This window comes from Phodopus roborovskii, unplaced genomic scaffold (genome assembly GCF_943737965.1).
Source record: "Phodopus roborovskii unplaced genomic scaffold, PHOROB, whole genome shotgun sequence".
Classification (NCBI taxonomy): domain Eukaryota; kingdom Metazoa; phylum Chordata; class Mammalia; order Rodentia; family Cricetidae; genus Phodopus; species Phodopus roborovskii.
The window spans coordinates 7,379,767-7,523,945 of record NW_026126460.1 but is presented as its reverse complement, the minus strand read 5'-3'; the positions used below and the strand labels follow the sequence as shown (position 1 = coordinate 7,523,945).

General features: G+C 40.4%; 2 protein-coding genes across 2 annotated transcripts in view; one reads left to right on the top strand and one right to left on the bottom strand.

Moving 5' to 3' along the window:
• Positions 1-60,079, top strand: part of Ica1l (islet cell autoantigen 1 like) — a 62,375-nt gene extending 2,296 nt beyond the window's left edge. The window contains exons 2-12 of the mRNA XM_051190289.1: positions 10,289-10,467; positions 14,496-14,568; positions 20,451-20,574; positions 21,985-22,183; positions 25,003-25,128; positions 30,092-30,190; positions 31,811-31,893; positions 33,933-33,976; positions 41,228-41,488; positions 53,403-53,477; positions 59,474-60,079. Coding sequence (XP_051046246.1) covers positions 10,306-10,467; positions 14,496-14,568; positions 20,451-20,574; positions 21,985-22,183; positions 25,003-25,128; positions 30,092-30,190; positions 31,811-31,893; positions 33,933-33,976; positions 41,228-41,488; positions 53,403-53,477; positions 59,474-59,589 — 1,362 coding nt within the window. The 5' untranslated portion in view covers positions 10,289-10,305 and the 3' untranslated portion in view covers positions 59,590-60,079. The remainder of the gene's footprint in view (positions 1-10,288; positions 10,468-14,495; positions 14,569-20,450; positions 20,575-21,984; positions 22,184-25,002; positions 25,129-30,091; positions 30,191-31,810; positions 31,894-33,932; positions 33,977-41,227; positions 41,489-53,402; positions 53,478-59,473) is intronic.
• A 5,675-nt stretch (positions 60,080-65,754) lies between these two features.
• Positions 65,755-139,941, bottom strand: Fam117b (family with sequence similarity 117 member B). The gene is made up of 8 exons (XM_051190288.1): positions 139,138-139,941; positions 103,191-103,342; positions 94,828-94,920; positions 90,596-90,709; positions 78,140-78,283; positions 76,030-76,255; positions 72,295-72,415; positions 65,755-67,797 (listed from the first exon to the last, which is right to left on the bottom strand). Exons 1-8 carry the CDS (start codon positions 139,907-139,909, stop codon positions 67,479-67,481), a joined length of 1,941 nt encoding a protein of 646 aa, XP_051046245.1. The 5' UTR covers positions 139,910-139,941; the 3' UTR covers positions 65,755-67,478.
• Between the last annotated feature and the right edge of the window lie 4,238 nt (positions 139,942-144,179).

The window sequence follows — 144,179 nt, the reverse complement described above, 5'->3', positions numbered from 1 at the left end:
GAGAGTTCCAGGATAGCCAGGACTGTTCTACAAAGAAACCCTGTCTCAAAAATCAAAACAACAAAAAAGAAACTTCTGATCCTCCTGCCTCCATCTCCTAAATGCTAGGTTTACAGGCACATACACTCCAATCTCATCTAAAAGTTGTATTAATTAAATGTGCAATAACTTAAGTATAAAAAGGTCACACAGATTTTTTTTTTTATTTTAAAGTACATTATTAAAAGCTGTTCTGTGCTACACCTGAGCCTTCATCTAGCTAGGCTGTTTTCCTGGGAGAAGTTTTGGTGAGTTAAGGTTGGAGTAGCTGGAAAAATTTTGTTTTATTTTGTTTTTGTTGTTGTTTTTAACATCAGTGATGGTTGCTATGGCAATTAACGTTTTCTTTTAAGAATGGTTTGTCCATAGCCTGAAATACTAATATTGTTTGGGTAGCATAGTACTTCTTCCAAAATGGAGCTGCGCCCTTCAAACCCTGACTCAGCTAAGTTTATGTAATAGTCTAAATCTTGTGTTGTCATTTCACACATTCACTATGTAGAGTGCATCTCAAGAAGACATTCATTCCTCATCCAACTTTTTGTCATGAGGCTGCAGTGATCCAGCTACATCCTCAGGCTCCATATCCAGTTCTAGCTTTCTTGCTATTTCCAACACATCAGCAGTTACTTCTCTATCAAAGTCTTGAGCCCTTCAAACATCTGAGAGTTCAGATCAACTTCTTTTTTTTTAAGTTTGATTTATTTATTATGTACCCAGTGTTTGCCTGCATGTATGCCTGTGGGCTAGAAGAGGGCACCACATCTCCTTTTATAGATGGTTGTGAGACATCAGGTGGGTGCTGGGAATTGAACTCAGGACCTCTGGAGGGGCAACCAGTGCTCTTAACTACTGAACCATCCCTCCAGCCCCCACATCAACTTCTTACAGACAACTTAATATTGATACTTTGATCTCTTCTCATAAATCATGAATTAAAATATCTATAAAGTGCTAACTTCTTTCAAAAGGTCAGTATGTAATTTCCTGGTCTGTCATGGGCATGGATGCTACAGATTTATAAAGTGCATTTATTTAATAATAAGTTTTAAAAGTTGAGATGACTCCTTGATCTATTGAGTGCAGAATTGGTGCTATATTTGCAGACATGAAAACATTTAATGTCATGGTAAAAATCTCCATCAGCGCTCTTGGGTGACTAGCTGTGTTGCCAATGACCAGTTTAAAAAAAAAAAGTTTTTTTTTTAATACAAATATGATATGGTTTGTCATTGTTGCTCAGACCCAAGCAATCCTCCTGCCTCAGCTCCTGGGACCACAGAAATACACTACTGTGCCCAGCTTAGCAGTAATAATTTGAAAGGATCCTTCCTTCCTGAGTAGTTGGTCTCCTCCAGAACCCTTCACATCTAGTTTGTGCTGCCTGTTTGCTCTTGGGTGAGTGTCCATCCATGGGAGTGCGGCAAAATGGAACTTTGTGCCCACCTCTCCTCTCCTGCTTGAGCTTGTGCAGGAGCTGTGCATGCTGTCACAACCTCTGTGAGGTCACTTGTGCTACTGTCCTGATGCTACTGTCCTGCTGTCCTGCTGTTTCCTTCTATTTACCCACCATATGAGCTCTGGAATCATCACAGGGGAGGACATAGACAGACAGGAAGATCCAGAAGATCCAGAAGTGGTAGATGATTACTCTTGGGGGAGGGTAGGGATTCAAGACAGGCTATTTTCATGGCCCTGGCTGTACTGGAACTTGCTCTTTAGACCAGGCTGGTCTCGAACTCAGAGATCTGCCTGTCTCTGCTTTGTGAATGCTGGGATTGAAGGGGTGTGCCAGCTAATGGAGGCAATTGAGGTTACCACTTTCTAGGTGACTCTAGGTTGTATCAAGTTGATAGCTGAAGCGAATCAGGACAGTGTTATAGAGATGGCCTGAATCTTTATACCTTGTACCTCATGAATCAGCTGGATGTGATATTATATGCCTGCATTCCCAGCACTCAGTAGACTGTGGCCAGAGAATTCTGAATTCCAGGCCAGCCTAATGGAGAAAGCAAGACCCTGTTTCAAAAATAAAACACTGAAAAGCTCCACACCTGAATAAAATCATCTCCTGGCTCAGACTCTCCCAACTACAAACCTTGCCCTGCAGCTTCTTCGCCCCTGTTCTGGGTTAGGATCCTTGTTGTGAATTAGGCTTTGGCTAAGAGGTACTTTAGCTGACATGATCTGTCCAAACTCTCTTTATGTAGTCCTGGCTTGCTTTCTTGTTATGAGTGCATTCTGGGGTGGCATTTTGAATTTACTCCAAGAGTGTTTGCTTTCCTTCACTGTCAGGCTGGCACCTGAACTTTGGCCTGTTGTAGTTTTCAACTTAGTTTTTCCACTTTAATTTCTAGTGTTTGATTTAAAGTGGGAGATATACCATTCTTCTTTTGCTTAAACAGTTAGGGGCCACTATAGGGATATCAACTTAATTTCAAAACTATTTTACTCCGGGGTTTGGCAGTTCAAACACACCCATTTACTAAGTTAGCTATGTATGGATGTGGTCATTGCACCCAAAAGTACTTATAATTGTAATACCAAAGATCACCGATCACAGATCACCACATGTGTGACTTTCTAGGAAGGCATCTATTCACTCTGCCTAGGACACTCATGACAGAAACAAGTGATTTGGCCCAAGTCTAACTCAGTGACCCAGAATTTAACTGATGTTGTTTACAGGTGCTACACCACCTGATAGGAGCTTCCCAACTCAGAATTCACTGCTTTTATACCTTGGGGAGGAGAAGGGCTCATGATTTTGTGTGTCATCTTGTCACCCCCTTGCGCTCTACTCTGTGTACTTCAGAGTCTTTGAACACCCCCATCTTCCTAAAGAGAATATTAGCAGAGTTACTCTTGTGAGGATTTCTTGAGGGTTATCATAGTTGCTCTGATGGCAATGGGGAAGGATAACATCCCATAATACCATAACATAGAACAATAATGAAAAGTTTTAAATACTGAAAGATTCACCAAAATGTGACACGAACACCACATAAGCACATGCTGTTGGGAAAACGATGCTGATGGTACAATATGGAGGACAGGACAACATGGCAAAACCTAAAGATCTTAAAATGCATTTGCCTTTATGCTTCCAGGAATTTATCTAAACAATGTGCTTGCATGTATTTTAAATATTGCTCATATTGTGGAAACAATGTATATCCATCAGTAATAAACCAGTACAGTCCATACAGCGGATTGTTATATACCCATTACTATATAGTCTAGCTAGTAGACAATCCCATACTTTGTCTTTCAGCATCAGACACAGTACTTAACTTTTTTCTCCACGTGCTGCTGGGTCTCAAACTTGGGGCCTCACAAATGCCAGAGAGTTTTAACCCTTAACCCTCACTTTTACCACCTTATGTTAAGAGTGGGTGTTTGAGCCAGTGTAAATTGATTAATTTGGAGGTGGCACTGATTTTTCAGCTCAGGTTGTGAACATTCTTTGCTTTTCTTTGAACTTGAACAACATTCATGAGACATCGCAGTCTGGACCAAACTAAGTTTTTCTTAGAGCATAGTAAGGACTTTAGATTTTAGTTTTGTATCCCTCTTACTTTGCCAAGTATCAGTATTTCTCTATCCAGAATTATTGTGTATATTAGATCAGTCACCCTTGTTCTGACTAACTGTGCTGTTTCCTAGCCACGTTTACCTTGGACTTTTTTGTACCTAAACCTACCCAAGTTGCTTCTCACCTACCCAAATTGCTTCTCCAGGCAGCTGTTCTGCCTGTAGTAATTTGTAATGTGGTTTCAAATTCATTCAATACGTCTTTCTTTCCTTTTTCTTTTGTTCTTGAGACAGGTTTTCTCTGTGTATCCTTGTTGTGCTGAAACTCTGTAGACCAGGCTAGTTTTGAACTCAGAGATCCACCTGCCTCTGCCTCCTGAGTGCTGGGATTGAAGATGTGTGCCACCATGCCCAGCTGCTTTTTCTCTTCTTAAGACTTAGATGTATATTTTATGTATGAGTGGGAATTGAACTCAGGACCTCTGGAGGTGCAGCCAGTGCTCTTAACTGCTGAGCCATCTCTCCAGGCCAAAGCTGCTTTTTTTTTTTTTTTTTCAGCTCTTATGATAGGTTGTGTGGAGTTACCTGGTTTTTATCTCCACAAAGCTTTTCAGACTTCTATTTTATGCAACTAATATTCAAGTGAGGTTGTGTTGTGTTTTGTTTTCCTGTTTTTTTATGTTATGGCTGTTTCTCCTTTCTCTTTCATGTAGTGCTGCTGTTTCTTGTTTGTTTTCTACATTATTTATTGTTGAATGGGGACCTTCTGCTCTAGCCTGATCCTTGCTAGAGAGTGCTGTAAGCAGAGGCACCATCCCCCCTCCCAGTCGCCTGGCAAGTGGGAGAGCCCTGTGGTGCCACTGAGCAGGCCCTGGGTACTGATGATCGCAGTGTCTGCTGTAACTGCTGCTTGGCACTGCAGTCCCCTTGGTTCTTGAGACTGGCAAGACTGATGGATGGTGTTCGGTCTCCTGTGCTTACTGACTCTGTTTTCCATAAAACCGTGCCCTGTGTCTAAGCAAGGATGTTTTTCAAATGTTCCACAAGCTACTGTGGATTTTAGGGTGCCCACTCTGCTTGCTTTTTTAATCCTGAGGTTAAAGATAAGGGTCAGACAGATTTCTTTTTTTTTTTTTTTTTAGGGGAGGCGCTGGGAACATGTGTGGTGTCAGTGGTCTCCTGGGTGCTGTCTTTTGTGACTGGCTGTGACTTCAAGGAGTCATCAGGTTAGAAGTGAGCTTTTCTGGGCTCACTCAAGTTGCCAAAAATGGATCTATATGCTATTAAAGGATATGCATATTAGATTTGGGTGTCACCTTAAATTTGATATATATTTCACATCAAACTTAAAATATGGACATTTTGCATATGGGATATTTTAATTCTAGAGAGAAGAGTTATATAAGCATAGCACCTATTATTTCATTTTCCCCAGAAGCTTTAATACTTTTAAATCATTGCTCATTTGACATTTTTCTCCTCTCTCTCTTTCTTGGGACAGGATTGCACTATATATCTTTGTCTTGCTTGAAATTTTACCTCTGTCTACTTGGGTTATTTGCATTTCTATAACTATTGATGGAATATAATTTTGGTGTATTCATCGAACTTTTAAAGTTCTTTTGTGAATTGCCTATTGTTTTGTCCTTAACTGTTTGAGAGTATGTGTTATTTACATATGTGTGCTTATTTGCCTGTATGTTTATATGTGTGTTCACATGTGGGTGTGTTTACTTGACTGTATGCTTATATGTAGAATCTAGAGGCCAGCTCTGAGTGCCCTCCTCTACTATTTCCCACCTTTTTTCATGACAGGGTCTCTCACTAAATCTGGAGCTTGTCATTTTGACTAGACTAGTTAGCCAGTACACCAGTGGGATTAGCCTGCCCTATCCCAACCCCACACCTGGGGTTAAAGGTGCAAACCACCATTCCCAGCATTTATGTGGGCTCTGTCATAAGCAGCCATATGAAGAGGTCATGTGACAAAGAACCAAAGACAAGCAAAGCATATGAGATAAGACTTGAAGATATGCACTAGAAGGGCTCCTACATGTAACACATGCATTCCAGAAGGAGGGTGGAGAAGACAACTGCCAAAATATAAATAATAAACTTTTTATTTTAAAATGGCAGGGTTAATATATTTTTGCTTCTCGTTTTTCCTTACTAGTCTTTGGGATGCTACTTAAGCAAGCACATTATCAAAGCAAAACAAACAACACGTGTGTGGTTAAATCACATGTGTGTGCTTAAGGCCATAAACACCAAAAGGCACTTTGGGTACATGAGATATTTTAGTATTTCTAGAAGACAAAATAGGAATAAAAATTTTTGACAGAAAAGAAAAATAGAGAAGTGTGGTGATATATGATTTATGATTTAATAAAGATTGCCTGAAGTATCAGAAAGCAAAGCCCACAGAAGCTAGGCGGTAGTGGCACACACCTTTAATCCCAGGACTCAGGAGACAGGCAGATGAATCTCTCTGAGTTCAAGGCCACTCTGGCCTACACAAGAATGAAGAGTAACAGAACTCTCATGCCTTTAATCTCAGCACTAGGGAGGTGGAGACAGGAGTGATATGGCTGGGTGAAGAAAGGAATATAAGGTGGAAGAGACAGGAACTGAGAGCTCAAGATTTGTGGAGATAGGATTGCCATTTCAGAGAGGTAAGAGCTACTGGCTTGGCTGCTTTGCTTCTCTGATCTTCAGTCTGAAGCTTGAACCCCAATATCTCTCTCTCTCTCTCTCTCTCTCTCTCTCTCTCTCTCTCTCTCTGGGTTTTTTACAAAACAATCTGTTATAAATAAGGTAGTCTGTTTCCCCAGGAGGTCTGTGGGCTAACAATAATAGATAATTGATAGTCACATTCCTACACACACCCAATACAAGCCAAAAGAATAGCTGAGTTTCCCCTCAGGCAAGGGGGAAATGGCTGTTCTCTAAAGAAATTAAGACTCATCTGGGGCCAGCAAGGTGGCTCAGCAGGTAGGGTGTAACTTGAAGCCTAAAAACCTAAATTGCATCCTGGGAAACACAGGAGAAGAGAACCAACTCCTACAAGTTGCCTTCTGACCTCCAGGTGTGTCAGGCAGGGCACAGTGCGCGCACACACACACACACACACACACACACACACACACACACACACACACACACACATATACACCATGTACAATAAATAGTGTAAAAGAAAAAAGAGTCAGCAGAGGAGAAATGACCCACTGCTTTTAGAAGTACCCTCAAAGGATGACTGCTCTTAGAACAGACTGGCCCTGCTGTGAGTGCCCTGACAAACAGAGTAGGTATGGTAGTTTCCTCCCTCCCTGGGGAGTATAGAACTCATGTACTGAAAAAGTTTCAAGTGATGGCAGCACTCACTTGTTAGTCAGATGCTCAGGTGACCCAAATGTCTGCACCACCTCCCAGCTGAGGCCAGGAAATGACATGAACATGATGAAGTGTAATTTGAATTTGCCTCAGAGAAAATCTGCAGCTATATCATTGTGAAATAAAGGGTAGACCCTTGGAAGCATCTGGAAACATAGACTGCTCTTCTGGAACAATAACCAGATTCCCATGAAAACTGGCCTCAAGAGACCAGTATTACAAACAATAGAAAAACCTCTCTCCAGCTCTTCTGTGAAATCAGAACAAAGCCATTTTAAGACATCCAGGGACAGAAAATTTATCTTCTAGGACAAAAACTCATGGTAACATATAGTCATCAGGGTATTGGATTCCATAGAGGTATTAACTTCTGTGGTGAAAGAGCCTTCACAGGTTGATAAGGATCATGAGGTAGAAATGGATGTCCAGGGAGGTTAGATGTAATCCCAAGGAGCCTTCAAAAGCAGAGATGGAGAAAGAGGAGGCAGTATGGCAACAGAAGCAGGTTGAATGGTGCTAAGCTGCTGTCTCTGTCTTCTGTGTCCTGCTTACTGCATTTACAGCATGTTCAAATACATTGTCGCCAATTAACAGTTCTTTTTATGGCTGAATAATATTCTGTTATATAAATGTGCCACAATTTTTTCCATCAATTATTGATAAACTGTTGGCATTTTTGTTTTGTGTTTGTTTGTTGAGACAGGCTTTCTTGGAACTCACTTTGTAAACCAGGCTGGACTCAATCTCACAGAGATCTACCTGCCTCTGCCTCCCAAGTGCTGGGATTAAAAGACTGCACCACCACCACCACTCAGCTGAGCCATTGGCATTTTAAGTTTTTACATTTATTGCATGTGTGCATGCATGTACCATGGTGTGGGAATAAGTTTCAGGAGGTGCGTGTTAGTTCTGGAATTGAACTCTACCCTGAGATATCTCATGGCTACCATACTTTTCTGATGACAAAGTTAGTTATAGCCTTGTGATCACCATTCAGAAGTGACAGTACCAGTGCTATGGTGTATGCTCAAACACCTTTTACTCCTGTTGTGAGCAGTGTTGGGGACTGAACTCACAGCAACAGCAATGATGGGCAGGCACTGTCACTGAGCTATAGCCAGATGTTTGCATTTATAAAAGTATCTTAACCACTAATCCTCTGAGTCTTTTATCTGAGAATGTCTCTACTTTAGTTTGTATCTTTACTCTTTTCTTATTCTAAAATAGTGTCTCACTGTGTGTAGCCCAGGATAGCCTGGAACTTATGGTATTCCTGCCTCAACTTCTTTAGTCCCTTGATTTCAGGTGTATACTCACACAATGGCTTATTTTTAATGAATGTAGATTTCATAAATTTATTTCATAAATGTAGATTTATGTGTCAACATGGTTTTCCCTTCAAGTACCTTAAGTATATCTATTTTACTTAATTTTAATATTTCATTGAAAACTCACCTCTCATCTGTAGTTTTGTTTCATTGTGTTTTTCAAGATAGGTTTTCTTATCCGTGCCCAATGGCTTCTGTCTGTTGTCTCAGCATTCAGGATGTTGAGGCAGGAGCATCACCATGAGTTCAAGGCCAATTTGGTCAATATTGTGAGTTAGTGAGTTCCAGATCAGCCTGAGATAGAGTGAAAAATCTCTGTCTCAAAATAATAATAATAATTTTTCTTTGTTTTCAAGGCATTTTTCTGTCTGGATTTAAATAGTTTGTCTATGATATATCTACTTGTGATTTTATTTGTGTTATCCTACCTAGGTTTATGCAATTCATTGTATTAGTACATCATGACTATTACCCACAAGCTTGAGGGGCATCATATTTCTCTGAGTGTTTTTCTCTCCCACTCTGTCTTGTCTTTTTTTTTTTTTTTTCCTATTATCTACGTGTCTCTCCTTAAATCTGATCACTTTTATGGCTTCATTTTTATTTCATTTCTATTGTATTCACTTTGCTCCTAAGCCATTCCAACAAATTTTATTTATTTATTCACTTAAGCAGAGTCTCACTATATATCCTAAGCTGCCTTGAACTTTTATCCTTTGGCCTCAGCCTCCCAAGTACTGGGATTATAGGTGCAATCCCACACTGGCTATCTAGCCAGTTTTTTATAATTTGTTTATTTCATGTGTAAACGTTTTACCTGCATGTATTATGTGCACCATGTATGCATGTTTTTATGCATGCCTGCCTGGTGCCTGTGGAGGTCAGAAGAGAGCATCAGATCCCCTGGGACTGGAGGTACAGACTGACAGTGGGTACTGGAATCAACCCTGAGTCCTGTGGAAGAACATCCAGCGCTCTTAGCCACTGGCAAACACTGAATTCTAGCCTTTTTTATGGCTTTGGATTTTAGTGCTTAAAAGAAAGTTTGTATATGATTTTAAATCATGCAATCATACTCTAGCATATCAGTGTCTATTATTTGTCAGGCCACCGTCCTCTTTTCTCTCTGGCTTTGAAGGTTTTCTTGCTCTTGTTGGCTCTGGGAATTTAGAAATTAGCCTACTTTTAACTTAATTAGTAAGTGTTTCAAAATAAAAGGCTGTTTCTTTGCCAACAAGAGTACCATGAATGAGTCATCTACATCTCTGTTCTGTTCCCCCAGTTACAGGAATAATTTGGGCTTTAGTATCAAACAATTATTATTGTCCCTTTCTAAATATCTTTACAAAATGCCTTTCACCTTTTATTTCCTTATATGTAACTGTGTCAACTCTGTTAAAGCTTACACATCAAGTTTATGATGATGGCTTACACTGTCTGTCCCTTTCTTTCATAGCATGGCTCCTCTATATCTAAGATTTTCATTTCTATTGTTTCATTGGATATTAAAGTATCTTACTATTTAAAGAAGTTCATGTTATCCAAATCTTTACATGTCTGAAAATGTTTATTAAATTATATTCATTTAATATAGCAGATTTTTATAAACACTTTTGTAAAGAGGTGTAGTAAAATGTAAATATGTGTATGCAAATTTCATTTTTCAGTATACTGCAAAATAAAAAATTAGGGGGATTAATAAACTAAGACATGTGTACTAGTAGATATTGATCAAATACAATTATTTCTGGCCATAACTATAGAATCATAGCAATTTTAATACCTTTGCTTCATAACCAAAGTATAAACAATATTATTTCTATAGTTGTAATTATAAAATAAGTCTAGATCATATAAAGCAAGTATTTTCATGTTTATATTTAATATCATTTTTGGTTTGTAAATTAAATACTGATAAGCTAGGTAGATATTTAAATGTGATTTTTTTTTTTTTTAACCTGTTGGTAAGTTTTTTAAAAGAAGCTTAATTTTAGTGTGTTTTAGTTACTCCATGGATTCCTTTGGGCAACTCAGACCAGAAGATAACCAGTCAGTAGTGAGCAGAATGCAGAAGAAATACTGGAAAACTAAACAGGTCTTTATCAAAGCAACGGGAAAAAAGGAGGATGAGCATGTAGTGGCGTCTGATGCAGAACTGGACGCTAAACTTGAGGTAAACGTGAAGACTGTTTTGTGGAACTGGTTGTTACTTGAGACTCCCAGGGGGACTGCAGCAAACTTCCACACGAAGAGTATACAGAGCATCTTAGCTGGGGTTGCCATTGCTGCTATGCAACACCACAACCAAATGCAAGTTGGGGAGGAAAGGGTTTATTTGACTTTTACACTTCCACATTCTCTTCCACATCTGTAGTCTATCATTGAAGAAAGTCAGGCAGGAACTCAAACAGGATGGGCAGAGCTGATGGAGAGGCCATGAGGAGGGCTCCATGGCTTGCTCAGCCTGCTTTCTTAAAGAATTCAGAACCACCAGCCCAGGGATGGCTCCACCCACAATGGGCCAGGTCCTCCCCCATCAATCACTAATTAAGAAAATGCCCTGCAGACTTTGCCTACAGCCTGATTTTCTCAACGGAGGCTCCTTCCTCTCAGATGGCTCTAGTTTTGTCAAGCTGACATAAAGCACAGGGGGAAAGGCAGCTTGGCTATAGGATGCTTAGCTGTGCTAGTCGTTCACAAGTAGCCCAGGCATGTCAGCCCATGCTTTTAGTCCCAGCACTCGGCAAGTGGAGGCTGGCAGATCTCTGAGTTCAGCACCAGCCTGGTCTACAGAGTGAGCTCCAGGGCAGCCAGGACTACTCAGAGAAACTCTGTCTCGAAACAAAAAAAGAGCCCACAACTGAACATTTGTATAACTGGTAGAAAGACTATGAAACTGGGGGGGAAACAAAACAAAACAAAAAAACAGAAAACTATGAATTGAGTAATTTTCTGCATACCTGTTACTGTGTTAAAGTCAGATATTAATAAACATTTAAAATCCTAGTAGAGACTCTATACTCATTTTAGGTTATATCATAATATGTTGTCCTCTAATACTGTCTATATCTCACTGAAATAAGTTAGTTGACACCAAGTAGCAAATGGCAATAGGGTTTTTGTTTTCTATTATCCACTTGTGGTCTTTGTTTATGTTTTGTGATACTAGGAATGAACCTAGGGCCTTTGCCCAGGACAGGGTCTCACTCTATAGCCCCCTCTGGCCTGAACTCACTGTAGACAGACTGGCCTTGAACTCACAGAGATCTACCTGCCTCTACTTTGTGCTTTCTAAGTACTAGAATTAAAGGTGCACGCTACCACAACCCTCCTGAACCCAGGTTCTTGCACATGTAAGGCAAGCACTTTCCCATTGAGCTCTGTCCCCAGATCCAGTGTAGGCCCCGCTTTTTAAAAAGACATCTTGCTATGTATTTTCAGGCTGGGTATGTATCCCAAGCTGGCCTCTCTGCTTCATAAGACAAGACTATAGGTTTATACCTCTATGCCTCCTGGTTTATTTCTATTAAGAGATGAAGTTAAATGAAAATTTTTCTAATAACCTGCTTAAATTCCTTTTAATTTTAAATAAAAGAACCGTAAGTCTTGCCAGACCTATGGGAAACCCCTATCATAATCACCTCATCCTGGTAGAGTCATCTTTTTTGCATTATTTTGTAATCTTCTATATGTATTGAAAACATTTTTATTTTTTATTTATTTTACATGTATGAGTGCTTTGCCTTCATGTATGTCTTCATACCACATGTGTGTCATGCCAGAGAAAGCCAGGAGAGGGCATCATATCTCCTGGAACTGGAATTACAGATGGTGCTAGGAATTGAACTCAGGTCCTCTGAAAGAGTAGCCAGTGTTTGTTTGTTTTAACTGCTGAGCCATCTCTCCAGCCCCTGAAAATTAAATTTTAAATGGCCATACCAGATACCAAATCCAATTCAAGCACATCTAAAGTTAACTGGGAAATTTATCATTTCTCCATTAGATCATTAGTGCTTATTATAAATATTACCAGGTTTAATTAAGCATCAACAGTAAAACTCCAATAGTCAGAGGGTGTTGCCTCAATCTAGAAATGTCAGGGTTCTTTGAACAATGCATAGAATTTCTTCAGGGTTAGACTGTGTAAAAGAAGATCACTCTGAAATCCACATGGGAAAGTGGATGAGTGAAGATTATATCATTTATGCATCTTTATCTTGTGTGCTTTGAAGATGGAGTCCACTGGATATCTTCTTAATTTTCTGTTGCTGATTAACCATAGTAGCAAGGTTGGGAAATTCCAAACAAAAATAATCCAAAAGCAAGTTTTTGTAATTTTAATTATTTATTTTCAAATAACTTTCTTTTTCTTTATGGCAGTTCTAAGTTGAATCCATGCCTTCGTGCATGCTCGGCAACTGTTCAACCACTAAGCCATATATATTATATCTCCAGCCCCCTCTTTTTCAAAAGCTGTTTCTATTTGGTGTCATAAATCTTTTTAGTCATAACTCGTTTTTAACTGTTACATAAAAATAAACAATTGTACATGGTAATGGAGAGATAGCTCATCAGTTAAGAGCACTGACTGCTCTTCTAGAGGATCCAGTTTGATTCCCAGCACCCACATGGCATTCACACTGTCTGTAACTCCAGTCTCGGGATCAGACACCCTCTTCTGGCTGGCAGTAGCACCTGGTATCCATGTGGTTAGAGACATACCTTCAGGCAAAACACATACAATAAAGATAAATAAATCTCCTTTAAAAGTTGGATACTATGTGGAGTGCATGTGAGAGGGCAGAGAGGGTAAAAGGGAGGGAAGGAGGGAGGGAGGGAGAGGGAACTGGGATCGACATGTAAAATAATAAATTAAATTAAAAAAAAATGCTTTGACTCCAAAATTTAAGTTGAAGGACAAGTTACTGGGGAAAAGGATTTCTATTTTTGTTTCCACAGAAAATGAAAAGATGTGGATTCCTAAAAAAAAAAAAAAGTTGGATACTATGAAACCTTTACACACACACACACACACACACACACACACACGCATGCGCGCACATGCGTGTGTGTGTGTGTATGTGTGTATATATATAGTTTAAAATAGACTAAACACATCTCAAACATTTCTCATTTTTTTATAGTGAAAAATTTCAAAATTATTACCACTATTTAAATTTTATATTATATTGTGGTCATCCTGTCTCAAACAAAACATGACAAACGATAAAGTTATTATAAGCTTTCACGACTGCTTTACATGTAGTGACTATGTGTGACTACAGTGTTGGGGCTTTGAACTCAGTTTCCCTGGTTCCATCTCCCTTACTGGTGTTACAAGCTGCACCACTACACTTGCCCAATATTTTTTTTTTCTTTCCTCTGTACACATCCCTGGCCATCCTGGAATTTGCTCTGTAGACCAGGCTGGCCTTGAATTCACAAAGATCCACCTGCCTCTGCCTCCCTAGTACTGGGATTAAAGGCATGTACCACCACCACCCAGCCCAGTACATTATTTTGTTAAAGTAAACTTACTGAGCTGTTTTGCTTTGACTAATATTAGAAAAAAAGCCATGTTGAGCATCAGCTGTTTCTAAAATGTTCTTTTCCTATATATGTTTTCCTTTAATGTATGTCATATTGGATATAACTTTCTAGTGTTTCAATAATTGGGAGCTGAAGGGAGAACAAATTCTGTAGATAAATTCCACACATTTATCTCTTTTTCTTAAGTATTCACAGAGAAAATTTAAATGTGCTTTTATTAAAACAATTTTATTTATTTTTATTTTATGTGCATTGGTGTTTTGCCTGCATGTATGTCTGTGTGAGGCTGTCAGATTTTGGAGTTAACAGTTGTGAGCTGCCATGTGGGTGCTGGGAATTGAACCTAGGTCCTCTAGAAAAGCAATCAGTGCCCTTAACCACTGATCCATCTCTCCAGCCCCAATGTGCTTTCACTATCAGTAATAAAACTAAGCCTGAAGTACATCCCAGTCAATAAAAATAGACATAATATTTATAAAATAGACATAGTCAATATGTGTTTAAGAAACATATATTATAACCAAGTAAAATGGACATAATTTATTAAATATACCCAATAGTTATTTTATGTAAATGTTCTGGTTTTGAAGTGCTGAAAGTTGTATTTGTTTATTGTTTTTTAAATTGTCTTAATAAAATTTATCTTTCAAGGTTTTTCACTCCATCCAGGAGACATGCAATGAACTTCTGAAGATAGTTGAGAAATATCAACTAAGACTCAATGGTATGACATCATATCTGATAATTTTATTTCAAATAATATTGGTATGCATTTTTGAAAATGAGTCATTTAATGGAAAGTATTTCCATTAAACTATTTCATGAGCTTTTATTGTGAAATATGAACATTTATAGTAAACATTTACAGTGTCCATCCTCTCTCTCCTTCTTTGGTTCATTAGATCCCTTGACACAGAATCACTTTCTACTCTTGGTTTTACTCTCTTGGTGAGCATTAGGTTTGCGTCCATCATTCAAAACCTCTTTACCCCTGCAGATTTTACAATCAGTACCCCTTTTTTCTTCTTACAGAACTATTTGATAAGGTTGTTTGTATGCTATGTAGGAACTTTATTCCTCCTTTTTTTTTTTTTTTTTTTTTTTTTTTTTGTTCCTGTCTGCAGTTTAGGAACCTGTCCTGGAATTCTCTCTGTAGACCAGGTTGGCTTTGAACTCACAGAGATCCACTTGCCTCTGCCTCCCAACTATTGCAATTAAATGTGTGTGCTACCACTGCCTGGCTTTTTTTTTTTTTAAAGACAGTTTCATTATGTAGCCCAAGCTGGCCCAGAATCCTCCTGTTTCCAACTTCCTGAATGCTAGGATTTACAGCATATCCCACCACACCAGGCTATAACATGAAAAATAAAAGACCCAGAGACTGACATTGGGGTTCAAGCTTCAAGCTGAACATCAGAAAAGCAAAGCAGCCAGCCACTAGCTCTCACCTCTAGCTCTGGCCGAAAGGGCTAATCCATGCATGAGCTCTTCACCAAGTCTCAAATTGCTGCCTCTTCTCGTTGTGGCAGGATAATAAATGCCTCTCTTGAGATCTTGCTTCTGTCTTATATATTTCTCTAATGTTGGGATTAAAAGTATGAGCTATAATTCTCTTTTAGACTGATCACTCTTGTGTAGATCTGGGTGGCCTTGAACTCACAGAGATCCATCTATCTCTTAATCCTGAGTCCTAGGATTAAAGTTGTGTACCCCCCTCCTAGCTTCTGGCTGCTGAGATTAAAGGTGTATCTGGATTCTATGACTGGTGGCTGACTTTGCTTTCTGAATCCTCAGGCAGGCTTTAATAAGTTATTAACAGTACCTCACAACACCAGACTTTTTTCTTTCTGCTTTACTTATATTCAGTATATATCACTTCCTTTCCTCCAAGCATCTCATCCCCACAGTTGATTGCTTCCTCCTTTATTCTGCTTCCACATGCAATCCCCTTTGGTTTTCCTCTTCAGTGTCATTCCTTCTTGGGGTTCTACCTTTGGTAGGCTCTTCTCTGTCCCTGACCTCTTTAGGTTGGAACTTAGCCTTTGAATTTCTTTCTCTACTTCAATATATTGGCTTATTGGATGTGGCTACCTCTCTGACCTCATATCCTAAAACCCTTCCATTGAATTATGTTCATCTCTTTCACAACATGCATATCTGTATCATATGTTCCCTAACTTTCCTTAGGTTTATAGTCAAAAGCCATCTTTTTGATAGTGCTTTCCCTTGGCTTCCATATCTAAGTTCAAACTCCCTCTCCTTTATAACTTCCCTGTGTTTCACACCTAGAATATGCTTTCAAGTTTTTATTACTTACTAATTACTTTTACATGAAGTCAGGACATGCACATGTTAGGGTATGAGGTCAAAGGAAAACTTGAAGAAGCCAATTCTTTCTTTCTACAGTGTGGACTCAGGGAATTAAACTCAGGTCATCAGGCTTGGTGGCAGGTGCCCCCTGCTGAGCCATTGTGCTGGATGTGATGATGCAAGAATTGGTTTTGTTTACTTGTGTGTCCCCAAACCTTAAAAACAATGTCAGTACTCAGTAAATGTGTGCTCATTAATAATTGCTTTCCTGTCTGTGTGATGACTCACTCCTGCAACCCCAACACTCAGGAGGCTTGAGTAGGAGGATCACTGAATAGGAGGCAAGTGTGGGCCAGTTAGTACCAGGTTGGTCTGGGGTACAGTAAAACTCTGCCTCAAAAAAAAAAATACTATCTTCAAAGATGTGTAAGCCAATGTTATCATTTACAATCAAAGCTCATCTTAAAGAACTCCAATATGGCACAATTAGGCAAGTTTTTTTTTTTATGTGTGTGTGTGTGTGTGTGTGTGTGACTGTGTCATATATAGTATATATGTGCTTTTTGCAAGAAAATAGTTGAACTTTTTGTAGCAAAAGATGATACAAAAAGCATGCAATTGAATCAGTTTAGAGACGTAATAGAGAACTGCAGGTGGGAATAAATGGGGGATAGTGTTTGACAGTGGAATGTGGAAATGGTTAGGTGGTTTGTGGAGGGTTGATAGAGGAACAAAGAGATTTGGAGGCCAGGGAATGAGATTAAAGTAAGAAAACAGCCTTATGCATGGAGATGTTTGTAATTAAGACTAGGAAGGATAAAGAACAACGGGAACTTGGGACAGATTACTAAGGGTCAAAAACACCAAGCTGTAAAGGCTGTTGTGACCACTGGACCATCATAGTCCACTAAAATGGGAATGTCAAGAAACACTGGCAAGTTTGTTTGTGTGTCTTCAATTTCATCATGAAATCACTAGGTCTTTCAGCATCCTCATGGCATTTCAGAAGAAGGAAGAGATAAGTGCAGGTTTCAAGTGTTCTTTCTGATATGATTACATAAATATGTGTGTCTTGAAGATCCTTATACTAATAGGTCGTCTGCTGGTCATACTATCAGACAAATATGGTGGAATTTTAGGAACTTTTTGTAAGGGAGACTGAATGTTGAGCTATGTGAGCTCAACATTTGCTGTGTCACCGAGCAGTACTCTACATACATCTTTATGGAATAACTTGCCCTGGGATGAGCCTGTCAGAATGGGCTATCTGTTGATGTTGGCAGGCTGGTCCCACCACAAAAGCAGTACAGGTTGAACTTCACCTGCCCTTTCAACCTCAATAAAGGTAAGTCTCGGCAATGATTTATGCTTCATTTTTTACCTGATAATGAAGTGTCCCATGTTTCCCAGAGATTTTCCCTACTTATTAAAGTAGTGAGCCATAGGAAAATTCATACCTCTCAAGCAATTAGAATGTTAACATGATTCCTGAATGAAAATGAGGACATGACCACTCCAAGTGTGGTTGAGAAGAGTTTTATTGTAGATATGATGTAAGAGTACAACCAAAGATATCTAGAAGAGTCCAGGCTGAAAGAGACGGCAGGCTGAACTAGGCCATGGGGATGTGGGTGGGTAGAAGAAAGAGGCAAGAGAAGAGAAGGCAAACGATGGAGAGAGGTCCAGGAACATAGCCAAGAGAAGAACCAAGAGAACATGTAGCCCAAATGGCTGAATTATATAGGAAAAGAAGCTGGAGGAAGGGAATTGAAGCCCAGCCCCTGAGTTGGAGAGGTTTAGGGTATGGGGTGGGGTGAAAAGTACTGGGAAAAACCACAGGTACTGAATGATGCTGGGTGCTTTGATGTATTCGTGGCACCTCACTTATATGAGGTGCCCACTGGGTTGGTTTTTTTTTTTTTTTTTTTTTTGGTCTTGGGTTTCTTTGAGATCTAACATTCCAGCTTTTTGCTGATGACAGAGGACAATATAATCTCTTCTGTAACTACTACTGAGCTGAAATTGAGGTGTCATTGTTGGGACTGGAAGACTGGAATGTTGGTCAAAGGCTTACAAATGAAGAGACTCTGATACTTCCCTTTCAGTTTTTGTTTTGTTTTTACTTTTTATTTTATTTTTCTTAACAGGGTTCCTCTGTGTAACCCTGGCTGTCCTGGAACTCACTCTGTAGAACAGGCTGGCCTTGAACTCAGAGATCTACCTTCCTCTGCCTCTCAGGTGCTGGGGTTGTTTTTACTTTTTAAGTGGGTATTAATGTTTTACAAATATGTTTGGAGACTAATGCAGAGCTGCCTGTATTGGATGCTGTCTTAGAGTTTTATTGCTGTGAAGAGACGCATGGGAACTCATATAAAGGAAAATGTTTAATTTGGGCTGGCTTATGGTTCAGAGGCTAAGTCCATTGCCATCATGGCAGGAAGTATGGTGGTGTGCAGACAGACATGGTGCTGGAGAGGTAGCTCAGAGTTCTACATCTGGATCCATGGACAGCAGGCCCACTTTGAGCTTCTGAAACTGCAAAGCCCTCTGCCAGTGACACACTTCCTCTGATAAGACCACACCTCCAGTAGGGCCACTCCCTGAGTCTATGGGGGTCATTTTCCTTCATTCCATCACAGATACACTCCTTAGTCACCTGTCTACATTTTGTGGTGACAAAACTTTTCATCTTGTCTTTATTGTTTACTATGACCCCTGCATTATCTTCAAACTGAAGACATGCACCATCTTCTCTTCCATATGACTTTCACTGACAAATCACTACTGCTGGATGGACCTTTTCCCGTAGCTCTGGTTTGCATTTCTTAACTGTGCCTATCACCATGTTGCCCACACCAGCAGTGGGAAGTCTGCCCAGCTGTCCTTTGATTCCCTTCACAGAAACCTTGTACATACTTTTGGTTCCTGTGATGTCAACAGTTAGTTACTGTAAGACCCAAAGGAACCCAGAATTTCACTTAAGATTACTTCCACATCATGAGCACAGGGAAAACTTTCAGTTTTCAGCCTCAGGTTTTTCTCTTGGCTAAGGTGAAAGAAGGCTGTCATTTGTTGTCATTTCATGTTCCCTTTAACTCAGGTGGAGCACTTACAGACTTTTTGTCCTTATCAATTTGAGAGTGGTTTAGAAGTTAGCAGGTAGGAACTAGATTGGTGTTTCTAAGGCACTCTGTGGTAAAGGAGCAATATTTTGCTTTGTGGTTCACTTCTAGTCTGGCACATTTGTAAAGTGTAATAAGAATGAGTTCCAGGCTGGGTGTAATGGTGTACTCAGTAGGCAGGTGGATCTCTGTGAGTTCAAGGCTAGTCTGGTCTATAGAGTGGGTTCCAGAGAATCTAGGGCCACACAGAGAAAAACCCTATCTGGAAAACAAAAACAAACCCCAAACAAACAAAGACTGTACAAAACCTAAGCATACTTCTGTGTGTACATGGGGTCTTACATGTACAGAGCATGTGTTCTGAGTTCTACCTACTCAGCCAAGCCCTACTGGTTTTGTTGTTGTTAGCTATGACAGATATGAAGTAGTCAAGTTAGTCAAAGTCTCTGTTTTTCCTCAGTCTCTTCTCACATCTGGCAGCACACTCAGGACCACTCTCCATGGTCCACACTGGGTGGCCCTACACCAGGGAACAATCTTTATGGTTTCTACAGCAGGACTGTAGGTGTCTGTGGGTCTAGAATAGGGAGCATTGGGGACCAAAGCCAGAGTGGGAGTCATGAATAATTCAACAATTATAAACAAGGAACAAATAGTGTGTGTGTATATACATACATACATACATACATTGTTGTGGGTTTGTTATTAATCATTTTTCCAGAAGGAATGTCTGTTGACCCAGCATCTAAACCACTGGAAAGCTTGTAAATAGTGTGTTCCAGACTGGCAAAGCTAGCCTTCTCATAAGCGGGCATGGGCTCACATGTTAAAAATGTTCTTCCCCTTAGAATTCTAGAGTGGAGTTATTGCGAGTTTCAACATATCAGGTGTGTGTGTGTGTGTGTGTGTGTGTGTGTGTGTGTGTGTATGCTGCTTGCACAGGTGTGTGTGAGTACATAACACCCTAATGCCATAACATATGTGTGGAGGTCAAAGGACAACAGGTAGGGGTCAGTTTTCTCCTTCCACATGTGGGTTCCAAGGATTGAACTCAAGTAGTTAGGTTTTGGTGGATAGCACCTTTACCTGTAGCATTATGTCTCCTGCATGTGATATGTTTTAAGCAAATGATGAAATGAAACAATTAACTAAACTGTAATTTTTTTTTCTCTAGTTATATCAGAGGAAGAAAATGAACTAGGGCTCTTTTTAAAGTTTCAAGCAGAACGGGATGCAACTCAAGCTGGCAAAATGATGGACGCTGCTGGCAAGGCACTCTGTTCTTCAGCTAAGCAAAGGTTCTCCTTTGCTATTCCTTACCCTTCACTCTGTAGTCACATGATGTCTCCTACGTGTGCTAAGTTCACACAGCAAAGAAAGGCCACTGGCCATTCTAATAAGGCATTCAAGAGAAATGTGTTTGGGGATATGTATTTATGCCTGGCTTTCATTTATTCATTTACATTCAAAAGGATTACTTAAAAATTAATGTTCTTGGCTGCCTAATCCCTAAAAATAACATAGTGCTATATATATTTCTCAAATGGTTTACTGTAATAGAGTCACAGAATGGCTAATGTTTAAAATGCATGTTTCTACTTTTTCTGTTCCCGTTTTCTGTGATGCTGACAGTCAGCCCCAGGCCTCATGCATCCTAGTGGACACATGACCCTTGAATCACACCTTCCTCCAGTTAAGAAGAACTCATGTATCTCAGGCTAGCTTTGAATTCATAAATAATATTTACCTACCTCTGCAGCCCCTGCCATGCGCTGGGAAGGCTTGTGCCACCAAACCTGGCCTGATTTTATTCTTAATTACATACTTTCCACTTTTTATTTCACAGTGTTTATCATAAAGATTTATGTTACAAAGTCTATCTCATGTATATATATATATATATATATATATATATATATATATATATATATACATATACATACACACACATATAATATCCTTGTATTACACTAAAAATGAAGAAAGTGGCCCTATCAGTGTGATATCTGTCTAGGTGGCTTTATTCTGTAGTGCCATATTAGTGCCAAAATCCACCTTGGAGGAACTGAGCCAGTGGGACCTCGGCCTTCTAGTGCCACTGTATCAAAAACAGCCTTAGGGGAGCTGGGTTTGATTTGTGCTCCTTAAACATCTGTGTTCCTGTCTTCACTCAGCTGTCAGAACTACATCCTCCTCAGTTCTAGCATTTTATCTAATCTTTAAAACCTAGCTTCTCAGGCTGGAGAGATGGCTCAGAGGTCCTGAGTCCAGTTCCCAGCATCCACATGATGGCTCACAACCATCTGTGATGAACTTTGGTGCCCTCTGCTGGTGTGCAAGCATACATGCAGGCAGAACACTTTTTTAAAAGTGTTTTTTAAGAGATATTGAAAACAAAAAACAAAACAAAATTTCAGCTTCTCTCTACACTAGCCAATGGAGCACTCTGTGAATAGATTGTGATTTACAGAACTCTTTTCTAGACCTGCCTTCTGGGTTATTTATCTGGACCAACATGCGCAGTGCTACCGAGTTATATTTCCAAAAGTTAAAAGGGGCAGACCAAGAAGTAGAAACATACTTCTTGGGAACTCAGTCTGCTTTCTGTATCTCCTAGGCGTGTTATGACATGGTAAACATCTGTTGCATTGTGTCTAGAATTTTGTTTATGGATGTACAATCCTCTGATCTTTACTCTCTGCTATTAGATTGGCCTTGTGTACTCCCCTGTCTCGTCTTAAGCAAGAAGTAGCAACATTCAGTCAGAGGGCCGTTTCTGACACCTTGATGACCATTAATCGCATGGAGCGGGCTCGCACAGAATACAGAGGGGCCCTGCTGTGGATGAAGGATGCGTCCCAGGAGCTCGACCCAGACACTTTCAAACAAATGGAGAAGTTTAGAAAAGTAAGAAAATGTATCCCTTCCCTTTTCTGTAGGTTCATTTGTGTCTTTTGTGTTGGGGTGTTTTGTTTGCACTGGCAGAGGGCATCGAATCCCATTATAGGTGGTTATGACCTGCCATGTGATTGCTGGGAATTGGACTCAGGATCTCTAGGAGACCAGAGCAGCCAGTGCTTTTAACTGCTGAGTCATTTCTCAGGCCCTTCTTTCTTGACATTAACATACAGAACTAACACAGAATAACAGTGATAATAAAATATTAGATCTTAAAAAAAAAAAAAAGATAGGCTTTCACTGTATACCCGGGCTGGGCAGGAATGCACACACCTGCCTGGCTTCCTGAGAGTAGGGTTACAGGTACACACCACTGCACCCAGCTCTAGACTATTTTTTGAAAAATGTTTTAATATTAATTTTTGGTTGCTTTGGTATTTCAGCAAATGTACTCTTTAAGTGGCATCTCACTCCTACTCCTTTTTAAAATCCTTTTCACAAAAGCTCTAATTGCATTTTAAGTATTACCTAGAATTTTAGAATGTGTGTACAGATAGAAAGTAGTTTATTACTAGTGGGAAAGTGCATAGTTGTTGAAGTGAACATCATGTGAATGGTGGTGGTTAGTGCTAAGAAAAAGTGCAGGCTATTACATTTTTCCTTCTGCCACAGTAACTCATACCTTGTAAACATATTTTTGTTAAATGAACTCATTTTGGATTATATCCCACAGGGATGAATATGTAGCTCCAAAGTTGAGTCTTTATATATAAAGATAAATATGTTCCTTGAGTTTACTATGTATGGTATTAAAATACATTCACTAATTCGTTTCATACAGAGAAGCTATAATTAAAGTCCAGATGGTCAGTGCTGGTGGTGCATCTCCACCAGATACTGTGAGTGGCCTGCCTCACATCTCAGCCACTCCACTGCTGTGATGAAACACAAGAAAAAGCAAATTAGGGAGGAAGGGGTTTTTTTCAGCTTCCAGTTCCACAGCACAGTCCATCTTCAAGGAAATTGGGGTGGGAACTCAAGTAGAGAAGGATTCTGAAGGCAGGAGCTGGAGCAGAAGCCACAGAGGAGTGCTACCCACTGGTTCATTCCCACGGCTTTGCCCAGCCTGCTCTCTGATAGCACTCAGGACCACTACCACAGGAGCAGGGTCCTCCCACATCAACCAAGAAAATGCTCCACCCCACAGGCCGTCTACCTGTGTGTGGTAGGGGTGTGGTGCTGGGGAGTTGCTGGGGGAGGGTGAAGGTGGGTGGGGGTGGGGTGATAATGGTGGTGGTGGTGGTGGAGTATTCTCAGTTGAGGCTCCCTCTTCCAAAATGGCTCTCGTTCTATCAAGGTGACATACCACTAGCCAGCAGAACTCACTGATTGTTCTCAGCAGTCCTGTAAAATAGGCGAATACTCATCCTGCAGCCAGAGCAGCCTCTTGTCCCACTCTCATTATAGTCCTTGGCAATAACATTTAGTCCACGACAGTGATGGGACAGCACTGTGAAAGCACTAATGTCACTGCATTTTCACATGGCTACATGTACACAAGTTTCACTTCAAGTAAAACAAAGCAAAAATACAGATTCCTACCTGGTCCCTTCCTTCCAGGAATCCTGCAAAGGTCTGGTCCCTCATCCCCACACGGCGTTCTTGTTTCTTGTGCCCCTCCCGCCCCCACAAGGAACCTCCTCCCTTGGTGTTGCAGTTATCTCCTTCCTGTCCAGTTCTCGGTCATCCCAGCTTGCCAAAGGCCTTCCTAGTCACTTAGTAGTCACTCAAATTCTGTTCACTTGTTAGCATGTTTCCAAGTTGAGAGTCCATCCTGTAATGATTTCCCTTCTCTCCTGTCACTCCCTGCCTGACAATGGTGAGATGAACATTTGTTTTGTTTGCCACAGTGTTTCAGTTCCCAGAATAATGCTTCATATACATAGACAACTTGTAGATATTATGTGAGTCAATGAATGAACATTTTCAAAAGTCAGTATTTATTTACCCAATGACATTTATTAAGAAATAATTTAAATATATAAGTAACCCGATGATTTAGAAATATTATGCCTCCCAACATTTGACTGTGTCTTCTATTTATTCTTTTAAATTTATTACATTTTACTTATTGTTTGTGAGATGCATATACACCACTAGAGTATACTTATCTTTAAAGTTTATTACCTTTAATCATTTATGTGTGTGTGCACATGCCACAGCATACATGTAACTGAAGAAGACAACTTCTGGGACTTGATCCTCTCCTCCTACCATGTGGGTCCCAAGGACCAAACTGAGCTCACCAGGCTTGGTGGCAAGAACCTTGGCACACTGAGCCACCTTCCTAGCCCTTCCATTATTTGCTTCTACTCTTACTATATACTGTATATGCCCTAACATTTTGGATATTTACTTTTATCTGGAATACTTTTTTCTTAACTATATAATTTTTCTTCTCAGGTTTTCTTACCGTACAGTTGGCTACTGGAGTGCCAGTGAGATGGTTCTGGGGGGAGGGGCACTCACCTCCAAGCCTGACTATTGAATTCCATCCTCGAATTCACATGGCCAAAGGAGACAACTGACTCCCACATGTTGTTCTCTAGCCTTCACACATGTGCACCCTCCTTACACACACATGGCCCCCTGCTACACAAACGAGTAACTGTTTAAAAGAGAGCTAAATATAAGAAAGAATCTCCTACAGTTAGTCATGGGATGACAGTGACACAGAGAAAGGAACTGTTGTCTGGGGAAATTTATTTCAGACCCATTAGATTTACATATTTGGTATTGACAATAATGGAATTTTTTTGTGATTGCAGGTACAGATCCAAGTGAGAAATACCAAAGGTTCTTTTGACAAGTTAAAGATGGATGTCTGTCAGAAAGTGGATTTGCTTGGAGCTAGTCGCTGCAATATGCTATCTCACTCACTCACAACCTATCAGGTACCCACTCCACAGTCAGCATGTTCTTGCAGTAAAGATGAGTGATGAGATTCCTTTTCACAAGTTGTCTAATGGGTGCAAGAAAACTCATATCATTGGTCAGGTTCTTTCACAGATGTAATTGATATGCTGAAGTTCTGATAGAGAACCATAAAGCTCTAACTGAAGAGAGACTTAGAAACTATCTACTTGTAGGTTCACACTATTCTCTTCTGGGTGCTAGCAGGGTAAAAGACTTAAGGACTTTCTAAGGTGGAAAGTGGAGATGGTAAACCAGGCAGAAGCGGTTCAAGTCTTTAATCCCAGCACTCGGGAGACAGAGGCAAGACTATCTCTGAGTTCCATGCCAGCCTGGTCTACAGAGTGAGGTCTAGGACAGCCAGGACTACACAGAGAAACACTGCCTTTAAAAAAAAAGAAAGAAAACAGGAAAAGAAGGGGGGATGGTGAAGAGGTAAAATCTGAGACTAATAAACTCTGGTCTCTGGTTACATATACTTTTGTTTGAAGCTGTGGGTGCAGCCAGCTATGCGGGCTCATGCTAGTAATTTCAGCCCTTCAGGGCACAGACAGATGTCTTTTTGGTGAATAGTTGCCTTTTTATCCTATATTCTTTTATCCCTAGTAAATGATGACAAATATTCATAAACCACAGAATTACCAAAAAACACCCATCCCACCTCTTGGGAATGTGGGCGTTGTATTCCCTAGACTGCTTCATGTTGTCTGGTGGCAATGGCATCCCCAGGGGACCCTGAGAAAATTGAGATAATGGTCAAGCCCTAAGAAAACTAGGCCATAACATTTGTTGTCTGGTCTTTGTATAATGGGAAAGTGTAGACTTATCTGAAGTCCTGGACAGAAAAGTCTATGAGGCTGGATCATCTCAGCAGACTTGAAGCTGTTCTGGGTGTAGAACTCTAAGGAAACTTCAGCAGAGGCACTCTGAAAGGCTGGGTCACCTGGGCTACCACCCATTTTCACTGATGCCTGGCCCCCTTGCTCTGAAAACACACAAACTTTCAAAAGTAACATACATATCTGTATTAACACAAGTATGGACTGTGCATTGTATACAGGCCAGTCAAAAATGATTTTTTTGTTTTATGCTTGAGCAGGTAAAAGACATCTGTCAACTTTATAAGTTTGTTTGGACTGTATAACCAAACCTCTGTCCCTGTCATATGAAAGGATGTCATAAGGATTCTATAACCAACAAGATTAATCACGTTTCATCCAGTCTCAGATTTATTTCCATGTCAAGGAATCGTCATATACATCATCTGTCTTATAGTTTTTCTAGGTTTATTTCTTTGTCTGTAGCCAAGATTTTTCAGGGGGTCTCTCCTAGGCAAATATGATCTCTATTAATTTTTGAAGGAATCCACAGCCTTTCATTTCCTGTGGAAACAAAAGCATAACCTCTCCCCCAATGCAATATATTTTCTGACTTCCATTTTAAAGTTAAGATATCCCTACAGTTTCCAAGCTGGTTTAGTTCAGCAGTTCCTTTTACAATCCTGTGTCTCTTCAGCAGCTGCTGTTTGCTCATCAGCAGTCAAAAACTTTGAAGTTTGCCAACAAAGCAAAGATCCAGAGACTGATATTGAGGTTCAAGCTGATGGTTAGATAAGCAAAGCAGCCAGCCACTAGCTTTTACCTCTACCTCAGGCTCAAAAAGCTGTCTTGTCCTCAGCATGGTTGAAGAATAAATCTTTGGGACTGACTTTGCTTCTTTTTATACCTCTCAAACCCTAGGATTAAAGGTGTATGATCCCAAATACTGAGATCACCTTTGTGTGAACTGTTTCTCTTTAGGACTAGATCAATTTTGTTTAGTTCAGTGTGACTTTGAGCTAACAGAGATCCATCTGCCTCTGTCTCCTGAGTCCTGGGATTAAGGGTGTATATCACCACTGCCTGGCTCTATGGCTTGTGGCTGGCTTTGCTTTCTGTATCTTCAGGCAAGCTTTAATACATCATAAATAACATATCACCACAGTACCATACAAGATCCACACTCCCTGTGTATTTACAATCTTTATGTGGCTTAAATCTTTTTATATTAATTTAATTTATATATAATTAATTTATAATTACTTTAATTATCTTAAAACTATTTCTCCTATGACTGTTTATACCTATTTTCTTTTCTTTCTCACCTATGAACACTGTAACCTATTTAAAGGTTTATTAGGTCTGGACCTGTTTTACTGTGCACCCACAGCAGTCCCTGTCCATGTGAGCAAACCTTAAACTGCTATGTGGCAATTAGGCCCTCTGAGGAGGCTCTGGTGGTGGGCTCTGCCTCCCACCCCTCACCCTAGGGTCCATGAGAACTGAACCTTAAGCCTGAAAACCTGGTCTAGAGCTGTGTTTAATGGAGAGCTGCATTTAACCGCCCCAGCTCTAGCATTTTTATTTGCTTGCTGTTTCTACTTGGAATGTCTTACTTAGCATGCCAGCTACTCAAGTGCTCTTCTGCACAGCAGTGCTGCTTTGGATTTTTGTTGTTTTGTTTTGCTTTGTTTGTTTTTCCAGCAGTGCCTCTTAAAGGAGCCGTATCTGGTTTGTTTTCTGTTTTTTTCCCTTCAGCTTTCCCAGGCCCTAGGTAGAAATTTATACCCCAAGTTGGGTGCCATTTGCAGTTGGAATTTTCTTTGGGCTGCCAACCAGCTCCCAAATAAAGACACAGAGTTGTTATGAATGCTCAGCTTTAGCTGTCCTACTAGCTCTTTTAACTTAATTTAACCTGTTTCTATTCATCTACATTTTGCCTCAGGCCTTTTACCCCTCTCTCTCTCCCTCCCACCCTCCCCCCATGCTCTCTGTCCTACTTTCCTGCTTCCTCCATGTCTGTCTGTCTGACCCCTGGTGTCTCTCTGGCATCTCTTTTTCTTTCTTTCCCTGAGCCTAAATTCCTCATCCTACATATTCTCGCTGCCTGAAAGACCTGCCTATGTCTCCTTTTTATTAGACCAGTCAGGTGCCTTAGCATAGTTACACAAATATTCTGCAACATGAACAAATGCAACACATCTTTGCATAGTTAAAAAAATATTCTGCAACACTCACTTGCACTTATGCTACCCTAAAATCACATCAATAATCTATAATGAATGCTAGCTATTTATCAGTAGTAGTTGTTGACTTTAATGTATATTTGAAAGCAAGTAGAAAACTGTATTTGAATAAGGAAAGAATAATTAATAAGTTATTCATTGTTGTCTTAAAGCAATATGCCTAATTCAATTTAGTACTATGGAGTTCAAGTCTTAAAGGAAGATGTACTTGACAATAAAAACAATGACAATCTGCAGTTTAACAGCTGGTATCTCAGTACTCCTCTGTTCTCTCTATTCAGCCTTTGTCTTGGAATAGGAACCTTGAAGTAACAAGTTAACTAAGTAACTCATTTTGAGGGGTCAAAACCAAATTTGGTAGTATTTTCTGTAATGAAAAGATACTTATGGAATGGTACAAGCCTTTAATCCCAGCATTCAGAAGGCAGAGGCAGGCAGATTTCTTTAAGTTCTAGACAAGTCTGGTCTACAGAGAGAGTTCCAGGACACCCAGAGCTACACAGAGAAATAAATCCTGTTTCAAAAAACAAAACAAACAAAAAAGTAGAAAGAAAAGATATTCATGATCACGGTGTTGGTGGCACATGCCTTTAATCCCAGCACTTGGGAGACAGAGGCAGGCGGATCTCTGTAAGTTCGAAGCCAGCCTGATCTACAAAGCAAGTTCCAGGACAAGCTCCAAAGTAATACAGAGAAACTCTGTTTCAAAAAACAAACAAACAAACAAAAAAGAAGGGAAAGATACTTATGGACTATAACATAAAAAGCAAAAGGACCCAGAGACAGATATTAGGGTTCAAACTTCAAGCTGAATATCAGAAAAGCAAAGTAGCTGGCCACTAGCTTCTTCTACCTCAAACTGAATGGGCTGATCCTGTCTCCACAAACTCTCACCAAGCCTCAGACTGTAACCTCTTCTCAGCATGGCTAGAGAATGAATGACTGATACTGAATACTATAAAGACCCTGCTTTTATCTTTTATACCCCTCTAGTGCTGGATTTAAAGGCATGTGATCTGTTACTCTTTTAGACTGATTTACTCTCATGTATCCCTGGGTGGCATTGAACTCAGAACTGTCTACCTCTTATTCCCAAATTGTAGGATTAAAGACCTGTCCCATCACTTCCTAGCTTCTGGCTGCTGGGATTAAAGGTGTATATCACCACTGCCTGTACCTGTATCTTGAGGCTGACTTTGCTTTTCTGAACCCCCAGTCAAGCTTTAATAAATCATAAATAATATATCACTACAATGGCCTGAGAGTAGTGGCATACACCTTTAATCCAATGCAGAAATGGATTTCTGTGAGTTTTCTGATCTACATAGCAAGTTCCAGGCCAGGTAAGGCTACCTAGTAAGAACCTGTCTCATAAAATAAAACACAAAAATATTCTTATGGGCCATTGAGATGCTCAGCAAGTAAAGATGCTTACCATCAAGCCTGATGGCCTGAATTTGATCCCTGGGACCCACATGGTGGAGAGAACCAAGTTCTACAAGTTGTTCTATGACCTCTATAGGTACTCCATGACATGCACACACACATAAATGCTTATATATGCTAACATAAAGATGACACATACAGAGATTGGTTTGTTTTGTATTTCAAGACTTTTAGACCCATTGGTTGTCTTTCTCTTCTTAGGAGCTGTAGTCACTGTCTCAGTGCATTCCCGTGCTCTGTACAGATGGGCACATGTACATGCAGACACAGGTGCTGACCGTAATGAAGGACTGTGAACTACAGTTCTTTGTGTTTCCTGTACTTGGATAGGGATCACTTCCTGTCTGTTATTGAGCACCATAGTAGTAAGGAAACAGCCTCAGACAGATTTTAGATGGGGCAGAACTGTAGTGTCTCCTTTCCTTTTTCTGCAGAGGACATTGCTTGGGTTCTGGGAGAAGACAGCTCAAATGATGGCCCAGATCCAGGAGGCCTGTGCTGGCTTTCATCCATATGACTTTATAGCTCTCAAGGTATGTCTCTCTGGTTCTCTCCTTTAGATGTATCATACTTCATTGGGCAGTAACACTGAAAATTGTCTTTAGCTAAGCTTAATATCAAATGCATGAAATCTTGGGAAACATCTTTCCCCACACCTAAGGGTCCATAGTCTCTAGGTCTCGAAAGCCACCAATAGCCCTAAAATACCAGGGACCTTGCAGGCTGGGGTGCTAGTTGGAAGGAGAGTAGAAGCTGAGGAGCCAGAGGTGGTGGCTCAGGATTAGGAGCTGAGCTCTTGCAGAGGACCCAAGTTTGGTTCCCAGCACCTATGTCGAGGGCTCACAGCTTCCTATAATTACAGCTCTGGGGCCCAACTGCACACTCTTCAAGCCCTGTGGTACTTGTACGCATAACTAAAAATAAGTCTTTGTAAAAAAAAAAAAGCTTTATAGGATGTGAAATTTAGTAATAAAAATTTTAAACTATTCAAGGCAGTGGTGGTACACACCTTTAATCCCAGCACTTGGAAAGCAGGTCCTGAATTTGAGGCTGGTCTACAAGGTGAGTTTCAGGACAGCCAGAGTTACACAGAGAAACCCTGTTTCAAACAAACAAACAAACAAACAAAACCCTTAAAGTCCACAGGGCTATGAAAAATCTGTGGGAAGGGAAAAAAATAACAAGTGATAGAAAGTATTTACATATGCTCAAAAAATGATCAGATAACCCACTTGTCAATTTTAGCAGTTTAAGGCAAATTTCCATTTTGCCTTTATCCCAATGTAAAAGATGTTTTCCATGGTGCCCAGATCACATGGCATGGCCTGGCAGGGATGCGACTGCTTGCAAGAGGGAGCTCTTTCCATAGCATGGACATATGAAAGTGTGTGCACGTGTGGTTACAGTTACGGGCATGTGAAAGTGTGTGCACGTGTGATTAGTTTCTCCATGCTTCACAGCATCCAGTCACATCTTTGCATGTGGCTGACTCAACACAGTCACACTGTGATACATTTCTTCTGTTCTGATTGGCTAAAAGGCCTTAAGTGCCTTTTAACTTACCATTATGTGCTGGGGGGGGGGGGAAGAGGGCTGGGACAGGGTTTCTTTGTGTAACAGTCCTGCCTGTACTGGAACTCACTTTGTAGACCAGACTGACCTCAAACTCACTGTGGGCTGTTTCTCTTTAGGACTAAATCAGTTTTGTGTAGTTCAGTGTGACCTTGAACTAACAGAGATCCACCTGCCTCTGCCTCCCATGTGCTGGAATTAAAGCTGTGTGCCACCCCCGCTTTTAAATTTTCCTATAGTAAGTGCTTCAGTGAATAATGTTTTATGTATTTAGGCAAAAATTATGTGCCTAATTTCTCCTCAGAATTGAAGCAGAACATTTTTAACTATGTGTTGAGGGTTGCAGTATAGGCCAACATTGTGTTTTCTTTGGACCTATCACAAGTTGCTACCCTTTCCCTAAGGCAAACCTTTCCACAGATGGCTCAGGGCAAATTATACCAACCCACATTCCCACAGCTCTCACTCTATTCAGAACTATTTCTATTTTATATTGCTGTCTGAAGTTTTTACTCACCTCTTGCTTGTAAAAAGAAATAGATTTTTTTCAACCTGCTTAACATTAAATTTCGTATCCCTAGCGTCTACAGGACACACCAGGCAACCTCACTACAGACTACAAAGAAGAAGCAGAAGGCAGCTGTCTTACTGCAAACCTCAATAAGTAAGTGAGCGAAAGCTGCCTCTGCTGCTGTGCAAGTTCCGGATGCCACCTCCTCTCTGGCTACTGAATACTTACTCTATGTCACTTTTACAAACAACACAAGCATTTGCTATATTTATCCTGCTGTCAACATGGCAGGCAAAGGAGAGGACAAAAACACAGTCAGCTGTGGTGATGACTTCAGACTGTGTCATGAGGAAGACAGTGCATTGTGCTGGGAACTGAGTGCTCTAGGGAAGCCCGGCAGGGGCAGCAGGAGTGCAGGCAGGTCCAGACCTGGTAGCTGTTAGAAACCCACAACCAGGTAACACAGTGGAGACTGGGAGCCAAGAGCCTTGCTCATGCCCACTTCCCTGTGCTCTGCCCATGCTTTTCTGCTGCTGCACTCTTAACCAGACTGTCTCAAAAGACAAAAACAAAACAGCAACAATAAGTCATGACTAAATAGTTAAATAAAGTTTTTTCATTCTCACAGAGGAGCTTTCTTGAAAATTTCGTGTTTGTACTATCTTCAGTAGTGAGTGTAAACGCTGTTTTGAGTTATTGAGCAGATTCCCAAACATTTTCATCCAAGTTGTTTAAAAATATATACGTATCTGGGCAGTGGTGGTGCACACCTTTAATCCCAGCACTCAGGAGGCAGAGGCAGGCGGACCTCTGTGAGTTTGAGGCCAGCCTGGTCTACAAAACAAGTTTGAGGACAACCAGGGCTAAGTTTCTATTTACTCTGAAAGGATTTTTAGTATTTTTAAAATTGATACTGTATCAGTCTTTAATATATTTAAAGCTATATTGATAGCCTTCAATACTGATGGCTGTAAAGCATGCCCAGGGATAACAGTTTCCACGCGCCACTCCTGTTATATGGCTGATCTAACTCAGCACTAGACACATGCTGCAAGTGACCACTGACTAGGGATGGCATAGGCTAGCTTGTCTTGTCTTCTTTTGCAAATATTGCTTTCTTATTCTAAGTAGAATGCCACGTTTTGTATGGGGTGTTCATGTCCTACAAATTAAGTAAAGGCCACCACAGCCCCCAGTACATGAAAATGAAACACCACAGCCTGCAGCCAGGGCCTCTGAGGTGCACAGGCTGAGAGCCCTCACCCAAGGTGTCTGTACAAGTGCTTCAGTTCTCAGACTTTAAAAAGAATTTTTGTGTATTCACAGAAACATATTGAGATATCTTAGGAATGGGATCCAAGTCTACACATGAAATTCATTTATGCTTTCTTATCTTTTATTATTGATTGGGATAATTTTAATTTGAAAATAAGTTCAAGTCTGTGGGCAGTACTCTAAAACACAGTAAAAATAGCAAGAGTATTGTTATACAGCTTACTGGCATGCAGTGGTTTCTTCAGTGAAGATGAAGAGCAAAGACTCCAGAAATTTCCATGTAATTCCACCCTGTATGCCCCCTCTTTTAGAAGTCCTTACTGAAGGGAAGACATAGGCACAGAGGAAAATAACTGGTGTGAGTTGTTCTGTGTCTTATGTTTGTGACCTGGAGTGGTATTACTCTATATTAAATAGTTTGTACATAAAAACAAGTTTTGTGATAAAGAAGTTTTCTATTTATCCTATCGTCTTGGTGTTCAAAAAAGGCTGTGGACATTCTGGAGTTCAGATTTCCAAATTAGGAATATTCAACCTTGAATTGGCCCAGTGCCTACAGCCCTGATATAGATTCTGAGTTAGTGTTTACTGAAATGAGGAGTGGAAAATAACAGTGAAGCCAGGAAGTTGTGACGCTAGCCTTTAATCCCAGCAGAGGCAGGCAGATCTCTGAGTTTGAGGCCTGCCTGGTCTACAGAGTGAGTTCCAGAACAGACAGGACTACACAGAGAAAAAGAAAATTAAGAATAAGGTTTCTACAGTCTGTGCAGATCTATAGAATTAGGACATGCTCGGTTAGAGACTTGATCTACCAGCAAATGTTTTATGTACCTCCTGAATTAAAGTTTTAATTATATGAAACTGGGAGCTATGAACCTCAGACATTATTTTAACCAAAATCTCTGTTTTTACTTTAGGGTAGCTTTGTCAGAAGAGGAAGAAGGATTTGAGAGAGAACCAGGTAAGATAGTAGATCCAATAAATCAAAATGGCCACATTTTAATGTCAAAATAATTTGTCACGCTCTTTTAAAAGACTTTTAAAATATTGATTTAAATTGCATTTAAAATGTTAATTTAGCTGGGTGCGTTGGTTGCATATGCCTTTAATCCCAGGACTTGGGAGGCAGACGCAGGTGGATCTCTGTGAGTTCGAGGCCAGCCTGGTCTACTGAGCTACCTGCCTTGCTACTGACACTTTAATGCTGGCATTATAGTTTGTTCTCATCTTATAGTTTTCCTCTGTGGTTGGTGATTTCTTTCAGTGTGCTTTGAGTCCTTTTTATTTTTGGTGTTTTGTGGATCACCTTAAGACCAATACAATCTTACGTTTATAAGATACAATATTGTAATAGTAACAACTCAACACTGATCACAAAGAATGAAAATAAAATGTGAAAATACTACCTTCAAAAGCTCCTGACAGGCATCCATGGCACATGCTTTTAATCCCAGCACTCGGGAGGCAAAAGCAGGCAGATCTCTGAGTTCAAGTCCAGCCTGGTCTACAGAGCGAGTTCCAGCGCAGGCTCCAAAGCTACACAGAGAAACCCTGTCTTGAAAAAAAAAAAAAAAATCTTCTAGAAGTTGGAGAGGTAACTAAAAATTCAAGAATATTTACTGCTTTTGCAGAGCACCAATGTTTGGTTTCCAGCACCCAACATGGCACATGCATGCACACGTGCACGCGCACACATACACAGCAAAACATTCATATACATAGATTAAAATAAAAATTGAAAACCCTCAACATTTGCATGGTCTCTTGTAGTCCAACATGGCCTCAAACTGGCTATATAACTTAAGATGACACTGAATTTAAGATCCTCCCTCCCCTACCTCTGGGGAGCTGAGATTATAGACATGTGTCATTGTGCCTATCTTTTATACATAGTTCTGGGGACTGAACCCAAGGCCTTGTACATACTCAGCAAGATACTATCACCTGAGCTACGCCCCCCTGGCCCATTTTGAAATTTTGTGTTTTTGTGCTGTTTGTTTTTTTCAAGATAGGGGTTCTCTGTGTTGCTTTGGAGCCTGTCCTAGAATTCACTAAGTAGACTAGGGCTCCATTTTTAAAGTTTGATGTCTCATTCTATATCTTAATTTTTTTTGAACTAGGGCCTCTCGATGTAGACTAGGTCGGCCTAAAATTCATACAGATCTACCAGTTACTGCCTCCTTAGTGTGCCATCACAACCAGATTCAGCCCTTTTTTAAAAAAATAAAATAAAATAAATTTTATTTAAATTAGGAACTATCTTATTTTACATACCCATTCCAGTCCCCTCTGGAATGCCCCCCACCAACCCCCCATCCCATCACATCCTCCATCAACTCCCCAGGGAGGGTGAGGCCTTCCATGGGGGAATCATCAAAATCTGTCTCATCATTTGGGCTTTTGGTTTTAATTATTAAGAATTACATGTATTGCTGGGTGGTGATGGTACACACCTTTAGTCTCAGCCCTTGGGAAGCCCTGAGTTCAAGGCCAGCCTGGTCTCCAGAGTTTCAGGACCGCCAGGGCTACACAAAGAACCCTGTCTTGAAAAACAAAACAAAAATTACGTTATTTGTGTGTGGGTCTGTTTATGTGGTTGCATGCATGCCACAGTCCATGTGTGGAGTAAGAGGACAGTTGGTTCCCTTCTCCCATTTGTCCTCAGGATCAAGTGCCGAAAACTGCTGAGCCATCGGGGGGACTCATGTTACACCTTTCTGTATTACCTTTCTCCTAACATAAATGTAGGTACTGTTGCTTTTACTTACATTGTTAGACCATTACTAAAGACACAAAAGTTTACACATCATGTTTATATTAGGGAACTGTAGTATAATGCATGCATTTTATGTCTTCTGGGTTATGTGTGTACTATTTTTCTCGATAGTATCTACTCCCTACCCCTCTCTCCCTTTTCAAGGCAGGGCTTCTCTGTATAGCCCTGGCTGTCCTGGAACTTGCTCTGTAGACCAGGGTGACCTTGAACTTGGAGATACACCTGCCTCTGCCTCCCAAAATCTGGGATTAAAGGACTGCGCCACCACTGCCCAGCCTTAACATCTCTTTCAGTCTGAAGAACTCCTTTTAACATTTCTTTAGGACAGGTCTGGAGGAGAGAACTTCTCCCAGTTTTTTCTTCTTCATTTTTAAAAGACAGCTTTTCTGGGTATGGTATTCTTGGCTACCAGTTTCCTTGGTTACGGTGAATACCTCCCATCACCATCTCTTGAGCTGCAAATATTCTGCAGCATAGTCTGCTCCAGGTAGAGTTAGATGGATGGCTTTATGTATGTTTGCTTTAACACTTGAGAGCTTACTGAATATCTTATTCTTAGATGAGTGTAACTGAATTCTTTGACATTCCTGTGCCTTAATAACCCACTTTGGGTCTGGGAAGTCGTCGGTTACATGACCTTCTCACATCCCTCTTGAACTATGACTTGCTGTTGACTCTTTAGTACTGTACTACATTTCCTGTTTTTTCCAGTTCTCATGTTTGCTCCTCCTTGCCTGTCTTCGAGATGTTTTTCCCTCTTACATAATGTTTTCACTTTGTCAGTTTGAAGTCTCTGAACCTGTGGACATTTCCCACTAGTTTAGCACTAGATGGCTCCCATCCAAGTTTGCCTCAGGTTTCCTGTAAGATTGTCCTCAGAACTCAGGTGCCCATGATGGAACTTAATCTGAAATCTCAGCACTTGAAAGACTGAGACAGTAAGTTTGCCACCAGTGTGAGGCTATCCTGGGCTTTAGTGTCAGACATTGTCTCAGTAAATAAATAATGTTTTAAAAGGATGCCCTCCCTAAGCTTATGTTTGTTCAATCTGTAGCCGACACATTATTTGGAAATAACTGGAGGGGTGTCTGTAAGGAGTTGTTGATTCTTGTAAGCCTATCCTGGGCCTGGATGGGCTCAGATACTCCATCCACTGCCATCAGCCTGTAGCCAGGCACCACAGCATTCCCTCTTCCTATGCATGTCATGAGGACTCACCAGCCCCAGGCTCCTACACAGTAAGTTGGTCTCTACTTTCCTTTTCTTCCCCAAGTGGACAGTTGTCTTCTGTGTTATGATGGCTGACATTGGGAGAGAAATGGGGTAAGTAGTCATGAGGTGACCACCATTTAAATACTAGGCCATAATTGGGTCCTACAGCCTAAGACCAGCAGTGGGGAAGGACAGGGTTAGGACCAAAATGGACTCTGTTCCTGGTGGTTCAAGACTACCTCAAACAGCTCATTACTGCCAGGCAGAATGTAAGTGTAATGAACATGAGCACGGTTTCCACCTGACATTAGGGCAGGTTCAGAGCCCCTTCCTCAGCACTGGCCTAGGGATAACGTTGGGTTTTACCAGCCAGCAATCACATTTCAACAGCCTTGCTTCTTGTAGTAATCTTGTAGTACTACTTATTGGTAGTAGTCACTTGACCCATATGACACTAAGCTAGGTTCTACCTCAGTCTCATATCCACAAAGACCAGTGCAGTTTGAGGCCGTTCACCAAGCTCACAGCGATGCAGCCCACCAGAGCGGGAGCTTTACCTGATGCCACTGCAGATCAGTAGCTCCATCCTGAGAGCAGACCTAAGGGGAGGGTCCTCAGGTCAGCCTATTGCTGCATCTCACCACTGGGCCCTGTGCTGAGCTCCAAGGTGAAGCCCTGTGATTACCTCCCTGCACTGAGTCACAGTATTTATGTCTGGGCGGGAAGCACTAGAAGAGTTACTTGGCCATCTGGCTGAGGGCTAGAGCAGAGGGTCTCAAATTGTGAGTCATGACCCCTTCGGGGCTTGAATGACCCTTTCCTTGGTTGCCTAAGACCATTGGAAAGCATGTTTAGCTAGTTATCAGAGTTCCCTGCCATTGTATATGAAGCCCTTTGGTATTTATCACTGACTATATTCTGGAGACATCTCCATTTTTGCCTAGGAGAGGTATGGATGAAGGGACACTCCCCCCTCCCCCAAATGTTTTAGGGACCTCAACTCAGGAAAAGCCAAGATTTATGGCTTCAGAAAATTGGAATCTTATGAAAAATATTAAAAGGAGGGAGGGTTGGAGAGATGGTTCAGTGGTTAAGAGGTCCTGAGTTCAATTCTCAGGACCCATATGGAAGCTCACAACTGTCTGTAACTGTAGTTTCATGAAATCCAATGCCCACTTCCAGTGTTCAGCGATACATGTAGAAAAAGCACCCATTCACATAAAAGATTTATATATGTATTATGTATACAGTGTTCTGCCTGCATGTATGCCTGCATGCCATAAGAGGGGACCAGATCTCATACAGACGGTGTAAGCACTATGTAGCTGCTGGGTATTGAACTCAGGACCTCACCTGGCTAGACAGCTCCATTCATTTCCAGCTGGTCGCTCTGCTGACTTCAGTAATGTTACAAAACAAATTGTTCTACAGACCAAAGCAGTGAAACTTGGACTCGTTGGAGGAATAGTCCCTAAAGTCAGTTGTTCTGATCCCAGCCAGCTTTTCCCCGTTCTTTCAGGCAAAGTAGTTGGCCATGGTTTAGCCTTATGCCCAGCAAGGTTGCCTTTTTCTTGGTGCTATTAGCACAGCCCCACTAAGAATAGTCTTAGGCTTGAATTCTCTGAAGAGCAGCCAGTGCTCTTAACCTCTGAGCTATCTCTCCAGCCCAAATAAATAAATCTATAAACTATATTAATAGTGAAGCTGAAGAGATGGCTCAGTGGTTAAGAGCACTGGTTGCTCTTCCAGAGGACCCAGGTTTGATTCCCAACACTCACCTGGTGGCTCACAATCATCTGTAATGCTAGTTCCAGAAGATCTGACACCCTCTTTTGACCTTCATGCATACCAAGCATGCCCACTGGTACATGTAACATGCAGGCAATATGCTCATACACATAAAATAATAATTCAAAACGAGACAGGGATTGGGCAGGTGGCTCAGTCAATATAATTGCGCTGAGTTTGGATCCTCAACACCCATGCAAAAACTTGTGTTTAGGAGCCAGTGGAATGGCTTACCTGGTGAGGGCACTTGCCATCAAGCCTGATGATCTGAGTTTCATTGTCCAGGAACCACATGGTGTAAAAAGGGAACTGTTAGGGAGTTTGTGACCTCTGGGGAAAAAAAACCACATACTTAACCCAGTTATAATTAAAAGATCTATTGATTAGCTGCTAGCAGGACAAACAGTCTGAGCCAGATTTGAGATTGCCATCAAGGAGGGTCTAAGAAAGGACTTTAAAGGGGAAAACCACACAAAGACCTTCCATATCTGTGCAAGCAAAAAAAAAAAAAAAAAAAAAAACTGTTCTGTTTTGTTAAGTGAAGTGATTAAGGCCACTCAAAACAATCTTTGGGTATCTGTGTAAGCAAGTTACAGAAACAAGAAAAACAGTCACATCATAACAAGTAAACGGTCTCATTGGTACATTTTTGGGTAGGATCAGAGTCAGGGTTACTGGGATGTGGAGTCAGTGACACACAGCTGGGGGGTACCAAGATGGATGCCTAGAAAAAAATGAGTTTCTTTATCCTACTTTCTGAAATGGTCCCAAGATCTTCACATGCATGCCATCACACATGCATGCTGCCACATTCACATACACACAACAATAAATAAATATACCCAGTTAAAAAAAATTCTGGCCAGGTGAGGGTGGCACAAGCTTTTAATCCCAGCACAGAACAGAGGTAGGCAGACTTCTGAATTGCAGTTTATGAAGTCATATTTTACAAAGATTTTAAACATGCATTCAGTAGTGAGATGCTCAGAGTAAGACAGACCCAAGCGTGGGCATAGGCTTCTCAAAGGAGAGTTGTAATATTATCTCTATGTGAAGTTGTATCTCAAAAGCTTAAGACCTTTCTCAGTTGGGCAGGCACACACCTTTAATCTCAGCACTTGGGAGGCAGAGACAGTAGCATCTCTGTGATTTTTGACGTCAGCCTGGTCTACAAGGCAAGTTCTAGGACAGTCTTGTCTCAAAAAAAAAAAAAAAAAAAAAAAAAAAAAAAAAAAAAGAAAAGAAAAAAAGAAAAGAAAAAAGAAACCTTTCTCTTTCCAACAAGAGAGAATATATGGAGGCTGTGCAGATGTCCTGATAGGTTTATACTTTGTAAGGCCAAACCTGCAGCCACTAGTGTTGCATAGGCTCTCTGCTGAGACTCTTAGGAAGCTGCAGGGTATCAACTGAGATGGAAGAAAGGCCTTAAGCAAAAAAGTTCCTTGTGCTGACTTCTGATTCTTGCTGGTGAGGGGCTTCAACCAAACTCCATCATGAGCAGCTCCGTCTCCTCCCATGTTTCCCTAAGTCCTCCTCTGTCCTCTTACTCACCGCAGCTGGGCCACTCGGTGTCCATCTGGGTGGGTGATGGGAGCCTCTGCTCTTGACTGTAATTATGGAACTTAGCCTCAGATAAAAGTACAGATTGTGAAATGGAGGGGGTTATAGCCCCTGGGTATTCCAGGCTGGAATGGTTATGGTAGGAAAGGGCTGTTTTCAGTACAAATACCAGATTTTCCAGTTCCTCCTGAATTCTGGAGCTTTTAAGTAAATGTCTTTTGGGTTTTTTTTTTTTTTTTTTATATCTTGAATAGTCTTGGGGCTTTTACTAGTTACACTGGAGTGAAGGCCCTGTGAGGGTGCTACAACCTCTCCCTCATTCTTGGTATGGAATTACCCATGGATTATGAAGTATTTTTATCATAGTGTTTTAGGAAGTTTGTTATTTCAGCTAAAATTGTTTCAGTGGAGGGTTTAAAATTTATCACTAAAAGAACCTTGTTTTCTGGTTTTGTTTTAAAATGGTTTTAGTACACTGTAATCAAAGCATACTGTTCATCATGGCATTTTATGTGCACACACATATCTGTATCCATGGGTTCCCAGCATCATGGAGAGAAGATGCATCTGTGTCATAGCTTCACCTTGCTGCATGTGCTGTCCTCACTTCCTCGTCTGGCTCCTTACTGCAAGGCTTGTGTCCATCGTGTCCATCTCCCATGTTGCCCAAGTCTCTGTCTCACACAGGCAGGGCAGGAGCTTATTATGTCCTAGGCATTCATACCTGTTTAGACCACTTTTATCTAAATCCTGCCTTGTTAGGAATAATTAAGGACTTATAATCAATAGAGTTGTTAAATTATGTTAATGCCATAAAGGTAAAACAAGACAGTTCTCTTGTGTCCCTGCTGTCATTTCCTTTCTGTCCTCAACCAGCAGCTGCAAGAGCTCTGCCTGGAGACTCTCTGGAAGGAGATGATTTTGAGAAGGAATTCTCATTTCTGAACAGCCTCCTAAGCCCCACTTCTGCAAGTGTTAGTGAACTTACACCGGACTGCCTGACAGCCTGTGGGAGCCCCAGTGCTGGCCTCACATCCCAGGAGCCTTCAGTGGGATCTGAACCTCTCACCTACTCTTCCCAGTTCCTCCCGTCACAGCTCTTCGACCTTGGCCTTCATGCAGATGGAGCTTTCAACAGTAAGTAATACGGAGACATTTGGACATGTGCTCTGTGTTTGCTAAGCAAAACTATTGTGGTTATTGATGCTAGAATCAAGGGAAATAGATTTAACTTCACCAGTACTAGAGAAAAATCTGCAGTCATACCAATCAACAGGAAAAAAAATATTAAATCTGAACCTCACTGCAGTTGTCAGCAAGTCTGAAACAAGGGCCGTCTCCTTGTTAACCTCCACTAAACCCATGTGCTCCAGGTGTTTACAACATTGACCTACTAAGCCACTCCTGGGTGGTGATGCCATCACCACCCCAAGCAAACCTTGGTGTATTTTTTTCCCCTGAGGGGTTCAGAATTAGCAAGAGAGAGAAAGCAAGGAAGACACTGGAGTAAGCTGCAGCAGAGGGCTGTCCTAGACAAGGGTCACCAGCAAATCCAATGTCCTATACTCAAGGCTGTACTTTGGGAGTCATTTTGCTCCTGTATCTATGCAGGTTATCAAATTGAGCCCACTCTGTCTCCAGTCCACTCAGAACTTCATTTGGTTGTCCATGTTGCTGCAAGAAATTCCAACAGGTCTTTGACATCTTAACTCCTCCTCTACACTTCTCTAGTTACTTTCCCCACAGATTCCAGAGTCAGCACACGGCTTGCATTTTTTAAAAAGCAAAGCAACATGGGCTATAGGATAAAACGAGTCAGGGTTTCTCTGTGTAAGAGTCCTGGCTGTCCTGGAACTCACTTTGTAGACCAAGCTAGCCACAACCTTTACCTGCCTCTGACTCTCAAGTGCTGGGATTAAAGGTGTGTACCACTAATGCCCAGCTGGGAATTCTTAAAGGAAGGAATTAGTTAAATGAGATTTTTCCAACATTAAAAAATGGGAAACACTACTGCAATGGAAAGAGTCAGGTTTCTGTATGATTACACAATGGATGGTTTAAAATTGCAACAATTAAATGAAGGGATAATCAACCAGGATTGACTTACTGTTATCATTTTGATAATCTTTGTTGTCAGTTTAATAATTCTTGGTTTATCTCTTTAAAAAGCTGGTTGATATGATTGCCAAGATGCAGGCCTTAAAGAAACTTACTAAAGCAGGTCATAGAAATATATTCAGACCTAGACAGAAGAATTTAAAGGAAAACCATTTCCAGCATTACATTATAAGGTTAGAAAGGAACAGCCGAAGGTTTTTAAACAACCATCCTTAATTTATCCAGTAACCCTACAGGAATTGACAAATGATAGAGGCTCTGTAAAGAGCTGATTGGATTCCTGTGCCAATGTTACATTTAAGGAAGCGATAGTCTCATATGGCATACATTCACCGTTTGTGAAATAGATGTTAAACTCCAGGTCAGTTTGTAATAGAGTTATCCCTAAAGACTAGATAGACTTGGTTAATACTGTTTTAGAGCCTGGTCCACAATTACAATAAAGGATCTGGTTCAGAAAAGAGGCTAAGACCAAGCCTGGCTTTATGCCATGCAGCAGCTTTGAATGCTTGGGACAGAATTGGAGAGGTATGAAAGAAAATTGAATCATTTTCTAAAGTTATACAGAGCCCAAAGGAATCCTTCATGGATTTCTTACAAAGATTGGAATCAATAGTAAATAGAATGATACCAAATTCAGAAGTTACACAAATATAACTGAATCTCTGTCTTTTGAAAACCTAATTCTCAATGCAAAAGAATAATTAGGATGCTAAAGGCAAGGTCAGCACCCTTGGAGGAATGGGTCCAAGGTACAATCAATATTGAATCTCATGACCATGATGATGCATGGATAGGTGATTTCCAGAGGTTTGAAGAAAAAACAAAATGTCAAGTGTTTCAATTGTGGCAAACAAAATCACCTTAAAAGGGATTGTAAACAGGGTATTCTTAGAAGCAATGTTGTTTCTAAGCATAATTCAAGCAGAACATCCCTCCCTTCTGGATTTTGCAGAAGGTGTGGCAAAGGCAGGCATTGGACGAAAGACTGTGTTCAAAAAGGGACATTCAAGGCATCCCTTTGCCATCCTGAAACTCCTTGAGAGGCCCCTATGCCAAATGTGGTTCAGCCATTTCCTGTCACCATGGAAACTCCTTCCCAGAGCAATTAAAGAACCTAATGCCTATTGTAAGAAATCATACTGCTGTGGAGGATAGAACAAAAAATTCAGGAGAAACCATAGAGCATGTATTCTGGCAAACTTCTATAAACGAACAAAGACCAAAATTAAAAATAAGAATAAATGACATTGTCATTGAAGGTCTGGTAGACACAAGTGTGAACATAATAATTTCACCAGAATCTTGGTATCAAAATTGGTTGCTTCAGAAGGTATATGTTCAGCTTTTAGGGATTGGAACTTTATCTTAGGTAAAACAGAATGTGAGATGAGTTGAATGAATAGGACTGGAAGGAAAGAGAGGAATATATATAAATTTACATACCATTCTCCCCACCAACCCCCCATCCCACCTCCTATCCATTTCCCAGGGAGGGTGAGGCCTCCCATGGGGGTTCATCAAAATCTGTCACATCATTTGGGGCAGGACCTAGGCCCTCCCCCATGTATCTAGGCTGAGAAGGTATCCCTTCATAGGGAATGGGCTTTGAGAGCCCATTCGTGCATTAGGGATGAATACTGGTTGACTGCCCAGGGCCCCCAACTGACACCCATGTTTAGATGCCCTGGTTCGGTCCTATGCTGATTCCCCAGCTGTCAGATTGGGGTCCATAAGCTCTGGCTTGCTCAAGTTAGCTATTTCTGTGGGTTTCCCCAGCATGGTCATAACCCCTTTGTTCATCACTCCTCCCTCTCTGAAACTGGATTCCAGGAGTTTGGCTGAGTGCTTAGCTGTAGATCTCTGCTTCTGCTTCCATCAGCTACTGGGTGAAGGCTCTATGATGGCATTTAAGGTAGGGGAAGGGCATTAAAAAAAAAAGATTTATTTAGTATGTATATAGTGATTTATCTGCATACATGCCTGCATGCCAGAAGAAGGAATCATATCTCATTATGGGTGGTTGCAAGCCACTATGTGGTTGCTGGGAATTGAACTCAGAACCTCTGGAAGAGCAGACAGTGCTCTTAACCTCTGAGCCATCCCTCCTGCCCTGGGGAGGGGCATTTAAGGTAGCCTCTCCACTACTCCATAGATTCTTAGTTGGGGTAATCCTGTGGGTCCCTGGAGATTTCTGTAGTGCCAGATTTCTCGTTAAACCCACAACAGCTCCCTCTATTAAGGTATCTCTTTCTTTGCTCTCCTTTTCTATTCTTCCCTCAATTAGACCTTCTTGATCCCTCAGGATCTCCTCCTCCCTCTCCTCCTATCCTGTTTCTCCTACCTCCCTACCCCCTCCAACATGCTCCCAGTTTGTTCAGGAGATCTTGTCCCATTCCCCTTCTTTGTGGGGGGGGTGTCTATGTCTCTCTTAGGATCCTCCTTATTTCCTAGCTTCTCTGGGGGTGTGAACTGTAGGCTGGTTATTCTTTGTTCTATGTCTAATATCCACTTATGAGTGAGTACATACCATGCTTTTCTTTCTGTGACTGGGTTACCTCACTCAGGTTTCTTCTAGTTCTATCCATTTGACTGTGAATTTCAAGATTCCATTGTTTTTGTTTTTCCCACTGAGTAGTACTCATTGTGTAAATGTACCACATCTTCTTTACCCATTCTTCAGTTGAGGGGAATCTAGGCTACTTTCAGGTTCTGGCTATTACAAATAATGCTGCTATGAACATAGTTGAACAAATTTCCTTGTTGTTTGAATGTGCATCTTTTGGGTATATGCCTAAGAGTGGAATTGCTGGGTCCTGTGGTAGACTGATTCTCATTTTCCTGAGGGACCACCATACTGATTTCCAAAGTGGTTTGAGTTTGCACTCCCACCAGCAGTGGAGGAGTGTACCATTTTCTCCATATCCTCTCCAGCATAAACTGTCGTTGGTGTTTTTTATTTTAGCCATTCTGATAGGAGTAAGATGGTATCTCAGAGTTGTTTTGGTTTGTATTTCCCAGATGGCTAAGGTTGTTGAGGAATTTAAGTGTCTTTCAGCTATTTTAGATTCTTCTATTGAAAATTCTCTATTTTGTTATGAATCCCATTTTTTAATTGGATTATTTGGTGTTTTGCTGACTAGTTTCTTGAGTTCTCTGTATATTTTGGAGATGAGCCCTCAGTCAGACGTGGGGTTAGTAAAGATCTTTTCCCATTCTGTGGGCTGCCTTTTTGTCTTGCTGTGTCCTTTGCCTTAAAGAAGCTTCTCAGTTTCAGGAGGTCCCATTTATTAATTGTGGATCTCAATGTCTGTGCTACTGGTGTTATGTTCAGGAAGCAGTCTCCTGTGCCAATTCATTCAAGGGTGCCTCCCACTTTCTTTTCTAAAAGGTTGAGTGTGGCTGAATTTATGTTGAGGTCTTTGATCCTTTTGGACTTAAGTTTTGTTCATGGCAATCTATCTCCAATCTTCTATATGTCAGCACCATTTGTTGAAGATGCTTTCTTTTTTTCTATTGTATAATTTTAGTTTGTTTGTCAAAAATGAGGTGATCACAGGTTTGTGGAATATCAGGGTTTTCAATTCAATTTCACTGGTCATCTGTCTATTTTTGCACCAATACCTAGCGGTTTTCAAGACTACTAACTCTATAACAGAGCTTGAAGTCAGGGATGGTTATGTCTCTGGAAGTTGCTTTATTGTACAGGGTTGTTTTGGCTATCCTGGGTCTTTTGGTTTTCTATATAAAGTTGAGTTTTATCCTCTCAAGGTCAGTGAAAAATTGTGCTGAGATTTTGATGGGGATTGCATTGAATCTGTAGATTGCTTTGGCAAGATTTCCATTTTTACTATGTTGATCCTACCTATCCAAGAGCATGGGAGATCTTTCCATTTTCTGGTATCTTCTTTAATTTCTTTCTTTAAAGATGAAAAGTTCTTATTATATAGGTCTTTCACTTCTCTGGTGTTACCCCCCCCCAAGATATTTTATGTTGTTTGTGGCTATTGTAAAGGGTGATGTTTCTCTGACTTCTGTAAATAGTAAGGCTAATAACTTTTTTTTTTTTTTTTTTTTTGAGTTAATCTTGAATCCTGTCACTTTGCTGAAGGTATTTATCACCTGTACGAATTCCCTGGTAGAGTTTTTTTGGTCACTTATGTATACTATCATATCACCTGCAAATAGTGAAAGTTTGACTTCTTCCTTTCCAATTCATATCCCCTTGATCTCCTTTCGTTGTCTTATTGCTCTAGCTAGAACTTCAAGTACAATATTGAAGAGATACGGAGAGAGTGGAGAGACTTGTCTTGTTCCTGATTTGATGACTGCTGTTTCATTAGGGGTTATAGGTCTATTTAAATTGCTTATCTGTTCTTGATTTAATTTTGGTTAGTGATAGCTATCCAGAAAGTTGTTCCTTTCCTTTAAATTTTCCAATTTGTGGAGTATAGGAATTCAAAGTATGACCTGATGATTCTCTGGATTTCCTCATTGTCTGTTATGTACACTTTTTCATTTCTGATTTTGTTAAATTGCAATCTGCCTTTTGGTTACTTTGAATAAAGGTTTGTCTGTCTTGTTGATTTTCTCAAAGAACCAACTCTTTGTTTCACTGATTCTTTGCATTGTTTTCTTAGTTTCTACTTTATTGATTTCAGCCCTCAGTTTGATTATTTCCTGGCATCTACTCCTCCTGGGTGAGTTTGCTTCTTTTTGTTCTAGAGCTTTCAGGTGTGCTGTTAAGTCTCTAATGTGACTATTCTCCAGTTTCTTTATGTGGGCACTTAGTGCTATGAACTTTCCTCTTAGCACTGCTTTGAAAATGTCCCATAAGTTTGGGTATGTTGTTTTCATTTTCATTGAATTCTAGAAAGTCTTTTCTTTTTTTTTTTTTTCTTCCTTGCCCCAGGGGTGACACAACTGAGCATTGTTCAGTTTTCCAACCCTTTACTCTGATGTAACATCTGTCTTTGAAGTTGAGATGTATTTTTTGTATGCAGAAGGATGGATTCTGTCTTTGTATCCATTCTGTTAGCCTGTGTCTTTTTATAGGTGGATTGAGACCATTGATTGTTGATTTTTTTTTTTTTTTTAAGTTTTTGATTGGGTGGTGGTGGTATTGTGTGTGTGTTTCCCTCATTTTTTTTTTTTTTTTTTTTTTTTTTTTTGCTTTTGGTAATGTGGGATTATCTAATGCCTATATTTTTTGTGAGTGTAGCTAGCTTCTTTGGGTTGGAGTTTTCCTTCCAGTACTTTCTGTAGGGCTGGATTTGTGGATATAGTGTAAATCTGGTTTTGTCATGGAATATCTTGTTTTTTCCATCTATAGTTATTGAAACCTTTGCTGGGTATAGTAGTCTGGGCTGTCATCTGTTGTCTCTCTGTGTTTGTAGAACATCTATCTAGGTATTTCTGGCTTTCAGAATTTCCACTGACAGGTCTGCCTTTATATGTTACATGGTCTTTTTCCTTTGCAGCTCTTAATATCCTTTTTTATTGTTTGTTTAGTATTTTGATTATTATATGGCGAGGGGGGCTTTTGTTTTGTCCAGTCTATTTGGTGTTCTGTAAGCTTCTTGTACTTTCATAGGCATGTCCTTCTTTAGGTTGGGAAAGTTTTCTTCTGTGACTTTGTTGAGTATGTTTTTTGTGCCTTTAAGTTGGATTTCTTTGCCTTCTATACATATTATTCTTAGGTTTGGTCTTTTCACAGTGCCCCATATTTCCTGGATATTTTGTGTAAAGGATTTCTTGAACTTAAGATTTTTTTTTTTTTTTTTTTTTTTTTTTTTTGGTTGATAAATCTATCTCTCCAGCGTATCTTCAAAACCTGAGATTCACTCTTCCATCTCTTGTATTCTGTGGTTAAGCTTGCATCTGTAGTTCCTGATCATTTACCCAGATTTTCTATTTCCAGCATTCCTTTTGGGATGTTCAGATCTTGTTGGTATAGAAAGAACTCCTAGACTCTGGTGGTATATTACTCTTTATGTTGTTGAAATGTGTTCTTATACTGTTATTTTCCCATCTCTTCTTCCAGTGGAAGCAGGTGGGGCCTCTCCCGGAAGGTGCGGGGCCAAGGTTCTCTCCTAGTGGGTGTGGTTTTAAGGCTCTAATGGGGGCAGGTGCTGGATGATTTGGTCTGCTCCCAGGTCTCTCTCCCAATGGGTGTGGTGATATGGCTGAAGAGAGGAAAATTAAAGCCATATGTTGTAACAATAGCAGTTAAATTTTGGGGAACGTGATTTTTTTACAGCAATGGTATATTTAATGTTCCCTCAATCTTAGGAAGTTATTAACCATAATTTTAATAGATAACATAATAGATACCATATCTTATATAATATCATAAAAAGTATTATAAAGAACAGTCACCAACCATTCAGGTTGTACAAGAACAGGGCACAACAGCTGCTATCTTCTAAAGGCACCAACAGCTCTCTCTTTAAAATGGTTCACAGACAAACCTGAATGGGTTGCACAATGGCCATTAAATTTCAGGCTTTAGAACAGCTGGTACAGGATCAAATAAATGCTCAGCATACTGAAGAAACACCCAGCCTTCAGAATTCTCCTGTATTTGTTGTTAAAAAGAAATCTAGAAAATGGAGAATGGTAACTATCTAAGAGCGGTTAGTAAGCCAATTCAGCCAATGGGCTCTCAACATGCTGGAAGTCCTTTGCCTGTTCTATTGCCTAAAGAATTTTACTGATTAAAAGACTGCTTCTTCACTATACCTTTACAAGAAAAAGACAGAGAAAAATTTGCCTTCACATTGCCTACTTATAATAATCCTCAGCCTGGTAAGAGTTATCAATGGAAGGTTCTCCTGCAGGGAAATGTTAAATAGTCCTACCCTGTACCAATATTTTGTACATCAGCCATTGGAAGTGATATGTAAGCAACTTCCTCAATCTATAGTTTATCATTACATGGACGACATTTTATTATTTGATTCAAATGTAGATACTTTAGAAAGGATGTTTGAAGAAGTAAAGAAAATTCTCCCTTGTTAAGGGTTACAAATTGCTCCTAATACAAAAAAATACAAAGAGGAGATTCTGTTAAGTACTTAGGCTATAAAATAGGTTTACAAAAAAATTAGATCCCCCCCAAAAGGGTGCAAAGTAGGAGAGATCAATTGCAGACTTTCACTGACTTTCAAATATTGCTAGGAAACATATCCCATACGGCACATTATTGGAATAAAACCTGATCAACTAATATAAACAAAACTTTAGATGGAGACAAGGACTTAAATAGTCCCAGGAAATTATCAACTGAAACTGGGAATTAGCTTTGGTGGGAGAGAAATTATGGGCTGCACAAGCGGACTGTGTGGATCTGCATTCTGGACATTTTACTCTCTAAGCATTTCAATGCAGAGGGGGAAGATATTACCATAGAATGGATCTTTTTACCACATAGACTGAGTAAAAAATTTAAAAAAACTTGTGTACAAGGTCTCTGAGCTAATTCTAAAAGGAAAATTGAGACCATCAATTAGCAGGAATAGACCCAGCAGAAATTATAGATCCTTTAAGTAAGGATGAAATTGACAATATGGACAGAAAGTGAACCCTGGCAAAGAGCTTGCAGTAATTTTTTGGAAGAAATTAACAACAAATATCCCAGAAGCAAGAGAATTTAACTTATAATGAGAATTGACCTGATCCTTCCTCACATTGTACGGGAAACACCGATAACTCCAGTTATCCTACATTCTATACTGATGCAAATAAATCAGGAAGAGCAGGTTACAAATCAGAAAATTTAACTAAAGTGGATTCAAGTCCTTTTGATTCTGCCCAAAAGTCAGAATTCTATGCTATTTTCATGATGTTAATGAATTTTACAAAACCTCTCAACATAGTTACTGATTTGCAATATGCAGAAAGTTGTTTTACATACTGAAACCACTGAATTTATACCAGATGATACAAAATTGACTTTCATTATTTATTCAGTTATAAGAAATAATCACGAATAGCAATCATCCTATATATACAAATACATCCAATCCTATATGTGTCTGCCAGGCCCTCTAGCACAAGGTAATAATGGAATTGATCAATTATTGATTACAAACAAGGCCCCAGAATTTCATTAAAAAATCATGTCTATAGCAAAGGTTTGAAATCTTGGCAACAAGCCAAGGAAATTATAAGGAAATGTCTGTCCTACCTGCAGGAAGTAACTCAAAGAGTGCTCAAAGGAATGAAATCTGGCAGATGGATTTGTTCCATTTTGTAGAATTTTGATTTGGAAAATTAAAATATGTATACCACATCATTGATACCTATTCAGATTTTCAATGGGCAACTACTTTGAGTTCAGAAAAGGCTGATTAGGTAATTACACATATGTTAGAAGTTTGGCCATCATGGGCATACCTGTACATACAATGCTGCAGCATATGTCTCCAAGAAAATGAAACAGTTTTTTGCTTATATAATACAAAGCATATTACCAGTATACCACACAATCCCTACAGGGCAGGTAGTTATAAAAAGTTCAAATAGAACTCTAAAGGATATGCTAAATCAACAGAAAGCACTGATAAAGAACCCCAGAAACAGATTGCATAATAATTTATTAACTTTGAATTTTCTAAATGCTAATGAGAAAGGAACAGTTGTGGAGAGACATTGGATAACAGAAAAAAACAAAACAAAACAAAAACTAGTTAATTAAATGAGCCAGTATACTTGAAAGATGTGTTGACCTCAAAATGGAAACCAGGATATGTGTTACATTGGGAGAGGGGTTTTGCTTTTGTTTGTACAGGAGAAGAAAAACTATTGATACCATCAAAATTGATAAAGGTTCGATTTGAACAAGAGATCTCTTAATTAGAAGAGATGATTGTTCATTAAGCGCCATGACCATTCAATCTACACTAACCTATAAAACTAATAAATGCTTTTCATTTGATCAGATACACCTTGCCAAAAGTGAACCTCCCCAAAATTAGGATCGGGGGAAGGGTTTTGCTTTCCCCTTTCAGGAAGAATAAAAGCATCCAGCTAAGATATCTGAAGACAGACCACTGGACAAATGAGACATGAAGAAAAAGGACAAATCATCCAGAAAAAAATGTCCCAAGAAAAAGAGTAAATTGGCCTATTGGTATATCAAATATCCAACAGGACAAAATCTCATATATCTTCTGAAATGTTTATTTCTACTTACAAGGTTCTCTACATATAATGCAAGTGGTCTTTTTGTATTACCAGTCCAATTAAAGATTAAAGCTGGCTTTGGAGTTGAAGTGTGGCTCTCTCCTTCTCTAAACCCAAGCGTGCTTGTTAAAGTAAAATCCAAAATCTGTCTCATGTCATAAAAGCCAGCTGATATGGGACAGAAGAAAAACCAAAATTTAAGGGACAATTGTATGCCTCTACTCTCGAAATCCTTTGGTTTTATTTTGACTCATTGCAACTTTTCTGGAGGTATAAATATTACCTAAAAATTTTAATGGGTGTATGTGTGTTGTATTTTAAAGTTTTTGTCATGACATTAATGGTCATATAGCATACTAATTCTAGAAAAAGGTTTCATCTGCCTTGCTTTCCATGATTGTGGCTTTGAGTCTTTATCAGTTTTCTGCAGTGAACCATGAACATGCCTAACAGTGACCTCTGAAGTCTCCTAAAGGAGGATGGGGCCTTACAATGACAGTTCTACCTGGACTATAATAACATCACTAAGCTGAACAACAACTAAAGATCATCTTTGAACTACAAATTGCTAAAGAATAATTTTGAGGTGGCTAACTGAGGTGACCAGCCTCACAAACTACTCTAGCCAGAATTGGAGACAAGCCCTGAACTTTCCCATTATACAGAGACAACAAATGATACACCCCCAGGACTTGACAATTAACTCAATTTTCTTCTTAGGATCCCCTAATGATGCTGTCTTCCCAGACAGCTTGAAATAATTTTAAGAACATGACACCCATATTCCCAAAAGGTGAGGTGGGTGTTTTTTGGTCACTCAAAGAGTTATAGATATTTGTTATTTGTTTAGGGGATTGGTTACAAGTTGTTATTGGTTATGGTCAGGAAAAAAGCTAAACAAAGGAGATAGATTCAGAATTCTTGTTTTGAAAAGGGAGATACAGATATGATAGAATAAAAGGGTAATTATTGAATCTACTCTGAAAAGAAAAAAGGGAGGATATAGATCTATTAAGATAAAAAAAGGTAGATTATTAAACTTACTTTTAAAAGGCAAATACTTGTTTTAAATATTTTACATTGGGTTTAACTTTTGTATACCAATTTTGTATATTGATACACATTTGAGATTAATTTGGTTAAAATATACTGTATATATATTTCTAATCTTTTTCAAGGTATTGTGCCTATACAGCTCACTTAACAATGTAATGCAAATTTCTAGTCCTTGAAAGTTATTATTGCCAACTATGTAAGATAATAAGGAATTTCAAGTTAGAAATTAGTCACCTATTACAATTCAATTTATAGTCATATTAGGTATGTTTAAAAGGTCAAACAGATATTTTAGATAGATCATCTTCAAAAACTTCAGAGATGTACAGAGTATGGCATTTAAGATGTTTTAATAACATAGGTTATTTTTTTTATGCAGCACCAATGTACTACAGAGAAGATGGTGGGCATCGAAGAATTTACTTTTGTTGTGGCACAAGTAAGCCACTGGCAAGAAAGTGCCCTTGCCTTGGCTGATGATAGTACGCCTTTAATCCCAACACTAGAGAGGAATATAAGGGGGGTGGAGACAGGACTGCAGTGTATTCAGTGCAATAGGTGAGAACTATTTAGTTGCTGGCTGCTTTGCTTTTCTGATCTTCAGCTTTAACTCTGTTATCTGTCTCTGAGTTTTCATTATTCATGCTACAGTTAATTCTTTCTTGTTTCTCTGTCTTTCTTTCCCCCAAAGGCTGGGTCTCCCCAGAGGGATCAGAACACTCAGATACCTTGCCAGTGTCTTCACAGCATCCAAAGAAATTAAAATGTAAGTACTTGTTTCCATTGCATTAATGAGTGAAATTCAGGAGAATTTAGAAAAGGACCACTTTGCCTTGTGTGAAGAAAATAACTAGGCATTATCAGTGGTATTTGGGCTCCATCACTGAGCTTTTCCAGCTCAGAAGGTGCCTTGGATTGCATGATGCCTGCAGACAGGAATGATGGGAGCATCTAGGACACAACCTCAAACTGGTTTTACAGGTGTGCACAGGTATTGGCTGTTATCCAGCCTCCCCATCCATATACTGCATTGCTTCAGATACTCCATCCACCTGGGATGACAGGCTTTAGGTTTTGGTGACAGAGCACTTCATTTAGCAGGATGACCTCAGAGGTCATTCATCCTGCAACAAGTATTACAGCATTTTCTGCATAAGGGTAGACAGTGTCCTCCTGAACACAGGACAGCATATTGGTTCACACTGCTCCGAACAGACTTGTCTCTTCCCATTCATAATCTATTATCCACCTGAATTCGTATTATTCTGTAGTTTACAATCATCACTATACTTAATCATTTTGTACTCAAGTTGTTCAAGTGACTGCCTATGGAAGGTCTCTTACACAGACTTCCAAATTCTTATGATACCAATACTTAAATTTTCTTCTCAATAAATTCAGCATTATAAAAAAACTAAAAATTAAAAAGCATCCCCATGTATTCTTTGAGTAGGTTTTTCAGGATGTACCTTATTCTGTATTTTGTGTGTTCTGAATTGAAATAATTTAAATGGCAGGTAGGGATCTCACTATGTAGTCAGGCTGGCCTTGAATTCTTGATTTTCCAGCTTCAACCTCCTGAGAACTAAGATTATAGGTAAAGGCCACCACATACCAACCATTAGTAATTTTGACATAATGTTTATTATTATTATTATAGTTACTGCTCCTCTGTGGTGCTGGGGATAGAACCTAGGGCCTTTACATGCTAACTAACCAGTTAGCTGCATCCTCAGCCTGGACCACGCTCTCTCTTTTCCTCTCTGTATGTTTGCTAGTCAGCATTCTACTGTATTTGGCTAATGGTTTAAGTTTCAGTCCATGGTCAATCTTCTGCACCTGTACTTGGCAGGGATGGTGAAGGATGCCTGTTTACTTCACAGAAGCCAAGAACCTAAAAGTGAGCAAAAGTTGCAGTTGCACTGTCCCACAGTGATGTAACTTCCTTCCATGGGGCCTCAGCTTTAGGATGTATATGAGTGCCCTGTCCTCAGCCCTTTCCTAAAGGGTCTACCTGTGTGGGATGGCTGAGGACCACACACTGCATGTCACAGCTCACAGAACACAGAAAGCAAAGGGACTGCTTTGTACAGGCCTTTAAATCCAGCCCTCAGGAAGCTGAGGCAGAGTTATTACCATGAGTTCAAAACCACCCCTCTCAAAAAAAAAAAAAAAAGTTATTTTGTTTCTGTTTCTAATCACAGATAATGAAATTTTCTTTCCTGGCTTGTAAGTATAATTGTTTTTACATACTCATCAGGGAGGTGTCAGGTGTTACCATAGCCACCAGCAATGGCATAATTATCAGCAGCCTCTCTGTTTGCTCTAACATGTTATAGGAAAGGGGTAAATTATGTGACTGAAGCAGAGGAGAAAATAAGCTCTTTTAGGCAAGAGCCTTAGCCAGCATTACTCAGTGAAGGTAGAACACCAGACCTCAAAGCTGCCCTTGAATGGACAGAGCTGACATGGCCTTGGTTCCCAGAACTGGGGCAGGGCCTAAACTCACTGAAGCCTCAGTGACACAGCTCTGCCCTGACACGGCTACAGCCCCTCTGTAGCATGTCTGTAGCATGTGGTAACCATGACCTGGAGAAGAGGCTTCCTTGACTCTGTTCTGGGCTGAACTACATGTATCTTGCAGGACACTTGGCCCAGCACATATCCAGTTCTTGAGATTATCCTGGAGGTGCTTGCCCTGGTTTCTAGACTCCTTGGCCTTCAGGGATGTCCTGGCTAGTTTTATGTCAACTTGACACAGCTAGAGTCATTAGAGAGAAGGGAACCTCAATTGGGGAAATGTCCTCATAAGATTAGACTGTAGGCAAGCCTGTATGGTGTTTTCTTAGAGATTGATGGGGGAGGGCCCGGCCCATTGTGGGTGGTTCCTACCAAGCTGCTTTGGGTTATGGTGTAACCCAATGACAGGGGACTAGTAACCTTTTTAAATGACCCACTGTTAGCACCATGTGTGATCTGTTAGTCCTACCTAGCCCTCATATATAAACATGTATCCTTGAATATGTCACAATAAAATGTGCAGGCTACTGACAAAAATTTTCATTCTAGGAAGGATTAAAATGAGAGGGATTGAAACATTAATAAGGTGGGTTGAGGGCTGGAGAAATGATTCTTCCAGAGGACCCCAGTCAATTCTCAGACTAATATGGCAGCTCACAACTGTCTGTAACTCCAGTTTCAGGTGACCTGACACCTTCCTCTGGCCTCCATAGGTACCAGACACACACAGTGCCACATATGCATACAGTTGCTCACAAATACATATGAAATAAAACAAATCATTTTTTTAAAAGTAGGGCGTGAATTTGTGAAGAATGATAGTGCAATTAAAAAAAAAAAAAAAAAAAACTTAGCTGGCACTGGTAGCCCATACCTTTAATCCCAGCACAAAAGAGGCAGAGGCAGAGGCAGAGGCAGATGAATCTAAGTTCGAGGCTAGACAGATCTACAATGAGTTACAGGACAGTCAGGGTTACAAAGAGAAACACTGTCTCAAAATCACCAAACTAAAAATCCAAAACAAAAACAAACTCTCTTAGGGTTTCTATTGCTGTGAAGAGACACCATGAGCACAACAACTCTAATAAAAGAAAAACAACAACCATTTAATGGCTTGCTTACAGTTTCAGAGATTCAGTCCGTTATCATCATGATGCGGAGCATGGCAGAAGACAGACAGACATGGAGCTATTAGAGCAGCTGAGAGTCCTACATCTTGCAGGCAGCAGGAAGTAGACTGACACACAGGGCAGTATCCTGAGCAAAGCAAATGTCAAAGCCTGCCCCACAGTGACAACTTCTCCACAAGGCCATACCCACTCCAGCAAAGCCACACCTCCTAATAGTGCCACTCTCTGAGATTATGGGAGCCAATTATATTCAAACAACCAAATTCCACACCCTGACCCCCATAAGCTTGTAACAATATCATAATGCAAATTGCATTTAGTCCAACTTCAGAAGTCCCTATAATCAGTAACAGTCCTAAACTTGTTTCAAAGTCTGAAATCTCTTGAGATAGATGCAATCTCTTAACTGTAATCCCCTGTAAAATCAAAATCATAAAGCAGATCACATACTTCCAATACATAAAGACACAAGACACACATTACCATTTGAAAATGTAGGGAAGGGAGCACAGTGAGGAAACACTGGACTGAAGCAAGACCACAAACCAGCTGGGCAAATTCCACACTCTGCATCTCTGTGTCTGATGTCAAAATGTTCCTGTCTCCAACTCCTTTCAGCTTTGGGGAACACAGCACACGTCTTTCTCTTGGGCTGGTTCCACTCTGTTAGCAGCTTTCCTTGACAGGTATCCCACAACTCTGGCATCTCTAACATCTTGGTGTCTTCAAGAAATCCAGGCTTCAACTTCACAGCTTCACACAATGGCCTCTCTACTACATAAGGCTCCTTTCAGGGACATCCCTGACACATGCCTGACCTCAGAGGCTTTCTTTAGGTATGGAGGCAAATTCCATAACCCCTTCCTTCTATCCTTGACTCTAAAGCCAGAATCACGTGGCCAAAGCTGCCCAGTTCTGCTGCTTGCTGGGGCTGGAACATGGCCCCCTCTTCAATTACATCTTCACTGGCTTTCTATCTTCGATTAAGCTTGGCTGTCCTGACACTTACCCTATAGACAAGACTGGCCTCAAACTCAGCGATCTGCCAGCCTCTGCCCCCCAAGTGCTGGGATTTTACAGGTGTGTACCACCACACCCAGCTCTAAACTTTTCTCTTTCCACAAGTTGGAAACTTAGCTGGGTAGGATCTTGCCCTGAGGTCACTGCTCCCTTTACCCCCTTTATTAATCTCTTTATCTCCTTGAGCATAGAATTTAGCTCTATTCCATTTCCTAGTGCTCTCTTTTTTCTCCTCAGAATTTTCACTTTGTAATTTACTCTGCTCAGCTTTCTCCTTTTCATATAAATCTTCATTAGAGTTACCGTTAAAAACCACACAACAGAGTCTATACTATGCTGTTTTGAGATTGCTTCTGCCAAGGAATTACTCCAAGACTCTTCACTTTAGTCTAGGGCAGACTCCGGGCAAGGGCAAAAAGCAGCCACTTACTTCACCAGTATATCACAAGAACGATCTCTAGGCAGCAAACTAAAATTCTCCTCTAAAACCTGTTGAGGTAGCCCTGCACAGTTCATCAAACCACACTCAACATCACTGTCTCCATGCTCCTACTAGTATGGCCCAGTAAGCAGTGCTTAAAGCTTTCCATTGCTTTTCCAACACAAACTCCCAAAGTCCACTTTAGTCCAAACAGAAAATCCTAGTTAGGGTTTCTATTTGCTGTGAAGAGACACCATGACCACAGCAACTCTTATAAAGAAAATATTTAATTGGGGCTGGTTCAGGTGCAGTCCATTGTCACCATGACAGGGAGCAAGGTGGCATGCAGGCATCTGTGGTGCTGGAGAATAGCTGGGACTCCTACATCTGAGCCCTCCCCCACAGTGACACACTTCCTCCAACAAAGCCACACCTCCTAATAATGTCCCTCCCTATGAGATTGTGGGGCAGTTACATTCACACTACCACACAAACACAAAACTACTTGGGCCTGAGATAAAATCTTCTTATCAAAATGTTTTAACATTTTAAAAATTACCTTTAGAGAGGGAGAAAACATGTGTTTCTCTCCTTCCACACTATGTGCTCTAGGGAACAAACCTGGCGCTTAACCTACTGAGCCATCTCCTTACCCCTGACTGGAGAATGCTTTGACAAGCATTGGGCATGATGGTGCAGACCTATAGTCCAAAACTTAGAAACCTGAGACAGGGTCACATATTTGAAGCTAGCATGAGCTACACAGCAAGACCCTGCCTCAAAAGAGAAATAAAAATTAAAGAGACAACTTCCTGAAATGCAAAATGAAGGTTTTTTTTCCATTTATGTCTACTTTATTATTATTTTTAGTTTTTGTAAGACAGGGCTTCTCTGTGTAGCCCTGGCTGTCCTGGAACTCACCTCGTAGACCAGGCTGGCCTCAGACTCACTGAGATTCACCTGTCTCTGCCTCCAAGTGCTGAGATTAAAGGCGTGAGCTACCATATTTTTGAAGCATTACTTTTATTTATTTTGATTTTTCGAGATAGGGTTTCTCTATGCAGCTCTGGCTGTCCCAGAACTTGTTCTGTAGAACAGGCTGGCTTGAACTCATATCCACCTGCCTCTGCCTCCCAGGATTAAAAGGCTTGCACCACCACTATGTGGCTTTATTTTTTTATTTCATGTGTACTGGTGTTTTTGACTGTATGTATGCATGTGTGCGGGTGTCAGATCACCTGGAACTGGAGTTACAGACAGCTGTGCACTGCTATGTGGGTGCTGGGACTTGAACCTGGGTCCTCTGGAAGAGCAGCCAGTGCTCTTAATCACTGAGCCATCTCTCCATCCCCAATAATGGGGTTTTAAGCACAGCTTAAGCTTTCCTGGGAGGAACAGAAGTTACTGTGACTTTAAACCTTATCTCTGAGCTTTCTATACATCATGTGAAATTGCTTCTAAGATAGATGAGCCTTGTCACTATCCCCAAGAGAACTCAGAGGCTCAGCAAAGCAGAGGTTACCTGCATTTGCATTTAAAATTATCCTGGGGGGGGTATAGTGAATTATCAGCCAACTTTATAAAAAAGCATTAACTTCAAACTCACAAAAGTAGTACAAAAATATTAACTTCCAAAAGCTTAATCTCTTTAATGTCTCTTTTTTTTACTAGCCCCCGACAATGGTAACCAAGACATGTCAGCCTGGTTCAATCTATTTGCAGACTTGGATCCGCTTTCCAACCCGGATGCTATTGGACACTCAGACGATGAGCTTCTCAACGCCTGACTGGGGTCACAGGGTCAGGGGTCTCAAGGCCTCAACTGTATACAATGTTTGCACTGTGACCACACACAGAAGTCTGTGTTCTGGACAGGACATCTGCCTGCCAACCTCAGTCTGTGTATTTATTGTGCTGGGTGTGCAAGCTGTTGATAGTATGTGGGAATTTTTAAAAACTCCCAAATCTGTAATACTGAGAAACCAAACTTACATCTGTATCACAGGAGATGGAGTATTTCTTTGGGAAGTGTTCTAGATTTAAGTTTCTTTGCTGTACGTGAGTAAAGAATAGGACAAAGAGGCTACAGTTTGGGGTGAGTTTGACACTGGCAGGTGTTTTATTTTGGGGAATAGCAGTAGAAAATAATGTTTTCTCCCTGATTACAATGTAGAACAGATTAGAGAACCTAGTCCGCTTTACTAAAATTAGAGAAACTTGTGCTTGCTTTTCTGTACTTGGAAGCTAAATCCAACAGTACTTTTCATTCACACACAATCATGAAGACACCTAGTTCCATCACTAAATTTTCACGTGGAAAATAGGAGGATGGGAACTCCATCTTCTACAGAAATGGAGGAAAGTGACTTGACAGGCTTTCTCACAAACTGCTACACAAGCAATAGGGAAGGAGAGTAATGCCTACCTGGGGCACAGTCTCCCTGAGGCCTCCAGAAACTACTTTATATATATCTGTAGTCTCATTTCTTCATGCAGTATAACCCGGAAGGTTTTCTGACAGACACGGACAATTCCACAGAAAGTAGGGGGGCCCACTCTCTTCCTTCCCGTCTAACTCCCGAGACGGCATCTGATTACTAAGCAAAAGCTGCTGGCAGAGGGTTTGGGGTCAGTTCTGGAGGGAAGGCTATTTAGTGGCAGTTGGGCAAGCTGGTGAAAACATCTCCCATTGATGTGCCACTCACTCAGTTTCCTGCCTACCCTTTAGTTTCGGTGTAGTTTTCCTTTAACTTCAAGGAACAGTAACTTACATCTTGGGTCTGTGCTATTGTCTTTCCAAGGGTATTCTTCCCAAGGAGTTTCTTCAGATCTTCCTCACAGGCAGCCTGTTATCTGGTAGAAACAGATACTTCAGTGATAGAAAATCAATGATCTCTTAAGGCAAAGCCCGAACCATCAACTACAAAAATGAAGGGCCAAGGGCCTTCCATTTTCCCAGATCAAAGTTACCACAAATTGACACACACACACACACACACACACAATTATCACTATTCAGTTTTTGGTTATCTTTCAGTATGGTTTATTTTCTCTAACCAGGAAGCCACATTTAACTGCCTTACCAAGTTTTGTTATAACTTCAAGTCAAACAATTCCATTTGATAGCTTATTAAATGAAAGTTATTTGTACTATTTCTCATGATTAAGTAATTTGAGGCTCAATCATTAATAATTTGGTGGTTGAAAAAGACATATTGCAGGGCTGGAGAGATGGCTCAGAGGTTAAGAGCACTGGTTGCTTTTCCAGAGGACCTGGGTTCAATTCCCAGCACCCACATGATAGCTCACAACTGTCTGTAACTCCTGTTCTAGGGGACCTGACACCCATGGCAAAACACCAATGCACACGAAATAAAAATCAATTATTAAAGAAAAAGATGCCAGGCCGTGGTGGCGCATACCTTTAATTCCAGCACTCAGGAGGCAGAGGCAGGCAGATCTCTGTGAGTTAGAGGCCAGCACGGATTACAAAGCTACACAGAAAAATCCTGTCTGGGAAAATAAAACAAAAAACTCCCAAACCCAGCAGAGCCAAAATTGAGTTACTTCTGTATTCCAGAGTGGTGGGGCTATACTTCTGAGCAATGAAACAGCCTTGAATCTTGGGATAAAGAAACTAGGAAGAAAATCAAACTAAAAATATTAGTTCAGTAGTGCTGGCAAAATACATTAAAATGTGTCACAGAAAGTTTAAATATGCCATGTCTAGGCTGAGGAGGAAATAGTAGTTAAAATGGGTTATACCTTATACCATTTAAAAAGCTACAGAGTACAGTGGAACTTTTTTTTTTTTTTTTTGAGTCAGGCTTTCTATGTAACAGTCCTGACTATCCTGGAACTCACTTTGAAGACCAGGCTGGCCTCGAACTCAGAGACCCACCTGCTTCAGCCTCCTGATTAAAGGTGTGAGACATCATTGTGTGCCCACCCTGCCCCACCCCCAATCTGGTGCTGAGGATGGGACTCAGGTACTCTGCATGCACCATGGGTGGTGCCATTGAGCCACACCCCAGTCATGCCTTTGGCATTTAGTCAACACATACACATCTCCATTCACTGGTGTAAATAATGGGCTACTAGCCAAAGAGTAAATACAAAAAAGTAAAAGGACTGTTTAATGCTAACAGTCAAAATTTGAAGTGTTTATTATAAATTGTTTTTTCCAGACAGGGTTTCTCTGTGTAGCACTGGCTTTCCCAGGCTGGCCTTGAACTCATGGAGATCGGCCTGTCACCTGAGTGCTGGGATTAAAGGCATTTGCCACCACACCTGGCTGATTTGTTTTCTTTTTGATGTACTTGTCTAGCAAGCTCAAGGGTCTGTGTTCCTTCCACAGTACAGCGTTAACAAGTACCACTGTCCATATCTCAAGGGAAAGATGACAAATGTGATGGAAGCTAATTTCAGATTCTCTAAAAGGCAAGTTTCCCAGAGTAAAGAAAAACATCTCGCCAGGTGTTGGTGGTGCACGCCTTTAATCCCAGCACTCGGGAGGCAGAGGCAGGTGGATCTCTGTGAGTTCAAGACCAGCCTGATCTACAGAGCTAGTTCCAGGACAGCCTCCAAAACTACAAAGAGAAATCCTGTCTCAAAAAACAAACAAACAAAAACAAGAAAAAAACATCTCTCATTCTGTAGAATATAGTAAAATTAGAAACCAGAGAGACTGTGTCACCAACTTCTTGGGTGATGATCTGATGTCTCCAAGGCGTCCTGAACCAGGCTGCCAGCAGCCATAGCAGCAGAGATCACGAGGGCAAGGCTCAGTGACAGGCAACTGCAACCAGATGACTTTATCAGTGTTGCCAGTGCAGGTGGCAATGCAAGGCTACATGTTCCAGAGTAAGTCCTGGATATAGACATCTCCCAGACATCACTTGGGTTGGTTACTTAATTCCAATTTTGTCATCTGCACAACAGTTCCTTGCTTCTTGAAGAGATCATAAAGAGTGAAGTAACAATCAGTGTCTGACAACAGAGTTGGGGCTCGTACATACTGTTATTAAATGCTTTGACTAGATTATACCTGAGAAACTAAAATGAATTTGAGACCATTTCCATAACCGACCCCTCCCTCTAGTCTTTCTTATGACTAAACTTACCTGACCTTCCCCCCCAAAAAAAATAAAAGTTTGCATACAGCTCTTACCTTTTAACACTCCACTCAAGTGACAGCGGTTCTTTAGTTGGACCAGTGAAAATTGAAATTCAAGAAGGTGACTTTAGGCTCTAAGTCCCACGACCACTGAGCAGTAGTGGTAGAACTTACCACCCAAACTGTGGCCCTGCCCAGAGTTTTGTTCCCCCCAGACCACCAAAGCCTTTCCAGCAAGGCTGCTCCAGGCAGGTGGAGACAAACACTAGTTTTTAATGATCACAGCATTCATGACAAATCTTTTTACAATGTCTGTTTCAAAAGGGCTAAATCAAATCAAACTATGGTTTAAATGAAAATGCTTCATCTTCAGGGAGTGGCACTGTTTGGGGAGGATTAGGAGGTGTGGCCTTGTTGGAGGTCTTATAATCATGCCTCCTCCTCATAGATGACTGATTACATGACAATCTTCACTGGTCTGAACTGACCAGCTCTATTCCATAGATAGACTCAACATCCCTGAGACCAAACATTCTTGCAATAATTAAACAAAGGAAAAAGCCGCCTCCGTGTAGTGCAGAATACTGACTACCTCAGCAACAAAAATGGAATTAGTGGGTTGTTTGAGTGAGTGCGTTTGAGTGTGCTTTTGTGGGACCGTGTTCTGCTTTGCACTTACCATGAGGACATCGATTCCAGAGCAGGCATAGAAGGCCAACAGCCTGTGTACATGTATCTGTCTATCAACTTGTGGAAGAGAATATACTATGCATATGCTACAGACTAGAAATGCTAAAAAATAAGTGAAATTTGAATTTGCGGCAATATTCACAAAATACACGGGGAAAAAAACCTCAAGAACAACAGACTTTATTTGAACATGGGAGTTCTATTCCCTGTGAGGCAGCAGGAAGTACTCAGCTGCAGGGACACAGTCCACAACAACAATACTTATCATTGCTGGAAATGCTTGCTTTTGGGGGAGAATTTTGTTATAACTTTAAAAAATTGCATTAAAAAAGATTTACACCAACAGAGACAAAGATGCAGAGTTTAAAAAACATAAATTATATATCTCCAACAGGACTGTATAAACAAAATACTGTTCAGAGTCACTCTGCGGGTCGCTAATGAAGGCAGAGTACCCAGAAACCTTAAAGTGCAGTTAAGTATCTTGGCTTTATTTTGCAAATTCAGCACTTCCATTGGTCCAGTTTTGACACACTCCAAACCCAACATTAAGGAATGAATCTCAACTTTACAAATTTAGCAGTAGTGACAATTTGAATTTAGTTTTCCTTGGAAACCGTAACATCTCAGTTCTAATCCCAGGCGTATAGAAAACTAACATTCTGCCATTTTCTTAGACCTTCTTCTAGGAAAAACCTACTGTTTCTTTAATCAAAACATAAAAAGTAAAAATAAAGACAGGCAGCCTTTTCCTGTTGCCAGATACACCCCAGTTAGCAACAGTGCCTTCTCAGAGGCAGATCTGGTTATGGTCCTAAGAAACACTGTAAACAAAATGAAGAATCTAGTATAGAAAGAATTTTGACGTTCATACCATATTTAACCAAAAGAGCAAAACTACTATTTTTAAAAACAGGATTGCCCGTAAAGCAATGGTAAGTTAACAGACTTACCATCTCAGAGACAGTAAGCCTGTGTATCTATCATGGCAGGGCAGAAACGGCTTGAGGGTAAAGATACACAAATAACTAGGAACAGCTTCTTTGGCAAAAAAAAAAAAAAAAAAAAAAAACCAACAAAACAAAACAACAACAACAACAACAACAAAAAACCACGCCACCCACTTTTACTGCAATGGGAGTAAATTTTTTAGTTAAAAATTTAAATTAGGGACTGGGGAAATAAGCCAGTGACAGCACTTGCTTAGCATGCATGAAGCCCTGGGTTTAATCCCTAGCACTGGAAAAAACTGTATTTCCATTAAAGCTACTCTACTGCTGTACAGTTTCTACAGAATAACTATAATTATGGAATATGGTTTGTGAATATAATCATACCCACTCTACTGAGAGTAGACCCATTTTTAAAACCAACCACCTGGAAATTAAGAGTTAAATAAAATAGCTAGGTGGATCTATAGTTAATATATTTTTAAGACTTCAATAAAGCTCATATGCTTAAAAATTAGCCCTTTGGCCCTGGCAGTTCAGAGTTGTTTTTGGACCTAGACCTTTTATGTTTTTCTTCAGATCTCAGGTTCTATTTCTCTAAAACTCAAGTGTTTGGTCACCATAAATTCATTTACTCGAAAATTGACAATCTTCCATCCCAAACCTCAAACCTGAGACCTGTCCCCCTCCGTGGTACTTCAAAGACACGTGCAAATGCAGAGAATTCAATCTGCCCAACAAGTATAACACTGTAGGGAGAAATCTATTACAGAGCAACACTATCTGCAAAGCGAGAGAAGAGGTGGTGCATATGACAAAGGCAAAAAACAGAAAACATAAAAGAAAAATGGGGGGGGGGCACCACAGGATTAAAAAGATGACAAGCAGGGAATGGTGGTGTACACCTTTGATCTCAGTATTTGGGAGGCAGAGGTTAGTAGGTCTGAGTTCCAGACCAGCTAGGGCTGCATAAGAGCCCTCCTCATAAGCAAACAAAAGAAAATAAAACCCCTTGCTTTTAAATGCCTCCTTCTCCCTTCAGATCAACTCAACTGACTGCCATGTGCCTTTCTTCTGTACTTACAATACTGGTTAAAAAAAAAAAAAAAAAGTAACGTCAACAGGCATGACAAGGCAGAGAAAAATAAAGGTACAAAAAAATAAAGCAAACTGAAAAACAAAACCCAACCAACCAATAAGTCTACACCCCAAACAACTGAGGTTTTTACTGACTTAGAAGCTACAATTTACTAGTGCCCAGGAAGTTAATCTTTGGATGGCTAAATTACCAAAATGTATCAGTCTTTCCAACCAAAAACTGATGGATTCACATAGTTGTTCACATTTATGTGATTAGCCTAAACTATCCTCATTTAATATTAAGTACAGCCTACGTTAAGATGCCCAAACATTCTGAGGTAACTAATACCTGGCAGGAAATGCACTGCTAGTACCTGGAGGTTTTGAGGGAACAACTGGGCCAGTGGTGGAATTAGCCTTCCAAGCGGGGGTCACTCTTGCAGGCTTTAAAAACTTGTGTGTTGTATGTAGCAGCACAGGTTAGTGTGTGACAGTATTAAAACAATGCTTCACCAACACTGATGGAATTCACTTCCAAAGAGCTGCTCTAAGGAAAATTAAGATTTTATTACCACACACCTAGAAATTAAATATTGTTATAGGACACTGGCAATGGTTATCAGATGAACCCAAATCCAAAACTGTTTAAATTTTCCAAAGGTACCTGTTATTTAATCTCAAACCTCTTGTTTATTTCTCCCAGTGTGTAGAATGTTGGATAAGAAACTGGAAAAATCTGTAGGCAACAAATCTCAGTGCCAACTGCCATCAAGAAAATGTCAGTTCTCAGGGTTCTTGGGCTACGGATTGCTACTCAGTGGATTACACTCCTGGCAAACTACTAACCCTGACCACATCCACAAGACAACACCACCACGAAAGCAGAGGAGGAAATCCATGCACAGCCATTTCAGGGTCTCTTGGGGCTATGATACAGTGATGAGTAAAGGGACAATGACACCCGGCGAAGGAGGGCAACCACGTGACACAGTTCACAGAAAACCAGAGAGCGTGGCACTCCTAGCTAACAACCCACACTTCGGTTTCTTTTGGCTCACTGACTGTTAAAGCACCTGTCTTTGTTCAGAGTGTCACTTTTCTGACCACACACTGAGATGTGAGCAGGATAGTGCAGAAAACACAAGTTTTACAAATACTTCACCCAAAGCACAAATTCTGACATCAAAAACATAAATCACAGAATGTACGAATATTGCTTTTTATCATTTTATATATACTGGTTCAATGCATTTACCTATTAATTCTTATTTGGGAGAAGAACACAGTCATGAGATTGACATTGCTGGGGAAATGTCAACAATCCCTTTGGTCCCAGAGCTGAAAACAGCTCAGAAAAGCAACACCTAGAAAAGGGAAAGAAGAAAGAGAGGCCACCAAAGAATCTTTTGAACATCCTGTTTGCTACTTCAGAAAATGTAACATTGGTATTATAAAATAGTCATTTTCATATAAAAGATGGTTTTCTTGCAGCATCAATCACATCTCCCTTCAGAAATCATGTTTGCAGGGAATAGGTTTTATGTTTTGTTTTGTTTTAAACAAGTCTAATTTGAAAACAAATGAAAATGTGATTTTTTTTCCTCCAAAAGTAAAGAGACCTCCCATGTTTCTGCCAGTGCTTCAAGGACAAGTAGGTGAGCACTGTTTGTGGCCTTCATGCGCAGGGCTGAGCACTCACAGGGGATGCATTCTTCCAGTAGCCTTGCTGCCACACATCACTGGAAAGCCAAAGCACTTCACAGCCAACTGGGAGGGCACAAAGCCATCACGCGATCTGTAGGGGTTCTCAGTTCCCAGGAGCCAGCACAGGAGCAGGGGCCTATCCTTCAGCTTCCTCGATTGGTTCTGGCGGTGCATGGAGGGAGGCAGATGGCAGGACTGTACTGGTTCCTCGGGACACCCTGTCTTGCTCTGTGTTTGCAGACAGGGAGGCCATGGAGATGGGCTGAAGCAGAGTGGTTGCCATGCCAGTGGCGACTGTCAGGCTGTGCCCAGAGCCCTTGAGGGTGAGATCTGGCGTGGGAAGAAGTGGCTTGAGGATGCTCACGAGGCAAAAAGCAGAGCCACTTTTAGGAATGAAATTCACCTTGTTTTTGTCGGGACAGTAAAAGGCTGGAATTTCATGAAGTTGTTTTGGCCTAGACACAAAACAGACAACCCACTACTGTAAGTCACTGAAGACTGAAAATAATATCATTTTTTAAATACAGATACATTGAAAAAAATAGATAAATAAGATACAGATTTCCTGAAGCAAAAGAAAACCCACATGCATAGAGACAAATATGTTTTCCAACATGATTTTTCCAAGACTCTGAAGAGAGATAAGATGACAGAGAGACTGACCATATAAAGAGTTTGGTTTTGTTTTTGCTAAATTACATCCCTAAAGGACACCTTGATTAGCAAAGGTTTTCAAGTATTCTTTTATGCTTATTTTGGTGGGATTTTGTTATTGTTGTTGTTACTTTTTGTTTTGTTTGAGAAAATCTTGGTAACCCTGGCTGTCCTGGAACTCACTCTATAGACCACGCTGACCTCGAACTCACAAAGATCCACCTGCCTCTGCTTCCTGAGTGCTGGGATTAAAGCATGCACTTCCATATCAACTTTTTCAAGGATAATTTAAAATGTCTCAAGCATTCTTCTGTTAAGATTTTTCAAGAAATGTAAGGTACACGTGAAATCAAAAAAACAGGAAGCTTGTGGGTAGCTTTAGTTTTTTGTGATGTTGGGGATGGAACCACCCAGCAGTCTTTAACTACTGTGCTATAGCTCAGTCTTCAAAGGTTTTTTTTTTTTTTTTCTTTTTATTTGTAATATGCATTGGTTGACATGTGTTTGACATGCATGAATTGTCATGTGGGTGCTGGGAATTGAACCTATGTCCTCTGGAAGAACAGCCAGTGCACTTACTCTCATGCTCTTGTTATGTATTTATGTGTCCTGCCTGAATGTATGCCTGTACACTGGAGGAGGGCACCAGGTCTCATTACAGATGGTTGTGAACTGCCATGTGTTTGCTGAGATTTGAACTCCCAGGACCCCTGGAAGAGCAGTCAGTGCTCTTAACCAGTGAGCTATCCCTCCAGCCTATCTTCAAAGTTTTTTGTCAAAGCAAAATTCTTCCTGTTGCCAGGTCCTCCAAAAATTATCCCCGTCCAAAAAAAAAAAAGAAAAAAAAAAAATTTTTTTTTTTTGGTCTTAAGGGTTGTCCATGAAAATTTTAAAACTGCAAAAATTAAGTTGTTAAAATAACATGGAAATAACACAAAACTGAAATAAAATCAAGGTGAGAGAACCCATGTAAGACAACTTTGATGGGAAAGACCCTGTTAACAGACGATAAAAACATTGTTCTCAGCTGACAAGATCACGAAGGTGATTGCTGCCAAGCCTGACAACTTGAGTTCAATCCCTGGAATCCAAATGATGGACATAAACCAATCCCCTTGAATTGTCCTCTAATCTCTGCACACTCGCCTATGCACTTGTACTGCTACACAAGCACACATAATCAATCACTAAATGGTTTTTAAAGTCGTGTTCTCATCTATCCCAAGGACAACTGAGTTCATTAAAGAAGGCAGTATGCCAAGCTACAGAGACTCCAAGAGCAAGGTCCAAATTCTCTACAAGATTGGAGACTGAAGAGTTCTTGGAGGGGACTCTGTAGACAAAACCATTTGAATATAATTACTCTCCTTTGCAATGTGACATTATTTATGGGCCTACTGACTGAAAAACTATACCTAGCATGGGTGACCAGCAGGACAGTTTGACAAAAATGGCAACTATGGTTTGTAAAGGTTTAGAGGCAATATAAAGAGAGCTAATCTGTAATGGGAGTTGAGAGTCTGAAAAAAGAAGGACGGCTTCTTCAAATCTGTGAGTCAGACATTAAAGGAGTAATAACAGACTTAGTGATTGGCTTCTAACAACATGGGTATCCCCAACAATGCTGTGCAGACTCCACTGACTGACATGGACACCTCTACAAAGACAGTCTGCCAGTACAGCCAAAGAGCAAAAGAAAGAACAGGATTTAAATCAATGGAAACAATGGGTCTAACACTACAAATGTCACAATGTTTCTGGGTGTTTTATGAGAACACCACACACTCAATTTTTACCTAGAACATCACTTGTAATAAAGTCAATGCTACATTTCTACAATAAAACAATGCTTAAGTTTCCTTTGAAGGTAGGTTTATTAGAGATGATATACTTTTATGCCTCCATCAAAATAAAGCTTTTTTTTTTTTTTTTTTGAGAGGGGCAAGATCTCTTAGACTGCCCTTGAACTCACTATGTACCTAAAGATGACCTTGAACTTCTGAATGCTGGGACCACAGGTCACCAGGGCTTTACACCTGGAGGGCACTCTACTAACTGAGCTAGCACAATGGACTAGGCTTGTCACCAATCTTAAACTTGCCTGATGTTTTCTTATTTAAAATTATTTAAGAAAGGACAAGGGATGCTTGTGCTCTCTAGCTTAAAAGAAATAAATGGCTTAAGACACATAGTTCCTGCCAGGCAGCGGTGGCACACACCTTCAATCCCAGCACTCAGGAGGCAGAGGCAGGTGGATCTCTGTCAGTTCAAGGCCAGCCTGGTCTACAAAGCAAGTTACAGGACAGGTTCCAAAGCTACACAGAGAAACCCTGTTTCAAAAACAAACAAACAAAAGACACGTGGGTCCTAAGGATGAGGCTTTTGTTTGTAAAACACAAGGTCCTAAAAAAGGAGAAACTTGAAGGTGAAGAGACAGCACTGAGGTGGCAGGGAGGGAAAGACAGGATCAAGTCGCACTGTCTACCAGGATGGCATTGTCAAAGCATAAAGACAGGATCAAGTCGCACTGTCTACCAGGATGGCATTGTCAAAGCATAAAGACAGGATCAAGTCACACTGTCTACCAGGATGGCATTGTCAAAGAATAAAGATAGGATCAAGACACACTGTCTACCAGGATGGCATTGTCAAAGAATAATATTCATCTCATTTTTGTTGTTGTGTTTTGAGGCAGGGCTTTTCTGTGTAACATTTCTGGCTATTTTGGAACTCTCTCTGTAGAGTAGCCTGGCCTTGAGCTCACAAGAGATCCTCAGGATTTCTGGGATTAAAGGCATGACCCACCACACCAAGCAAAAAAAATATTCTTAAAAAGCAACAGCCCTCCACAAACAAAACAAAACACACCCAACTTCTGTAAAGTTCTAAATCTGAAAAATACATTTTAAGAAAATCACAGGAATTTAAAAACCATCATGGAAGTGACAATCAAAACTACATTAGATTCTATTTGACTCTAATTAGGAAGTTCATTCCCAAGAAAACAAATGAATGCTGGTCAAGAGGCCAGGCCACCCATGACTTTTACCCAGGGTTGGTGGGAAGGTAAATTAATGTAGCCACAAGGATCAGTGTGGAGGTCCCTCAGAGAGCTCAAAAGTACTACTCATGACCAGCATACTGTCTCTGGGTATTTACTTCCATGACTCTAAGCCAACATAACACAGAGAAATAACTCAATAGAAAGGCTTCAGCTTAGACTGATGAATGGATAAACGTAGTATACGTTATATAAAAAAGGATAGTGTAAGCGGGGCATGGTGGTGCACGCTTTTAATCCCAGAACTGGGGAGGCAGAAGGAGATGAAAAGAATAGTCCAGACCCTAGAAATGGGGAATAGGAGGTCAAATACCAAGAGCTGGTGATTTATAATTCTGAGTGAGGGTTGGAAGGCTGCCTAAGCCATTAAAATCACAGGCTGTTATAGAGGACACAGGCTCATCTCCTCAAACTCCAGTTCAATAAGGCCCAACCCTTTCCTTCTGGCCTCTGTGGGCACCTGGCACCCAAGGGGTGCTGACAAACCATTCATATGCATAACAAATAATAAATAAAAGTAAGTAGACTCCTTATGGGGAGACTGCTTATGTAGCATGTATGAAGGAAGCCCTGGTTTAATTCCCTCAATACCACAGACAAGATCTGCCACTTCTAAATTATCTTCTCACAGTAGTAGGACTGAGCCTACTGGCAGATAAAGTATTTGAAAATGTGAAATTACTGGGGACCAAAAGCAGGCAAAATCCAAGCGCTACACGGTCTTTGGAAAAGAGAACCACATCGGGAGAAATCTGTGCTTCACCTTAAGTGAATAGATGCTACACCTTCTATGTGAACCTGACTGAATATAGATACAAAAAGTCACAGAAGATACTCAGTCAAGCCTGAAAACCTCAGTTCAACCCTCAGGACCCACATGGTAGGAGAGAGCTCTCACCCCTCAAGTCATGTACACACAAAGGGTATGCACACACACAGACAGTGATCAAGGAAGATGCATGCTCTTACGACAGCTGAGACACTTGGAATAACTGGATGTTAGCATATATTGAGTATTGCTCTGTAGTATGATGATACATGGGTTATTGGGATTCTGGGGCTATTTTAAACAAACATTGCAGAATACTTACAATTGCATAATTTGAGTGGCAGATCTGTAATTATCCCACTGCTCTTTCATCTTGTCTGAAAATTCTAACTTAGACATGTGTTTGATGTGTAACTCCTTAGAGTCAATAAAGTCATATATAAAAGTGTGTTTATGTGGCGTACTTACGAGCACTCCTCAAAGACTTTGACCCTTTCACAGCCCTCTGGCGGTTCCCTTTTAAACATGTAACTGTTGTTAGGTTTTGGTGAGGTTGCATATTTTGGCAAAGGAGAGTTGTTTCCATTCTCTGTTAAAAAAAAAATTTACAATTATCAAAAACATTATTATAAAATGCATCTTGATACCAAATTAATATTCCTGAACTTCTGCACAGGAACTACTTGAGACAGGAGAGTGCTTTTCTCACTGACACCACCCTCTAACATGTACCGTATTCCTGACTTTCTACTTAGAATGGTCCTAGTATATGCCTGTATCACTCAACCCTTGGACTGCACACACACCTATCTGGTTGCCTTATTTATACTCTGAAAATATACTCAAACAATATCTATTTTCCCCAGCACTTGTTATTTGAAATGATTCTTCAATGGTTGCTTGTTATTAACTCTTGGCTTGCCCTGCAAATTTTCCAATCTCATCTTGATTTTCTTCTTGGGCTCTGCTTGAGGTCAAAGCTGAGCATACCAAATACCTCCTTCTGCCCACAGCTTCCATCACCTACAAGAAATAAATCCTACTGTTTCTAAAACTCTCCCCAAATTTTCCCTCCTATTTTCTGAACCCAGCCCAGTTTCCATTTTCAGAGGGAACATTTCATTACTGACACTTGTACTCAGCACTGACGTCCTAAGTTCATACTAGTCATTTACATTTCTTGGTATGTTATGTGAGTATTCTAAAATTTTCAATCTGTCAGCTGAACTATAAATCCCCTACTGGAAATAGTGGCATGACCTTGTTTCTTAATAAAAGAAATTCATAGGAGCCATCAATCATTCCTTTCTGAAAGTCAAAGGCGCCAAGAAACACAATTATTCCTAGGACAGATAAAACCAAAAGGATGGGAAATCAAAGGGCATATTTTAACAGCTATTATCTATCCAAAATAGATTCTAACATCCTCCCCGCCCCCTTTTTTGTTTTTCAAGACAGGGTTTCTCTGTGTAGTCTTGGTTGTCTTAGAACTCAATCTGTAGACCAGGCTGGCCTCAAATTCAGAGATCTGCCAGCCTCTGACTCCTGAGCACTGGGATTAAACATTTGCAAAACCACCATATAAGAAGTTTTTAAAAGTCTAATTAGCAACAGTCTACAACTGCAATTTAAAACTCAGCCTTTTTGCTTTCTTTTGTTTCTTGAGACACGGCCTCATATAGTTCAGACTGGCCTTGAACTCACTATATAGCCAAAGATGACCTTGAACAGCCCTTCTCTTAGACCTCCCAAGTGCTGGGATTACAGGTATATGCCATTACAGCTTGCTTTAAAACTCAGCTTCTGAAACTATAGATTGTGACCCCATATGGTGTCCCATAATTGAATGTGGGGTTACATAAAAGCTGGCAGGAATAAAAGGTTTCTTACAGCAGTACAACCTCAAACACATAGGAACCCTGGTGTCCCCAGTGTCCTTGACCCTGCTGCACAGCACGCCTTCACTGCAGCCTGGGCTTGGGGCAAAGCATACGTACTCTGCACTGCACACGCCATCATACCACATAAACCCAGGCTTCAAACACCCTGAAGCTCAGAATCAAGGTTGTAAGTTATGAACTAGTGTTTTTACTGTGGAAAAGAAAGATGCTTATAAATGTTTTCTTACAATTCCTCAGGATGTGGTATCCAAGTGTCTATCTTTAAGTGTTGTGTTTAAGTGTTTGGTTTTTTATTTTTATTTTATTTATGCATTTATTTTGGTTTTTCAAGACAGGGTTTCTCTGTATTGCTTTGGAACCCATCCTGGAACTCACTCTGTAGACCAGGCTGGCCTCAAACTCACAGAGATCCGCCTGCCTCTGGTCCCTAGTACTGCGGTTAAAGGCATGTGCTACCACTGCCCAGCTAAGTGTTTTGTTTTAAAAACTGATGTTTGTGCCTCTGAATTCAGTTTCACTTAAAACAAACAAACAAACAAACAACTAACTAAATGACACTGGTTGCAGATTAGGACAGAACTTAATTGGTTTCTGAAATGGCCACACACTACTTCTACTATTGTGTACAATGCACTTGCAAAGCAGTCTTCTCAGCATTGACAATCATCCATTCAGAAAGCCAATTAACTCAAAAGTGCTGGAGATGCTCTATATCATCGTGGACAGAAAAAAACCTAGCAAGATTGAATTCTTGCACACATGTGTGGAATGTGAATGTAAATATTAATAGAGGTGCTTTGGATCCAAACTTGGGTCTTCATGTTTGCATACTAAGAGCTCTACCAACTGAGCCACCCCACGATTTAACTGTTTTTATCTTAAACTGTGGGTATGCGGTGCATGTGCTCATGCCCGAGCAAATGCACGTGGAGGCCAGTGGGTGTCAAATGTCTTCCACTCTCTCCAGCCCTATGGCTGGAAGATACAAACAGAACTGTTTAAAAATACATTTATGATTTATTATCCATTAATGTTTAATTTGATGTTTTATATACCAATATACCCAGGGTCTTAAAATTATCTCAGGGAAAAGGTCCTAAGTAGAGAAGATCTAAGGAGCCCTTGCTCAAAATTCTGCTGTTGCCAGATGCAAACGCTGAGGTGATGGCAGCTAGTGAAGATGACATGCAGAAGGTTCCAGAGCCACACAATTTACAGAGTAACTGTCACAACACTGCTTTCAAGTACATACAAGAACTATAATTATTATGCTAACACAATATACTGCTCTGATATAGGCAGATCAAAAATAATCCATTTCTTTTCTTTTTTGTTTTGGTTTCTCTGTGTAGTCCAGAAGTTGGAAATCGACTGCTTCTACCTCCCAAATGCTGAGATAAATGGTGGGCTACCACCACCTGGCTCCTATTTCTTTTAAAAGGTAAGATCTTTGTCTCTATTTTTTTTTTTTTTTTTTAAGATTTTGTACTTAATATTCAAATTGCTTCTGATTTAAGGTTAATTTTACTGTATAAATACCTCCAAACTTTGCAGAACGTTTAAGTTTTCACACAAATGTGTTGCCCACTTGTTTGTATGTGTCCCTACATGCAGGAAAGTCCCCTGCAACTAGAGTTATCGGGGGATTGAACAACCTGATTGGGTACTGGGAACTGAATCATGGTCCCTCCAAGAGCCAGTGCTCTTAGCCAGTGATAACCTTCCAGCCTCAGTTCCTTCCAACCTTTAAATATTTGTTTTGAACATTCATTTGGCTTTGAGATAAAGCAAATTTATAAGTATTCTAAAAAGCACTAAACTGAAACTTCACATGCCAACTAGTCAAATGTTCAAGAACAAAGTACTTTCCAGAAAAATAACTATTCAGTCCAGCAGTTCTCAACCTATGGTTGAGACACTGGTAGACCTCCATCTCTAAAAATATTTACATTACAATTTGTAACAGTAGCAAAATTACAGTTATGAAGTAGCAGTGAAAATAATTTATGGTTGGGGGTCACCAAAACATGAGGAACTGTATTAAAGGGTCGCAGTGTTAGGAAGGTTGAGGACCACTGGGCTAGTCTAATAAGGAAGCCATATTCACCATAAGTGCTGCAAAAGAAAAGTAGGAACAAAAGTCTTAATTAACATCCCAGCACTGCAGCAAAGCTGCATGCTCTGAACTGCTGCTCTGACCCCATTCCTCTGACGTGTGTGCCCATAGAGAATGAGCAGAGTATATGATAAAACAAGAGGTATTCCATTACCACCTACCGATGCAACTCTACCCCCATTATACCTTTATCCCTGGGGTCAACAAGCAAGTCATCAGCTGAACAGGGACTCTCCTCGCTGCCCTCATTGGAGATGGTGAGGAAGGACGTGGGGGACACAGACTGAGAGCGGCTGCTGTTGTTGCTGCTCTTGTCTGCCCCGCCAGGGGTCTGTGTGTCAATGCTGCGGGTGCTGCTGCTCCTCTGAGCGAGGGGCGGAGGTGCACGATGACCATCAGGAATGTCTTGTGGCTGTTACAAAATTTAAAAAATACACATTTACACTACTGAGTTTGAAATTTACCAGCATGCATCCAATGTCAACATTCCTCTGTGGTAAGAAACTCACAATCAAATTCTAAGCCACAAATGTGCCACAAATCAGTATGCCTAGTACTTGGGAGGCCACAACAGGAGGGTTCTGACTCTCAGGGTAGCCAGACTACATAGCAAATCAACATTTCAAAAACAAGCAAGCAAGCAACCACCCTTCTATTACTTCGGTTTTCTCATTAGTGGCTTCCATGTCTAACCTGCCACCTCAGTGAGAGCTGTCATTTGTGACATCATTTGTTTTCTCATGGCATAAAACACAAGAGGTCAATGTTTACTGCACTGAATGATATCATGCACTGTTACTTCTAAAATTACTAAAAAATAATTATCAAGGTAAAGGTGAAATCCAGGTGTGCCGCAAGATTCCTAGGAGAGGCAAAGGTAAAAGTAAGAATTAGTGACATTAGGTGGGCCCTTGGTTCCTGTGCCCTCCTGCCCATTCCCCATCAAAAGTCCCCCTCCCCAAGAAACCTTCCTAATGAGTGAAAAGTTAATCACAGCAATTCTAATTATAGAGTGAGATCAAGGAGACACTTAGGAAAGCTCGTGTGGCTCACTTAGCAGGCAAACCAGTCCCCCTAAAATTTTGGTTTACTTTGCTCTAATTAGTGAAGGAAAGTATATCCATCTCACAGAATGGAGGATAGCAAGAGTTCTGTATTTTCAAACCTAAACCAAGCTTTTATCTTTTTGTTTGAGATAGGATTTCAGTTATATAAACCAGCTGGAGACCACATAGGTGGGAGACCTCAACTGGGACTACAAGGAACCCACCACACCCAGCTGTCTTCACCTTCAAGGGAAAATTTTAGCCATTTGTGAAGTATAGCTGGTTTTGTTTTATTCTTTGGGGCCCACCACCCAACTCCCAAATAAATACTTGGAGAGACTTATTTTTACTTATGAACATCCGGCCTTAGCTTGGCTTATTTCTAGACAGCTTTTCTAACTTTAATTATACCTTTTCTCTTTAACTATGTTTTGCCTCTAGGCTTTTCACCGTTCTTTATACCTTTCTTTCCTTCCTACTCCACAGCTTGCTGGATGGCTGGCGCCTGACGTCCTCCTCTCTTCCTCGCACTCTTCTCCAAGTCCAGATCTCTCCCATTTATTCTCTCTGCCTGCCAGCCCTGCCTGTTCCCCTCTCTTGCCTAGCTATTGACTGTTTAGTTATTACATCAATCAGGTGTTTTAGACAGGCAAAGTAACACAGCTTCACAGAGTTCAACAAATGAAACATAAAAAGAATGCACTAGATCTTAACAGAGAAGTATTTCTTCAAACTAGTTCCCTTCTAAGATAAATACACTGTGATGCATTTAAGTTTAAATAGCAATTTTTCTGTGTAAAATGACTAAGTAGATAATTTGTAAGTGCACTCCATGAAAACGCACCTACCAACTCAAACCAGATAATCATGACAATTACAGAGCAGGTAGGCCAAATAGTCATGACAAACATGGGGCAGGAAGGTTCCTCCTTAAAAACAATTTGCTCACCCTCCATAAAACTGTAACTCACACTCATTACATGGAGTTATAGCTAATGAAAAGGACACTGTCCATGTGGTATTTTCTACAAATAAAAGAAAAACCGTTTCTGTTAGAACTGAACCTAAGTTAGGCAAAGAAATTAAAATTCTTTAATTACTTTCATGGTCATAGTTTTTTACTTTTTATGAATGTTAAATTGTCATTCTCTCAAGAAACTTAAATACAGACAATAAAATGACAGCTGTCTTGGTGGGCGCTCTGGAGCTCACACAGCAAGGCCTCTTTGAGGATGAAGACAAGTACTTACAACAAGCTGCTCTTCCTTCTCCCCAGTTTCCTTAATTATGATCTCGATCTCCTGGTTCAGTCCTTCCACGCTGTTCCGGAACCGAGAGCCTGTTGACTTAGTGATGGGGACGACGGGAACAAGTGTGCTCTTTGGAGCAGGGGCCTTAAGCAAAGGTGAAGAAGGATGAAGAGTTTTCAAGGTGCTATAACTCAAAATCAAGTCCAAAAGACACACGCAGACCTCAAGAACTTGAAGGCAAACAGATCTGCACCTTGGGATATATGAGATGTATTTAAAGCTCAAACCCCGGACAATCAGACAGATTCAGAAATTTATCTACTCCTGTGATAGACTAGAAGGGTCATTATGGTAACAGCAAATATTCCAAGAATATGAACCTCAGAAATGCTTTCATAGAACCAGTGAGGTGGCTGAGCGTGTAAAGGTGCCTGCCACCAAGCCTGACAATGGAGTTCCACATCCAGGAGTCACACAGTAGAACGCCTTCTAAAGTCTGTATATAACAATAGGAGTACATAACTGCAAATAACTTTACTGTAACATTTATTCATTTACACCTCTACTGTGATGGTTTAAAATGTTCAGCTCAGGAAATAAAAAATAAAATTCAAACCAGGTGTCGGTGGCGTATGCCTTTAATCCCAGCAATCGGGAGGCAGAGGCAGGTGGATCTCTGTGCGTTCGAGGCCAGCCTAGTCTACAGAACTAGTTCCAGGATAGGTTCCAAAAACCACAGAGAAACCCTGCCTCAAAGAACCAGGAAAAAAAAAAAAAAAAAAAAATGAGGGAGGAGGAAGAAATCAGAGTGAGTGAGTGAGTTCCACAACAGCCAGAGCTACACAGAGAAATCCTGTCTCTAAAAACAAACAAATAAAACTTTTCCCCCTGGAAATTCACCTCTAATTTCCTCTTACTAGAGTGTTTTCATTGTCACAGTGCTACTTTTTAAAACTCAGTAACAGATTAAATAATTACAGTATGTTACCTGACCCTCTAACAAGATGGTCAAAATAAAACACAAAGCAGGTTTATGGGAGTACCTGCCAGAGTTACTGGCAATGCTGTGTCAGAATTTCGCTGTTCTGTCTGACAGGGATCCAGGACTGAATCATTCTCATCCAACTGGGAGAGGTGGCCAAAGAGACAAACACTAATAGGCTTCCAGTCATTTACCTCCAGTTCCCGTCAATGAACATCTTCTTTCTTTTTTAAGAATGTTTATTTTATGTGCATTGGTGTTTTTGCTTGCATGTATATCTGTGTTAGAGGGTGTTAGATCCTCTGGGACTAGAGTCACAGACAGCTGCCATTTGCCATGTGGGTGATGGGAACTGAACTTTGGACCTCTGGAAGAACAGCCAGAACTCTTAACCATGGAGCCATCTCTCCAGCCCCCTCAATGGATAATCTTATTGTCTGACACAAATTTAGTTCTGTTCTTTTAGTTCTGTTAATCTTTAACATAAACAAACAAGATAAAACAGTAAATACAGTACAAGAATCCTTAGGAAACAGAAAATTGTGAGAAAGAAGCCAAAAGAAATCTACTTTGAATTAGTTCCTGGCTGTTGTTAGTGTAGAGCTCTCTGAGGTGGGGCTCAGCACCCCTACCTTCTAGGCAGGCACCTTACTTCATCTGTAAGGAAGGGCTCGGCACCCTAATTCATGGTTCAGAAGTGCAATGTACCTGCCCTGTATTCTGTCCATAACGGACACATTGTTTCTTAACTAGCTTTCCTATTTTTAATCTCTCCATGTACATATCCTACTATGTCTCTAAACCTCTCATATTATTTACTTACATTTAATTTATTTCTTAAAAATATTTTATTTATTTCTATTTTAAGTGTATTTCTGTTTGCATTTATGTCTGTGCATCACATGCAGTCAGTGCCCATACAGACCACTAGAGGGCGTGAGATTGCCAGCAACTGAATCCAGATACTCTGGAAGAGCAGTAGTGCTCTAACCACTGAACTATGTCTCTAGATCCCCATTTTTTAAAATTTCTAATCCCTTTAAAGTTCTACTTCCTCTTCTAATCTCAACATCTACTACCAAAGGAAAGTGTGAAGTCTCTCTTAAATTTTACTTTTTTAATGTGTGACTATGAATCATGTGCATGCAAACCCACCAGCCTCCAGGAGATGCACAGGTCCCCTGGGACTGTAGTCAGCCTGTTGTAAGGCACCATGTGGGTGCTGGGAACCAAACGCGGGTCCTCTGCAAGAGCAGCTGGCGCCCTTAACCACTGAGGTGTCTCTCCAGCTCTCAAATATCCTATGTTTAGACAACAGGGTGGGTTTGGGTTGTTGCTTGTGTTGGGTTGGTTTTTGGGGGGTGGGGTGGGGACAACAATTGAGGCATTAAGCTATGTAACTTAGGTCTAAAGTTCATGATCCTCCTGCCTCAACACTTTGAGTACTAAGATTTGAGGTCTATGTCACTGCATCGTTCCATAATGGAAGAGTTGTGGGTGACATTCTCTCAGTCACTGACAAGAACAGAATCTACAGCAGGCAAGTTGCTTCTTAAATAAACGTTTAGGGGATGTATGTATTTCCTTAACATCAATTCCTGGAATATGGAGTACAATAAATAGAAAAAACTTTTGGGCTTTGATTCCTAATGTCAAATAGAATAGCAAATTATTTCCATCTGCCATTGTGGTGGCTTAAGAACTGTCCCATAGGCTCATTGATTTGAATAGTTGGGTCACTAGGGAGTGGAACAGAGGTGTGGCCATGTTGGAGGAAGTGTCACTGGGAGTGGGATTAGAGATTTCCCAAAGGCCAGCATCTCTCTTTCTGCTGCCTACTTACCCAGAAGGACTCTCGCTACCTCTCCAGCACCATGTCGACTGCACACCACCATGCTCCCCGACATGATGCCAGTGACTTAAAAAACCTCTGAAACTACAAGCAAGCCCCAAGTACATGCTTTCCTTCGTAAGAGCTGCCACAATCATGGTTTCTCCTCACAGCAACAGAACACTGACTAAAAGAGAAGTTGGCGCCAGGGGATATTGCTGTGATGATAGCCCAAGCATGGTTCATGTTGGCAGAATGTAGACTTTGAATTAGGAAAGCAGTTGAACACTTTAAGCTGGGCTTGAAATTCATACTAGTAGAGGCATGAAAAGACAGTGTCACTGACAGCAATGCAGATTATGGCAGCTCAGCTCAAGAGGATTCACAGGAGAGTATTAATAAGCGGCTTAGAGACTGTTCTTATGATATTTTGGTGAAGAATGTGTCTGCTTTCTGCCCTTGCCCAAAAAAAATCTACCCGAGGAATTGCAGTGAAGATTTTAAAACAACCTAGTACTGACTCTTGTCATGTGGTTATTAGTGGTAAGTATTATGCTGATCTATATATAATGAATAGGAGCAAGCTGACCAAGAAAAAAAAGAATCACAAAATGTACAGTTTGAAGAGAAAAGGAGCCTTAGGAAGTATAGTATAAATCCAGTGATCAGGGAGAGATTAAAGAAAAGCCCGATGCTAATGGAAAAAGGGAGTGGTGAACTCAGGGTAGGGCCCCACCCAGCTAAGCTTCCAACTCCTGGAAAGGAATTAAAGGAAAGCTTAAGCAGTGAAGGAAACCATCCACAACAAAAAGCTGGTGAAGATATAATTGAATGAGGGGGCCATGTTCCAGTCCCAGCAGGCAGCAGAACTTGGCAGCTTCAGCCACCCACATGGTTCTGGCTTTAAAGGATACATGAACAGGATATAGACTCTCCCTTCGTGGCTAAGGAAAGCTGCTAAGGCGAGGCATGTGTCAGGGGTATTCTGCAAGAAGGCCCGGGAGGACATTTCATGAAGCTTTGAGAGTAAAGCCTGGACTGCCTGCCAGGGTTGTGGGACTCCTGGTGAGGACAGCTGCAGACAGGCTGTGGCACAAAGCTGAAAGGAGCTGCAGATCTGAACAGAGTGCTGGCATCCACGTGCATGGAGATGCAGGTTTTGAAGTTTGCTGTTGGTTTTTTACCTTACTTACTTACTTACAATTTTTCAAGGTTTCTATGTGTAACTGCCCAGGATGTCCTCAAACTCAGAGATCTGCCTGCCTCTGCCTAGCTAGTGCTCAATTTTGGACTTCAAAAGTGTTGAGACTATAGGGGTCAGGGAGTGGAATGTGGTTGTTTAAAGGAGAATGACCACCCACAGGCTCCTAGTTCTGAATATTTGGTCACCAGGGAATAGCATTATTTGAAAGTACTTGAAAGGATCAAGAGTTATGGCTTGATGGCTTGATCAAGAGTTGTTGGAGGGAGTGTGTCACTGGGCACAGGCTTTGAGGTTTTCAAGGGTCCAAGCCAAGCCCAGTGGCTTTCTCTCTTCATGTATGAAATCTATCTTCTTTCAAACTCTAAAACTAGATTTCCTTTCTCTTAGCCTTTGATAGTTACATAGATGAAGAAAGTGTCAGTTGCTTCCCCCACCCCAAGACAGGGTTTCTCTGTGGACCAGGCTGGTCTGGAACTCACAGAAATCTGCCTGACTCTGCCTCCTGAGTGCCAGAATTAATCTAAAGGCGGTACCACCACTGCCTGGCTTCAACTGCTTAATTTATGTATTGTTGAGCATAAGTGAAGGTGACTTGATTACAACCAGTTATTTGTCTGTTCTGAGGATAGCAGGGGCTACAGTCTTTTTAAAAAAAAAAAATGGTTACTTGAAGCCTTCTCACAGTTTGCATATGCTCTATATATCCCATACCATACAGTCAGAAGGTACCTGTATTCTCATTACTCAGTATGCTTAGGTATCAACTGTCTTTTTTCCTTTGTCTTTCACCCTTTTGTTCTTTATGTTCAAAAGTTTCTACCAGTCTTGTGCAATATGCTGTGAATATTGTTTCTTGTTTTATTTCATAAAACAATTAAGCTTATTAGGTTTCTCTCATACTGACCCTGGCTCTCCACCCCCAACCCCAGACAGACAGGGACAGGGTTTCTCTGTGTACTCCTCCAGGCTGTCCTGGAACACTCCCGCTGCAGATCAGGCTTGCCTCAAACTCAAAGATCCATCTGCCTCTGACTCCCAAGTGCTGGGATTAAAGGCATAAACCACCTCCACCATCTCATGGCTCTGATCCTGGGTTTTTAGTCCCAGAAATTCTTCCCCTGTGCTAAAGCTAAAGACTTTACCCAATATTTTCTTCTACATAAATAGTTCCATTGTTTACATGCAGATGCCCAATCATTTAGGGCCTTTGTTCTATATGAAGTCAAATTGTATCTTCTCCAAGTGGGGCCACTAACTATTCTCATGCTAGCTGTCCCCTTGCTAGCTGCTCACAAGTTTGCTTCTTATCAGTAATGAGATAGTTTGCCAACAGTGTTTTAAGTACTTGAATTAGCTTGAGTTTTTCCCTAAGCTATTTCAGTAGGTAATGTCTATTCGTGCATGGTTACACATTTTTTGCTTTTTGAGACAGGGTCTCTGTATCCCTGGCTGATCTGGAACTCAGTATGTAGGACAGGCTGTCCTTAAACTCAAAAGGATATTGCTGGGATTAAAGATGTATGCCACCAGCCTGGCTGATCATTGCAATTTAATTTTTAAGCTTTAAAGTAACTCTGATTCCTGGTAGGCCTACATATCCCATTAAATTTCTGATTCAGTTTTTCTGGTTATATGCAACTACTGCTTTTCCCTATGGACTTTAGTAGCAAGCTTTCTAATGCCACAGTAACACTTGCTAATAACAGTATTTTTATTGACACTGTTATGCTTGAAAATTAAATTAGGGAATTCTATATAAACACATCTCTCAGGCCTGAGGAAGGTGTTAAAAGTTCTTCAAGTCTACATTGTCTTTCCAACACTACATGAAACTTTTCCTCAAGTATGTTTCACAAAGTTCTTATTCATGTGGTACAAACCTTTAATCTCTGTGAGTGACCCTGTCTCAATAATGAATGAACAAATAAAAAAATTAATATTTAAAAGTTCTTATTCATTAAGTTGTCATTGTTACTATGACTATAAACTAGGGTTTCTTCTAACTAGTAGTCAATGTTTACACATATAATGTGTGTTTATAATTAATATTATAGACTGCAACCTTACAAAAAACTTAACTGGGTTTATTGATTTTCTGAAATTTTCAAAGTATCCTAATTTATAATTGAGTCTTTTTTCTTTAAGATTTATTTATTTTTATTTTATGCAGTTAAGGGTTCTGCCTGAAAGTACACTACATGGGTGTCTACTGCCCCCAGAAGCCAGAAGAGGGTGATGGATTCTTGAAACTGGAGTTACCAATGGTTCTGAGGCACCTTGTGGGTGCTGAGAATTGAACGTGCATTCGAAAGAGCAGCCAATGAGTGCTCTTAACCACTGGGCAATCTCCCCAGCACCCTAAGTTTATTATCTCTTAATCTGAAAAATCATTTGTGGATGACACATTACTCATTATCTCAATGGTGCACAGAATTAAAATCTGGAAAATAACAGTAACAATAATTAATGAGGCATACACTATTTATAATATGACATGTTGCTCGGGGTTAAAGATATAGCTCAGCTGACAAAAGTACCCACCTAACATGTAAGAGGTTTGATTTACAGTATTTCCACACTTTCCCCAAATCAGCCTTTTGATAGACTCAACAACAGGACCAAAAACATTTAATACTGGGGGGGACAGACAATATAGATTATACATACAACCAACATACATACATATATACACATTCTTAATGTCTCTCATAGAGCCAAATTTTTTAAAATTCTGGTTTAATTGTCATGTTTTTCATTCACACAGGTTCTCTTTTATTAGTGTCCTGTCTAAAATACTTTGGGTTTTCTGTATGTGTGTGTATATACATATATGGATTGTTTCTTTGCTTTTTAATATAAAATATCAACTATTTCACACGTTATTATGTACCAAGTACACTCCTAAGCATTTTATTATTTATTTATTAATTATGTATTTATTTATTCCCATATATCCCAGGCTAGCCTCAAATATCTGGTCATCCTCCCTCAACCTTTCAAGTACCAGGAGTACAGGCACACATCACTATGCCCAGTTCTGCAGAGATGGAGACTAAACCCTGGGCCTGGTGCATGCTAGGCAAACTCTATACCTCCCGCCCCTGTTCTAAGCACTTTATGTACATTTTTTTGGTTTAATTTTACAACTATGAAACAGGCGATTTTAATGTCCCCACTTTATATTTAAAAAAAAAAAAGGAGGCTCTGAGTGGCTAACACACAATTACAGAACCAGGGCTGAATTTAATATTCCACCAAACATAACAACCCACCCACAAATACTGAAAACAGGTTTCTCTACATTATAAAATATCTGATTTTTCACTTTTTACCTTCTAAAAAAAAAAAAAAATTCCCCACATTCTTTTAAGTGCTCTGAAAGCCCTTCACTAACCTTAAATAATTCAGGGGGGAAACTTCCAAGATACCTTGAGCTGCTACCATCATCTTTCTCTTTCACAGAGTTTTCACTCTCACAGATAGTTACAGAAAGAAGAAAGAAATCTCTGTAGGGATAAGTCTGTTCTAACTTGAGTCTCAAAGTTTTCTTAAAAAACAAAAATATCTTAGACATAACACTAAAAGTGATCTCATGTGAATGAAAAACATGACACACTAAACTTGACCATAATTTTTTGTTGTTGGTTTGTTTATTTTATTTTATTTCAAGACAGGATTTCTCTGTATTGCTTGGAGACTGTCCTGGAACTAGCTCTGTAGACCAAGACCAGGCTGGCCTTGAACTCACAGAGATCCACCTGCCTCTGCCTCTGCCTCCCCAGTGCTGGGATTAAAAGCGTGTACCAACAATGCCCACTGACCAGAATGCTTTTGTTTTGTTTGTTTGTTTTAATGTTCTTGGCTCTGTGAGAGACATTAAATGAATGAATGGATGGATAGTTAAGTCAAAACTGGGAGAAAATATTTACAACTTACTTATCCTACAAAACTTCTATTCAGCCTATATAACAGTCTCTCAAAATTCAGTAGGAAGAATGAACCAACTTAAACAGGCACAAGACCTGGAAAAGCACTTCACTAAACATGACATTGATGGAAAAAAAAAAAAAAAAAAAAAAACACAAAAAGGGTAATGCACATAAATTTGAGATGTGCTTAAGAAGATGAGTATCACTAAGCTATGGTGAATCTAAAATAGAATCCCATTTGGTAACAAAAAGGAAGTGTTGATCCACGTAGCCCCTTAATCTATTTACCGAGTATTGCTGGATAAAGACATCTCAAAGGATACATTCTGTATCATTCCATTGATATGATATCCTCAAAAAGAGAAAACTAGAGGATGAACAACAGATCAGTGGGCAGGAAGGTATGACTAAAAGGACAGCATGAGGGAAATCTGCTCCAATATGGAAGGTAGGATGTGTCAACATTTACAGAAGTGGGGAGTAAATATTTAATCTAACACAAGTGAGGACCTGGGCTTCATACACACCAATCTCAACACTACTAAAATACGTAATTTGGAGCTGTTTAAATGAAAACAGGTGGTAAAGTGCTTGCCTAGCATGCATAAGGCCTGGGTTTGAGCTTTAGCTCAACAGAGGTAGGGGGAGAGAAAGAGGAAGGAAAGGGGGGAAGGGGAGAGAGGGAGAAAAAGGGAGAGAGCATGGAGGGAGGGGGAGAGAGAGAGATCAATTTAACCATACAGTAACTAGGGAAAAAAATTAAGGGAGAAAGCAAAAAGGACTATATTGGGTCATGCTTAAATGCACAATATTCTTACAGGACTGGGAAGTAGTTCAGTGGTAGAACATTTACCTAACATGCACAAGACCCTAGATTCAATTCCTGTGCAAGCATGGGGTGGGACAAAGAAAATTTAAGAACTACCACAAATGTTCTGTAGACCTGCAGCATCAAGTCAAACCAGCATTCTGTTTCAAGGGCTCCTTAGCCTTTCTGGTAAGATTTTAATGCTCATAGCTTTAACTTCCTCACTTGTCATAAGCTGCACAAGGCTGGCAAGCAGCACATGCTATCACTGTATGCCTTCTCTTCACTGCTTATATTCTCTTCTACCTGAATCTCCCTCCCCGGTCCTCACTTCCTTACACTTTAAAAATATTTTTATTTCTTTGTGTTTATATACCATATGTGACAGGTGCCTGTAGAGTGTCTTATCTCATGCTCATAACCACTGAGCCATCTCTGCAGTCTTGCCACTTTTCTATCTGTATCTGCAATGAGGCAGTATGAAGCTGGTCACTGGAGATGGCTATCTAAGGATAGCCTGTCACTGACACCTCGAGTCTTTTTGCCTATCCATCCTCACTGCCCTATATACGTCCCATCCTGTGTAAATTCCAAAGCAAGACCAAGCAAAAATGTGTGTGATTTTTGCCTTTGTTTTTAGATACAGTTTTACCCTTTTTTAAAAAATTATGTGTGTGGTGTACATAATATGTACAGGTGCCCCAGAGTCCAAAGATCTCAACTGAACTTCAGTCCTCTGGAAGAACAGCAAGCACTCTTAACCAACAAACATGCTTCCAGCCCCAAATAAAGGGTTTAAAAGCTCTCAAATATATACATTTCAGAAATAAGGCAGGAGAAAGACAAAGCTAATACTACTTTGCTTCTGATGGGCCATCGGAGGAAAGAAATCTTTCTGGAGGTAAAAGGAACAGAAACTGGACAGGAAACAGTAACCTAAAGAGAGAATAGAAACCTGCAATTCACTAGCCCAGAATAAATTCAGCATTTCATCATGCAGGTATCTTTCCAGTGACTGGGTTCCTCTCATGCATAAGGAGACGATAAAGTAATATAACAGATTGGGGTAAGAACAATCTCAAGACTTAGGATACAGACTATAAGCAAGAGTTCTAGCATCCACCCTCCTTCCCCTGCTGAAACCCTTCTACTCAGCAAGTCCCCATCCCTACATCCATGCCTTCTTTTGGGTTTGATCAAGCATTTATTTTGTTTTTTTGCCCAAGTATGAATGGCAGGTTATACACTAAAGCAAAAACAACTAATCAATGGCTACACCACTCAAGAAAATGCTACATCTTCCTCCCACAACCCTAACTGTCAATAGTGCCTCAGTGAGATTTGTGGGCCCCTCCACATTGCATAACGAAATGTCATGGGCTCAGACTAATGCAGGCTTTATGCCAATAACCAATATAGTGAGTTCAGAAGCCCAACATCTGTTATATCCAGAGAATATCTTTTAGGTAGACATCAACCATGATTCTTTATATTCTCTTCAAATCCTCTTCCAAAATGTTCTCTGGCCCTTAGAGAGTATAATAATAGTTGTCTTGGTTAAAACTGAACACTGTTAATCTTGGCACATTGGCAGTTCTGGTTCTGCATTAGCTGTGGCCCACTGACAGCAGAAGCTTCTCCAATGAATACTGGGCACAGCACTCATGTCCAATGGCAAATTGGTATTAGGTCCCTTTTTCTACATAACTTCTGAATGGACTTTCAGATAGATACACTTTTAATAATGTACTTCAGAGGCTAAAATTGGCTTCATCTTTTACTCATCTCTCATCATTACCTACTGGCATCCATCAGCCAGCAAAATGTGAAAACTCAGAATCTCACGTCAGAATGTCTTAGGTTAGAACTCATGCTTGCCTCATATGACCTCTTGGATCTCAATTTCCTAGTCTATAAAATGGGAGTTAATTAAAATTATAACATGAAGATTAAATGTCAATAATGGCATACCCTGTCATTTAGTAAGCAGTTCAACAGAGCTCAACTATTATCACCTTCTCATCAGATTCAAGTTTCTACATTACCTGAGGAAAATTATGATTCCTTACTCACATTACTTATTCTTTAAATAACTTCCCAACATGTATACTTGTCTTCTACTAAATTCATCATATATCCTAAGCCCATAATACCATTATAAAATGCATCTGAGAACATGAGCTTTATTTCCAACTTTAAAAAAAAAAAAAAAAAAAAGGTTCAGAGGAGAGGAGGGAGGGGGAACTGAGATTGGAATGTTAAAAAAAAAAATTTTTTTTTTAAAAATGTTCTTTGGTACAGCTAGGATGAAGTCACTATGCTAATAACTAATCTGTAAACACTTCCAGGCCTTCCTCTGTTTACCTCTCCTAATTTTTTGCTACTATCCTTACTATGGCCATGACTTTATCCACCTTTAGAAGATGGGCTAACTATACATATTTCAGGAATTAACCAAACAACAGTTTCTGAGAAGCCTTCTGAATGGCTCACCCCTGGCATAGTGCCCTCTTCCCATCAACATACTCATTGTACAGTATTATAATTAACTATTTACTTAACATCCCTTCAAGAATGAGATTTGGTGGGAATATGAGACTATTTCTTTATTGCCACTTTTCCTAATGAGTACTACAATGCCATCAGAGGGTAAGTATTTAATAAACTGTTCAAATGTACTTTTTTTCCCACTGAAGAAAGAAACTACCTAAGCAACACCATACCAATAACTTAATATGCCTATAGCCTGAGAGTTTCAATTAAACATCAATATGACATTCAAGATCACATGTCTGATTTGGGGTTGGCTAAGACACAAGACAAGTCAAACAGGTATTTTGTCAAGTATAAAGACTCAAGGAAGATACATTTTCTTTTAGGGGTGTGTGTGAGTGTGGTTTTTTGAGACAAGGTATCACTGTAATCCTGGGTGGTTTTAATTCCCTAGGTAGCCTGGCTAGCTTATCAACTCAGACATCCTGTTGCCAAGTACTGGAATTAAAAGTGTGCACCACCAAATTCATTCTTTTCCTTTTCAATTTGTGTGTGTGTGTGTGTGTGTGTGTGTGTGTGTGTGTACGTACAAGTACATGCATGTGAGTATAGACGCCTAGGAAAACTATAAGAATTGGGTTCCCCAGAGCTGGTTACAAGTTGGGTGTTCCTCTGCAAGAGCAGTATGCTTTCTTAAACCATACATCCCTCAATCATATTTTTAATTACAATCTTATACGTGGGGAAAAGCTACTAGAAACTAAAACCAAACTATAAACTTACAAAGCTCAAAATTATTTAAAAAAATATTTCTTTACTCATATTTTCTATTGTACACATATTTACACATATTTACAATCATGAGAATTTATCAACTCAAAATAGAAAGCTTTTCTCTATGAGTCTGGTAGACCAGCCTGGTCTACACAGTGAGTTCCAGGGCCAGCTGGGGCTATGTAAAGAGACGCTGTTTGGGGGAGGAAAAAAGGTTCCAAAGTAAACAAATAAAGACACTTTTTAAAAAATGTATAATTGGGTATGTCTCCTAGATGGTATAATGTTGTAAATCTGGGGGATAGAATGGCTGAAATCTGGGGGATGTTTGGAAGGAAGGCTGTGATTTAGGACCTAAACCATTGTTTCAAACATGATTTTGGACATCTTGCCCTAAAAAATTAAAACGTACCCACAAGAAATTTCTTTCCTTACCTGACTCTGGTTAATAGCTGCATGGTTGCCATGGAATGGAGACTGTCTTTCTTTATCTCGATGATGACGACTGCTATGTTTGCTTCTCTGCAATTGCTGTCGTAATTTTGCAATCTGAAAAGAGGAAAAACAGAACCAGAGTGTTTCCCACACTAAATAAACATATTCTTGCTTAATTAAGAACCCGTAAAATTCACCCTTAATACTCTGAAATTATAAACCATGTTACAAAATCTAATGATGCAAGTTTTATATATGTGTATATAATACACACATATATGTGTGTATTACATATATATAAAATCACATATGTATAGATTTCCTTTAAAGAGAAACAATTATATTCAATACTATCCTTAATCTTGAATCTTCTCAAGTACCAAACAGAATTTTCAGCATTTAAATTGTGGTTAGAAACAACTAATTCTCTTGTTGCCTTTACCATTAATTTTTTATTTAGATTACTTTACTGAGCTTCAAAATTTTTTTGTTTTTTCAGATAGAATTTTTCTGTGTAATAGCACTGGCTGTCCTGGAACTTGTTCTATAGACCAGGTTGGCCTCAAATTCATAGAGATCTGCCTGCCTTTGCCCCCTGACTTCTGGGACTAAAAGAATTCACCACCACCATATGATGAGCTTCAAAATTTTTACAAATACAAAAATTAAGTGATATTTACAAATCAAGCCAAGTGTGCTAGTTTTAATGAGAACTATCCTTTATAGGCTTACATGTTTGATCCCAGCAGATGGTGCTGTTTGAGAAGTAAGGGAACCTTTTGGAGGTGAGCCTTCTTGGAGGAAGTATATCACTGGGGGCAGGCTTTGAGCTTTTATAGGCTTGCTACACTTTCTGCTTTTTATGTTTTGATGAAATATGATCAGCCTGTTTCTTTGTTCAGATTCATCCATTCTCCCTCCCTATCTCCCCTCTCTTTTATTACAAGCATGAAGCAGAGAGCAAAGTGGGAATGACATGACTTTGAAGCCTTGTGCATTCTCCAGCAAGGCCACAGATCCTAAACCTAGTCTCCACCCCAAATCAGTGTCACCAACAGGAGACAAAGTATTCAAAGGCATGTGATTATGGGAGACACCTCTTTCAAACCTCCACACCAAGACTAGCCTTGATCCTCCTGCCTCCTCCTCCCACACGCAAGGATTCCATGTGTGTGCCACCATGCCTGGCTATAAAGTTTCAATGGCTATCTCATTATTATTCTTAGATTGCATTTTTCTCATTTATTTCTATTATGGGTGAAATGCAATGCCATTAATTACAGACACAGAAAACAATAACCAAAACACAGAGCCATCTATAATCAAGTTGTTTATGTTGAAGCTGGGCAGTGGTGGCATACACCTTATTCCCAGCACTTAGGAGGCAGAGCTGGGCAGTGGTGGCATATACCTTATTCCCAGCACTTAGGAGGCAGAGGCAGAGGCAGAGGCACAGGCAGGCGGATCTCTGTGAGTTCCAGGCCAGCCTGGTCTACAGAGTTCCACGACAGGCTCCAAAGCCACAGAGAAACCCTGTCTCATAAAACAAAACAAGGGGTAAGGAGGGAGGGAGCTTGGATCCCAATCTTATAAAAGTTACTAACTTATATATAGACTTCTAAAAAGTAATTAAAATGTGGATTAATAGTCACTTTATAAATGACCAAATTAATATGTTCGGAACATGCTTATAGTCATGCTGGGTACAAATGGAATTTATTTACAGAAATAAGCTTTGTTTAGCCTCCTATGTATGTTTTTTTTAGGGTTAGGCCGAAAGTAAATAACTAAAAACAAAGTTTACCTAAATCAAATGTCCCTCAAAAGTTTTCAGAGATCTGCTTAATATGGCATTTTAAATGTTTAATTAAAAAAAAAAAAAAAAAAAAAACCTTCCTATGATAAACAAGAGATGCCAGCTGCTAGCTGCTAACTGCAATAAGGTCTCCAAAGAAGACAATGGGTACAGACCTGGATTGTGGTGACACTTACCACTGGGAAAAATTGCCCTGTGCCTCACCTGCAGCCAAGGCACTGCACAAACTATGATTACTGTTGCACTGACTGCCCTACAATGTCTAGTAAAAGTGGAATCAATTGGCCAAAGTTCCTTCTCCACAGGAAAATCTCTTGACCTTCAAGTCTGGCAGCCTTAAGGCCTATGTTATCTGTCCTGTGTGTCAGTCAAAAACTGACTTCTTCCCCAACAATACTACTCTTGGGACCTACTGGGGTAATCATCCAGGTAGCCAGTAAGTCACTACAATTTTCTGTTTGTTTTTATGGAGACAGGGTTTCTCTATGAGCTTTGGCTGTCTTGGAATTTACTCCAGTTGTTTTATAGGCACCTGTTAGCTGCTTTTTCTACAATGAGGATTTCAGTACAGACTACAAACAATATTAATACTAATGTATCATAAGTAAACTTGTCAATCAACAGTTTCCTCACCTGTCTGCTCCTTAGGGTAGAATCCCTCTCTCTCCCATGGTCTTGGGACTCCTTCCCTCCCTCAACCACCAGGACTATGGGTCTGGAAGCTCCAAATATAAAAGTTTCCCTAAGTTCTTTAACTTTAACATCTGTCCCTAGTCTGTATCTGTCTTGGTGGGGTTCCACATGGCTGGTAGACATCCAGGCATCAGCTGTGTACTACAAACTGCTCCACAGCAGCCCCAAGTAGTTCACAAAACCAGAAAGCCTAATTCCAGCACTCAGGAGGCAGAGGCAGAGGCAGAGGTAGAGGCATCTCTGTGAGTTCCAGGTTAGCCTAGTCTACAGAGCTAGTCCCAGAACAGGTTCCAAAACAATACAGAGAAAGAAAAGAATAATAAAAAATAAATAAATAAACAAACAAACAGAAAGCCCTAGACCGGCTGAAAAATGATGTGGACCAATCCAACCAACATACCAACATGACTGCTCCCCATCTTTTGTGCTGGGTCAACAAACCAGATCCCTCTGATGAATACCTCATTGCCCGAACCCTTTCCCGACCTTTGATTAATACTCCAGTCTCCCTGGGCCTGATAATGACATCCTCATTTCAGCAGGAAGCAGTTGAAGAAGAGAATATATATCCCTTGTCCTCAACAAAGGCTGGGATGTTCAATCCAAAGGAAACTCCCTAACAAAGGGGACAAAATGGCTATATATAGAATGCCTATTGGCATACCTGGCTTCTTCATTATCAGAAAGGTACCTGTTGAAACCAAACAGACCAAGATCTATCAACAGGTAGATCATTAGCTAAAATAGTTCTACAATGTGATAGGCACTCAACATGGTCTATATAAAACAAAGAGGTGGCTTTTAAGAAAAATTTGTATTTTCTATGCTAACCAATCAGACATAGAGAAAAGCTAGTCACAATGCAAATTTTGTCTCTCACCAAATAGAAAATGCTCCAATACTTGCCCTCTGCTGCCATTATCAGCTCATACAGCAGATATAAATGACCATTCCCTATCAAGATTTGAAAGAGATACATAAGACTAGGGGGGGAATGAAGGATTAGCCTGACTCCAACCTAAAACTGGAAGCCATTTTGTTATAAGGTCAGAACAAGTATATTTCTGTTTGCTGCAAAACTCAAAGTGCTCCCCATCCTATATTCACACCTTTATATACTCTGATAAAATATGTGCTGCCAAATAATTTCGAAATTCCTCTGGAACTCCCAACCCTTGAAAACCCCCTAGGCCTTGCAGTTTTAAGGGGCTATATAAGCCCCACTTTTTCCTATGTTCAATGCTCTATTTTCAAACCCTGTTTTGGGGAGATAGCCCTGTCTGACACAGAAAATAAAGTTTGTTTAATTTGACCAAAGACTTCGGGTACCGGTCTTTACTCTCTTCCTATGGGATTAACAGGAGGTGTAAGAAAGATGGGCTCACTGGCCAATCAGTACAAACAACTACAACAATGAGCGGCTCAGTCAGAGACCTTATCTCAAAACTGCAGAGTGAAAAGTAGCCAAAAACTGACATGGACCTCTGGTCTCCATATGTTCATGCACAGGCATACAAACCCTCTACATTAGTATGCGCACGCGTGCACACACACACACCTTCTGCAGGCAAACCCTCTACATAAGCATGCGTGCACGTGCACATACACACCCGCACACCCCTTCCCTGTACTAGGAAAATGACAAATCTTTGCAGTCCACAACTTTAAGCAACTAGCCAATTGGAAAAGGCATATTTCTGCTTCTATGGAACATTTTGCTGACCTCTTTAAGCTGTTCTGTGCTGCCCCAGGATGCTGAGCGCTTATGAGACCCTTTCTTCTTTTCGGCATATTCTTCAGCCCATGCACTCTCGGTCTATTGTAGAGGGAAAAAAAGTTATTTTAAGAAAAAGTATTTAACAATGTTGCATCAGATTTTTTTTCTATTAAATATTGTATGCTACATCAAAATTATAAGTATTATTACAACATATTTTAATTTTTGAAGATTTTATTATTTTACTTGTGTAAGTGTCTTGCCTGCATGTATATATATGCATGCACCTTGTGTGTGCTTATGGATAATTTTGAGTTACCATGTGGGTACAAGAACAGTACTCTTAAGCACCAAGCCATGTCTCCAGCACATTTTAAATTTCACAAACTACCCAAAAGCCTCTTTGCACTAGTTAATTATAATAAATACTTTAACCTCTTTCGTTTCCAATACTAATAAGGTCGGCCTTTACAAATCTAAAAGTATAGAGCAGAGTATAAATATAAAGGCACAGTAACAGTAGTTAATATTCCTGTGTTCTTAGGCTGGGTGTGGTAGTATATGCCTTTAATCCCAGCACTCTGGAGGCAGAGGCAGGCGAATCTCTGTGAGTTCTAGGCCAGCCTGGTCTACCAAGCAAGTACCAAAGAAATACTGTCTCAAACTCTCCCCTCCCCCCCCCCAAAAAAAGAAAAGAAAATATGCTCAACCTCATGAATAATATGAGAAATCAAGCTTAAACTGACCTATGACTGGGAAAAATTTGATAACATAAACATTCCTACAATTGTTGGTGAAGGTATAAATTAGGACAGTCTTTTGAGACTTTGGCAGCTGGTGTCAGTTATAAGTCACATACTGCTTGACAATTCAACTCCTCTTCTGGTAACTTACCTTGCAGATATATAAAGTGTTCATCTCTGTGCATGTGTATGCACCTATATGTTCATGTGGAAGGGGGGACATGTGTGGAAGCCAGAGGACAGCTTCAACTAAAAATTGCTCAGGAGCATTTCATCTTATTTTTTGAGATACTTTATTATTGCCTTGAGACTCACCAAACAGGCAATGCTGGCTAGCCAGCAAATCCAGCACCCTCAGCACCAGATTACAAGCATGTGCCACCACTACCAGCTTTTTTTTTTTTTTTTTCTTTTTTTTTTTTTTTTTTTTTCCTCTCCAGTTATTCAAGGCAGAGTTTCTCTGTGTAGTCCTAGCTGTCCTGAAATTCACTCTGTAGACCAGACTGGCCTCAAACTCACAGATCTGCCTGCCTCGGACACCCCAGTGCTGGGACTTAGGCATGAGCCACCACTACCTGGCCACTACCACTTTTTTTACTTTGGTTCTGGAGCTCAAATTCAGGTCCTTACATTTGCATAACAAGCGCATTACCCACTGAGCTATTTATCTCCCTGTCCCCCAAATACACACCTTTAGAAAGCAAAGCCTTTACAAAATTCCTTCTAGCACCATTCTTGAGTAAAAGACCTGACTGATACAAACAAACTGATGGTGTGAAAGAAAATGGCCCCCAAATTAAGAGGCACTGTAGGTAGGCTTAACTTTGTTGGAGTGGGTATGGCCTTGTTGGAGGAAATGAATCCCTATGGGGGCAGGCTTTTTAAGTTCCCTATCCTCAGCATACAAGCCTGTGTCTCAGTTGACTTCCTGTTGCCTGAAAGATGCAGGACTCTCAGCTACTTCAGCATCACATCTGTCTGCATGCCACCATGCTCCCCACAATGATGATAATGAACTTAACCTCTGAAACTGTAAGCGGGAGAGTTGCTGTGGTCATGGTGTCTTTTCACAGTAATGAAAACCCTAAAATACATGCCATATTTATTTAGGCTTGGCTCCACGTTTTCAACAGGATCCTATTCAACTATTGAAAAAAATGAACATGAGAATATGATATATATAAACACTCTTTAAATGTACTTAGTAAAAAAATGCAAGACTTAATATGGTGTGTATGGAAACCGTCTACCACCTGGAACTGTTAACCGAAAATATACATGTTAAATAAACTATCTCTGTAAGAATATACGCAGGATCAGGGATGGGTGTGGCTCAACTTGTGGAGTGCTTACCTAGCATGCAAAGGCCCTGAGTTTGTGCCTTTTCAACACTGCATAAATCAGACTGGTGGTTCACTCAAACCTCAGGAGGTAAAGGTGGGAAGATTATAAGTAAGTTCAAGGTCATCTTTAGCCACATAGGGAGTTAGAAGCCATCCCTTGATGGAGTATCACATGGCTTTCTGTTATATTTTGTTTCTAAAGAATATTCATGGTACCAAAAGAAACCGATTATTATTTGCCCCTTGTTGGGAAAAGACTCTGCAGTGTACTTTTCTGTACCTCTTGAACTTTTTCCTATATACATATATATTTATTCAAAGCAATAGTGTTTCAAAAATTACTGTTCAGTTTGGCAATTTGGGTATTCTTAACATACTACTTACTTACTAACTATAAAATGGTCTACTTTTAGATGGAAATAAAAATGAAAGTTTTTTCTAAAATCAAGAAATTGTGATCCTAACTAGTCATCTGCCCAGGCCAGGCTTCCCTACATTGAAGAGAACTGTACTCTGACAATGGATCCTAAACACTGAATCTCAAGACTCAGTTCAGACAGTGACCACCATGCCACTCTAAATTCTACTTCCCATTGGGACCTCCAAATGCCACTATAGGCTCTATGTCAATTGCCAAAACACCTGTAACACCAGGCATAGTGGCACCCAAAAGGGGCATTCTCTGAGCTTGAGGCCAGCCTGATCTACATAGGGAGTTGTAGGCCAGCCAAGGATACATAGTAAGACTTTGTCTCAAAAACAAAACCCCCAAAACAACAAAAATACCCATCACAAAGACCAACCTACAAATGAAACCACAGAGCATAAAGTATCCACACTAAACAAAAACAAAGCTAATGGTGTTCAGTACTAAATTTTTTAAATATTAAAATAGGATAATTATGCAGCATAATTCACAGGGTTCAGTGAATACATGTTGGTATCAAAAAATAAGACTAAATGCTACACCAGTTATAAAATGTGACACCTCAGAGAAGTTATTTATCCCTTATGAATTTTATTTCTATTCTGAAAAGAGATGAATTACAGAAACTGATATGTCATTTATTAACAGTGTATGTTAATAGGTATGGGTATGTATAACAGTGTCACAGAGCTATGTGGACATCAGAAGACAACTTATAGGAGCTGGTTCTCCCCTTCCACCATGAGGGTCTGAGGGATTGAATTCAAGCCATTAGGCTCTGTTGGCAAGCATCTTTACCCACTGAGCCATCATGCTGGCCCAGAAATAGATATCTGTAAGCTTTAAACTAGCATGGAGGCAGGACATGTAAGGAGGAGGCTGGGCCAACAAGGAGTGTAGCATCTGGCGATCACCACCTGTGTATTAGCTCTTCTACCAGAAAATGCTTGATCAGTATCTGTAGTTCCAGTTTCAAAACAAAGTAGTAGCAAATTTGCAGTTTTCTTTGAATTATTTATCAGAAGACAGCAATGAGTCAAGAGACTGGCTGAGTGCAAGCAGTGCTGCTCTTAGGACCCTAAACCTCAAATAAACAGAAATTATTAACACAGGCACCTGCTGCTCCAAGTAATTGAACAAAGCTCAGAACATGGAGTAAAAGGTCAGCTTTTGTCTGTTCTTCCCCAGAAGACTGTGGTTAAATTCAATTTACCTAATGGTGCCAAAAAATTCATGTTGGACATTTGCAACCCATCATCATAGGAAATTTTATTGCAAACCTAAAAGAAGGTTTAGGACAGCAAGTAAAAACAATAATTTATTTTTAAGCTGGAGATGGTGGTGCACAACCTTAGTTCCAGCATTTGGGAGGTAGAGGCATGAGAGCATTTTGAGGCCAGCCTTGTCTACAGAGAGTTCCGGGACAGCCAGGCCATACAGAGAAGAAACCCTGTCTTGAAAAACAAAACAAATCAAGAATAACTTGTTTTGGAGACTGGGGCATACAGTTTGGTCTCCTATGAACTGTTTCTGTCTGGTTATGAAGAAAAATCAGTACCATTCTTTACAGCATCTCTTTGAAGTTATGTAGAGGTTAATAAAGAAGCAACAAATGATAAAAATAGAACAAAACTGGTAACTGAATTCTTCTGTCAACTAGAACTGAGTGGCATGCAGGCACTTTCACTGTGGCAAAAAATTTGTGATTTGAGCACTTAAGAGTACATTCCTATTTACAAGTATCTAGAAATATACTGATGAACATTCGGGAGAATCATTTCATTGTGGAAAAATTCAAGATTTCTTAAAGTTGCTGAATTAAACAAAAGACTTCTACAGAAAACAATAAAAGGAAACAAGTAGATCTCTCTGGGACCGGTGACCCCTCTTCTCTCTGCACTATGGTATAAGTAAAGGAACTTCTCTCTATGCAATCATGGATCTTGCAGCAATTACAGATCTCATGAACAATATAATTTTGATACAATGATTTACATAACACATAAGGGGAACATTCATTTTCAACAAGTTTTCCAAATGCTAGAGATCATGGGATATGTGTGGATAGGAAGATGCTAACACATACCTTCTAGAATAGTGAAGGGAATGAACTCAGAGGCAATATCACTTTTCTGGGAGATGTCTTAGATGAAATTCAAGCAAGAATGCTATAGAACATGGCTTCCATTAATATAAAACCAAACAAAGAGACCAAAAAAAAAAAAAAAAAAAAAAAAAGGAGAACCCACAGGAAACTGTTGATAGGGTTGGGTTCATAGATTATTATCCACAGTTGTCTTCCTACAATATACCCATACCTGTCTCCATAGTTTTTGGATGTAGGTATCTCAATGGCTTCAACATTACTTGTCTATAAGAGCCATGGTCTGTCTGTTTCAATGTTCTAGCATCCTCTCAACTTCAGTGAGGTACTTTTTAACTTTTTTGATCCCTGAACCTGCAACTTCAGCACATTGTTAGTAACCTTTTACATCACCTTGCAGCTGTGACTCACAAAACACTCTAAGTAAGATAGTCTTCCTGAAGTGGCTAGTGCCGGACATCATATGTTCAAAACTGTCTATTCTGTCCTAGCCAATGGAATGAAGCTTCTCTGAATAACTGTATAGGCTGTAGTTTCTAATTAGTGTTTTTTTAATGCAAAAAAAAAAAAATTGCCAACAAAATCGTTAAATGGTCAAAAATAACATTATACAGTTAAATATAATTTAAAATTTTTGAGCTGTATGTGTGTTTACATGTGTGCATGTGCCAGCTTTGTGTTTACTGTTGCAGATACCTCAGGACTTGACTACTATACTGGGAAGCATGTTCAGCTATGTCCTAAACTGCTGCTTCTTGGCTGTCAGCTTCTCTTTGTGTTCAGTGAGCTGGTGGTGCATGGCTCTCATATTCTTGGGTCACAAGTGTAGGAGCTTGTATTTCTTGTCCTTGCACAATTTCTTGAGGTTTCCTGAGTCTGGCTAATGACAAGGAAAATACAGGAGACATATGTGTGGACAACGTGGATCTTGGAGAGCGTCAATGTGCAGTTGACCTGACACAATGAGTGTCAAACTGACACATAAACAGTGTGCTGCTGGTACAGCCACCTTCTGCTCCCCCTTCAGCAGCTCCTCCTCCTAGTCCTGTAATTCGCCTTGGGCCCATTCTGCTGCTTGCCACTGCCACTCCACTTGAGACCAGGTATCTCACTGAAGCCAGAGCTCACTGATTCAGGCACACAGGATAGTCAGCAGGTTCTAAGGACTCTGCCTCCCCATCTACACTGAGATTATAGATGCATGCTGCTAAACAATACTGAGCTGTGCACAGCAGGTTCTGTGGAATATGAATTAAGGTTCTTTACTGCGTCCTCTATGCCCCTTTAAAACTTAATATTACAATAAAACTTTTTATTATAATTTTAATTTTTTTATTTTTATGTGCATCTGTGTTTGACCTGCATGCTCCAGTGAGAGAATCAGATTCACTGGAATTGAAGTTACAGGCAGCTGTGAGCTGCCAAGTAGGTGGTGGGAATTAAACCTGGGTCCTCTGAAATAGCAGTCAATACCCTTAACTGCTGAGCCATCTCTCTAGCCCCATAATTTTAGAGCAGTACAGATTTTTACTAGTTAACTTATAGTTAACTTGAAATATATGCCAATAAGAAATATATATATACACATATATATGTGTGTGTTTTTCAAGACAGGGATTCTCTATGAAACATCCCTGGCTGTCCTGGAACTCACTTTGTAGACCAGGCTGACCTCAAACTCAGGAGATCTGCCTGCCTCTGCCTCCTGAGTGCTGGGATTAAAGGTGTGCACCACCACCACCACCACCACCACCACCTGGGATAATAAATTTTTATTAGTTTCCCTTCCAAAGGGCCTCTATAACAAAAGGGACCTCTGTTTAAAAGAAAAAAAAAAAAAAGAAAAGAAAAAAAAAAGGTATTCAACTATCACTGTATTATTCTTAGAGATTTTACAATCAAGACTGACAGCTGACAGTGTTGAGAGTTATATACTTGCTTATTTGTGCCCTTAATATTCCTAATTTATGGGCACTGAGAATATGAGGTTTACAGGTTAATCCAAGGCCCAGTGACTACTGAAAAGGCTTTCTCAACTATGTCCATAGAGCAAGCTCATAGCACAGTATGCTCTTACTAATACTGCAGGAGACCCTAGCCCATGGACCCTGAGATAGTAGAGAGGTTTAAGCAAACCCAAACACACACACAAATGACATGTTACTATGGAGAAAAGCCAAATGGAAACTGTACTGTACTAATTTTCCTCACTGCTTTGTACCAAGTATAGCAGTTACAGATTTTAAATAAGGAGTTCTATGGAAGTCTTTTAACTATTTCAGGGGAAAACAAAAACAAAAACAAAAATGCTTTGTGAGGAAAAGACTCATTTCATTTCTTTCCTTTAGTTGGCCCTGGAGTAGAAGCCTCAGAGCAACCAACCCCAAACCCCAACCATTTGACCTAATGGAAGGACTTGGCTACAAGAGTATCCTACCAGAAAACACAACTCTGCAGGAATACCTGGAAGCCTAGAAATCCACATCCCAAACTGTGTGTGGTTGCCTTTGAAAAAAAAATGACTCTCTTCAAAAATTCTGGGATGCATTGTTAGCAACTACTAATGGTGTAAGCTTGAAATCCACAATGGAGACACCAATTGGCTGATTCCCAGCAATATTAAGTGCTTAAAGTCTTTCATTTTCCATTAACAATAGGCAATACTGTGCTGCTGGTGCACTGCTTTGCAAAGCTCCGTCGGCACTTACTATGTCAGGTGTAACCCTGAGAAAACAGCAACAGTAAGGCAGACAAATCTTCACCTCACCGGGAATCACTATCTAGTAATTATGAAAAACAATGGATACAGAATTATACAGAGATTTAATTAATTATGTGATAAGTAATACCTTAAAAAGAACTTCTAACTAGCATGCAATCATGAAATGCCTGTACAATATTGACTTCAATTCTTTTCTTTTCTTTCTTTCTTTCTTTCTTTCTTTCTTTCTTTCTTTCTTTCGGTTTATCGAGACAAGGTTTCTCTGTAGTTTTGGAGCCTGTCCTGGAACTCACGCTGTCTGGAACTCAGAGATCCAAGTGTCTCTGCCTCCCAAGTGTTGGAATTAAAGGCATGCACCACCACTGCCCAGTTGGACTTCAATTCTTTAACTATAAATCATTTTGAGTGACTTTCTAAGATCCCTTTAATGAATCAGTTTTATAAACGTAAAAGAACGAAACTTCACTTTCAGCCTTCCATTTTGAGATGTTTGCATTTATGTATATTTATAATGGGGGCAGTGAACAAGCTTAATAAAGGCACACTGCTGACAACTTGTATTTTATTCCCAGAGTCATATTAAGGTGGAAAGAGAGAATGAACTCTACAAAGCTGTGCTCTCATTTCTATATGTACTCTATGGCATAAACAGATACCCACACTAAATTAAAAAAAGAATTATCAGCAATATAATATAGTTTCCCAATACATGATGGATATTTTTGACACAAAAATGTTAAATTCTTTGCAGAGCACTCCTATTACAAATTTAAGTCCAAAGTCCAGATATAAAAATATTGTGAAATTCTAACCTAACTTCTAATTTAAAAATGGGGAAAAGTACAACCACAATTATCTGTCTGTATATGAATTACCTCTGAGAACTTTTTAAAATGGACATTCCAAGTTGAAACATAACTCAGCAGACAATCTGGACACTAGACCAGGTGACCTGCACTTCAGATATGCTTCTGAGGAGATTCTGATGTGCACTGAATGCTTCAGAGTAGAACAAGGAAGGAAAACCTACCTGTGTAGCTTTGTCCCTCATGCAGGGCGTGGCTTGACCTCGACTATCTCGGGGCCAGTGCCCAGAAAGGTAAGGAGCTGCAAGCGTATCCAGGGAGGAAGTGCGCCTGATAATGCTGGAGGGGCTTGAGGAAGGTGGGCGTGTCTTGTCACCTAGGTATAAAGCAAATGTATTTTTTTAAAAAGTTTAGGAGGAAAAGAAAAAACTAAGTTTTACACTTTATATAAGTTCTTTAAATATGTAAAAGCAAACAAACAGGAATGAGCTAAAGTGCAAAACCCAGGCTCAACCCAAAACATAACCACAGAAACAAAAGGTACCACAAAAACACAACTCACAGTTAATAAATGCTGTTAGTTCATAACCTTTACCTTTCAGCCTAACATTTCTCTTTAACAACTACCTATGTAGAACTCTAACTCTGAGAAGACTAGTGTGAATAAAGACTCTTAAAAACCACAGTGTAAAAGTTCTCAACTGTAGAGGTATGGGCAGAGAGCTACCCTCGCCAATAAAGCCTGATGACCTGAGAAACCACAGGAAAAGATGGAAGGGAAGAATCAACTACACAAAGTTGCCTTTGGATCTTCACATGCACACACTCTGGGACATGTGTTTGTCTATACAATCCTGTCATGATACATATACATAATAATAAATAATTTTAAAAGGACTCCTAGGGTTGGACATACAGCTCAGCAATAAATAAAGCACATAGCTAATACGCATGAGACCCTATAGTTGATCCGACTTCAACTACATAAATAAAAACAAAAGTAAAAGCAGGTGGTGGTGGCTGCACAAGATTTTAATTCCAGCACTCAGGAGGCAGAGGCAGGCAGATCTCTGTGAGTTCAAGGTCACACTGGTCTACAAAGTGAGTTCCAACACAGGCTCCAAAGCTACAGAGAAACCCTATCTCGAACCACCCCCCCCCCAAAAAAAAGTAAAAAGACAACTCAACAGATACATAAAACATTAAAGTTTAAAAGATGTAGGCTAGGGATGATAGCACAAGTCTTTTAATCCCAGCACCTGGTAGGCTGAGGCAGGAGGATCTCTGTGAGTTTAAAGTCAAACAGGTCTGCAACACAAGTTCTAGGCCAGCAAAGGCTACATAGAAAGCTCCTGTCTGAAAACAAATACCAAAAACCAAAAAAAGAGGAGGGGCTAAAAGAATGAATTAGGGAACTGAGAGATGTAAAAGAAATTAATTAAAAAGGTAACACAAACATGAAATAAAAATACAAATGGGACTTAAACGGAAGCAGGAAACTGAGATATTTATTGCAATGTATACAAAATGTTAAATTCAAGAAGATAATATTCAAAAGGATAATGATTGTTTTCCAGAACTGATGAAAGATATGTATGGTATTCAGAATGAAACTGAAGCAGGATCTAGACAAACCATGGTGAAACTACATACTCCTTCAGATTAAAAACAAAAAAACAAACAAAAGCAAACAGAAAACCATTAAAGCCACACAAGAGGAAAATGATGACTAGTTCTGTCTGCAAGAGCAGAGGGCAAAGGCTGAAGATAGAGATAACTTCATAGAATAAGATAACAATTTAAATTTGATACAAGATGGCTCAGCAAGTAAGGCATTTGTCACCAAACCTGGCAACCGTTCAATTCCCAGGGCCCACATGCTGAAAGCAGAAAACTGACTCACTCCCTCAAGTTGTTCACCAACCTCCATACATCTGCTATGATACACGCCCATGCACACACTCCCTCACACATATGCAACACAGAGGATGAAACCTTGATAATCAGACAAAGATGACTAACAATCAAAGACAATCCCTGGCAAAATTATTTTTTGAGGAAAATAACACAGAAAGAAGGAAACTAAATGAAGAGTCTAAGAAACACCAGAACCAACTGAGCAGTAAGCATGTGCAAAAGGTATTTGCTGTAACACAACACACAGTAACCACTAATTCTGAGATCAAAAACAGAATCAAACCAAAGTATTAGATGACAATAGGAGAAGTAAGAATAAAGAAAAAACAACAACGACAACATAGGATTCAGCCTGGGGAGTGTTTAACTGTTGGCACCAACCCTGAAAACACAGTGTGCATGCGCCAATATTCAGCTTCAAACTTCTACTTCATGTTAAATTTCCCCTAATGCTTGTTGGCCCCAAGAACTCAGCTGCTTTTTATCTTCTAAATGCCCTTGACCATGTGTGAACCAAAACTAGGGTTTCTTCAGAATCACAAGCGAACTCTCCATAAACAAACTGAAGGGACTGAACCAGAATGAGGGGGAGAAGGCAAGCCCTAAGAATGGCATCACAGGGCACATGAGAGAGGCAGGTGTTAATGGGAGGGAGGACTACAGAAGGGAGACATTTACCACAAAAAGGAAAGAGTAACACTTTTAATATGTAAATACAAAGTGATTAGAGTATCAAAGGGATTACAGAACCTGATCCAAATTTAATCATTAATAACCTCTTTCTTCACATCTGTGTATCATGTATTTAGCACCAGTTGAACAGGCATTTTCCCCATTTGAAAACCCAGGCATGGTAGGCATGGGCTGGAGGGAGGAGACAGACAATTACTTGCTACCTGAGTGGCCAGCTACTTGCTATAATATTAAGATTTGAATCCAAGTTTCTTAGGGTTCTTCAAACCAATGCACATTCCTGGACCCCACTCTAAATCTATCAAATCAAAATCTATATATAGGGAGTAAGGTGGTGGTGGTGGCAGCGCACACCTTTAATCCCAGCACTCAGGAGGCAAAGGCAGGCCGATTTCTGAAGAGACCAGCCTGGCCTACAGAGTGAGTTCCAGGACAGCCCTGACTATCCTAGACTCACTCTATAGACTAGGCTGACCTTGAACTCAGAGATCTGCCTGCCTCTGCCTGCAGAGTGCTGGGACTAAAGGCATGTACATTTTTAAAATGGTTAGAAAAAGAATCAACTTATTCTTAAATACAGAAAAAACTTGCATAAAAATCAAATTTTAGTGTCTATAAATAAATTTTTACTGAAACACAGACATTTGCATATTGTGCCTGCTTGCTTCTGTGTTGTGAAGACAATGTTAGGAATATGCAGCAAGACCTTATACAGGGCTCTCACAGCCCCACAGTGCTGCTCAGTGTTTGGTCACAGTGACAAAGTTACGCTGTGCATAACTTATCTGTACAGAACGCCATATTCAAGGATGGCAATGTAAAACATCCACATAGGCTCCTCGCGCTGCTCTGAGAAGTGTGGAAGAACCTAGCTGGAAGAAGTGGGGTCAGTAGGGGGCCCTGAGGGTTACAGTCCTGACAGTTCGCTGCTGTCTACTTCTTGATCTTTCCAGATATGAGCAGGCTTCTGCAGCCACCAACCCAATCTCCAGCCAAGATGGACTGCATAATCTCAAACTGTGCTAAATAAATTCTCCTTCACTACTTCTTTTATGCACTTCATAACAACGAGAGTAACCAATACAGAAGATAACAGTAAAATCGCATTTTAGGACAGTTTTAACAAGTGAGCATTGTGCAACTGATTTGTGATACAGAGCTCTGAAACAAAATAAAGCAAAATGTTACCCCCCCCAAAAAAAAAAAAAAAACCTTCCCTTTTCTACTAAGAAATGTCTAGGCTCAGCAGGATTAAAAGCACTTGCCACCAAACGTACCAACTGGAGCTTAATCCCTGGAACCCACACGATGGAAGGACTCTGGTAAATTGCCCTCAGACTACCTGCATACTCTGGCAGACAGACAGCACCCCCCCCCACCCACACACACACACTCACACACACTAATGAATTTAATTACATTTAGAAAATTCATGAACTAAAAACGTATGAACATTCATTTAAGCATCTACATTACTAAATAATGTGCTGGCTAGTTTTTGTGTCAATTTGACACAATCTAGAGTCACTGGAGAGAAGGGAACCTCAACTGAGAAAATGCCTCCATAAAATCTGGCTGTAGACAAGCCTGCAGGGTATTTTCTTAGTGACTGATGGAGAGAACCAGGGCCACTGTGGTGGTCCTGTGTTCTGTAAGAAAGCAGGCTGGACAAGCCACGAGGAGCAAGTCAGTAAGCAGCATTCCTCCATGGCCTCTGCATCAGATCCTGCCTCCAGGTTCCTGCCCTGTCCTGACTTCCTTCAATGATTAACAGTGATGTAGAAATGTAAGCCAAATAAATAAAGCCCTTCCTCCCCAACTTGCTTTTGGTCATGGTGTTTCATCGCATTTGGCACTAAGACAGTGACAAATAAAATAACTAGTAAATACTGCATGCCTGGCACTGATGTTGGCTCTAAGAAATAGTGAGGAAAAGATAAAGAGTGTGAAAGCTGTGCTAGCACTCTTCAAGTCACCACTCCTCAAACTACCACAACTCACTCAGTGCAAAATCGTGGCCAGGCATGTCTCTAGGTTCCTGCCCAATTTGAGTCCTAACTTCAGTGATGAACAGCACTGTGGAAGTGTACGCCAAATAAAACCTTTCCTCTCCAACTTGCTTCTTGTCAAATATCCCTGGATTTTGACTCACTACCTGATTCAGTATAGAGAAGTCTGTGATTTATACTGCCTGACTTTACTGTGTCTTTGTTTTCTTTTCTTTTCTTTTCTTTTCTTTTTTTTTTTTTTTTTTTCCTTTTTCTTTCTCTGTCTTGTTTTCTATAGAAATACCTAATACCTTTTCTCTCTTTCCTGTTTTTCTTTTTCTGGGTCAGGTGAGTGTAACTGTGGTTAATTATGTTTAAGTTTAATCCTAACATGGGCTTTATTTTTTCTTCTTCTTCTCCTTCTTGTAGATAAGATGATGCCTAAGCAGGTCTCTACTTATGGCTCAAGCTACCCTCTGGTTTCAACTTTAAAAAACAGTAAATACAGGGCTACGGGAGGTAAATGGCTGTCACCAAAGCACCTGTCATTCAAATATGAGGACCTGAGTTCATATCTCCATGGGAAAAAAAAACCCTGGCATGTGCTTATAAGTCTAGTGCTGAGAAGGAGACAGAAAGAATCCTGTAGAGCTTGCTGGCCCCAGGCTATCCAAGCACTGAGTTCCAGGATCAGTGAGAGACGTGGCCTCAAAAAATAAGGTGAGGTTAACTAAGCATAACTGCCTATATGCACTCACATGCATATGTGCATATATACATAAGGGCACAAAGGAACACTTAAGATTATAGTAACACTGTTATCATTTTAGTTCTATGTAATGGCCAGTATCTTGCTCTTAAGGCCATGTGTGAGAATACGAAGTATAAAAATTTAGTTACAAAAAACTCATCTGCACTAACAGAATAGTTACAGCAGTTGTGTGCATAATCATCACAAGAGCTGCGTCAACACATCTCAGATAATAATTTGATTTCACTATGGCAATTATTTCACTAAAGCAACGCCTATTGTAAAAAGCTGTCACAGAGAAATCTTGTCTTGAAAAACCAAAAGAACTCTTTCTCCATGTAGATACAACCTTTTTTGGTTTGTTTTTGAGACAGGGTTTCTATGTATTGCTTTGGAGCCTGTCCTGGAACTAGCTTTGTAGATCAGGCTGGCCTTACAGAGATCCACCTGCCTCTGCCTCCCAAGTGCTGGGATTAATTAAAGACGTGCACCACCAATGCTTGGCACATACAACTTCTTATAGCATGTTTTGATTCAACAAAATAGAAATGTCATGTCCATAAAGTTAAGAAAATATGTACCTAAATTACTGTGAGAAATGAAAAGCAGTAAGTATACTTGTTCATATGTGTTCTAACAACATGCCTCTGCCTCCCAAGTGCTGGGATTAAAGGCGTGCACCACCAATGCCTGACACATACAACTTCTTATAGCATGTTTTGATTCAACAAAATAGAAATGTCATATCTATAAAGTTAAGAAAATATGTACCCGAATTACTGTGAGAAATGAAAAGCAGTAAGTACACTTGTTCATATGTGTTCTAACAAAATAATCACTACATGGGATAGTTGCAAGACAGCTAGGTGTCTCATCAAGAGGCAAAAAGAAGATACACAATTATGCAAGCTTGTGTAATGTATGTGTATTCATGGAAAGCTGAACAGGTAACAAAGTTGTCTGGCAAACTTCCTCACTAACAAGATGAGTCACTGCTTCAATGCCCGTCAGCACCCTACTCAAACCAACCTGACAAATGGGCCTGCTTTCATTTCAAAAACTTCCAAGTACCCAAAAGTTAACTTCTACCAAACCTCCCCCGATTATTGGAATTATTGTTTTCATAATCACACAGAGAAAGGAAGAGTTACATATAGTCACAAGTAAAATCCTAAACCAATGAATGAGATGGCTCTGAAAGGATGAATGAAAATACAGCTTAACTCTCTAATGACCACTAAAAGTTAAAAATTTAGAAAAAGTTCATCAGCATGTATTTAAAAAATCACCCTAGCTGCATGCAAAGCAATGCACTTGAAATAAAAACTCCTCATGCTATTTACATCAAGACCGCTTCTCATAAATGATTTGGAATATCGCATTTCCTAAATGGGAGCATGAAGGTCCACGCTCTAAAAGTCTTACAGTTCAACCTGTAAAGGCACTCGCCACCAAGTCTAATAATCTGAGTTTGATCCCAAGACCCACATGGTAGAAGGCAAGAACTGACTTCCACGTGTATGCGCGCACGCAGACACACAACACGTAATTAAATGCAATAAGAAAAATAACTTTAAAAGGGGCTGAAGAGGTGGCTCAATAGTTAAAAGTATATACTGGTCTTGTAAGAGAACTGAATTTAAGTCACAGGAAACACCTCCAACGCCAGGGGACCCAATGCCTCGCCTCCACAGGAACCTGCACTCATGCACAGACCGCCACACAGACACACAAACATATACATAATTTAAAATGATAAGAATAAATCTTCCTTAAAAACTTGTAAAATACTGAACATTTTCTGTTTTGAACCCCACCCCTTGCCTTAAACCACTCATTCAAATTTATTAAAGCCTATCAGACAATGGTAAACCCTGGAAAATATTATAAACAAGTCGCAGCCTGCTGAGAACAGTTTATAGACCTACTTTGTCATTATTCTCTTTCAATGTAAGTTCTGAAAACTGACAACTTTTTGCCCTAATTAATTATAGGGGATATGAGATCTTGAAGAAAACATGACTCTAAGATTCCCAGCTGTATTTATAAACAAAGGCTGTATTTATAAGAAGTCCAGAGGAAGAGCCTCTGACAGCTGAAGAGATCCTTTTACCATGTGGCAGACCATGCTCAGCCCCAATCCCTCTTAAGCCTTGTCAAGAGACAGTCTCCAGTGTGTGCCAAGCCTCCAGGTCCTGTTCTCTGCTTGGGTCACCCACATACCCCTTTCTTCAATTTGGTTAATTCATGTTCAACCTTTCGATCTGTTTCCTCCAGAAAATCTTCCTCTAAGAGCCAACAAAAAAGCTGCGTCAAACTCTCTGTAAATGGCCAATAGGGGAAAATATTAATGTTCTTAGTTACAAGGAAAATCACTTATTCCAAATGTGGTGGACTTGAGAATGTCTTCCATCAACAATAAATTCAGACACTTTTCTATTCAAAGTAAATACGAACAAAGGCTCAAACATGCTTAAGTCATTCTTTAAAACACAAAGCCTATGAAAAGACTATGTACAGCAGGGTGTGGCACTGAAATTTTCAGTCAATGCCTTGGGCTCTGGAATTCAGAGCTCCCAACTATCAGTTCCAGACAAACTGGTTCTTTGTAACTTCAGTGACACCAGCAAAGCATCTGAAATCATGACCTCGAGATAGTCCTTTACCATAATAAGATCTGTGGCCTTGCCATGTTGTGCTAGATCTGCATACCTGTAGAACTTCTATCATCCACTTATTTAGAAAGAGGGAAAACTTTTCAAGTGTAAAGATGGAAGGAAGAATTGTAAGTCAACCTAACAGCACCCACCCTACCCCTCAAATTTCCAACAGGCCACCCTCTAGTGATAGCTCAGTGGTTAAGAGCACTGCCTGCAGAAACATACAGACAGTTTACCTGAACAAGGAGGAGCTAACAGCCACTAGACTGATAGCTGGGAAGCCAGCATGGGACTGACTCAGGCCCCCCTGAATATGGGTCTCAGCCAGAAGGACTGAGCAGTCTAAGGGATCTCAGACAGTGGAGCCAGGATGTATCCCTGGTGCACAAAAGGACTTTGTGAACATATCCCCCATGGAGGGATAACTGCCTTAATCTAGAGACAGGAGAGAAGCCCTAGTTCCTACTTCACATGACCTGTCAGATCTACATGACCCCAACTGGATGGCATTCCCCTACATATGGAATTGGGGGGGGGGGGGATGGGAGGGTGGTTAGAGTGCATGTGAGAGGGCAGAGAGGGTAAAAGGGAGGGAAGGAGGGAGGGATGAAGGGAGGGAGTGAGGGAGGGAGTGAGGGAGGTTGGGAAGGAGGGAGAGGGAACTGGGATCGACATGTAAAATAATAAATTAAATTAAAAAATAAAAAATGCTTTGACTCCAAAATTTAAGTTCAAGGACAAGTTACTGGTGAAAAGGATTTCTATTTTTTTTCCACCGAAAATGAAAAGCTGTGGATTCCTTCCAGACTAATGTCGTTTGATCAAGCCAGACCGCCTGAAACAGAGTACCAGGTGATCTTACATTCAAAACAGCTGGACAAAGCAGGCTTACAGACTACAGCCAGGATTTCTGCATCTTCTTAGAATCCCCCATGACAGCGCCCCTTACCAGCAGGAAGTAGTTTAGAAAGAACAACACCCAAATTCCCAAATATTGTGTATAAATGTTTGTTTTCATTTAATTGGACTTTGTTATATAAAATAAAATATAATTTAAAAAAAAAAAAAAAAAAAAGAGCACTGCCTGCTCTTCCAGAGGACCTGGGTTCAACTTCCAGGACCCACGTGGTAGCTCACAAACACCTTTTATCTCCAATTCCAGGGGATCCAATGCCCTCTTATGAACTCTTTCTACAAACGGTACACATAACAAACATGCACGCAAAACATCCATACATACAAAATAAAAATAATTTAAAACACTGGATCTAGGATTGAACTTTTAATACAGGGCATTCGGGGGATATTACAGCAGAAATGGTCCTCTTCCTCCTTGGTAATATTCCTAATGTCTATCCTTTCCTTCCTTTGGCAGGGTCCTGTAGCCCAGGCTGGCTTCAAGCTCACTATGTAACAGTGGCTTGGCCTTAAAACTTGTGATCCTTCCTCAGGCCTTCACCTACCAAGTGATGGGGTTACAAGTAAGCATCACCACATCCAGTTGATAGTCTGCTTTTTTTTTTTTTTTTTAAGCTTTGGAGCCTATCCTGGAATTCACTGGGTAGACCAGGCTGGCCTGAGGTCCATCTTCCTCTGCTTCCCTGATGCTAGAATTAAAGGCATTCACCACCAATGCCTGGATGATAGTCTGTACTTTTACTGAATTGTTTAGACCAATCAATATAGTCTACCATCTTGCTATTTATGTTTTCTCTGTCCCATCTGTCTGTTCTTTCTCCCCCTTTTCATAACTTTGGCTAGTTAAACATCTACAGACACACTAACTATATTTTTCTTTTAAGTTTTACTTAATTGATCTAGGGCTTTTTACCATATGCACACTTAACCTTATCACAGTATATCTTCAAATTAAATTATATAACTTTACATACAACATAAGACCCTTAAGGCTATTAAAAAAAAAAAAGACTATGTATTTCCACACTGCTCTCTGTCCTTTCTATCACTGTTGTCATAGATCTTACACGTACACTATACAGCCACAGTAAGTTATAATTCTGTAATAAAACAATTATCTTGTAAAGAAATCAAATAATAATAAAAATGTATTTATCTCACTCATCTGCCACTTCTGTGTCCTTTATTCCTTTGTAAGGTAAGTTTCCATCTGGTATCATTTTCCTTCCCAATAAGGAGCCACCTTTATTTCCTGTAGAACAATTTACCATGTATGAAAAAGTATATAACCTTTAAAGGTTTTCTGGCTGTGTGTGGTATTTGATATACAGAATTTTACCTCATAGCATTTCAAAATATTCCATTCTGTTTTTCTGTCTTGTATGGATTTTGCCAAAGAAACCTGTCATCTTTTGTTGTTCTTCAATAACATTCTCTTAGTTATTTTTATCCATCACAAATTCTCAGCTGTTTGGTTACAATCTGCCTTAAATGATCTTCTGTGTGTTTATTTTTCTCGGAATTAACTGAACAACTTCAACCAATTAGTTTAGCTTTTTATAAAGGTGAAATTTTTCAACCATCCTTTTAAAAATTCTTTTTCCTCACTTTTCTTCTGGAAGTTTGCACCTATATTGTTGAGTCTTTGGTTTTTACAGACATATACTAAAGAATTTAAAGGTATTATGGCATTTGATACTTACTACAACCTGGGAAGACAAGGACTCTTTTTAGTCATTTTTTTGAAGCAGGATTTCTCTGTGTAACAGTTCTGGCTATCCTGAAACTAGCTTTGTAGACTAGGCTGGCCTTAAACTCACCAAGATCCACCTGTCTCTGCCTCCCCTTCCAAGAGCTGGGATTAAAGGCATGTGATACCACCCTGTGCCGTGAGTCTTTATTCTGTGTTTCTCGTGTAGTTTCTATCCTTATATAATCCTTCAAGTTAGATAATTGTTTTTTTAAATCAGTTGTCTTCTGAGCTCCACACACATACACTCTTCTCATGTTCTCTCTCCTCTCTCTCTTTCTCTCTCTCTCTCTCTCTCTCTCAAATACCCCTAAGTAAAACTTGTCTATTTATTTATTTATTTGATTCTACCATCTCTTCATTACAGTTTACATATTCTTGCATTTGGTAAGTTGCTTTAATAGATTCCAAACACTATTACACTATTACATATGTTTGTTTGTTTGTTTGTTTGTTTGTTTTTCCCTGAGACAGGTTTTCTCTGTGTAGCTTTGGATCCTATCCTGGCACTCACTCTGTAGGACCAGACTGGCCTCAGGCTCACAGAGATGCACCTGCCTCTGCCTCCTGAGTGTTGGGAAGAAGAACCCTTTCTCTAGAATTTAACTCTACTACAAGGCATGGTACCTTCTAGGGATTCTACTAAACATGTCAATGATCAAAATATCACTCTTCCTGGTCAGTGTTTAAATAACACCCAGCTTGGAAAATCTTCAATGTAGAGGTCCCTGGGGTCATTCCTTGTCCAACCTCAAGGGAGTTTCTTAGTGTACGCAAGTTCTACATTACTCCTTTAGCAAAGAGTGAAGGAGACTCTTCTGAAGATTTTGTCTTTTTTCTAGCAACTCCCTTTTCTGTAAAACCTGGTCCAGCTCTTTCCAGTCATTGCAACCTCCCTCAAATCTATTTCTATGTCATTAATCAGGCACTATGTTCTGAGATGCCCGTGCATGCACTGTAGTCTGAATGTGTCTTCTGGAAAAAGCCCAGAGCAATCAGAGTCACCTTATGACAAGTGTCACTCCTCTCAGGAAATCACATTCCCACAGGGTCTGGGTGTGATATCAAAAACAGCTAACTCACCACTCCTTAGAAAAGCAGTCTGTTTCAAAATCTTAAGAAACAGTATATAAACCCGGTGGTGGTGGTGCATGCCTTCAGTCCCAGCACTCAGGAGGTAGAGGCAGGTGGATCTCTGTGAGTTTGAGGCCAGCCTGGTCTACAAGAGCTAGTTCCAGAATAGCCTCCAAAGCCACAGAGAAACTCAAAAGAAACAGTATATAAAGCTTACCTAAGCATGTGGACTGGCACAATGGCCTCTCTGGGCACTGTCACCTAAGTACCATCACAAACACTGCTCGCTCTCATACCTGAGCTGTTCCAAAGCTGTTTTGTACAATCACAAACACACAATTGCTTCCTATCTTTTGTCCAGATATCTCCAAGTTTACTATAGGAGAGACAATTTCACCATCACAGCCAGAAACAAAGTATCTCCATGCCCAAGTGCTCATACTTCAAATTCAACTGACTTACCATTTGTCATCTGAAACTACAAACAAATCTTTCTCTTCAAAAATTGTTTATTCGTTGTAGTTTCCTATGAGTCAAGGACTATATAATAATGAGCAAAAACAAATAGCTAAATACAACTAACATTGAGCAATTAACATTTACTAGGCATGGTCTAGTTACTTTCCACACATTACTTCATTTAACTCTCACAATGATACCCTGAATTAGAGATTATCTCATGCCTTAGTTTTTATTGTCACTGAGGGAACCTCAGTTAAAACTGCTTCAACTAACCCCATTCTGACTGGTGTACAATGAAATCTCAATGTAGTTTTGATTTGAATTTCCCTGGGGACTAAGGATACTGAAATACATTTCTTTAAGTGTCTCTCGGATCTGTGTATTTCATCTTTTGAAAACTCTCTGCTTGGTATGTACACCATTTTTTACTTGGGTTGTTTTCTTGCTGGCTCAGGTATTTTGGTTTTGTTTTTTATAAAATTTTTATGTACTTTACATACTAACCCCTCTATTAGATGTATAAGTGTTAAAGATCTTTTCCTATATGTAGCCTGTCACTTTGCCTGAATGATGATGTCCTCTGCCAAACAGAAATGCTTTAATTTCATGAGGTCTCATTTATTAATTGTTTATCTTAGTGCCTATACTAATGGTGCTCTGTCCAGAAAGTCTTTTCCTGTACCAGTGTTGAGGTCTGTCTTAGTCTTCAGTCTACAGTTATTTAACTGGTGCTTGCTTAGTCCATAATGGCAGGGAACATGGTAGCATGCAAACAGACATGATGCTGAAGAACTTGAGAATTCGACATCTGAATCTGAAGAAAACAGGAAGTTAAGGGCCTGGTTTGAGCTTTTGAACCTCAAAGCACATTGCCTGGGATACACTTACTCCAATAAGGCCATACTTCCTAATCCCACTCCCTAATGACTAAGCATTCAAATATATGCCTGTGGAGATCATTCCTATTCAATGACCACAAAGTCTTTGATCCATTTGGCGTTGAGTTTGTGCAGGGTGTTACGTATGGACCTATTTGGATTCCTCTACATGCAGCCATTCAGTTTGACCAGCACCACTTACTGAAGATGCTGTATTTCCTCCAGTATGTATTTCTGTCTTCTTATAACAATAACCAAAAGAAAAAAAGAAAGAAGAGAGAAAGAAAGAAAAGAAAGCTAGTTACCAGAGTATGAGCCAGAGAGAACCAGTTAAGTAGTTTCCATGGTTTCTGCTTTAGTTCCTGCCTGGCTTCCCTTAACTGAACTGTGACCTGGAAGTGTAAACTGAAATAAATGCTTTCTTCCCTGAAGCTGCTACTTTTGGTCATAATACTTGTCACAACGACAGAAAAGAAACTAGACACTCCATTTAACTCAAAAAGCTTTATTAAGCATCTGTTATGAGCAAACACTATTGTAGAAAGTGATGATACACACAGTAAAGTGAATAATCATACATTCATTATCTATCACTGATGATCCCAACTACAAGATATAGAAAAGTAGTTTAAAGACCACTCACAGCCCAATGAGAATACAGATAAAATGCACTCCCTGCATTTTATTTAAGCATCAAAAAGAAACCTACTGGTATCTTTAACACCTTCCTAAACAACATTGCCTTAGTCAGACCACTTTGTTCATTAGCAAATGTGCTACTCCATGCTACTGAAATTAAGAGTTGCTACACTACCTGCATCCACAGAATAGATAATCAGTTTTTTGCTGTTGCTGTTGTTTTGCTTTCAAGACAGGCTTTCTCTGTGTAGCTTTGGAGCCTGTCTTGGAACTAGCTCTGTAGACCAGAGGTCTACCTGCCTCTGCCTCTGAGTACTGGGACTTTTAAAAGGAGTTTGCCACCAACACCCAGCCAAACATCAGTTTTTAGGACAGCTTTTCACTTCTTTTTGAGCCCTCCCTCACACATCTTCCTCAAATTCCATAAAAATTATACCAAAAACCATGTTCTCTCATCCAACCCTGCTTTGTTTGAGGTCAGACAATACAGTACATTCAGGATGCTGTGATGTGTGAACACAGCAGGCTGTGTTCAAAGACTTTGTCTATTATGACAGACAAAATCCTTCAGCCTCAACTTGTCTTGAAAAAACAAAGGTGAAGATAATGCAAAATGGAAACAGCGCCAGGAAGTAAGATCAACTGAGAGCCAGGGAGGGGTAGCCCTTGATCCAAAAATCTTTAAAAATGGAAAACTTGACAGTGACTACATAGTAAGTTCCAAGCCAGAGTTGGGTGGAGGGACGTGTGCAAGCGTGTGTTGTCTGTCTGTCTTGAGGTCAACTGATTGATTTTGTTCCCTGTTTTATGCTTAAGCACTAGGAAATAATTCAGTTTGGAATAGTTACTAGATAGCAAATTAAAGTTTAGTAAGCATTTTTACACATTAGAACGGAATGTGCCTAAAGTTATATGACAAGAGCCATCATGGGCAAACATACATACACAGCTAAAGAATTACAAAAAGTTAAGTACTAAGTGGAAAGAACTACAAGGAACAAAAACATTCTCTTTCAGAGAACTGAAGAGAAAGCACTACTTTGCTGAGTTGCTGTGACAAACGGAAAGGGAAAAAAGGACAACGTATTACCAGGAGCAAACTCTGAATTCTCCAATTGTCAACTTGCCAGGTAACAGAGCAACTTGAACGTTATGGGGTAACCAATCACTTCTGGGTTGGATTTGAGGCCTGCTCCACAGGACAGAATTCATGCCTGGTACTCTAAACCTGGTCAAAAACCTACTGTGGCTCGGGAGGTCAAAGGCCATAGCTGGGACAATTCTGCTGTTGTCTTGTTAAATGAACAAGCTGTCAAACTGTCTTCTAAATGTTTGTTTCAAAATATAGATTAGAGATGCCCTCAACCTTGTGCAGATTTTAAAATTCTGCATTGTCAGCAGCTCACATAGAGACTTATAATTGATCCAAGTATCCAGAGTGTGTTCATCCCTATCAGGGAGATATGTATCAAGAACACACACACACGCACACACACACGCACAGACACTCTTACCAGGGAGATATGTATCAAGAACACACACACAGGCACACACACACACACACACACAGGCACACACACACTTACCAGGGAGATATGTATCAAGAACACACACACACACACAGGCACACACACACTTACCAGGGAGATATGTATCAAGAACACACACACACACACACACACATCCTGACATCCTGGGAGGGGAGCAGAAAGAAGAGTGCTGTGAAATGCTATTTTCTGAACATGACCCAGCCATTGTGTTCATGCACTCATTAACTCATTACAGCTGTGGTAACCTGTACAAGAGCAGGCAACATTCCAGCAGGCAACACTAATTGCGCTCAGTAAGTTAACCCCGAAAAAAAAAGGAGAGACCATGAAGGGCAAAGGGTGTATTGGGAGTTTTCTGTAAAGTTGGAATGAATATGAACAAGATATACAGTTTACACATGAAACAGTATTTTATTCAAATAAAGAATAAAATGCTACATATGTATGTGACATATGTATGCACATACAAATAAAGACCTAACATGTAAAGAACACTATACTTCCTTTCAAGGTAAATATAAAGTCATCAGATAGAAAATCCACACTGGATAGTCTGAAGGGCTAAGATTTTTAAGATTGTTTATAAAGACAAAGAAATTAAGCAAAAGCTTTAAAAACTCTAGAATGACCATCCCTTTTATTGTTTTGGCTTAGTTTTTTTTTACCTATGGTCTAGCTATGCAGCCCTGACTAGTCTGGAATTCACATGTAGACAAGGTTTTGCCTGGAACTTACTGCAATCCTCCAGCCTTAGCCTCTCCAGTGCTGAGACTCAAAAATGTGAGCCACCAGAAGTGATTTGGTGGTAGCTCCCCAGGTGCTATATAGCTCAAACTGGCCTTCAACTTGTGATTCCCCTGCCTCAGCCACAGAAGAGATTACCAGGGTGTGCCACACTTAAAATGACTAGCCCTTATCATCGCTGTACAACAGGCATTAGCAACACTTTCTTCTCATTAAATATTAAGAGGAAATGCTTTATGATGCAGTTACGGACTTAGCCCTCTAGCATGCACAACTTCAGCCAACTATAATCAAAGTGTACTGTACGTACCCTAATTCATGTATGCCAAGACCTCTTTCTGTATTGTATCATAAAAAAATTAAAATTAAATTTAAAACACATACACACTAAAATTAACAGATCAATTAGCACTCAAAAAACCTGTGTTAACATTTGTTTTCCAAGTATAATACTAAATAAAGAAATGAAATACAAAAAAATATGCACAATTTTAACAAAACTTTTAAGTTTCATACTTCAAAGGGCACTTTTAGAATTAGGTAGCCAGTTGGTGGTACACGCCTTTAATCCTGGCACTCAGGAGGCAGAGGCAGGCAGATCTCTTTGAGTTCCAGGACATGCTGCAAAGCCATACAGAGAAACCCTGTCTCAAAAATCAAAAAAAAAAAAAAAAATTTTTTTTTTTTAGGCAGCCAATACTCATGATACTGTGCATGTTAACATCCACATCTTTAGCTTCAATTCTCTCTTAGAACTGACTAAATACAGTTAAACAAACAAACAAATAAATAAATGTATTTATTGAAAGAGGTGAACTCTAATCTGGACCAACTTTTCCAACTGACCCTTCAGGGCTTGCTCATTTCCATGTTATTCATTCACTGGGTATTAACTCGACATCTATTACAGGTGCAAAAATGAAGGAAAGAAAAGATCTCTGGCATTGGAATGCTTCTGCTTTAACAGAAAAAGTGAGGCATATTAAAGTCACCAATATGCCAGGTGCTAACACATAAAACAAAGCAGCACGGGGAAGGGAGAAGTATTCTATGTGGACAAGGTAACATCTGAAAAGGACCAGAAAGAGGCTAAGGTAACAGAAGAATGGTTCAGCTGGAGGGATGGAAAGCAAAGGTCCTGTGGGAAAGCACTCCTGGACTATTAAATACCACTTAACACTTTGTTTCCCACAACCATCACAATCAAGTAGATTTAAGGTGGGGCTAGAGAGATGGCCCAGTGGTTAACAGCACTGGTTTCTCTTATAGTTCTCACTTTTTTCTGACAAAAATAGTATGTAATCCATACATTGTGCAATGCCTATATGAAAGTAATTAACAATTCATCTTTTTAAAAAGTGATTAATCTTAATTCAGCATCTGCACCTTGCCCAATTTTGCAAGGGACTACCCTTCCTACCTCACCCGCTGGTATGCCTACAAACGTGTGAGAGAGAGAGAGAGAGAGAGAGCAATAAAATAAAAATCTTTAAAAAGAATTAGAACTGTCTCTGCTACAGCACACAAAAAGTAATTTCAAATTTAAGCTACATATACCTCCCTCTTATCTCCTGCCACTCTTTCTTATACTTTTAATATGTATTCAATTATGATACTTACATAGAGGACAGAATTTGAGCAAAAACAAAGTTTGTTCTTATAAGACTAATCAAAAAGTAAAAGAGGGGCTGGGAAGATGGTTCAGTGGTTTAAGTGCTTGCTATGCAAACATGAGGACAAGTTGCATCTCCAAAAACCCATGTAAATGATAAGTTGGCATGGCCACCCACGGTAGTTCTAGCATCAGAAGGTAAAGATGATAGAATTAGAGCAACTGGTAAGCAAGACTAGCCATATTGGAGAGCTCTGGTTTTCATACTCTGACCCTGCCTCACTAAGGTGCAACAGTGATCAAGGATGATTCCTAACATTAGTCATCCTTAGGCTCAGGTTTCCACAAGCAGGATCTCTCATGCACACACACAAGAGGGTGAGGGGTAAAACAAATACAATTCATTCCAAAGAAATAGTTCTACATTTAAAAAAAAAAAAAAAAAACCAAACTCACTCCCAACTCAACTAAAATATGTTTAACTTGGAATAAGAAGATAACTCAGACAAAAAACCGTGTTCTCCTTACAGACATGAGACCTAAGTTTGACCCCAGGTAACCATGTAAAAATCCTGAGCATGGTAGCACAGCTTGCAATCCAACCACTGGGGAGGCAGACATAGGAGGATAGTTAATTCACTGGCTAGTCTACACTAACTTGTAAGCTGCAGGCCAAGTCAGATGGTGTTTCTGAGCACAATCAAAACCTGTCCTCCATCCTCCACACATGTACACATACACATGAGCATCAATACAAACATGCATTAAAAGTGTGTAATTTTGCCAGGCAGTGGTGGTGTATGTCTTTAATCCCAATACTAGGGAGGCAGAGGCTGGAGGATCTCTGAGTTCAAGGCCAGCCTGGTCTACAAATCGAGTTCCAGGGCAGGCTCCAAAACAATACAGAGAAACCCTGTCTCAAAGGGGGTTATGGTTGTGGGGGACTTTCTACAGAATGAGCTCTAGGACAGCCAGGGCTGCAAAGAGAAACCCTGTCTGGGGAAAAAAACAAACAAACAAAAGCGCAACTATTTGTTGGAAAAGACATGACAGTAAACATTTTTAAATTAATTTACTTTTCATTCTATGTGCATTGGTGTTTTCCCAACATGTATGTCTGCGTAAGGATATCAGATCTCAGAATCACAGTTGTGAGCTGTCATGTGAGTGCTGGGAATTGAACTTGGGTCTTCTGGAAGAGCAGTCAGTGCTCTTAACCACTAAACCATCTCTCCAGCCTTCAATAGTAAATATTTAATTGTAACTCATTTATAGTCTCTGTAACTACCTTTGTTGTTTGTAGCAAGAAAGCAGCCATAAATAAGTACATATGACTATGAAATTAAAAGAAAAGGCATCTGTATCAGAGGGCTAGATGTAGATAACTGCACTGTCAGCATGTTGGAACAGAAAATGGGAATGTACTTTTTCCCTTTCTACGGCATGATCATATTTCTCATATTTTGATTTGTTTGGTGTTCTTTTCTGCCTCTACTCCTTGGTACACTCTTTGCTTCACCCCCCCCCCCAATAATTCATTCATGACAGTTCTTCAGGTCTCAGCTTTGATGACACTTAAACTTCCAGGGCCTGTACTTCTCTTAAGATTCAGACCCGATTGCTGTTTGGAACCTGCCTATTGCAGAGTGTACATATAGAACCTGACATATGTTTCAAATCTTTTTTAAAACTTTGTAGGACTTAAAAGTATTAAATGTATTTATTTCTGTATGTTCACATGCACGTGTGCGTGCAGAGTGCATGCTTGCCTCAGCACATGTGTAAGGTCAGAGGACAATGTGCTGGAGTCAATTTTCTCCTTCACCATGTGGGTCCTGAGGGTAAAACTCAGGTTATCAGGCTTGACGGCTGGAACCTTTACCCACTGAACTATCTTGCTAGCCCTTTAACATTTATTTCCTTGTGTATGCACACAATGCGCACATGTAGTCACCCATGTGCCTTTGGGAGACATTGCAGATACAGTTATAGCATTCACAGCTGCTTTTTGTCTTTTTACCCATCTGCCTATTATCTTAGTAATCTGCAAGTTGAGTGGTGTCAGGGAACTACATTTTCTAGAGCACAAATGTATACGTAATATAATTTTCTATTTACACTAAAATGCCTATAATTTTCATTGTAGACTCTTCACAACTATACATTGTAGAAACCACAACTATACATCTTGACAGTTTACATAAATATAAACATGTTTTTTATTTTTAGTAGAACAAAATTTCACTTAAATGTAATATTTGACCTTGTAGTCACATCAAAGTTTCACCACAAAAAAAAAAAAAAAAGCCTACCCACAATGGGCTAGGCCTTCCCAGGTCAATCAGCAATCAAGACAAGGCCACATACATGCTGACAGGACAATCTGATCTAGGGGATCCTTCTATTCAAACTGCCTTTTCAGGTGACAATAGGCTGTGTCATGTTGATAGCTAAAACTTACCAGGACAACTGCCTTTTACTATCTGTGAGTAGTCTACCAATAAAATTGTACACTCAACCAAGGAAGACGAAACTTTATCTTTTTGTTGGCTCAGTCTGAGGAACAAACATATGTAAAACAAGCTATCCTTGACTGAACCCAGTTATGTTGCCTACACTGACCTCAAACCCCTGCTCTTCCTGCCTTAGCATCCTTTGTTATAACTAGGGTTATAGGCATGTATTACAATGCCCAGATAGCTAAAAATGTGATTTTTTTTTTTTAAATAGTGCTTGGGGGAGAGCTCAGTTGGCAAAACACTTGCTTTGCAAGGGGGATCTAACTATATATAAAACGGCTGGGTGTGGGTGGCACTTGTCATTCTAGCACCAGTAGAGAAAGGTAGATTCCTGGAGTTAACTGACAGCAACCTGACCTACCAAGTGAGTTTCAGGTCAATGAGGGAACCACCACCACCCCATGCACCCACTCACACACAAGCACACATTCAAATCACTACCCAAACGTACAGTATTCCCCGTCTAGCTTCAGGTGACATATTTTAAGACACACTATAGATGTTAGAAACCAGAGTACTTGCCTAGCCCTGAATAAACTGTATTTGACAGAGGAAAGAATTCAGGTGGTGTCACGGTTACTACTCTCTATTTTCATTCAGGTCTAATGAAAATGAGCAACAAGTATGGCAGAAAGAGTTTTTTTGTCTGAATACTTTAACAGGTATTCAATAAATATTTGTGAATCTAGAGAGTAATTCAGAATGAACTCAACACTTACTCACATGAATCATTTAGTGTAAGTATCCTGGAAAGCATTTTATCTTGTCACCAGACCTATCTATTCTTAGTTATTCAGGTATTTCCTCAATTCTACTACCATTCTACAGAGTTTAAAGGCTGGACTGTCACAGCCATAGACCTGGAAAACCTCCACCTTAGCAAACAACAGAAGAATCAAAGAAATCATACAAGGCAATTGCTTTAACACTGCTCTGGTTTTTGGCCCAATAAACATTCAATGGTTAAAGATTTCAAAGACTAAGGAGGGAAAGAAGTCAGACAAAGCAGCATGCACTTACAATCCCTTTACCTAAGAGGCACAAGGAGCATAAGGTCAAGGCTAGCCTGAGCCACAGAGCTAGACACCACCACTCACCCTACCCCTTCTACAAAAAGCAAAAAGGCAATGTTCGTCTAGTTTGGGTTTTTTTGTTTGGGTCCCCCCCCCCCTTTCTGGAGGATGGTTTAAGGAAATACTTTCACAATGACATGCCTAAAAATTCCATCTAAAATAATATAAAGAACATTTTTTCTTAGTTATGCCCCATCTTTGCCAAAGTATCTCCAGGAATAATTTTTTATAATTCAAATTGATTCAGTTAACATGATAGCTTCCAGAAAAAACAAGACTAGAGCTTTTAGGAGGAAAACGTCTTCTGCTTTAATCCCAGAAATACTCAGCAGCAGCAAACTTTATCCTCTTGGTATTTTCCAACACTACTATTTCTTAATGTATTTCCTGAGAATAAAACTGGAACAAATCTACACTATGAGGCACTAAAACAAAGACCCACCCATACATATTATATGACTGATACAGAAAAGCAAGTGTGGGTCTAGAGACCTACAAGACTGCCACCAATTAACAATTTGAGCAACAGTGGAAAGGCTACCATAAATGCCCCTCCTGGATATTGAGATCAACAACTAACTTATCCACCATCATGGAGCCCTCATCTAGTACCTGTTGGAAACAGAAGCAAACACCCATACCTAAACACTGAGTCGAACTAGAATCCAGATGTAGGGGGAGAGGACAAGACCAGGTTGCAGAAACAGAGACAGTTGACCTGAACAAGGAGGAGCTAACGGGCCCCCAGACTGATAGCTGGGAATCCAGCATGGGACTGACTCAGACCCCCCTGAATATGGGTCTCAGCAAGAAGGACTAAGCAGTCTAAGGGACCTCAGACAGTGGAACCAAGATGTATTCCTGATGCACAAAAGGACCTTGAGAACACATTCCCCATGAAGAGATAACTGCCTTAATCTAGAGACAGGAGAGAAGTCCTAGTCCTACTTCAAATGACTTGACAGATTTACATGACCCCACCTGGATGGCATTGCACTACACGTGGAATTGGGGTGGGGGGATGGGAGGAGAGGGTGGTCAGGGTGCATGTGAGGGGGGAGAGAGGTTAAGAGGGAGGAAAGGAGGGAGGGAGAGGGAACTGGGATCGACATGTAAAATAATAAATAAATAAATAACTTTTAAAAAAGAAAAAAGAAAGAAAAGCAAGTGTAATAGTTTGACTAGGGATGCCCCCTACAGATGTGTTTGAATGCTTGGCCAGTAGGGAGGGGCACTATTAGGAGGTGTGGCCTTGGAGGAAGTGTGTCACTGTGGGGGCAGGCTTTGAGGTCATATGTGCTCAAGCTACACCAAGTATGGGACAGTCTCCAGCTGCCTACATATCAACTTCAAAGTTAATTGCACCACAGACCAAATGAACCTAACATATCTATGTAATATTCCATTCAACGAAAATAGAATGCATTCTTCTCAGTAGCCCATGGAACATTTTCTAAAACAGACCACACCTCAGATCACAGAATAACTTTTAACAAATACAAAAGAATCTAAATATTTTCTTGTACCTTATCAGACCATAGTAGAATAAAACTAAAAAGACAAACTACAAAAACTAGGATCAAGAGCCTAAACACTACAATCTAAAATGACCAATGAGTTATTGAGGAAATCAGGGTGAAAATTAAAACTTCCTACAATCAAATGAAAATATAAGTACATCTTAGCAGAACCCTTGGGATATAGCCAATATACTTCAAAGAGGAAAGTTTCTTTTTACTATGAGCCCTTACACTAAAAATCCAGTAGAACTCAAACAAATAACACTATATATATATATATATATATATATATATATATATATATATATATATATTTCTAAGAATTCAAACCTGAAAGCAGTCAGTAACTTAAAAGGAAGGTCATGCCAGGAATTAATGAAATGGAGACTAAAAGAATACATATACATAGAGCCAATTAGAGCTGGTTCTTTGGGGGAGAAAAATGGCAATCATTAGCCAATTTAACCAAAATACAAAGAAGACATTAATAAAATTAAGAGGAATAAAAAGACAACAAAACCAATAAGCCCTTAATATAAGATCTGACGGTTCAAACAGCTAGAGGGAAAAAAAAGGAGACATTTGAGGATACAAGCATTGGCAAGACTTTCTAAAAGGATTCCAATAGCACAGAAAATAGTTATAAGAATTGGTAAACAGCATTACACGAAAGTCAAGATTCTGCACACCAAAGAAAATAATCACCAGAATTAAAAATAAATTCTAAAATGGGACAGAAAATCTTTACCAACTACAGTAACAGGGGAAAATCTTTACCAACTACACTAACAGGAGATTAATATGCAGAATCTATAAGAACTCTGGTTCTCAAAACAAGTACAAATGACCAATAAATATTTGAAAAAATATTCACTCTTTGGCCATGAGGAAGATGCAAACACCAACATCACCTCTACTGTTCTCACCTCACCCTATTCAGAATGACTGTCCTCAAGAAAACAAATGACAATAAAGCTGGTGAAGGTGTGGGTAAAGAAGAACCCTTACACACTGCTGGTTGGAAACCTAAACTGGTGCAGCCACTACTAAATTAGATTCCTCAAATAAAGGTACACTATTCCTTGACATGTAACTGAAGGATTTCAAATCAGCACCCCAGAGATATGTACATCCTTGTTTCTTGCTATGATTTTCATGGTAGCTAAGAAGTGGCATCAGCCTAGATGATATCACCAGATGAACAGATGAAGAAAATGTGGTGTATATATGCAAAGTGGAACTTCACCCAGCTATAAACATGAAATTATGACATTCAAGAAATGGACTGAACTGGAGGGAAAAGCCTTAAGCAAAATAAGCCAGATTCAGAAAGAAAAATACATTTGTATTATGTATGCATACAAATGTGTATACACATACACATAATGCAAGACACAAAAGTAGAAATGAGACTAGAGAAAGAAGGCAAAAGAGAGGGTAATAATGCTGGGCCTGGTGGTACACACCTGTAATCTCAGCATTGGGAAGCAGAGGCTACCTGGTGAGCTTAAAGCTAGCCTAGGCTACTTGAGACCCTGTCTTAAAATAAGTGGGGAGTGGGCTGGGCTGTAGCTTGGTTGGTAGAGAACTTCCTACTACTGCATAAACATAGTGGACACTTATAATCCCAGCACTAGGAGGCAGAGGCTAAAGCATAATGAGTTTAAGACCATCCTTAAGTATATCTCAAAAAAGGTGGTAAGAGTGTTACTAGGAAACATGCACCATGAAAGCAGAAGACAAACTAGAAGAGAAGGGGTGGGGGCAAGGAGGGAGAAATAAGAACAAAACATGATGATACGTATAAAAATATCACACTGAAAGTTCTTTGTAATTAAAAAAGACTGAAAATGATGCAAATGCTCACCATCATCTGGAGTCTGTAATAAATTTATGTGGCAGTCACATTTGTACAAATACAGAATCACTCAAAAAAAAATGTTTTGTTTTGTTTTTTTAAAACAACAATGGTCAGCTGGATTTCCATGAAATGATCTGGAAATCAAACAACAGTAAATGCTTGTTGTATTCTTAACTACTTATAAAATTTAACATAGTTATATAACTGCAAAGAAAAAAGGAGGGGTGGAAAAAATGAGAGGGAGATGTTTTGGTAAGCAAGTTACACTGCACAATTACAGAGTTAGCTCTCTGAAAAGGCAATGGCTCTAAAAATACTTTTTATTCCCCCAGCCCCAAAATATTATTACTTTAAGCTCAAAAATAGAAATGGCCCAGCTAAAAATATCACACTTCTAGTCAATAATCTGCAGGTAGATTTAGTTCAACAAATGCACAGCAACTTTAATGTGAGGGCTTATGTAGTTCAACTGAGAGAGTGCTTGCCAAGCATGTACAGAGCCCTGAGTTTGTGCCCCACAAATGCATAAACTGTGGGTGGTAGTAGACACCTGTAAATGCACTATCCTCAAAAATTAAGAGTATCCAAACAGAATACACAAACAGAATTGTCAGGGAAGTTCCAGGATAATAATCATGTCATAGAGCAGAGATCCACAGGCCAGTTTAGGAGAAGGACAGAGTGGTATCGATGTGGTGTTGTGGTTTGAGTAAGAATGGCCCCCATAGGTTCATATATTTGAATACTTTAGTCACCACAGAGTTGCGCTATTTGAGAAGGATTACAAGGCATGGACTTACTGGAGTAGGTATGCCCTTTGGGGAGGAAGTGTGTCTCTGGGAGTGAGTTTTGAGGTTTCAAAAGCCCATGCCAGACCCAATCTCCCTCTCTGCTTTCAGATCAAGATGTAGCTCTCAGCTACTTCTCCAGTACCAAGTTTGCCTACTGCCATGCTCCCCACCTCGATAATGGAATAACCCTCTAAAACTGTAAGCAAGGCCCCAATTAAATGTTTTCTTTTAAAGAGAGGGAAAAAAAAAAAAAAGGCCAGGCAGTGGTGGCATACACCTTTAATCCCAGCACTTAAGAGGCAGACCCCTTGAGTTCCAGGCCAGCCTGCTCTACAGATCAAGTTCTAGGACAGGCTCCAAAGCTACACAGAGAAACCCTGTCTCAAAAAACCTAAATAAATAAATAAGCTTTCTTTTATAAGAGTTTACTTGGTCATAGGACAGATGGAAACCCAACATATTTTTAAATATTTGAAAGTTTCCATTATCAAAAATTTCAAAAAATAAACTGATGTTAAACACACAGAAAATAAAGACAAACAAAGCAATTTTCACCTCAAGGAATATAAAATGTTATCAAGGAAGGAAATACAACTATAGCACACCACAAGATTCTGATACAAACTGTACCTGCATAGTCAGAATTTAAACATTAATACTGAGTAACTATTGGTGTGGTGGTTTGGAGAAAAAAAAAATGGCTCTGCTAGCTGACAGGCAGCAGCACTATTAGGAGGTGTGGCATTGTTTGAGTAGGTGTGGTAGTGTTAGAGGAAGTGTATCACTGGGAGTGGGCTCTGAGGTCTCAGATGCTCAAGACAAGCCAAGTATGGCACTCTCTCCCTTCTGCCTGCTGATTTGGATGCAGAATCTCAGCTTCTCTCCAGCACCATGTCTGCCTCAGTTTCTCTCCAGCATGATGTCTGCCTGCATACTGCCATGATGGTAATAGACTGATCCTCTGAAATGTAAGCCAGCCACAATTAAATGTTTTCCTTTATAGAGTTGCCTTGGTCATAGTGTCTCTTCACAGCAAAAAAGCCTGCATTTTCTATAGGAAATAGCCATTATAAATAAAACTGGAGGAAAACCTTCTTAGAGCAATAATAAATAAGCACCAAAAATAAGCCCCAAGAATAGGAAATGGGAGGCAGATTTGATCAACACACTATATGAACGTATGAATATTAAACATTTTAAAAAGTCCTAAGAGAGCCAGGTGGTGGTGGTGGCGGTGGCGGGGGGGGGGGGGGGACGGGGACACACGCCTTTAATCCAGGCACTCAGGAGGCAGAGGCAGGCAGATCTCTGTTTGAGGCCACTCTAGTCTACAAAGCTACACAGAGAACCCCTGTTGTGGGGGAAGGGAGTTCTAAGAGTTGAAAATTATTGTTCTAAGGGCTACAAGAGTGAGAATAAATAGAAGTGTGATTTGATTTCAAGTATAATGCTATTTGTAATTTTTAATTATTTACAGGTTAATTTTAAAATATAGCATTAAGACAAACATGCTATTTTCTTCTCCAAGTAGTTTAAAGACAGAAGTTGCTGCCTTTCTCAACTTCCTTCTCTTCAACTGTTGTTATCTGTCATCTTGAACCGCACCCATTTCCCCTCCTTAGTAAATAAAAGAGGTGTTGTTAGTGGTTTCTGAGGCTTCCGGACTCTTATGTGCTACAGCCCGTCACCTATCCATCTTTCACAACCATTTTCCCTTGACCTGCAATTTTTCCTGTGAATATTTTTACTAAAATAAAAAACATGCTGAAATTTTCTTCATCCTACAATAAATGGACCCTAGCACTATGTTCAACTTGCTTCCTTCCACTGACATCAGAACAATTTAAAATGGTTAATATTCACTGTTAACCTGACAGGATTAAAATTACTAAAAAACAAGCCAGTAAGCATGCTCTGAGACCATGTCTAGACTATTCTAACTGTGGGTCACACCATTCCATGGTTTGGGGCCTTGGACTAAATAAAAATTAAAAAACAAAGTGACAGTAACAATTCTCTTTCTCCTTTAAAGCAGGCCCCATGTCACCATTCACTTCCCGTTCTTGCCACCATCATTTCCCCACTATAATGTACTGTACCCTCGAACTGTGAGACAAAACAAGTCCACCCTTAAGTTGCTTTTGTCAGGTACTTTGTGTCAGCAACCAAGTGACTAATACAGGAAAAATGACACAAAGACTAGGGGTAGTGATGGAAGGGGCCCTAATGATAAACCCGACTCTGGGTCTTAGGTCTTGGGAATGGTTTGAAGAAGGAATGTGGAAGAGTTTAGAACCTTGGGCTATAAGATTTTCAAATTCTGTAAGCAGAGAAAGCCCCAATGGGCCATTTTGAAGGGAGCTTGAAAGACAATACTCAGATAAGAATGGACAATGAGGGACTGGGTCATGAGGCTTCAAAGGAGAATCAGGACTCCATTAGGATTTGGGCTAGAGTTCTGTTCAGGTTTTATTTCACAAAGAACCAGGCTGCATTCTGCCCATGTCCTAAGAACTTGAGTGACACTAAATTCAAAAGTGGTGAACTACTGTGTCTGGCAGAGAAAAATTTCAAGACAAGATAGCATTCAGGCTGCACCATGATTACTACTCATTACTCTCATTTAGGTGTGTAGTAAAAGAGAGCAAGCATCAAGTACAGCAAAAGATGAGAAAATACACAATTTGGCAAAGGAAAGAGTATAACTATAAAGCTATAGACAAGGCAATTTTGAAGGGAGCTATCTTGTTAAAGAGCTTACCCTGCATTAAAAAGAAATTATGCCAACCACTTAGGATATCAGGAAAGGTGCCCTGACGGCAAGACTCCACCCACTGAAGGTTCCCATCTTGTTAAATTCCCTTAAGTGCCTGAACTGAGAATACCACTGAAGAGGAGGTGCACTGCCAGCAATCTCATACCTAAGGAAGTGTTTCCCCAAAGTCAGTGTGTAAGACAGTCAAAACTAATGCAATGTAGTTAAATCAGAACTCACAGCAACATGCACATGGTACTAATTTTGCAGACATTAAGACTGAACAGTGTGAGGAGCCAGGTTGTGGTGGTGCACACCTTTAATCCCAGCACTGAGGAGGCAGAGGCAGGCAGATCTTTTACTTCTCAGTAGGAATCTATATTCCTCCTCCTATTGAGTGCTCAGAGCTCCTCTCTGGCTGTTCTATCTCTAAAGTTCTTATTTCCAAGCTGAGCATGATCTTGTCCTGTAATCTCCAGGAAGCTGAGGCTGGTGATTCAGGGCCAAGATTGAGCTACATAGTGAAACCCTATCACAAGAAACAAAAACAGAATACCCTCACATGCTTGTTTTCTTACAGAGTTCTATTCCAGCATTTCTCCATCATCATATACATTCCAGTGATGGGTCCTTTCGGGTGTGTCTATATGCAAACACTTAGCAGAAAGTGTTTAATGGATAAATTCTGAATGTAATGAGTGAGTCCAAATTTCTCACCTCCTTTTCAACCTTCATCCATGAGTTCTAAAAGTGTTATTAACCACGTTATAGAAAAGCACATAGATTTCCTGAAGGCACAAAAGATGTCTAATAGTTCAGCTTGTTTCTCTACTCCAAATTTGCTTTTCCACTGTCTACCAATTAGTAGAACCAATCCAACTACCATCCACATCAAAAGGTCACTTTGATCATTTCCACGGGTGCCATTCCCACATCTCCACTCAGGTGCCTTTGTAAATTGCGACCCTCTGGATTAAGATGACAAAGATGATAAAAGAAATACCTAACACTAAGAAGACCTATACCCTATAGTCAGCTTACAAGGATTTTTTTTTTTTTTTTTTTTTTTTTTGAGGCACAGTCTCATTATGTAGCCATGGCTGTCCTGGAACTCCCTATGTAGACCAGGCTGATCTGAACTCAGAGATCCCCCTTCCTCTACCTCCTGAATTAAAGGCATGCACCACCACTCCCAGATTACAGGAATTGTATCCTCATTGACAAGCCTCTACTATAGTTAAGAATTAGGAAGTATTCCTTTTTGCAGGCAGTAAACTCGCTTAAGTTAACAGCTAGTCAGTAGTTAAAGTGCTTCCCAAGCAAATATAAGGACTAGAATTTGGATACCCAGAACCCACTTAAATACTGGGAAGGATGTGAACCATGGCAGTCTGGTTCCAGAACAAATATTATTAACCATGGAAAATATTTTGATTCATTTTATTTCCCACTGAAATACTACTCAGGGGCCTGATGTCCTTCTACTCTTTTCCTACTCCAGTATTCCAGTACTCCAGTACACCCCTAGATTGTGTGATATATATATATCCATCCCTCCACCCCCCCACACAGTTTCTCTGTGTAGCTTTGGCTGTCCCGAAACTTGCTCAGTAGACCAGGCTGGCCTCAAACTCAGAGAGATCCACCTGCCTCTGCCTCCTGAGTGCTGGGATTAAAGGTGTACTGTACAGTAACACAGAGTAGATAGTACAACCAAATATGCAGAACTGAACTTAAGTGAAAATCACACTAGCAAGAATGTAGAACTAGTATGATTTACAATGCTTCATTTTCAATTGTAAAAATGAGATTACAAGCCAAAAAGAATTCTCTTGAAGATGTGAAATCAGAACTACCCTCCAAATGTTAAAGAAATGCTGAATTTTCCCAGTTTTACTTCACAAGGTACTAGAAAACAGACCTTAAACTTACTACAAATATGGAGGAGTTTTGGTACCCTTCTTTCTGAATCTGCCTACTAGTTCAAAGAAGTGCATCTCCTGGGGCTGTATAGAAGGCTCAGGGTTAAGAGCACACATTACTCTTTGGAGGATCTGTTTAGATCCCAATACTACACCACATGTAGATCCAGCTCCTAGGGATCCAACACTTTCTTCTGGCCTCCACAGGCATCTACCTCACATTGACACAAGAATACACACACACACACACACACACACAATTCAAAATATATCTTTTGTTGCATTTCATGGCACTACCCCACCTCAATTAATGGTCAAATTCACACAATATAAGACACATAATGTAAAAGAATACACATCTTTAGCCAGGAAGTGGTGGTGCACGCCTTTAATCCCAGCACTCGGGAGGCAGAGGCAGGTGATCTCTGTGTGTTCGACATCAGCCTGGTCTACAGAGCTAGTTCTAGGACAACTAGGGCTGTTATAGGCAGGATTCCAGGACAGTGATGGCTACACAGAGAAACCCTGTTTCAAAAAAAAAAAAAAAAAAAAAAAAAATCAACAACAAAACACATAGTTATCAATGCACCAATCACACCACAATAAATAAATACTAAATTGATGCTTTTCCCCCTGAGTTTTCAAGTCATGTCCTTGAAGGGTTATGGAACTACTAGGAGGGACTTTCAAGGCCTGAAATTAGACCTGGATGCTGAATTTTTTAACAAGCACCTGGGGTGTTTTCAAGCACCAATCAATTCTCTGGTCACCAAACAGAAATTTAACACTCCAATTCTGATTCTAACTACTACTCCAAGTTTGGACAGATATCAGCCAGCCACAGCTTCAGGGCTGTTGCATGTTTCTTTTCCTATCATCATAGCAAAGCAACTGAAGGAAAGATTTGTTCTAGCTCACAGTTTCAGAGAGATCAATCCATATGGCAAGGAGAGCCTGGCAGAGCACACAATTCGTATCATGGCAGGCAGCAAGCAGAGCAAACGGAATGTAGAAAGAAGAGGTCAGGGTAAGATACAGAACAAAGGATGCACTCAAGGTAACCTCTCCTCCACTAGATCCCTCCTCCTAAAGTATCTACAGCCACATGAAACAGCATCATCAGCTAAGAGACAGATCTTTATAGCATTCAAACCATAACAAGGGCTTGACCTCAAAGACTTCTCCCTCTTCAGATGCTGGCTGAAAGTCCTGGGCCACCTGCACTTCTGACCAATCAGCTATAGATCACAAGTTTCCAGAAACACCTAAGGTTTAGTAATATTCTAGAGTGTTTTAAAGAACTTGGAAAAAGAATTCATTTACACATATTACCAATTTGTTATAAAGGACATAGTCGGATGGCAGACATTCATAGGTGGCTACATGAATAACATGGGGTCTGAACTCCTCAGGCCATTTACATAAGGATTTGTAAAATTTAAGAAAGCTCATAGAACCACTGCATAGTCTAGAAATAACACAAAATAGTTTAAATGTTAGCACAAATGCATAAAATACATGGATCCCTGTTTTACTTACTATTGCCTACAAGTGCTAAGTCTGTTTTATCACTATTGTAAAACACACATAAACCTATTATAAAAAGTTAACATTTGTCAAACCCTGTACATGCAAACACCAAGCACGGCTCTATTCTCAACAGAAGTGTAAATAACAATGAGGATGTACTGTTAAATCATAATAACTACATACAATTAACTACAGCTTTACTGCACGGCAGCAGTCACCTTCTGCTGCTATTGCAGTGAGCTTAAGTTTCCAGAACAGAGTGTGATGTGTTTATCTCCACCTGAGCTCTTCATCTCTGGTACACTGCCTGTGGTAGTAAAAGGTCATCTAAGATCCCATGGCTTTTTTTTTTTTTTCCACCTTTCACCACATATAAAACATATAATAAGCAAAATATATGTTAAATTTAATGTTTCTACTTCTCATAGGCTTTCCAATAACTGCAGGCTGTTTTGGAGGAATCAAAAATAATGGGCAGACGTTCAACTAGTCAGCATTTTTAACCCCTAAAATGTACAAGATTCTATTGAATTATACACCAGGTTGCTGAAAAAAAAAAAAAAAAAAAAAAAAAAAGAACTTTAAGCCCAGCAAGATGGCTCAGAGGGTAAAGGTGCTTGCTGCCAAAACCTGATGACCTGAGTCCAATCCCCAGACTCAGCACAGGAAAGCAGAACTTCCTTAAAACTGCCCTTTGATCTCTACATCAGTGGGTAGCACATACAGTTATATATATATATACACACACACACACACACACTTAATTTTTTTAAATGGATTCGAAATATATTTAAATCTTATGCATATTAACACAATACTAAATATGAAATGTTATATCAATTAGCCTAAAATGATCATTTTATGATGTATTTATGTATAGAAAACAAAATATATCTCATAAACAATTATTAGTCAATTAAAATAAAAGGGCCAGGCAGTGGTGGTGCATACCTTTAATCCCAGCACTTGGGAGGCTGAGGAAGGAGGATCTCTGTGAGTTCAAGGCCAGCCTGGTCTATAGAGCAAGTTCCAGGGCAGGCCCCAAAGCTGCAGAGAAACCCTGTCTCAAAATACCAAAATAAAATAAAGGGACAGGGATAGCTCAGCAGGTAAAGGTGCCTGCCACCATGACTGATGATCTGAGTTCAATACTCTGGACATATGGTAGAAAGAGAGGACAGACTCCAACATATTGCCATCTGGACCACCACATATGTGACCCACATGTATGTATGTGCCCACACACAGAGTGACATACAATGTAAAACTAAAGACATTTTATACAACCATGGACTCTATCACTAACATGTTGTTCACTTCTCCATACCACAGGACTTACATACAAGTAGAACACAGGTACCAAAGCCAGTGTCTACCCAAAGCTCATCCTAATTGTTCTTATGCTGCCTCTTCACCTTTACTCTAAATAAAATAAAGTCAAGTAAAGGGGAAAGCACAAAATAAACTTTACAATTACCCCTGCTTTCTGAAAGTATCTACCCAGACAAGCCACTCTGCTAAGAAAATGGCAGGCACTGAAGACTTCCATTTAAATAGCTACCACAGATGAGTGCTTGGGTGACTTCAAAAAGACATTCTATTCTGGACCTGTCAGTGATTGGCTCCCAGGGAAATAATCAACCAGCTAGAGATCCCAAGACCTCCAACTTAGGGACTCTGTAATTCTGGAGCTCTGTCACAGGTGGGATACTCTGCTCACCCAATGAGACTCTACCTAGAAGCTAGCAACCTCATGGTGATGAGCTTAGCATTTGAGTCACACATGAGGGTTACAGACCTACATGAAAAAGCACCTTCTTTTCTACAGTAAAAACTTTTACATTTCATTAAGCCTGCATGGTGGGACTCTTTAATCAAAAAGGGGATCTGGTAACTACAGTATCTCTAGATTTAGTCATAGAATGATTTAATTAATCATGGTTGTTTTGGTTTTTTGGGGGGTGCAGGGAGCTATGGAAAATATGAATGAGCACACGAAGAGCCTGGAATCCCTGGAAATAAACCCTCCTAGAAATCAACCCTCCTTCACATTTTGGTAACTTAACCTAACCAAGTTCTTGTGGGATAATGTTCTTGTACACTGTAAAGATTTGTCACTCATACTGGTTTAATAAAATGCTGATTGGCTAGTAGCCAGATAGAAGTATAGGCAGGGCTACCAAATTAGGGGAATGCTGGGAAGGAGGCAGAGAGCAGTTGCCAGACTGATGTAGAGGAAACAAGATGAGAATGCCATACTGAGAAAAGGTACCAAGCCACATGGTTAAACATAGATAAGAATAATGGGTTAATTTAAGTTAATTAAGAGGTTTGTTAGTAATAAACCTGAGCAAAGGCCAAACAGTTTAAAATTAGTATAAGCCTCTGTGTGTTTATTTGGAACTGGATGGCTGCAGAACCAGGCAGGACAGAAACTTCCATCTATAAACTCTACTCAGGGTATGTTGAAGATCAACTTGTTGAAAGAATAACTGATTCTGGCAGGGTATTGGTGGCTCTCGCCTTTAATCCCAGCACTCAGGAAGCAGTTGGATCTCTCTGAGTTCGAAGCCAGCCTGGTTTACAGAGCTAGTTCCAGGACAAGCTCCAAGTTACAGAGAAACCCTGTCTCAAAAAACAAAAACAAATAATAATAATCATAGTAATAATAACAACATTCTGTTATCAGACTGCCTCCTGTGGCAATATATTATAATTTATTAAAGCCATTGACAGCCTCTTCCTCACCTACTGCCCACTTATGCAGCTCATCTTCCATATACCAGATGTGCTAGACTGTCTCCAGAAAGTCAAAGAAAAACTGCAGAAATCTTCAGCAGATTCAACAACTACATGTAATTTCGGTGTGCAGTGCATTTCCCAGACGTTCTTTTATATTAGAAGCTAACTTCTGGGTATAATTTGAAGGCATATTCTTTGTGGAGTACAAGCTGAGTCAAATCTCATCTGCCACTACTTGTTCTTACCCCGTATTAAGGTCAGTATGAAAGCTAAAATAAGGTTTTGTATGAAAACTACTTGTGCCCATTACTGCAAGTGAAGGAATCCCCTTCACAATGTTCTTTAAAAACACTTTGTGGCCAGATAAGTAGTGACCATGTTTAATCCCAGCATTCAGGAGGCAGAGGCAGCTGGTGAGGCCAGCCTATCCACATAGTGAGTTCCATGCCAGCTCAGGCTACAAGAGACCCTGTTTCAAAAAAAACAAAATAAAAAAAAAAAAAACACCGAGAAGCACTTTGTATTCCCAGAAGGTTTTAAACCATTCTCTGAATCCAATTAGAAACACTACCAAACATTTTTCTGGGCAATCTTTCTTATAGAGGTATTGCCCAAAACCCTTCACAAGGCCGGTGAGATGGCTCACCAGGTAAAGGTGCTTGCCATCAAGCCTGAAACTAGAGTTGGATGCCCTGGACCCCACCTGAAAGATCCAACTCCTCCAAACTGTCCTCTGACCTCCACTAGCAGGTCATGAAAATGCACACAGACACACAAGAAATAAAATGTCATCTTACTGACTTGTTTAGGAAAAAGCATATTAAATTTCCTGAAACTCCCAATGACTGTAAGGTTTTAACAAAAATTCTCCAGATAGTTAAAGAAAAAGGTACTATTAATATGTAACTAAAAAACTATTCATTCTTTTTTCACTACACTCTGATGGAAGCAGCCACATAACAAATGTTGCCCCTTTCTACTTCCTACAACTTTGAATACTCCTTTGAATTACTCTTTCTGAATTGACTCAATTGAAACCCAACACCTTCTTTCAGGGTCCTCCCCAAGAAAACTGATAGGTACACACAAGAGAGGGCCAGTCGTGACGGACACATCTTTAATCCTAGCACTTGGAAGGCAGAAGCAAAGCCCAGCCTGGGCTACACAGAGTTCCAGGCCAGCCAGGGCTAGTGAAAGGAAAATGAAAAAAAAAAAAAGCAAACAATAAGAGAAAAATAAACCAGTACACACCCAGACCCTAAGGCTAACTATCTATCATTTGCATATATATGCAGATGGATGTGAGAGCACAGGTACACATACATATATGTATACATAGACCTATGCACACACCCCAAAGCAATCTTGCTTAACTTCTCCCTTCTTGCTACTCATTAAGTCTTACGAAATGCAAAAACCGCTCCCAGCTTCACAACTCCTCAAGGATCCAAATCCGCCTTCGCGGTGGCATTCAGTCCCTATAGATCCGAAACTGTTTTGTGGAACAGAAACACTGAACGGCACCCATGTGCTATTTGCAAGCACTAACCGCGTCGCTAACACAAGTGACAGACCAGCCCTAGCCTCACCCTTGAAGGAGTGTGAGCAGCAGCGCCGCAAGGCCAGACCCCAGGGTTTATCATTTCCACAAATGGGTCCAGGCCCAAGGTTAGCGGCTGCACCTCCACGGCGGCGACCGGCGCGGGCACGACGCAGGGGTGGCGGGCCGCACGCCCCGCCCCGCCCCGCCCCGCCCCACCCCGCCCCGCAGGAGCGCTGCAGTCCCTTGCTCCGCACCACCGGACCCCTGCCCTCCCCGTACCTGCTTTGCACACCGGGGCGCTGGGGCTCCTCTTCTCCGCCGAAGGCCGACCCTGCTCTGGGGACCTCCTCCGGTGGCGGACGCGGGCGGGGGGTGGGGCCGCACTCACCTCGCCGGGCCACAGGTGGGTGGGCGACGAGCCGGGCGACGACACGGTGCCCAGCAGGGGCGGCGGCGGCTGCGGTCGGGGAGGGCTGCTTCGGGCCACAGGCGCCGTGCCGCGCGTGGGGCTGGTACCGCGCGTGGACGTCGCGGACGCGCCCGTCTGCGTGGCCACCGTGGGGCTGGTGCGCGCCGCCGCGCTCCCGCCGCCGCCGCGCGTGGGGCTGGTGCTGCGCGAGGCGGTGCGCGGTCCGCCGCCGCCGCCGCCACCCGAGGGGCCTGAAGCGCCGCCGCCGCCACCGTTGTTGCCGCCGCCGCCGCCGCCCCGCGTGGGGCTGCCATGTTGCTGCTGCTTCAGCTGGAACGGCACGGTCGCCCTCATGGGCTGCAGGCGGCTCCCGGGGCCCCCGGCCGGGGCGACCGCGCCACCCGCGAGGGCGCCGGCGGGCGTGGGAGACCCATTGCGCCTCACCCGCTGAGACATGGTCCCCCCGCCACAGAGACGGCGGCCCGCGGGCGCCGGGGGAGGCTGGGCGGCGGGGACCCCGCTGCTCGGGGCCTGAGGGAAGGCCTGCGCCAGCGGGTGACGAAGCCTGACTTCGGGGACGGGGGGCGCGCGGCCAGCGGCGGGCAGCGACGAGGTGGTGCAGCCGCCGCCGCGGCTCCTCATCAACAATAGTGTCTCCTCCGCTGCCCCCGCCCCCCGCCGCCGCTCATTGGTGCAGCGTCAGCGCGCTCGAGCCGCTCGGCCTCGCTCATTGGCTGCGCGCGGCTCGGCTCCCGAGGCTGCGTCTGCTCTTTAAAGAGAAAGAGGCCCGCCCCCGAGGGGGTCGGGCGGCGGAGGAAGCCGGCCGTGGCGGGAGGGGACGCTTGTGCGGTGGTGGGGGTGCGTGCGTGCGTGAGTGCGTGTGTGTGTATACACGTGAGTGTACGCGTAGGCGCGCGCGCCCGGCCACGCGCCTCCCTTTTTCCCGCTGGAGGGAGCCCCTGGGACTCAAGACTGGAATACGGCCAGAGGGACACACTGTATGGGACCACCGCGTCCTCGGGGATGGTCTGATCAGAGCCATTCCCCCTCTAACTCATTTCCTTACCTCAGTGATAGCTGTGAGTTAACACGTACGCACGTCTGTGGGGCTCCAATTTTTTTTTTTTTTTTTTTTTGTTTTTTGTTCTGTCCTAATTCCATCTACCTAATAGGTAGGGCTTGAAAATAAACAGAAATTTAATTTTGCATCCTTCTTTCTGGATTTGTTTTTCTTTTGGCTCTACAAAGATCCAAATCTCAGAAAGATAACATTTACAGATTAGATACACTTTAGATTTCAGTTGTTAAATGGTGCTGCTGCTACACTCCTATACAGATCTCAAGTAATCCAGAATTTAATCAATTACTTCACAATTCCTTATACCTTAGAAAGATGGCTATTAGCTTACAAGTTTATAAAGTGCTGAGTTCTCTTTTTTGTTCCAAACTATTTGAAACAGAACTGGGTACACCACCCATATTTCATTTATTTATTACATTTGTGCATTGGTGTGTGTATACGCACGTGTATACAAGTAGAGGTCAGAAGACAACCTGGTCCCTTCCACCATGCTGGTCCAGGGGATCAAACTTATGTGATTAAGCTAAGCCATTGGCCTACCCATCATCCATGGTTTAGTTTGGTAGGAAAAAAAAAAAATAAGTCTTCGTAATTTTCATAAAAGCTCTGTAAGGTAAGAAGTTACTCTTCAATGAAAAACTCGACATAAAGCCGGGCAGTGGTGGCACATGCCATTGATCCCAGCACTCGGGAGGCAGGTGGATCTCTGTGAGTTCAAGACCAGCCTGGTTTACAAGAGCTAGTTCCAGGGCAGCCTCCAAAACCACAGAGAAACCCTGCCTCAAAAAAAAAAAACAAAACAAAACAAAAAAAGAAAGAAAGAAAACAAAAAAGACTCGACATAAACCCTGTGTATGCATGCCCTTGATCCCTTTGCTGCTTTCATAGCTGTATATTCTAAAAAGATCTCTTAAGTGTGGGAGTGATGGCACTGGTAATGAGTGGTAGAGCTCAAGACCCACTGGGTTTCTGTGCAAAGACTTTGGATTCCTAGGAGCCTAGAGAGTTTCAGATCTAACACATAGTCTGTGATCTTGGGTATGTCCCTAGTCAGGTTTATTATTTGTAAAGTACAGCTACCTAATACGATCTCCTACATACAGTTCTGGCTATTAATCAAACATTTGATGGAAATGTGCTGGGCAGGGAGTCCTCAATGTTCCTTTTCTAGTCTGTCTTTATTCTTTCATTTATCAATCATTATGTGTATGACATGTGCATCCCAAGGAACAAAACTCCAGAAAAATGAATACGTACTCTTCAACTACTTGTGAAGAGTACTGCTTGCTATTAATTCTTACAGTTTTACTCAAGTGTAAATAGCTTCCTTTCAGAATATATACTGGTGTCCTAGTATTCTGATAATGTTTTGTGTGTCACCGAACTAAAGACCTCTCCTTTGTATTAAGCTAAAGAAGTGTTTTTAACAGATAAGCTGAATTAGATCAAAACTTAAGATAATTTTGCAAAGAAAAAAATAAATCTTCTAGAGCTAGTTCCTTGTGTTTTTTTTTTTTAACTTAGTTCAATATAGCTCAGGCTAGCCTGAAAGTCATGATGTAGCTGAGGATAGCCTTGGGCCCCTGATCCTCCTCCCTCCACCTCTATAAATGTTAAAAATACAGGCCTGTGGCACCTTGCCCAGTTTGTGCAATGTTGGGCTCAAAAATATAAGGGCCACCCCAGCCCTCTGTTCATTTTCTTCTACCTGTGTTTCCTACAGGATCACAATTCTCACAGCTCCAAATAAAAATAAATAAATAAAATAACTCTCTGTTTATCTCATTTAACAGGCCCGCATAACTGCAACTTAGAGGGAAACTTTCAGCAAACACAGCCAGTATTCATCATCTCAGCTGTCTCTATACTAAAGGATATTTGTGGTTATTTGTAAATAAAAACTTTAAAATCCAGAAATCATCAGAGAATCTTAGCAATCGAAATATAAATGGTTGGAATTGGGTAGCTGGGCACCGTGGGATGGTTCTGTTTTTAAGGTTGAATGGAAATGAATAAAGGCATCGTTTATTCTCATCCTTGACTTCATTATCTGCTGTTGAAGAATCAAAGCAAACACTACATCAAAGTGATATATGGTTCTTACTGTTCTGGCTTCTCTCTGAAGAGAGTCCTTGTTTGTCAAGGACCAAGAAAATAAGCACACACACACACACACACACACACACACACACACACACACACACACGCAAGCGCACACGCGCGCCAACTTGAACCCCACTTTTCCCAGGAGATGACTCAGATTTTACACTTTCTCCCCAAGGCCAAAATGTGACTGACTTACAGCAAAATAACACACAAACCTCAGAAGATTAAATTATTGACAGACTCATTTGTTTTGGGGTTTGCTTAACTGTTTCCATGAAAGAAATGTTTTTGTTTTTTTCTAATTAATGTTTTGTGTGTGTATGTGTGTGAGAGATAGAATTTTGCCTGGGTGCTGGGAATTGAGCCCGAGTCCTCTGCCAAACTTGAGCTGAGGGATGCATGTAGGCCTGCAGTCCCAGAGCTAAGGAGGCAAAGACAGAAGGACCATGAATTTGAAGCCAACTTGGACTACAGAGCAGAACTACACAGACACACACAGATAAACTTGGGGCTGAGGTTGGATGGCTCAGAGATAGAGTGCTTGTTTTCCACGTTCAGACTCCAGGGCTCATGCCCAGCACCACAAAGCAAACAGAGAACCCACACAAGACCACCTTACTCCACCACAGTTTTCTGTCTCTCTTTAGGTGACGAGTAATGCTGAGATTTTCCACACCTCTTCTGGCCCTTCTCCAGCCACACAAATGTTCTTTCATGTCCCCAAATTCCAGGTACCCTCATCCTGAAGCCTTCACACTTCACACTTGCCATTTCCTCTGCTTGAAGCCACTCTTTTCTCTTGTCACCTGCTCCAGTCTTAATTACTATTTTTTAAACCATGGAGGCCTGGTTAGCCTTGTTCACTTAAGTTCACTTCCCAGTATTTACATTAAGCATCACACATCCCAGCTGTGGCCATAACAACCAATTACTTAGTCATCATAGTTCCCTCTCAATGTTCATTCACTCACTCACTCAACAGATACTCACTGGGAGCCCTCTATGTGTGAAGCTCTACAATGGTGGACAACACCACATGTTCCAACCCTCAGGGACTTAGCAATGAACAAGTAAACAAAACATACATGTGTGCACACACATAACCATATGTAAATGGTTGCCCGTGGCAAAATTCCACAAAGAAAATTACACAGTGCCATAAGAGAACAATGGAGATTTAGTTAAACTAGGCAAGAAGTCCTTTCTCAAGGTATGACGTTTTTACGATGAGACCTAAAAGATGGAGCTTTCCTGAAAGAATATTCCAGACAAAGTAGCTATTTGGAATTCCAGAAAAGAAAATCTGGATCCGGGTGACAGTGGCACATGCCTTCAATCCCTGTACTCAGAAGGCAAAGGCAGGTAGATCTCTGAATTTAAGACCAGCCTGGTCTACAAGTGAGGTCCAGGACAGCAGGACTACACAGAGAAACCCTGTCTCAAAAAACCAAAAGAAGGGTTGGAAAAATGCTCTTCTAGAGGATCCAGGTTCAATTCCCAACACCCACATGGCAGCTCACAACTGTCTGTAACTCCAGCTCCAGGGGAACCGACACCCATGGCAAAACACCAATAAACATAAAATAAAAGTAAATTATTAAAATAAAAGAAAGAGAGAGACTGAGGAGTGGGGAGCAGGACCAGCAGCAGCAGAAGCCACTGAAGCAGCCCAAAGTCTGGAAGGTGAGGGTGCTCAGAAGCCAGACCAGGAGAAGTTTTCATGCC

Coding starts and splice junctions, on each gene's coding strand:
- Fam117b (XM_051190288.1), bottom strand. CDS start 139,909: ATGAGGAGCCGCGGCGGCGGCTGCACCACCTCGTCGCTGCCCGCCGCT. Junction 103,343..139,137: donor CGCCCCGGTGTGCAAAGCAG/GTACGGGGAGGG, acceptor CTTTATACCTAG/GTGACAAGACACGCCCACCT. Junction 94,921..103,190: donor TGAGGGACAAAGCTACACAG/GTAGGTTTTCCT, acceptor CCTCTACAATAG/ACCGAGAGTGCATGGGCTGA.